General features: G+C 46.0%; 3 protein-coding genes across 5 annotated transcripts; all 3 read left to right on the plus strand.

Moving 5' to 3' along the window:
• The first annotated feature begins 5,894 nt into the window (after window positions 1–5,894).
• Fubp3 (far upstream element binding protein 3) lies at window positions 5,895–51,412 on the plus strand. Of its 3 annotated transcripts, none has more exons than XM_051185133.1 (19): window positions 5,895–6,075; window positions 19,311–19,416; window positions 28,216–28,249; window positions 30,632–30,681; window positions 30,995–31,066; window positions 32,278–32,335; window positions 34,198–34,360; window positions 35,704–35,802; window positions 37,390–37,494; window positions 39,045–39,147; window positions 39,645–39,745; window positions 42,173–42,314; window positions 45,267–45,427; window positions 46,174–46,247; window positions 46,530–46,586; window positions 46,717–46,790; window positions 48,425–48,496; window positions 49,422–49,613; window positions 50,097–51,412. In XM_051185133.1, the coding sequence occupies exons 1-18, from the start codon at window positions 5,992–5,994 to the stop codon at window positions 49,574–49,576; spliced, it is 1,710 nt and encodes a 569-aa protein (XP_051041090.1). In that variant the 5' UTR covers window positions 5,895–5,991; the 3' UTR covers window positions 49,577–49,613; window positions 50,097–51,412. The 3 variants fall into 3 exon arrangements, with proteins under 3 accessions (XP_051041090.1, XP_051041089.1, XP_051041091.1); XM_051185132.1 differs by having other exon boundaries at window positions 5,896–6,075; window positions 46,515–46,586; XM_051185134.1 differs by having other exon boundaries at window positions 5,897–6,075; window positions 46,515–46,586; window positions 49,422–49,549.
• Window positions 51,413–70,400: 18,988 nt separating this feature from the next.
• Window positions 70,401–84,985, plus strand: Prdm12 (PR/SET domain 12). The gene is made up of 5 exons (XM_051185135.1): window positions 70,401–70,745; window positions 72,527–72,717; window positions 73,977–74,132; window positions 82,276–82,387; window positions 84,200–84,985. Exons 1-5 carry the CDS (start codon window positions 70,523–70,525, stop codon window positions 84,619–84,621), a joined length of 1,104 nt encoding a protein of 367 aa, XP_051041092.1. The 5' UTR covers window positions 70,401–70,522; the 3' UTR covers window positions 84,622–84,985.
• A 14,552-nt stretch (window positions 84,986–99,537) lies between these two features.
• Exosc2 (exosome component 2) lies at window positions 99,538–110,601 on the plus strand. The gene is made up of 9 exons (XM_051185136.1): window positions 99,538–99,686; window positions 100,963–101,064; window positions 103,153–103,198; window positions 103,315–103,404; window positions 104,392–104,457; window positions 105,366–105,434; window positions 107,030–107,206; window positions 108,700–108,828; window positions 109,532–110,601. The coding sequence occupies exons 1-9, from the start codon at window positions 99,565–99,567 to the stop codon at window positions 109,610–109,612; spliced, it is 882 nt and encodes a 293-aa protein (XP_051041093.1). The 5' UTR covers window positions 99,538–99,564; the 3' UTR covers window positions 109,613–110,601.
• The last annotated feature ends 31,923 nt before the right edge of the window (window positions 110,602–142,524 follow it).

Below are 142,524 nucleotides of genomic sequence, written 5' to 3' on the forward strand. Positions count from 1 at the left end.
CCACACACATACACACATTTTAAAAAGGAAATAAATTTGTTGGTGATAGTTGCATATACCTGTAATTCCAGCACTCAGTGGGGGCATGATGATAGTGAGTTCAAGGCCAGTCTGAGCTACATACATAGTCACACTAGGTCTTGAGAAACCAAGGACTAGCTTGTTGGCAACCATCCTTCACCTTAAAAAATCTTTAAGAAAAGACTTATTTTTTTATATATATAAATAATTTTGCCTGCATGTATGTGTGTGCACCATATGTACATTTGATAGCTTTGGAGGCCAGAAGAGGGCATGAGATCCACTGGACTACAGTTTTAGATGTTTGTAAACCATCAAGTAAGTTCTGGGAATCCAGCCTCTTAATCACTCAGCCTCAGGAGTCACCTTTAATCCTAGCACTTGAGAGGCAGAAGCAGGAAGAGCTCTAAGTCTTAGGCCAGGTGAGGCTACATAGTGAGACTCTGTCTCAAAAACAAATAAGAAGAAAAACAAAAAATAAAACAAGGACTAGGGGTATAGCTCAGTGGTTGGTAGAGTTGTTGCCTGGTACGTGCAAGGTCCTGGTTTCAATCCATAACAACACGCGCACACACGCGCGCGCACACACACACACACACAAATAATAAATAAAAAGGAAGGGAATTCCAACATACTGTTGTTATATGGTAAAGTCTTGAAAGCAATATGCTATGTGAAGTAAGCCAGGTACTAGCAGCTATACCCTGACTTTGTCTGATGGCCCAAAGTGTTGAAATTCATAAGGTGAGCAGTAGAGTAGTGATTGGAATGCTCTGGATGGAGAATAGACAACTAGTAATTGCTAGATACAGTGCCCATTTTCTGAGATGCAGGATTCTAGGGGGAAGGGGTGGAGGTGATCGCTGACAACACCTTTTTTGTTTGTTTTTCAAGACAGGATTTTTCATGTAGCCCTGGCTGTCCTGGAACTCCATCTATAGACCAGGCTGGCCTCAAACACACAGAGATCCACCTGCCTCTGCCTCCCAAGTGCTGGGATTGAAGGTGCACACTACTACCTCCAGCACCATGAATGTTCTTAATATCCTTGAACTGTGACTGAAAAAAATGATTAAAACAGCAAATTATATGTTATGCATATCTATCCACAACATAAACATTCAATTTTAAGCATAATTTCATTAAATTCAAAAATATGAGTACTGGGGCTGAGGACATAGCTCAGTTGGTTAAGTTTATGTCTAGTTTGCACAATGTTCAGGTTAGATGTCCAGAACTGTATAAACTACCTGTGATCTTAATACTGGGGAGGTAGACGCAGAAGGGTCAGACGTTCAAGGTCACCCATAACTACATAGAGAGTTTAAGACCTGTCTAGGCTACAGAAGACTCTGTTTTCCTTTTTGCAGGATTGATATAAAAGTTATTAGTGAACCATGATTGGTGGAGTGTGGGACTCAGCACAGTGCAACCCTCAGGGCTGCAGGGCTTGCTATTCATGGAGGAGCCCTCAGCTAGGAATAGATTTATTCCCACAGCACAGCCATCGGGAATGATCTGCTTCCCAAGCACTGTGTCTTCAAGTCCATCCGCATTAAACTAGGTGAGTGCCCCCTGCTCTGAGATATGGATCTTCTGGTGACCATGAAGTTTGAACCTGACAATACACAGGGTGTCAATCACATGTTCTACTTTCTGCATCTTGGTCAGATGATCCGGCTAATGTGAATCCTGGACATTGTATCCTGGGGCTTCCCCAAAACACCTCACATACCTGCCTGGTGCCTTGGCTAGGGACACAATTGAGATCAGAGACATGAGTATCCACTAGAAACTGTCTCCAAGATGGCAGACTCTGTCTCTAAAAGACAGTGGGGGAGGGGCTGGAGAGATGGCTCATCCATTAAGAGTACTTACTACTTTTGCAGAGGATCTGGGTTTGGTTCTTAGCACCCACATGGTGGTTCATGATCATCCTTAACTTCAGTTCCAGAGAATCCAGTACTTGCCTCTAACCTCCCCAGTCATGCACATGGTGCACATACATACATACATACATACATACATACATACATACAGTAAAACATTCATACATGCAGAATAAAGTCAATATTTAAAAAAAACATTGAAAAGAAGTTTAAAAAGGAGTATAATACCAAGTGTCACAAAGATGAAGAGTGGGAAGTCCTATTTTTAAACTGTGTATGTGTGAGCAGGGATGTGCACTTGCCACTGTGTGGATACAGAGGTCTCAGGAAAACTTCTGGGCCTCAGCTCTCTCCTTCCACCATGGCTTTCAGGGACTGGACTCAGATCATCAAGCTTGCTCAGCACCCATGTTTACCACCCCACACCCTACCCAGCCATCTCTTTGGGCCTGCAGTAAGAACTCTTGCCCATAACTAGTAGGACGCATGTCACACTTCGGAGAATCTACCCAATATGAAGAGCAATTTGACTCTGTCAAGCAAAACCAAGGCAGCACACTAATTTAACAAGTTTAACTATCCAGATAATTTTTGTCTGTTTCCCATGAGTGGGCATTGGTGTTTCAAACTCTGGCCCTAATGTTTGCCCAAGTGTTTTTGTTCTCTGAGCCATCTCCCCGTCTCTCTCTCTCTTTTCCCCAAAGCCCACCCCTAGTAACACATTTTTTCCAATAAGACCATACCCCTAACCTTTTCTAAACAATCCACCAACTGGGAATCAAACATTCAAAGATATGAACCTATTGGGGGCATTCTCATTCATTCAAACCATCACATTCTAACCATCCCTCCTGGCACTGGGATTACAGGCATGCACTGCCAGGCCCAACTTTTTTTTTTAAGGATTTGTGTGTGTGTGTGTGTGTGTGTGTGTGTGTCCGTGTGCGCGCGTGGACACACACACACACACACACACACACACACACACACGCCTCGTTTGTGTAGTGCTCATGTAGGACAGAAGAGTGTCTTATCCTCTAGAGCCGAACCTTCAGGAAGTTATAAACCAATTTAGGTGCTAAGAACCAAACTTGGGTCCTCTGCAAGAGCAGCAGGAACTCTTAATTGATGAGCCATCTCTCCAGCTCTCTGCCCAGAACCATGAAGTTTCTGGATATTAGCTTGGGACCTCATATTTCTGCAGCAAGCATTTACTTTCCTGGTTGAGCCATCTCTCCAGCCAAAGATAGAGTTTACATGACAGGTTAGAGACAAAGCCACCTACAACCACAGTGTGTACAGGTTTTGTTTGTTGTTTTGAGACAGGGTCTAGCACGTGCTAGACCTCATCATCTAGCTGAGAGTGACTTGAGCTCCTTGTCCTCCTGCCTCAGCCTTTTAAGGGCTAGGATTCTACTGTAACAGCCACAGGGCTTCTGCATTTAACATCTAAGACTCTTTGTCCTCTTTTGACAAAATTCTTTGCAAATACCAAGAGCCATGAAAGTGCAACAGGGGATTTGAAGTAAGTGTTGGATAATGAAGTCCAGGATAGTAGAACATCCCCCAGTGGCCTGACCAGGTTAGAGTCATCTTCCCCTTCTGATCCTCCAGAGATAATTGACCAGACTAGAGTTACTTAACCAGAAAAAGAGGGTGAACCAGAACCTGGTCATCCTAGTTAAGTGTTCTGTGACCTTTGCAATCCAATTCTTCTGGCAGTTAATCTCTTTGCCCCATTTCTACTTACAGGGAGAGCCAACAGGAATGTGGAAGAGTGGACATTTTTTTTCCTCAAAGGTATAAACAATAAAAACAGGGGCATCTGTTGCATTCAGGCATCTGTACTGGCCTGCCCTTAGGATTCTGACAGGATGTGCCCTCAGCTGCAGCCACTAAGAGCACCATCTGTGCACGTTCACTGCTCTCCTTTTCTTGTTTCTTTCCTTTTTTTTTTTTTTTTTTTTTTTTTTTTTTGTAGTTTTTTTTAGACAGGGTTTCTCTGGCTATCCTGAATCTAGTTCTGTAGACCAGGCTGGCCTCAAACTCACAGAGATCTACCTGCCTCTGCCTCCCAAGTGCTGGTATTATAGGCATGCGCCACTACCACATGGCTACTATGTTACCTTTTAAAAGGGCCCTGTCCACCGCCCATCTTCCTCTCTTTTTCTTTATGATTCTCTGCCTGTCTCTCTGTCTCTCCTTCTGTCTCCCTCTCTCTGCCTCTCTCCTCTACCACTCCTGTCTCCAGAGGCTGGTCTCCCTCTCCCTTCCCCACTTTCCCCATTCACTTTCCTTCAATTAAAAAAAAAAAAAAAAAAAAAAAAAAAAAAAAAAAACCACCACCATCTACCCAAGCTCTGTTGCATGGCATCTTTCTTTTGTACACAACTTTTTAAAATTACAACAGCATCACAGATATGATGTCAAGCAGGACCATGCCTGTCTTTAAGGTTGAAACTCTGTGGTTGATTTTACAAGCATAGACAATGAAGAGAAAACACTCATCCTTCCAGAGTGCTGGCTCCTGCTTCCAGATGGCTAGTGCTCAGTAATGACCACACTGCCCACGCATGCTTCCCTATAGGTTTTGAAATGGATCTGTCTAAAAGTCATCAATTTCAATGTTGCAATTGTTTTGCCATAATCTAGGGAACTATTCAGCTTCAACATTATTCAATTCAAAATTAGTTTCCTAAGCACCTAATATGTGCTTAGGAATACATGTCAAAGCAAGGGCCTCTAGGATGGTAAGGTGGTGAGGTGGGCATAAGGGCTTGTAGCCAAGCCTAATGACTTGAGTTCAATTCCTGGAACCTGCATAGTGGAAGCAGAGAAGCAATTGTCCTACGACCTCCACATGCATGCGGCAACACATTCATACATGCATACACAGGAAGGAAGGAAGGACAGACGGACGGAAAAAAGGAAGGAGGAAGGGAGGGAGGAAGGAAGGAAAGAAGAAAAAAAAAAAAAAGGCTCTTAGGTAGCTAACCCAGAGTGGCCTAGACTTTACTAACTCAAGATGATCTTGAACTCCTGATCCTCTTGTGCTAATTGATTCTCCCAAATGTGTTGGCAAAGTGGGGTGTGACTTTTTGTCATATTCCAAAGTAGGACTCCCCGCTTTGAGAAATCACTGTTGCCGAGCGTCAGTGGCACACACCTTTAATACTAGCACTTGGGAGGCAGAGGCAGGTGGATCTCTTGTGACTTTGAGGCCAGCCTGGTCTTCAGAGTTCCAGGAAAGCCTCCAAAACAATACAGAGAAACCCTGTCTCGAAAAACCAAAACAACGAAACAAAGAGAAATCACTGTTGTTTTTTTTCCCCCAAGCATTCAAGCATTCCAGGAAGGCCTCTTGTCTCAGCAGGCCCGGAGGCAATGATGGTCCTATGTTATTTCCTGTTTCCCCAGTGAATGAATGTGAAAGAGCACACCAGGCTGGCTTTCCAGCCCAGAAGGCCTTCTTGAGCGCTGTCATGAAACCCATCCTTGGCAAACTGATGGCCAGTCCTGGGGCCTGGGACTCCCTGCAAAAGCAGAACACAGCCATTCTGGAGTACTGAGCCTTCTAGTACACCACAATGTAAAGGTGCTCAGTCTCAGTCAATGCAGCACACCACGTCTATTACGGGGGACGGGGGCTGCCTGTGCACCTCGACGGCTGGGTCTCTCTTGCCTCAGGTTCCAAAATGTGACAGCGGGCACTTCGCGGCCGCACTGGCATCTCAGCGGCCGTCACACAAGTCGCCCATCGCTGGGGGCCTAAGACCCCCTTTGTAGGGCGGGGTCGCGACCCGGACTTCTGGACGGACGGCCCCCTCGTGCGTGCGCTGGGCAGGCCCTCCCGCCGCGGCCACGCCCCCACTTCCGGCCGGACAGCAATCACGTGCCTTAAGACCCCGCCTCACAGACACGGCTTTTTCCCAACCTATCTCTCGCTGAACGGGCAGTGCCTTCCCTTCGCTTCCCTTCCGCCGGAAGTGGGGCGACTTTCCCTTTCCGGCTACGGGTCCCGGAGCGGAGTGGGAGGCCGGACCGGGGGAGTGGAGCGACGGCAGCGGCGGTGGGGTTGGCCATGGCGGAGCTGGTGCAGGGGCAGAGCGCTCCGATGGGCATGAAGGCTGAGGGCTTCGTGGATGCCTTGCACCGGGTCCGGCAGGTACGAGGGCGGGAGGCCGGGGGCGGGAGGCCGCTTCGGGTGGGCGCGTAGGACGCATGAGGCCCGGGCGGTTCCCTCAAGCGCCCCGGGCCCGGAGGAAGCCTTAGCCAAGCGCTCCTGGCGCCTGCGCGCGCGGCTGCAACAACAGGCCTGCCAGCCGAGGTTAAGATCCCGGCAACTCCTGGTAGGCACTGGGGTGTAGACCCCGAGCATCCATCTCTCGTCCCAGACGTGGCTTCTGCAGCCACGGGAAACCTCACCTTCCGTTTGCTGCATTTCAAGCAGATTGGAAGACATTCGAGAACATTTTATATTTAATAGGAATTTTGCAGAAAGAAGGGGAGGTGTTAAGTGGGTGGTCCCAAGAGTCCCTTCTGGCTATTAGTCCTACTTTGCTGGGAAGAGTGTGGGATGGATTGGCTCCGATGGTGAAACTTTACCATCTGGCAGTATCGTGCCTTTTGTCTGTGAAACTGGCTTTTTAGAGGACCTGAGCTCCCCTGGAGAATGGATATGGGACCTCTTTGGCTCCTGGCATAGTGCCTAGAACAGAATTGTCCTTGTATCTTGCCTGAAACTTAGTGACAAGTTACCCCGACGCTCAAACTTCTCTCTGTTCAGTGGTATTTATCTTCTCTGACTTTGTAAGCTCGCTGGTTCTTTGAAAGCTGGGCAGTGACTAATGATGGTTTGATTCCTAGCAGAATGCCACAGGACTCATTCTTAGGAAACTCTCACCTATGCACTTTCCAGTAGTCCTTCCTTCGAGGGAACTCTTCCTGTCTCCCATATACTTTGTATTTAATATTGATGGCTCTGTAGACATCTTGAAGCCTAACACTTCCCAAATGTTGGGCTCACCCAAAATTTTCCTTGGTGAATTGTTTTGTTGCTGCCTAGGCCAGCCAGTACAACTCTGAGCGTCCATTGGTGTTCCACTTGAGAGGGCGCTCACCAGTTGTCCTGGGTGACCACGCCAACCAGCTCCCCTTCCACCACTCTATTCACTGGCACTTTCTGGCGTGTTCTTCTGCCAGTCAGGATCCTGAGCCTTGTTTTGCATTGGTTGGAAATATCTACTGGATTTCCATCTAGGGCTAGAGTGTCAAAGTCATCGTGTTGACTTTCTCTGACCACTAACAATTATAGTCATTGGTTTAGAGAGCTCAGGTCCTTTGTCTGTAGCCCTATAGTTGAATGTAAAATTATTTATTTATTTATTTATTTAGTTAGTTATTTTGGAGGCTGTTTCTCTGTGTAGCCCTGGCTGTCCTGAAACTCCCTCTGTAGAACAGGCTGTTCTTGAAGATCTCAGAGATCTGCCCACCTCTGCCTACAGAGTGGTAAAATGAATTTTTAAGCATTGCTAAAAATCTCTTAACTTGCACAAGGGTGATACCTTCTGTTAAATGCTGCCTTAATGTGGAGCGCTGACGAAGGAAAACCTTTCAGCATTGTTCTTATTTCTGAAGTGCACCAGTACATGAGCAGTAGTGAGCCCATTGAAGATGGGTGTGTTGCTTCAGAGTGGCAACAGCTGGAAGTCCATACAACCTTTGAAGATTTGAAGAGGATTTACAAAAAGAGCCTGGTATAGTAGTGCACTCCTTTAATACCAGCACTCAGAGGCTGGTGGATCTCTGTGAGTTTGAGGCCAGCCTATTCTACAAAACAAGTCTCTACAGGACTGCCAGGGACCCTGTCTCCAAAAAAAAAAAAAAAATTTTAATTTGGGGGTTATTTTAGTCGGTTTCAATGGGTAAGACTAGACCCTTACAAATCTGCATTGTAGAACTCTGCTCTTAGAGAGAACCTGTATTGTATTCCCAGCACCTATACGGTGGCTACCAAACTGGTAGCTCCAGTTCCAGGGTTCTGACCCTCTCTTCTGGCACTGCATACAAATTGTGCATGGACATGCATGCAGGCAGGCAAAACACCTATACAAATAAAGTAAATTTATCTTTTAAGAAATGTGCATTATATCCTGTGATTAAGCTTAGTAAAGGAGATTGTATTTGAGTATTTGGATGATCAGGGTTCTGTGTCTCCATTAAATACACTCTCTAGTACTACCAAGATCAAATGCCTCCCTCACCCCAGTAAATGGAAAGATTTATGTTTTGTCTTGTTTGTACTGGGGATTGAACTCAGGACCTTGTACATGATAAGCAAGCCTTTCAGCACAGTGAAAAAAATTTGAGGTCTCATTAAGATGCCTATTGGCTGGCCCTGAACTTCTGCCTCAGCTACTTATATAGCTGGGATCACAGGCCTGACATCTCCTAGGCTTGATTTCTTTATATTTCTTCATTTTTTTCCTTATTTTTAAAAACTTAATTATTTTTATGTTACATGCATTGGTGTTTTGCCATGGGTGTTGGGTCCCCTGGAACTGGAGTTACAGATAGTGTGAGCTGCCATGTAGATGCTGGGAATTGAACCCAGGTTATCTGGGAGAGCAGTCAGTGCTCTTAACCACTGAGCCATCTCTCCAGCCCCATATTTCTCCATTTTGATAAGCATAGAGCTCTCCCCTTTCTTGGCTAGTCTCATAACAACAGTACGGCCTGTAGTTTTTTCAGAGTAATGAGTTGTTTTGAGTCCAGTTAATCTAGCAAGTTCTAGTAGTATGAGTTGAACCTATTGGAATTCAGTCTGTTAAATCTATTGTATAGCTCTGCCATTTAAGTTACTGAGCTTCCTTCCCAGTATCTTGATGCATCTTTATAGAGTGGCTCTAGGCTCATAACAGCTACCAATGATTGCTGTTAGTGTACTTGAATATGGGATTCTTAAATTCAAAGGGAATCTCTGAAGATACATAGAAAACTTAAAGTTGTTTCCAGAGTGGGAATTTAGTGGATTATTGTGTAGCAGGTAAAAGAAATTCACATCTGTTCTGAAAGGCAGTAGAAATAGGATCTGATTTGGGACTACTGATAAAATCTAAAACAGCTAGATATTCACTGAGCATCATGCCTAGTTCTTCAAGTCATTGGCTGCTTAGTGAATTAAAATATTTCTTCAGCTAGTAGAGAGGACCAAATGCTATGAGTGTGGGCTCAGAGTCACATTCTATCCTTGTGCCCTGACTTTGGGTTACAAGAGGGACCGGTAGACCCTAGTTTGTTTTGCTTTTAAAATTTTTTTGAGGATGATTAAAAATGTTCTTGGGCTGGAGATACAGCTTAGTTGGTAGAATACTTGCCTAGTGTACAGGTATATAGTACTAGGTTTAGTCCCCAATGCCATATAAACTAAGCATGGTGGCATACATCTATATATGACACCAGCACTTGGGAGTTAGAGGCAGGATGATTAGGAGGTTCAAGGCTGTCCTTAGCTACATAAGAAGTATATCAAGTTTGAGTCCAGCCTGAGCTACATGAGAACCTGTCCAAAGAGAAAAAAAGTTTCCAGAAAATCTATTAGCATTCATCATCTGGTGAAGACATGAACTTGTTAGCATGGTCATGTACCTTCACAGTGTTACAAACTACTAAACAACCTCCCCCACTAGCTTTCCTGATGATAGGTAGGCTATTGTGCCAAATTCTTTAGGACTTTAAATTCCTGTTTGCTGTAGAGGTGGTTTTGTTGAGGCAGGGTTTTGCTGTGTACTTCAGAATGGCCTCAAACTCATGTTCCTCGTGCCTTAGTGTCCTAAGAGCTGGAATTATGGGCATGCAACATCATACCTAAATAAGGGGTTTTGTCTTAGACCCCCATTGAGGCCCTATGCATTACCCAGCTCCATGATATCTACTCATACAGAGTGCAATGTAAATGGTTTCTTAAGGAGTTGGCCACCATGCTTTGCACCCAAATAAAAGTGACCAGTCCATTATAAAATCGAGAAGGCTAGCAAAATAGCTTAATGGATTAAGGGACTTGCCACCAAGCCTGAGGACTTGAGTTCAATTTCAGGACCCACGTCGCAGAAGGAGGAAAGTAACTTCCATAAATCATATGACCTCCACATGGGCACAGTGGTACATGTGCAACCACATAAATAATGGTAATTTTCAACCAATAGAAGATAACCTTTTAGGAAGTTTGTGGGCCTGGAAATCTAATCGTTACTGGCACCTTTGTTGGGGAAATATTGATTAGTGTGGGGACTCAGAATTTCGGCCTCCTTGTGGTGCTGCCATTTCCTACTTTTGAGACTGAAAGTAGATTGCTTGGGGTAAATGTCCTATTCCCTGGGCTAATATGGGCCTTAGGTAATAATGATATTGGCATAAGCAGCAGATTTTCTTTAGAAGAACAGAGTGTGCCTGCTATTAGCAAAAGCTCCATTCACTGGCTATTGGATACACCTTGACAGCTCATGCCTTTGCTCATTTAGTATGTGGGTCTGACTCATGGCTCAGTTGAACTGCTGAATGCTGAACAGAATGAAATTGTTTTCTACTGGAATCCCTGCCTTGTGCCTGTATGCTCTTTTCAACTTTCTTAGACACTTGGGGGAAGCCAGTGTCTATGGGGGAATTCCTGACCTGGTCCTGAGGCTTTGCTCTGATGGGGCAGTGCTGAACCCTTGGTAGTGAGTCCACTTGTGAGCGTTCTGATTGGCTGCCATGTATTCAGCGGTTCTCAACCTGTGAGTCTTGGCCCCTTTGGTGGGGGGGGGTCACATATCAGATATCCTGCTTATCAGATGTTTACATTATGGCTCATAATAGTAGCAAAGTTACAGTTATGAAATAGCAACAAATAATTTTATGGTTGAGGGGTAGAGGGTTGTGTGGCAAACTCATTGGGAAGGTTCATAACCCCTGTACTTATAGAAGTTGGAAAATTATTTGGTGTTGAAAAGTAGACAGTGTGCCTCAAAGGCTCACTTCCAGTAGAATTTGAACAAAAACAAGATTTGGCCACCAGAGTGTTTGAAATGTATTTGATAGCCCATTTATGTTAACAGATTTGCTGTCTTTTGAAGTCCCAGCTATGTAGTAAATACCTTGACCACAGCTCTCCAGCTAGTGCCTCATGGGCTAGAGCATACTCCAGGAAACCTGCAGCGGTGACACTTAGAAGGTAGTATGGTGTCACATACTCATCTAGGCCTCTAGCTTTTCCTGGAAAGCTGACTGCCTTTCTATGTCTGGCCCAGCAGTCATCAACAGTAGTTGCTGCCCATAACACTCTGGGCTGCCTTCATTCCTGCCACCTTGCTACTATGTTATACTGCCCATTGAGGTTCCTGACTGACAGTTTTTCTCCCATCCTTTTCCAAATTGGGAGCCCATCAAGAGCTTCAAATCTCCTACAAGTAGCTGCTGGATCTTGACTGTCATATTTGACCTGCACATTGTTACTAGGTCTTTGAAAAAGAATTTGTGGGCAAGTATGTTTAGGACATCTGGTTTAAATAAAGATAGAGCCACCTCCTTGCTGCGGGACTTCTCCTGTATCAATAGCTCCTACCAGGGTAAAGAGTGTTATGTTACTTTATAGAAACAAGTCATTGATTCTATGGCTCAAATTCTAGAAAATATTGCTCTAGGTAATCTTTGCAGCCCTTTTACATTCATGAACATGCAGAACTCCATCTAGCTGCAGCTAGAAAAAAAATTGACTGTATTTATTATGGTCTCTTTGCTTTCTAGCATATTATAATAGGTGTTTGTTCATGTTCCTCTGCCTTTTTTTTTTTTTTTTTTTTTGAGACAAGCTCTGGCTATCTTGAAATCTATGTACACCAGACTGGTCTTGAACCCAGAAATCTGTTTGCCTCCACCTCTGTCTCCACCTCCTAACTGCTGGAATTAAAGGTTTGCATCACCATGCCCAACTCACTGCCTTGCTTATTCTGTTTCACCTGTGAATCATCCCAATTGAAAAAAATAATTTTGGTCTTTTAGGATAGAGTCTCACGTAGCCTATGCTAGTTTAAAGTCATGAAATGTCCCTCAAACTCCTGATCCTTTGTCCACCTCACAGATGATGGAACTGAGGTGTGCACTACCACAGTCAGCTATATTTGGAGTTTTACAAGAGACTTGAGAACAACTAATCTGCTTCTGCAGGCACAAACTACTGTTATACTGTAAGAATAAATAGTGGCAAGTCACTTACCATTATTTGAAGAGTTGAGAATTGCCATGTCCAAGGCCTCTTTCCAGGGGCTGGGCCAGTGGGAAGATAAATCAGATACACTTGTGGCTACTTTTATTTTCTTGTGGAGTTAGATGTGGGGCAGGGGCTAGAATTCTCATATTTGAAAATAAGCCAAAAGAGATAGAGCAGTTTTTCTTGAAAAGGCACACAGAGGGCTTGGGAGATAGCCCAAATGGTAAAATTCTTACCACACAATCCTGAGTATCTGAGTTCAGATCTCTAGATGCAGTGGTTCTTGTCTAAACCCAGTACTGGGGAGCTAGAGACAGGAGGGGCTCACTGGTCATAAGGCTAGCTTAATTGATGATTACCAGGTTCAGTGAGAGACCCTGTCTTTAAAAATGGGGTGGATGACTGAGGACAACTTCCAGTGCCAGCCTCTGACCTCACACATGTGTATACACACACACACAAGTAATACTCTGGCTCTTGGGGCAGACTCTTGATTTTAAGTAGGACTTGATTCTCCTGTCTAGTTCGTTGGATCATTCCCCCCCCCCCCCACTGTGAGGTGACTGCAGCTCTCTGACCCAGTAGTGAAGGGATGTTTGTGGAGCAGGATGGAAAGGAAGAACACCAAGGGGCATGCCATCCTCAACCCAACCTGTCAGCCCAGTGTCTCAGCGTGATCCTCTCAAGTGGGCTTCTCCATATCTGCTTTGTCTTCTGCAGGTATTTATTGAACACATGCCACATGCAAGCCTGATACCCAACGTCAGGAAAGGTCTGCTTTAACTCTGGCAGAATATGTACCCGTTTTGAGACTTCTAATAGCTGAACTTATTTCTCCCCAGAAATATTTCAGTTTTATGAAGTTTAGGGTTCCTCTGGAGGTGAATGAGAGCACTCAGTTAACAGGTGCTTCAGGACTGGAGCAGGCATGTTCCTCCAGAACACCCATAGTTACAAGGAAGCAGTTTAACCACCTCACTGTGAGCTTGTACTCCTGTGAGTTTGTGAAGTGCTGCAGATGTAGGAGTTTCAGTCTGCCTTTGTAGATGCAGTGAGTGGTTAGAAAAAGCTGGGAACTGACTTAGGATCAGCCAAGGGCAACATCTCTAGTGGCAATACATTCTATTGACTATGTCCATATTGTGCTGGGGCCAGGCAAGAGTTCTTAGATAAGTCAACTCATTTGATGGTCATAAAGTACCCCAGTGGCTGGTAATGACATTATATGACTGACCCATGCTGTAGAAGCAGATTGTCCCACTAAACAGCAAGAAAACTTTGACAAGGTCTTTTTTTCTATAACTCTTGGGTGATGTGTTCCCAGCCAGCCAAGTCTGTCCAACTTTTTCAGTGCTTGGGTTATGGGCATGCACAATGTGCCTGGCTTATTGAACTCTTAATTTAAGCCTCAGTGTTTCATCTGTGAAGTGGAAACTTGTTTGTTTATTTGTTTTGTTTGGTGGCACAGGGTTTCTGTATAGCTTTGGCTGTCCTGGAACTCACTCTGTAGACCAAGCTGGCATTGAACTCACAGAGCTCCACCTGCCTCTGCCTCCTGAATGCTGAGATTACATTCATATGCTACCACTGCCTAGAAAGTGGGAATTCTTGATGGTAGTGATTGTCTTAGAAGTAGCTGATATGGAAGTGGTCCTGATTAGGGGCTCCTGGGCATAGAAACATTGTTTCTTTGGGGTTTGGATTGAACTCCATCTAGGCTTGGTAAAAGCTGAATGCAGGTTTAGCTTCCAAGCCACACCCCTAGCCCAATGTTGTTTTAGGGTCCAGGTGCTATAGGCTCTGGCTTTTCTTTGTTACTGTTACACTTCCACCAAAGGTTCAAGTGGCCATTTCTGGTTCCTAATACTGTGTGTCAGATGTTCTGGGACTTTGCATTTGTTACATTGTTATCTTTAGGTAACCCCTTCCTCACGGTAAGTTCTTTATGAGTTCCCTGAAGATCTTATAAAGGACTGAAGCACTACAGGCATCTGTGGGTGTGTAGGGATCTGAATTTGGTGTGTCGCTTCTCAGTGATGTACTTGGGCATGGAATGTAGGACCCGGACATGGCTCTGTGGTTTGTGGCTCCCTATGCTGGCATTGGGTCTATGGTCCTGACCACAGTTTCCTGCTGGTACAGGAAGCAGATGATGTGCCAATCCAGCCTCATATTCCCTCAGGCAGGGTTACTAGGGCTACTGAAAACCACAGGTCATGGGAAGCCCACATATTGTGTGGATGGATGGCTGCCTAACATTTAGCTGTTCTCTGCATGTTTGTAAGGGTGAATTGGTGGACTCCAGCTGCCAAATTTGGGTTTGCAAGATGAGCTGTCATGGTGTTGAGCCTGTCATTTTAATCTTGAGTGTTCTGTGAATAACAAGTGCCATGTCTTAATGACAGTGATTTATTGTGACTCCTTAAATAGGTCACACCTGAAAAACAATTACCCAGCAGCAGTGAACTCCCCCCCCTCCTTAGATGGGGTCCCTGACCACTTATATATTCTGGCCCTTCCCCAAGGCTTCTGGCAGTTAAGGCAGAGTTCCATTCAACAGGAAGGTGGTGGAAAAGTGGTTGGCTAGTAAGGTGAGAGTCTCATAGCTCTCCAGCCCTCCATGATAGGGTATAAACAGTCTAGGAACCCAGTTGGGATAATTCTTTTGCAAGAAGGTGCATTTGAAGTCCTCCTGCCTCAGTATCCCAGGCACTGAGATTACAGGTTCATGTCAACCACATCCCATTTAAAATACTTGTTTTGAGCTTGAAATGCAAGCTGGCCTGGAACTTGTGGCAATTTTCTTACTTCAGCTTCCTGAGTGCTAGCATTTTTGTCATGAGCTACCAAGTAGTTCCAATTTAAAATATTTTTCCTTTTGCTTTTCTTTTTAACTTGTATGTTGTATGCATGCATACATACATGCATATTATTGTTTTGTCTTTTCAAGACTGGGTTTCTCTGTGTAGCCCTGGCTGTCCTGTCCTGGAACTCACTCTGTAGACCAGACTGAACTCAAACTCAGAAATCCATCTGCCTTAACTTCCCGAGTGCTAGGATAAGGTGTGACCCACCACTGCCTGGCAACATGCATATTCTTTGTTTGTATGTGTGGGTACACTCTGCAAGTATGTTTTGAGGCCAGAGGTTGACATCTATGTCTTCCTCTTCTTCATTTGCTTCCCATCTAATTTACTCAATGAGCCCAAGCTCATTGATTGAGCTAGTGTAGCCAGCTCTCCAGGGACTCTCTTCCCTCTGCCACCTAAGTGTCAAGATTGAAGGTGAGCCACCATGATTATCTGACTTGTTTTATGTGGGTTGTGGGGGATCCAGGCTCAGATCCTCAGGCTTCCATGGCAAATGATTTTCCCATTAAACCTGGCCTCACAACAATAAGGGGAATAGCATCACTGTCCAAATGGGAGACAATGTGCATATGAGGGAACTAAGGACAGTGAGGAGTTTGTGATCTTGAAAACATGGATCAATTTTGCACCTCCTAAAACAGCTTTGTGTGCCTGTTGGAGGAAGCATCAAGGAAATAAACCTTGCCACCTTATTCACAGTCATGCATACTGGACTCTGAGACTGTGGTGTGTTCCAATGTGTGTGTATGCAGAAACTAGATGAGAGAGGGCTATTCGGGTGTTCTGCTCTGTCACTGCACATTCTTTCACTCACTGAACCCTCCCATAGGAAACCTCAGCAATCCTTTTGTCTCCTCTCCCTACATCATTAGAGTTACAGGCATTTGGGGCTATACCCAGCTTTTTACATAGGTGCTGGGAATTTTGAAGCCTGGTCCTCATGGTTGCAAAGCTGACCACTCTACAGAACCATCTTCAAGCACAAAGCCAGTATTCTTTACTGATGCCCAGTGCTATGCTCCTTTTCTCCATGTTGCTGCTAATTTGGCAGTGGAGGCTAAATGTCTTAAGATGTTGCTTTATTCCTTGTCCATCACTACTTAAAATATAGCCCATGTCCCTCCAAAAAAGACAAATTACTTAATGTAGTAGAAAATCACCAACAGAGTTCCCTTTAGGTCAGGGCCAGAGGGCTGGGTTTTATGGTGTATCCTTTCTCCTGGGATTTCTGCCTGCACAATCTGAATAGAGGGCTGCCTGAAACTTACTTCTTTAGAGCAGCTTTCTGAGCAGCTGCAAGGATGGGAAGTATGCCCTGAGTACTGGACTGGAGGTTGCCTAGTAGCTAGGAGCCTTGCTGGAGTCAGGGTGGTTTAAATAATGTGTTCTGCTATTGAGCTAGCAGGTCCCTCAGCTTTTCTGTGCCTTCACAAAAATAATGCCAATCCCCTAGAGCAGTGGTTCTCAACCTGTAGCTCATGACCCCTTTGGGTCAAATGACCCCTTCACAGGAGTTGCCTGTGGACCATGGGAAAGCACAAATGTTTACTTTCTGGTTTACAACAATAGCAAATGTAGAGCTATGAAGTAACAACAAATTAATTTTATGGTTGGGGGTCACCACAATATGAGGAACTGTATTAAAGGGCCGTAGCATTAGGAAGGTTGAGAACCACTGCCCTAGAGATTGTTTGGAAGGGATAAATAAGAAAATGTTCATTGTTGTCTTGGTTTTGGTTTTGAGACAGTTTCTCTGTATAGCCCAGGCTCTCCTGGAACTTACCCTTTGAACTCTTAGGGAATCCTCCTGCTTCTGCCTCCCAAGTACTGGGATTAAGGGTTTGTGCCACCACTGCCCACAAGGTTGCATTTGTATGATATAGAAAAATATTATTTTTTTATGCTTAACACAAAATGTGCACTGTACTAGAAATGATATATTGTAACTAACATTTGTGTAACCAGGATTCAAGTTCAGACTGCTTTAGAGCTATATTGGGACTTGTTTCCAAAATTTGTTTGGGGTTTTTGAGGCAAGGTTTCTTTAGAACTGGGAGTGTGGCTCAGTGGTAGAGCACTTGCTAGCATGTGCAAAAGCCCTGGGTTTGACTGAGTCAGGGTCTTCCTTATATAATCCAGGTTGGCCTTGAATTTGCAATCTTCCTGAATTGGCCTATGGAGGGTTTTTGTTGTCCTTGTTTGTTTGTCTTGCATTTTTGTTATTGTAAAGATTTATTTTTAATTATGTATATGCATGTATAGTTATGTGGGTTTGTGCACATGCATACAGTGTCCTTGGGGGCCGGAAGTGTCAGATCCCAGTAAGCCACCCACCACCATAGATGCTGAGAACCAAACTCAGGTCCTCTGTAAGGGCTCTTAACTGATGTGCCATTTTTCCAACCTGGTTTGTTTGTTTGCTTACTTTGAGACAATGTCTCACAGTATAACTCCTGCTGACCCGAAATTCAAGGCAGTAAGTACTACTTCAGCCTACCTAGTGCTGGAATTATAGACATGAACTACCATACTCAGCTCTAGTCTATTTACCTGTTATTCTATACTACATATACTGTATACGTAATATTGTCTTGGTCACTGTTTTATTGCTGTGAAGAAACATTGTGACCAAGGCAGCTCATAAAAGAAAGCATTTAATTGCAGGAGGGCTTACAATTACAGAGGTTTAGTCCATTATCATCATGATGGGGAACATGATAGCATGATGCTAGAGAAATGGTTGAGAGCTACATCTTGATCAGTAGGTAGAGAAAGAGAGAGATTGGGCCTTGCATATACTTTTGAAAACTCAAAGCCAGCCAGGCAGTGGTGGCCTTTAATCCCAGCATTTGGGAGGCAGAGGCAGACAGAACTCTGTGAGTTCAAGAACAGCCAGAGCTACACAGAGAAACCCTGTCTCTGCCTCCCAAGTGTTGGAATTAAATGTGTGCACCATTGCCATCATTTTTAAATCAATGCTTTAAAAGATTTGTTTTTATTTATGTATTTATGTATGTCCACCAAAACCAGAAAGAGGGGGGTCAGATTTCCTGGAATTAGAGTTACAGGGCATTGTATGCCATCTAACATGAGTACTGACAATCAAACTTTCTGCTAGCCCAAGAAGCTCATGATTGAGTTCTCTCTCTGGCCCCTGGAATCATTTTAAAAAGTTGTGGAGCTAGAGAAATGGCTTGTCTGCTAAGAGCATTGCCTGCTCTTTCAGATAATCCAGGTTCATTCCCAGCACCTACATTGTTCCTTACAACCATCTGTAACTTCAGTTCCAGGGGATCTGACACCCTCTTGTGGCCTCTGAGAGTACTAGACACTCCTGCTACACAGATGTCTGTGAGGCAAAACATCCATAAGCATGAAATAAAAATAATTATGTACATGTATGTGCTATGTATGCACATGTGGAAGTCAGAGGACAGCTGATTCATGTGGGTCCTGGGGATCAAACTTAAGATTGTCAGGCTTGAGTGGCAAGCACTTCACCTTCTGAGCTCTCTTGCCAACCCATTTTTGGGGTCATTTTTACTACTATGTGCTAAAAATGTTTGAGGCTACTCTTAAAATTCAGGTGGCATCCCGGTGGTAGTGGCTCACCCCTTTAATCCCAGCACTCGGGAGGCAGAGTCTGGTGGATCTCTGTGAGTTCGAGACCAGCCTGATGTACAAGAGCTAGTTCCAGGACAGGCTCCAAAGCTACACAGAGAAATCCTGCCCCGAAAAAAACAAAAATAAATAGATAGATAGATAGATAGATAGATAGATAGATAGATAATTCATACTTACCATAGTATCAGTCAAGAGACTAAAGCAGAGAGCTGCCATTGGTTTGAGGGTATATAGTAGAATCTTGTCTAAAACAAGACCCTATGAGTTAGAGGACTGTGAAGGATGTTATGCGCATAAATATATACATACATATATTAAATAAAAATACTGACTTTCTTGGGTGATGATAGATGGCTTAGCAGGTAAAGGCAGTGTGAGTTTGAACTTTGGACCTCAACTAGTAGAAAAAGAAAACCAGCTATCATAGGTTTTCCCCCACATACATCTCTCTTCCTGAATTACATTTTTAAAAGACAACATTTGGGGAGTTAATTTCTAAAGCACAAGACAAAAGAAAACTCAACAGGTAAGTTTGCCTTACTAGAGAAAGCGTCTAGGTGGGAGAAATGGTGTAACCACCCCTTGAAAAAGACTCTGTCTTCCTTCCCGGGATACAACTATGACTTGGTACCAAGTATTTAAATTTGATTCTCTCTGTAGATTGCTGCTAAAATTGATTCAATTCCTCACTTGAATAATTCCACACCCCTGGTGGACCCCTCCGTGTATGGATATGGAGTGCAGAAGCGGCCCCTGGATGATGGAGGTAAGTTGCTGTAAACCGCTCACCTTTTTGATGGCACTGAACCTACCAGTTATTTTGAATCTGTGTCAGCCATTTCTGAGCAGTTCTCCAACATCACATTCTTAGAGGAATGATGAAGAGGAAGTAGTTAGGATGATTTTTCTTAGCAATTGGCTGGCATTTGAGTTCCTATTTGCCTTGATAATACAGGAATCTTTTCAGCTGGGCTCCACAGTAAAGACTTGGCCTCGGCGTCCACTTGGAAGTAATTTGACCCATTTGAGAATTGTTTGATTTAGTTCTCAGTCTCTCTGGCACTTGCATGGGAATTAAAGTTACTACTGTTGTGAAATACTTAGATTTGGTGCAAGTCCTGAGGAAGCTGTTGTGGAGTTGACCTCTAAGAAGGGGCAGATTGGTGAACTTTCCAGTCTCTGCCAACTTTCACCATTCCCATTTGTGTCTGGCGTTGGTTTGTTGTTGAATTTTTTTTTTTTTTTTTAATCATTGTGTACTACTTATATGCACTACTGGATTCCATGATGACATTTTTAGATATGCATACTTTGACCATATTCCCTTCCATCTCCCGGTCCTATCCTTGATCCATCATCTTCCCTAATAATCCCCATATACTTTCATGTGTGACAGGCTCTTTTTAAAAGCATCCATTTTCATTCATTCATTTATTAGTTTGTTGGTTTATATTTCCAACTGCATCTCTAAAGGAACTTGGAAACACTCAGAGTACCTGTCACCAGTGCTCCAGCCTTGTATTGATCAGGTATTTGAGCAGAGTTCACACTTGCTTTGTCCTTTCTGCTGTGGAGCACACTGTGATGGTGTGAAGTGCACAGAGTTACACATGGCTTTACATAGAGCTGGTGAGACTGTCTTTTCTGCTTGCCTTTCTGTTGATCTGCTTATGTAGCCAGTTGTGTGTAGATACTTCTGTGACATGTTATTAAGAGGAAAAAAAGAAAACACCAAGGTTTAGAATATTGTGTAATGTAAGTTGTGCGTAATCTCCTTTCCAAAAGAGTGTGTGTTTTTTTGTTTGTTTTGAGACAGGGTCTTTCTACATAGCTCTGGATGGCCTGGAAATCAGAGATGTACTTGTCTCTGCTTATTAAATGTTGAGATTAAAGGCATAAGCCACTATGCCTGATTGAGTGTTTGTTTTGGTTTTCTAAGACAGGGTTTCTCTGTGTAACAGGCCTAGCTGTCCTGGAACTCACTTTGTTGACCAGGCTGGCCTCAAACAGAGATCTGCCTGTCCCAAGCATAGAGATTAAAGTGTGCACCACCATTGCATGGCAAGATTTTTTCTTTTTAAGTAATAATTGGATTTTGAGCTGTTCGTGGGCTATGGAGATAGTTCAGCACCTGCTGACCTGAGTTTAATCCATAAAGAAGAGAACTGATTACCACAATTAGTCTTCTGAACTCCATAATGCAGCTGTCTGTGCATGTACACATACAAAATACATTTTTTAAAAAAAAACAAGTAAGATCGCAATGGTGTTGCACACCTTTAATTCCAGCACTTGGGAGGCAGGAACTGGCAGATCTTTGTGAATTTGAGGCCAGTCTGCTCTACAAAATGAGTTCCAGGACAGCCAAGGCTACACAGAGAAAACAAAAAACAAACCAAACCGTGATCTCACACAGAAGTTCACCTCAGGGTTGCCAAACTACAGGTAACCATTTAAATTGCTGCTGCTAAGTGTACCCTATGGTCTCTCTGTTTCTATAGAGTGATTTCCTAGATCTAGTATGGTTGAATGTATTAAGGGCAGTTTTGCCTAGGTGAGGAGCGGTGACTCAGAGAAACCTCTTTTCCTTTCCAGTGCTTTGCACTTTCTTTGTTTGCTCCTCTGGGACATCAATATAAGAATAAAATGGAGTTGTCTGGCTCTGAGCACAGATCTTCTTAATGGATGATATCTCTCTAGTCCAATGTTCCCAGAAATCATGATCAATCATTTTACAGTTTACCCATTCCTGTCTAGCAATTTAGCCTGTGGAATCAAGTGTAAAAAGTTGGGCAATGCTGTCTTTTGTATAGGGGATACCTCAATATTTGCTAGTGAAACCCTATGGCGCTTTTAAGATATTTTTCTTCTGTTTCAAAGAAATCAGTGGCACATGAAAGATGAGCCATTCCACAGGGTTCAGGCAGAGGTGTTTTTTGTTTTTGTTTTTGTTTTTTTTTAGGGAAGGGGTCATAAAAGGGGAGGGGGAAGACTGGCCTCCAGGAACAGGAGCAGTGGGAGAGAAGAAAGGGTTGGGGGGGGGGGGGCACGGGATGGGACCACAGAGAGAGGATGGGAGGTAAGCAGGGCCCTTTTAAAAGGGAACATAGTGAATGTGCGCAGGTGGTGCTCTTAGTGGCTGCAGCTGAGGGCATATCTGTCAGAACCCCAAGGACAGGCCAGTACAGATGCCTGAATACTAACAGGAAACATTGTAAATTTATCAATTAAAAGCACAGTATAACAAGCAGATATGGTTACTGGAGACAGAATCTGAAGGGAAGACCAGAATCTCAGCTAAAATCCCAAGTCCTTATTATAATACATGTATTTTCACTTAGTTTGGTTTTTGAGATAGGATCTCACTATGTATCCCTGGCTGTCCTGGAGCTCACTTAGTAGAACAAACTGGCCTGCAACTTGGAGAGATCCACCTGCCTTTACCTCTTGGGTGCTGAGATCAAAGGCAAGTGCTACCATGCCCATTTTACTTTCTTCGAGTGGGAAGGAGTAGCATAAGTTGGCCTCCAAATTGCTATATTACCCAGGATGAAGTCCTTCCTAACCTTGCTGTCTCTACTTCCCAAGGACTGGAACTTCAGGCATGTCTTACCGTGTCTGCCTTGTTACCTCTTTGTGAGACACACTTTGTGTGTTTGCCTGCTGCTGAGGTCAGACAACTCACTAGTTTAGCTCCTCTTCCCTTCTTTTTTCCGGGTGCTTTCTTAGTGAGAAAGTACCATGAAGAGCACAGCTGAATCCCACTAGGTCTCCCTTACCTCTGCACACTTGTCTCATAACAGCGGACTGTATTTGAGGAACAATACATTACCTTCAGGTGGTCAGCACTGTGCATCACAGTCTGATCAAGTAAACCTCTTGTTAAATAACTTAGAGAAAATTGTTTATTTTTCTCCAAGTTTGGAATTTGAATTTTCTGTTGAGCTGAGCAAGAACCTTAGAAATTGGGCCTAGCTTTGGCTTTATCCTCATTTTCTCACTCCCTGGCCGCTGGGAATAAGGCCAGGTCTAGGGAGCTGTGTCCTATGTAGAAGGAGAGAGAGAGAGCGCTAAGCATATATAGGGCAGTGCAGCCAGGAGAAGTATCCTGTGTGAATAGGATCAAGTCAGTACAGTCTAGGGAATAGCACTTGTGAGCACTACCTCAGATGGCTTCTTCTTTTTTTAATGCTTTTGTAAACAAAATTTACATACATTGGTGTTTTGCCTACATGTATGTGTGTGAGGGTGTCAGATTCCCTGGAACTGGAGTTACAGGCAGTTGTAAACTATGTGGGTACTGGGATTGAACCTGGGTCCTCTGGAAGAACAGCCAATGCTCTTAACCCCTAAGCCATATCTCCAGTCCCTGAGATGGTTTCTTAAGCCTGCTTGGTACTGCAAGAGGACAGCAGCTCAACTCACCAGGCCCACCTCAGTGCTCTTCCCTTGACTCTTAGTCTTTTAGAGGCAGAGGTGGGCAGAGGAGCTTGTCATGTAGCTCAAGCAGTCACACACTCATCACTCTTTCTATTGTGTGTATGGAATTCTTGCGATTGTACACAGAGGTCAAAGGACTCTCCTTATATTTATTTGTGAGTTCCATGGATCAAATTTCAGGTCATCAGGCTTCATGGCAAGTGCTTTTATACACTGAGCCATCTCGATGAACCATGGTCCCAAACTCTCAAACCCTTCACCTCAGAATGCTGTTACCCAAATGTTTTCCATCTTTGGGGACATTCCATTAATTTGGAAATCCCTGCTCTCATTTATAGTCCTTTCCTGTCAGACTTTGTACATGCTGAGATGTAAAGCTCCTTGGAGCTGTTTGACCTGTCAGGGTTCTCTCCTAAGCCCCAGATCCTCCTGGCCTGTCTGTCACCCTCTGCTTCTGCAGCAGCCTGCTCATCTGCTGCTTTCTCTGCTCTGCCTAAATCTAATCCCCTAACCTCGGCTGGTGCTTTTCTATTTGGTGTTAGGTTGCAGGGTTGATGTGACTTCCTTCTAGAAAGTCTTCATCTAGCCTGGGAGCTGGATGGGTTGTAGACAATGACAGCTCTGTCATGAGGGATATAGCAAGACTTTTTTAAGGACTGAGACTGTCTCAGTAGTAGAGCTAGTCTGAGGCCCTACGTTTAATCCCAGCACCACCACAAAAAAAGACAGGAAGTGCTTTTACTTTTTAAACTATCACAAGTGAGTTAAATCCTGTTTCCTTAGGAACTAGTCACACACATAACTGAAATAAAGACTTAGGAAATGTAAACCTTCGTTATGTGGTAAATTTGTTCCCCATGTTTATCATGGGAGGAAGGCTTCAGTGCTATGCTGATGGCTTTAGGCCTCTACTGTTCACTCACTGTCACTCTGTTGCTTCTTGGGCCAGGTCTTAGCTTTAAGGGTGTACTGGTTCTTATTCATCCTTGACCCTCCATTTGAGTTAGTCTATACTGGACTCTTAAGCACCTGAATGGTCCAGTGGATATGGTAGAGGAGGAATAACAGAAATAATATTACAGGATGGGGGTGTGGCTCGGTGGTCATATACTGGCCTAGTATGCAGGAGAGTCTGGGTTTCATCCTCAGCACCTGCTAAACAGTGATCTGAAAGTGCCAGAGTAAATGGCAGAGCCCCCTGTAGAACCCATGTAGATCCAGGCAGCTGGAGTGAGTTTATAGGTGTTCTGTGCTCTGTCCTAGAAGGCTGCTAATGACAGCATCTCCCTGGTAGTGGGGAAAGCAGGAGCAGCACCTCATGGAGCTGCTGCTGCTGGTATTTTTCTGCTCATGGGCAAGCAGAAGTGATGTTGAAACAAACTTGAAGTTGCAGTTTTTGATGATAGCTTCAAACTCCTGATTCTTCACCTCCAAAGTGATGGGCTAGCAGGCATGTGCCTAACTCATTCTCACTTTGTGTTTGAAGATTGCAGACCAATTTATTCCAGTCTGAGGGAAACTGCAGAGCATACAGGCTATATATAACTCTCAAAGCTGCTAGGAAGGAGGAAATGTGGAAGAGGAAGAAAGCACCATGCCTTTTTAGTTAGGATCCAGAAAAAAAAAAAAGACATGTTCATGGAAGTTGGTGAGCAATTGCATGGGGGTGTGAGGGTGTCTTTAGAAAAAGAACAAGAAAGCTGAGGGTCAGGACAAGCATGCTTAGGATTTGTTCAGTATCCAAAGAAAGGATTGGGGGCTCAGCAGAACCTACACTTGTGTTTAGTAGTGCGGAACTATTAAGCAGTTGCCTATTCTTTCTTTGTTATGAGTGTCACCAAGTACACCAGGCTAGCTTAGAACCCTCAGTTCTCCTGTCTCTACCTCTCTTCTCACACTTCTCAAAAATAAGTAATAGGAGGTGCATTGTGGCGCATACCTTTGATCTCAGCACTAGGGAGGCAGAGGTGGGTAGATCTCTGTGAGTTCAAGATCTGTCTGCTCTACATAGTGAATTCCAGGGAAACCAGGACTACATTAGAGAAACAAGCAAACAAAAAGTAATTGGCAAAATCAGTAATAATTACTTGCCCAAGGCCTTTCTTTCAGTTGGGTTCAGCAAGAGTGGTCTGTGGCCTGGAACAGGAGCTACTGTAAAGGACACAGGAAGCCTTTGTGTCCCCCCTCAGCCACCTGGATACCACTGACCTTAACTGAGACTGGGAAAGGGCTGGTTATAATCAGAAGAGACAGGTGGGGTGGTGTGTGATATGGGGAGAAATGTTGAGAATCTGGAGGAGGTCTGGGGAGATAGCTCAGTGGGTAAAGCACTTGTGTGAGAGCATGATAGCCTGAGGTCTTGTCCCCAGAATCCATATAAAGCTGGGCTCAGTGTGCAGTGTCTGCAATCCCAGCACTCCCGGGAGCTTGAAGGCCTGTTAGCCTAGAGTGTGCAGCAGTGACCTGAACCTCCGTGAAGCCTGCACAGCACATGAATGTGCTCTTGAACACAAATACAGACTTAAAACAAAAATCTGAAGGAGAGATTGGTTTTGTTTTTGCTGAGCCTAAAAGTCCTGCTATTTTTCTTCCTGCTGGAGCTGAACTCTAATATCTATTCAAGCACATGGTATATGAGGGACAGGAAGAGATGATTAGTAAAGTTGCTGCTTGTTACAAAGTTAGATTAATTGGCTAATGACACTTTACCAACGTCTTTATAAGGTACTTTTTTTTCCTCATAAGAAAGAGTATGTTTGACACCATATTTTTTTTTTAAAGATTATTGCTGAAATTAGCTGAGTGCTATTTCTCAGAAATAATTTCTTATATTGTCAGCTGCCTCATGTTGAGAAGTTCATTCTCCCTCAGCATCCCATGCAGTTTCCATTGCTTGGTGTGAAGGGTCAGTGAGAACTACCGTATGTGTGCAGGTATGCTGGAATTTAGCTTAAGGGGACTTAGGAAGTGTGATGCCTCCTTAGTGTGATCTTCCCGCCAGGACAGAGGAGGTCCAAGAGAAGCATGTTAGTTGCATGGTCAGTACTCAGTGTCCTTTCTTACTGTTGGTTCCATTTTTAGACACCCAGTAAATTAGATGCATGGAGCCACACATGTGTAGTAGCCATGTGTTATGCTTGCATGGAGATGAGAGAAGATTTGGGCTTCTCAGCCTGCCTGAGGCTGAATACTAACTTGGTGGGATCTGGTTTAGTCCTTTGGTATCATGGCCCTTGAAGGTGTGTATTTAGGAGGATGATATGTGCAGGTTTGGTTCTGGTGTTTGGGAGAACCTCCAAGTGTCAGGGAGATAGTTAGAATGATGCCATGTACATGGCCAGTGATGTGTACCTTGCCAACAAAAAGGAATTTCTGTTGCCATGAGCACAGGCTGTCATTGATTGGTGTTTGAACAGAAGCCCTGGAGTGTTCCGGCGAGTATCACAGGGTTCTTTGTGGCCAAGTTGTCCTTCTGTGTTCCTGTGGCTTCTCTGCCAGAGACAGTCATAGCTGAAGATCATCAGCCTGTGGTTTCTGAGCCAGGGGCTTGCAGTCTGCTATGTAGCTCTCATTGAGGACTGCATTCACTAGCTGGTGTTTAGTTCTTCTGTATTCAGTGGACTCTTCATCCTTTAGTAGAAGAATTCTAATGGAAATTGAGGAAGCTAAACTTTCTTTTGAGACAGGGTTCACTATAGCCCAGGCTGCCCTTGAAATCTGTGTGTGTAACTAAGGCTGGCTCAGCCTCTTAAGTGCCGGAATTACAGGGGTAGAACAGCTGTGCAGCCCACAAAGCCTCTGCCCTTACCCTTGTCTTTGTCATTTTCTTTTGTCCCCTCCTTTGCTGGTGGACAGTTTTTGGGCAAAGCCTGTGATGGGGATTCCTCTCCTAAGCTGGAGAGTGTCCGGTTTTCATGCAAATGGGAATCGAGCACTGGGTAAGGGCAAAAAAGTTCTAAAAGTCAATTAAAGACAACTCTCTTCCCCTGAGATAAGCGATTAACGGCATACAGTGTCTGTGCTTTGGTTGCAGACTGTCATCTTGTTATTGATCCAGATGGAAAATGGTTTTTTGTTTTGTTTTGTTTTGTTTTTTTCCTGGATCAATAGCTTCAATGAACTCAGTAGTTTAGTTTTAGCTATATTGTTTCTCTGCTTCTCTCCTTTTAGGATGTCATGGTCTGATTTGCTTTTGTTTATCTCTTTATGGGCCTTTACTGTCCAGGGAATGGCAGGGGAACTGGACAGGAAACAGCAGTTGGCTTTCTTAAACCTTTAAACCTTCTCACTTTTCCAGACATTGGTGTGATAGATATCTCCCGCTTTCCCCAGAGACATAGTTTTGAATGCTCTTTTAGCATCTGGAAAGGTTCATTCAGTTCTTGGGTTTATAGTCTCCTTTTGTCTACTGACTGTTTCTTGAACTGCAATTTCCAGAAGAGAAACAGCACAGAACCATTTCTGCTGATGGCTGGTGAAGGAGGGGCATGTCAATAGCCGAGAGACAGAAACTAGAACAGGGAGCCTGGCAGAGACACACTGGGAATGTGGTTTGTAGAGCCTGTTATGATAGTGAGAGCCTTTGGCACTCAGCTATGTGAAACGAACTAGAGATGATGATGATGCAGAAGGGAGGAACCTAGTCCTTTGTGGTGCTCTTCTGGGTGGCATGGGGAATAACAGAACAGGGACATATGTGCATGTTCTTCGAGACTACAGCTGCCATGGAGCAGTCCTCAACAGTGCTTCCAAGGAGATAAATCTTCTCATTTGGTTTTAAAAGAGCAGGACGGACCTGGTGTATCTACATTGGGTTTGGATGCCAAGCAGGAGGGGGTGGGCAGGATTTAGACAGGCTTCCTTCCTAGGCCTCTCAGCATGAGGACACACAGATCAATTTCTTATCCTTCGTTCAGCTGGACACTGGTTTAGAGATTGTTGAACAAGACGTCCCCTCCTGTTTCATATCACATAACGCATTCATTTCAGCCACTGAGCCTAAATTACTGTTTGCTTTCTTTCTGTCTCCCTCCTACCCCCTGAACAGTAAGAATGTGGGTAAGGATGAAGTTAGTTTATCCGTGCTAATGCTTTGATTTTTCTTTTCTCTTTCTCTTTGCCACAGTAGGTAACCAGTTAGGGGCCTTGGTACATCAAAGGTAAGCAGTGGGTTATGTTTTATTATTTATTGATCATTTCTAATTGTTTATTGATCCACCATCTGCACTGGGGTGTTAGTAAGTCAGAGGTTGGGAGTGTGAGAAGCCAGGGGCTAGATTTCCTTAAGACCCATGGTTTCTGCCAGTCCTCTCCAAAACAACGTCTGCTGGAGGGAACAGGCTGACAGAGGCACTAAGCCAGCCCCTGTTGAGTCTCAAGAGACTTTCACAATGCTGGAGTTGCTCTCTTCCACTGTAGATTACATTTGAAAGGAGGGATGCATTGTCCTGCTGGTTCTGTGACTCTCCCAGTATCTAAGGATCTGCAGCCTCTTCACAGAAGAAGAATGCAGTTCTTGGGTGAACACAGTGTGTGTGGGCTTCAGAAGCAGGATGCGCCTGGGATCGGGGGTTTGTGGGGAGAATCTTGGCTTGGTGCCTAGTTTCCTCTCTGCCTCTCTTTTTCCTCATTGCCTTCCATTAAGCTGAGGATTTAGATATAAAGACCCTAGGCTTTAACAGGGCCCATCTGTAAGACAAGAGTATCTGGTCAGTACAGGAAGGGGGAAAGTGCCCAGGAAACTGTGGTGCTTCTCTTCTACATACAGTCTGTTAGCTGTCAATTGTATCCTTAATCTGCACTGCCAGTGACATAGTTCTACCCTCTGTGTTCTACATGAATGCTGGGGGTTTCCAAACATCACTAAGAGTCAGTTAAATGGAAGGTTTAGCCTGACTTTCTTGTTTGTATTGTTTTGTTTGTTAATGAATTAAAATAACTTATGTGAGATTGTTGGTATGAAATGTTGATGAGCATTTCCTGTTACACTGTAATTAGCATGTTGCTTTTCTAGAATACCTATTTGTAGTTCTTTAGACCAGTTTCAGCCTTGCCTTCAACCTTTGAGCTGGATGTGGTGTCATATGCACTTGTGAGGCATAGATGGGAAGTCTGTAAGTCCAAGGCTAGCCTGGTCTACCTAGGAAGTTCCAAGCTAGCTAGAGGTACAGAGAGGGAGATTGGAGGGGAGTTAGAGATTGAGACTGATTGCCAGTGTTATTTATAAGGGCTGAGGAATTGCCCAGCTCTGTGGTGGTGTTTTCAGGATCTTGTTGGGATTGGTTTTGCTTTCAGTGCTAAGGGTGTGTTTAGAACTCCCAGCATGCATGCTAGGCAAGCACTCCCTCCATACAGGGCTGACCCAGGCCTGACATCACCCACTCTGCTAGTGCAGAAGGCACTTTAGTCAGTTCCTGTGAACAGCTTGTGCACATAAGCAGGCACAGCACTCAGTCCTATGTATGTACAGGATGTCATGGCCCTGACAGCTGCGTTAAAACACACCCTGGCAGGCCTGGCCTTTGGGGGGGGGCGTGAAGGGGGTGTTGGTTGCTGCTAGGTTTTAAAGGGCTGTTAGATGCCAGGAGTTGGCCCCATTAGGATTGGATGAATGCTTGTGTTGCTCGACATGGGGAAAGAAATAAGGAAAGATCCCATTGTACATGGGCTAAGGGTGGCTCCTGTCAGTGTTGTGGTGGTAGTGCTGTTTATGCTGTTGGATTTCTTCTGAGTGCTGCACTCCCCTGAAAACATGCACTGTATTCGATCCTTTCTATGATGGGTAAAAACCCAGCTGTGTGGGAGATGCTTAAAAATGCTTTTTTTTTTTTTTAAAACTACTTGTATTTAGCATCCCCTAAGGTAAATGTTTAGATTTAATTGCTTTCCAGGGTGTTGGGCAATTGGATATTGTCCACAATTACACTGCATGTTACATTTCAAAGTTTGTTTGAAAGAGCCAGTGGAGTCTTTTCTTGTTGTTATTTTGTTTTATTTTTTGAAGCCACCTGATGGACAGGATCCTATTTAACAAGAGTCTCACAGCACAAGTGAGGAGATTGTACTGGCTTGGCCAGCACTGATTAGGCTCTGCAGGGTGCTGATTTTCTTGGGCACATACTACCTTAAAAGACATAGGTATATTGGAGGGAGGCCAGAAAACAAAAAGAACAAGAAATCCAAAAAGTTGGCCCTGTTTGTATCTAGAGAGCACTCCCTAGTAGAAGACTGAACCTCTTTCCAACCAACCCTAGCAGATCTTAACTGTCCTGGGGTTGACTGCATCTGTTAGGCACAGCTGTGTGTAGACCAGGCAGCTAGGGAAGGAGTTAGTTTAAGGATCTGAATGTTTCTCCTCTGACCAGAGCGGGGGAGGGGTGGGTGGGTGTTGGAGGCTTGGGTGTTCAGAAATGACACTCTCCCCGTGCTGGGAGGGAGGCAGGAGCATGATTTGTTGTAAGCTTTTGTCTTGGGGATCTAAGGTGGTTGTAGAATTTTGAATTTTGATTTTTTTTTTCTTTAAAAACATTGTTTGTTTTTAGGGCAGTAATAACAGAAGAATTCAAAGTGCCTGATAAAATGGTTGGATTTAGTAAGTATCTGCATTGTCTTTTCCCTTAATTCTTGTATGTTCTAATCTTTTACAAGCTTGTCACCTGTGGTAGAATGCTAGCGGGTGTGTGGCAGGCATGGATTCTACCCCTACTGTGCTCACCTCAGCTAAAGTACTATTAGCTGCTGGTGTCACATGCAGCTTCTGTTGTGATGCCCGGAACTTGAGATGGGCTCCCCAGATGTCCACTTGTAGTGAGCTGTGAGCACAGTTTAAATGTTTGCTGGGTTAATTCGTGCATGACTAAGTGTGGAAGTGGAGATATATTCTGACCCTGCTCATTTTGTTACAGTTATTGGCAGGGGAGGTGAGCAGATTTCACGAATTCAAGCAGAATCTGGTTGCAAAATTCAGATTGCCTCAGGTAAGGGCTACTTTTCTCATAGATTTGTTTTAGTAGAAATCAGAGTTACACAACATTTTCCAGATCCAGTGTCTTTGCTCTTTGGTAGAAGCTAGGGTAAGTATGTGCGGTTGCTGTCTGTTTTCACTTGTGGAGTTGGACCCCACCTGAGCACGAGGGCAGAAGCCAGCCTGGAGATGAGGTTCATATCGGCCTTCTAAGGCAACACTCAACTCTGGCCAATGTGGCCTCTTCCTGAAACCTGCCGGCTGGGCTAATACCTATGTTTTCTGCACCAGAATGTGATGCCAGGCATAGTGGAGCCTGCACCCAGCTTCCCTGTACAACCACCCTTCCACTTTGTGGAGAGAGAACAGTAGGGTCCTGGCTGATTGTGTGTCAGACACCTTTCAGGACCCCTCACAACATGGTCAGTGTTGATCATTCAATGTTAAAAGATAGATTGAAGAACAGTTTTTATTTGTAGTTCTGTTATGACATCTGAGTGTGTCTTCTTCCCATTTGAGAGGAAGGGTCTGGGGACATTCCGGTAGAAGATATTTGTCATTTATAAGATACTGCAGTGTCTTGAAGGCAGTAATTGCTGTTAGCTATTTGTCTTGAGAATTTTGTTTGCTTGTTTTTACAGCACTGGGGATTGAAAACAGAATCTCACATAGGCTAGGCAATGCTACATCCCCAGTTCCCTCTTTGAACTTTTTGAGGAAGGATTTTAAGATGGCATTTTTTTAGGGTCAATCTAAAACATCATGTGGATGTTGGAAACAAAGGTTTTCCTTTGGTGTTAACTGGTCCAGGACCCGTGCTGCATCCCTGCTGCCAATTTCTTGGGATATGGATACAATAACTGCTGTGATGTGCTAGTCCTTACTAGTACCCTCAGAGCAGTCTGCAGACAGAGAGCGAGGGCAGCATGATGAAATGCTCAGTTGATACTGAGCCTCTGGGCATGTCAGAGTGAATGGAGGTTGGAAATTAGAACCAACTCACAGAGCTCTGCTGTGTCCTCCTGGCTCCCCTGTGGGACTCAGTCTCTACGTTGAGAACTAAAGTTCCTCCCTCAGCAAGACAAACTGGTCTTTTTGGGAGACTGCACTTCTGTGGGGGTGGTGTAGGAACCAGCCCCAGAGAGACAGTCTACACACAGAGGCAAAGGCACATGGTTGCCTGATGCCCACCAACACACCTCATCTTCTTGATTCTTCTTATAGAGAGTTCTGGGATTCCAGAGAGGCCCTGTGTACTTACCGGAACCCCAGAAAGTATTGAGTAAGTTTGTTTTATTTACTTTTTCCTTTTACTCTCTTCCTCCTTCCCCAAGTGAGGAGAAATGGAAGGGCAGACTGTTGCTGCAGACTGTCAGTCTGTGTTGAATCTGCCCACAGCACACCTCCAGTAGGAGAAAGGCTTGGGAAGTCACCAAGCCAGGAGAGCTCTTCTGTTACCTCGAACACACGAGCCTAGAATGCCTCCCAACTGTTGTGGCCTCTCCATAAACAGGGACTCAGCAGTGGACGCTCACCCTGGCCAGCCACCTCCTTGTTAACACCTCCCACACTGGAACAGGCCTGGGTCAGAGGACTGAATCACTGTGAATGACTGAGAACTGGGCACCAGGCCTTTTTCCTGGACTGATTGATCTGCTTACCCTTCTGATATCTGTGAACCAAGTGACTCCACTCTTTATGGCCTTTGCCCACTCACAGAGCCTTGTGAACCAGCCAGCAGGTCCCTTGGCTTTGGAAGTACTTGCTGAGAGCCCTGATAACTTGCCTTGATTTCCTGTCCTGGTACATGCTTGCTCAGAGCCCTGTACCAAACAAACTCATAAACCCAAGTGCCTCCTAGGGAAGGCTGGAGTGGTTCGCTTTCCTCTTCCAATCCACACAGTGGTGTTTCACTAAGGGATGGGGGAGCTGAGATTATGTCTAGCTCAATAGGTAGGGTTGTTTTATTGTTTCCATTTTTCAGGGAACCTAGATGGGTTTAAATTCTCTTGTTCTGCTGTAACATTGCAAGCAGTGAACCAGAATAAATATCACTGGCAGGTGTGCATTATAGGGCAAGCTGGATGGTTTTGCTGGAGTCGCGGTATTTTTTTCCAGCACAGGTTAATCTAGTACACCAGGAAAATACTAAAAAGCTGCTGCAGCTGAGAGCCCACAAGATGATTCTTCACACAAAGGCTCAAGACTGCAAAAGACTGCACATCCTTCCAAACGTTCCTACTTTGTATCTACTCAAGGAGTTGAGGATTGAGAATTAAGCTTTAAGAGGACTTTCTCCAACACAGCCAGCCTGTTTGGTTGATGAATCTGTTTCTATCAGAGGAAACAAAAAATAGATGGTGTGTGATGATTTAAAGACAAATTCTGCAAATAACATCCAGGGAAGATTCTGGTGCAGAAAAGAATTAGTAGGCTGGGTTGTACTGTTATCACATTGCAGAAATGAAGACAGATAGTGGGGTGTGAAGCACAAAGTCTCTACTGGACTGCACCAGTCAGGTGCTCCCTGGGAATACAGCTGCAGCAGGACACTGCCCCTTGTGCCCTGTAACCACACTGGAGATGTTGTGGGCTTAACTGGAAATCCTAAAGCGTTGTTGCTGGCCACAGGGAGACACTGGAAGTTCAGGAGCTCAAGCGTGGTTACTAACCCTTGCTTTCTTCCGTCTTTCTCCTCGCTTCTTCTCTTCCCCCACCTTTGTTAACAAGTGCTGAGTGTTTCCCTGTGAGGGTTGTGCTGGATTGGGGAACAGAGATGGACAGAGTAATAAGAGGAGGCTTCTGCCACCAGAGCTGCTGACATTCAAAGTAGAAGGCAGGGTGTTGTGAAGACACAAGCAGGTGCAGAGGGCAGACATACTAGGAATGGGGTCTGACAGTGGTCTGCTCCTTGAGACTCCACCTGGAAGCTGTAGTGTTGTGGTGTGGTGTGTGTTGTTTTTGAATTGCAGTTCTGTAGCATGGCGAATGATTCAGACCTCCCAGGTTGTAAGGCAGGAGCTGGAGCTGGATGGAGGGCTGCTTTGACTCCTTCGTGTTTTCCACCGGCACCATCTCCCTTCCCAGAAGACCTTAAACATCCATTTAATGCTGGGTCTCTTGTGATTTTTCTCCCTCCCAAAGACAAGCCAAACGGCTCCTGGGGCAGATTGTGGACCGCTGTCGGAATGGACCTGGCTTTCACAATGACATAGATGGCAACAGCACAGTCCAAGAGCTTCTCATCCCTGCATCTAAAGTGGGTCTGGTCATCGGCAAAGGAGGGGAAACAATCAAGCAGTTGCAGGTGTGTAAGGACCACATGGTACTGAGCTGGGCTGGCCTTGCACGTGGTAGAGCCATTGTTCCTTCCAAACCTCTCCTTTTACAGGACAGGATTTCTCCTTTTGACAGGCACATGCTAATGCCAAGTGTCTGGCCAGGAGAGACACTATGGGACAGCCTGGAGTCGGGGCTCCTGAAATCTGCTCTTAAATATGCTCATTAGATAAACTCAGGGCGCATACCTGGAATTTCAGCACATGGGTGGCTGAGGGCAGGAGGATCAGGAGTTCAAGACCAGCTTAGGTTACATAATGAGTTTGAAGGCATCGTTGGCTACATGAGACCCTGGCTTGGGGGTTATCGTTTATAGCTAGGTATGATGACACAGGTCTGGAATTTCAGAGCTTAGGAGGCTAGAGTTGGAAGATTGTATATTGGAAGCTAGCCTGAGCGATATATAGTAAGACCCTATCCAAAATTGAGCCAACAACTACAAAGATTGAGCCATGGCACATGCCTTCCCCCAACATCCCACCAGCACTAGGAAGGCAAAAGCAGCTGGATCTCTGTGTGTTCCAGGCTATCCAGGGCTACATTGAAAGACCTCAGAACAAAAAAGCCCCAAAGTGCTCATTTACTTTTCAAGTGCTTAGGGTTCTGCCTTACTATAGTCACAGCTGGAGAGGTACCCATTCCCCGGTTTCTGCGAGTCACAGTGAGGCGGTAGCTCTCAGCTGCCAAACCCTTTTATTATAGAGATACCTCCAGTCAAGAATGTTTGACATTGAACATCTCCAGGTAAGGCAGCCACACTGACCCAAGAATGGTTAGATAGTCACTTGAGTACGTGTTCTGCTGAGGTCTAAGCAGACTTCAGAACTCTGAGACTTGACAGCTGCAAGTGATGGCCTGTGTGTCATATCCCACCCAAATCTCAGATTTGTGGAAAGCCTCCAACAGCTTAGGGTCAATTGTAAAAGCTTAGGATTTGGTGTCACAGAACCTACTTTTTAATCAATTAGCCCTGGGCCCCTGGGTAGTTTGAGAACCCAACTCACCAATACCTGGGAGGCAGCAGCACTCAATTGCATGGTGGGCACAGGCTGTCATCAACTAATGGATAAGCAGAACATACAGCTTAATGTGTAGTACTCAGTAGGAGCAGCATCCTAGAGTTGAGATACTCCAGACGTGGGTAAAGAAGATTGGCACATTGGAATTATGTCTTGTGTGAAGTCTGTCAACAGTCCCAGAAGCCAGCCCAGGTCCAGGTGGGAGGTTAGACAAACTTATGATGAACTGGCCTAGTCCTGCTTCTTGAGGCATCATGCACTGAGGACTGTGCGATTGTATATTCTCCAACAGGAGCGGACAGGTGTGAAAATGGTCATGATCCAGGATGGCCCACTACCCACAGGAGCAGACAAGCCTCTCCGCATCACTGGAGATCCATTTAAAGTACAGGTAGGAGGGAACTTGTGGGTTAGATTTGTCTAGCCCAGTTGTTCTCAACCTTCCTAATGCTGCAGTCCTTCAATACAGTTCCGCATGTTATGGTGACCCCCAACCATAATATTACTTTCATTGTTACTTCATAACTTATTTTGTTGCTGTTATGAATTGTAATGTAAATATCTCTGTTTTTAGTGGTCTTTGACAACCCTTGTGAAAGGATCATTAAACATCACCAGTACTTGTGGGGGGAGGGGGCTATCAACCCATAGGTTGAGAACTGCTGGTCTAACAAATGTGGCTGGATGTGGCCACATAAGAACAGGCCACTGCCTGGGACAGTGTATACACTAGTTTTTCACATTGCAGATGATACCGGCTGACCCAGATTAAGTATCATGTTAGCCATGTTGTCCTGTGGTCAGCTTAAATCTGGGCCGGCTGGAGGTGCAAATGAAAACAAGTGTTGCCCTCAACACAGCTTCCTGTGCTGAGAAAGCAGAGTTCAGGCTGTGGCTGCACACTCCCTCTTGCTGATGCGTCTGTGGATGTGTGTTGTCAATGAAATTCTATTGTGTCATCTGCAGCCTGTCTTCTTACTGCACCTATTGTGCTGCTTCAAGTGCATTGGAGCTGGGCTTTGTGGTGCTTGCCATTAACCACAGCACTCAGGAGGCAGAGGCAGACGGATCTCTGAGCCTCCCAGACAGCCAGGGCTACACAAAGAAACCCTGTTTCAAAAAACAAACAAACAAGGCATTGGACTTTGACCCAGTGAAGTTAGCCAGTCCCTCAGTTTCACTGTCCTCTCCTTCAGCTGTTCTCACTGCACTAGGGTGCTCCTAGTGAGAGATAGGTTTAGGGCTATCAGTACTGTAGATCCTCCCTCCCTTCAGGCCACATGCTCCCAGTGGCCCCTTCCTCTGAAGAGCTTTCAGCCTTCTTCAAAATAAGATTATTGGGTTGGAGAAATGATCTAATAATGAATAAAGTGACGATTGCTTTGCAAACAGGCATGAAGACCTGAATTCAGTTCCCAAAGAAAAGAAGCATCTAGGTATGGATGGCACTTGTTAATCTCAGCCCAGGGAAGTAAAGAGAGGTGGATCCTGAGAACTCTATGCCAGCTGGCCCAATCTCCTAGGAGACCTTGAGGCCAGTAAGAAATCCTATCTTTAAAAAACAAGGTGGATATCTCCAAAGAAGCAATGCCTGAGATGCTCTCTGGCCTCCTCATGTCATCACAAACATAAGTACACAGTCAGTTGTATCTTGTCTTTACACCAGTAGTTTCCAGGTGTGAGCCGCCTTATCCAGCCACTGTGTCCATTTACACAGTGCTAGGGGCTAAACCTAGATCTTCGTGTGTGGTAGAAGAACTCCACATACACATCCCCGGCCTCCTGGAACATGTCTTCTTCAGGAAAACTCTTACTAGATGGAGAATGTGCTCCAAGACTCACCCTTGTCAGCAGCTGAGCACCTTCAGTCTTGGGTCGCGTTGACCCTGGTCCTGGCTTTTCATCTGTTGCTGTATTTTTCCATGATCCCCCCCCATTGGTGTTTTTTTTTTTTTTTTTTTTGTTTTTGTTTTTGCAGCAAGCAAGAGAAATGGTCCTAGAGATCATCCGAGAAAAAGACCAGGCTGACTTCCGGGGTGTGCGTGGTGATTTTGCCTCCCGAGCAGGAGGAGGTAGTATAGAGGTGAGCAAGACCCACAAGTCAGTGGGCAAACAAGGCTGAGTTCAAAGCCAGCGTGGTTTATATAACAAGCCCAGGCTACCAGGGCTACATAGCGATATGATCCTGTCTCAAAAAGAAAAGAAAAAAGTGCCACTAATTACAGTCACACTTTTATCAGCTTCTTAGCCTCAAAGCTGGTTATGAAATTTTCTCACCTTCAAAACTCTTAGAGTACGTACACTGCTCAAAGGTATGAAGAAGAAACAAGCATGGAAGACCAGCTAGCTGCCTTCAGGGCAGATAACTCCTGGTTTTCACAGTTCTGCTTAGAAGTTAACTTGATGCTCAGATCGGGCCAAAGTCCCAAGTTTTCACAGTGATGTGTGTTATGATTTTATCAGACCTGGAATCTTATTCTATTAATAAGATGAAATGGTATCAAAATCTGTCCTGCAATTTTTATTTATGCCACAATGTACAAACATCATGCCTAGTACAGTGAACCAGATTCACAGTGGCCACTCTGGACAAGGTGGAACCAGGCAGAAAGCACAGTAGAAGCAGTAGTACAGCGTTTGTGTAGTGACCGTAGGTGCTGGGTCCACATGGCGCTGCAGGTCACTTCCACATCATCACGGGCTGGCCACTTCTGAGTGGCTGAGCGGCAAGTGCTGTGGCCTGTGCATTTTACCACAGTTTTATAGATGAAGAACAAAAGACTGTGAAAGGCCACAGGTATAGTCAATGTATCTGTATGTAGTTTCACAGAATTGGAGAGATAAATTGTTTTAAATCTTTTCTCTGTGAGTAGTTTTATTTTTATAACTTTCTTGGTCATATTTTATACTTTTTCATATAGTTTGAGTAATATAACCATCAGTTATAGAAACTGTTTCAAAGCCTTGTGGTGGTGAATGCCTTTAGTTCCAGCGCTTGGGAGGCAGAGGCAGGTGGATCTCTGTGAGTTGGAAACCAGTCTGGTCTACAAGAGCTAGTTCCAGGACAGCCTCCAAAGGGAAACCCTGTCTCAAAAAAACAAAGAAAAAAAAATTTCTCAAAGGGAAAAATGCTTTATTATTTTCATTCCAGAATTGCACTAATTTGTTTATTTTAAAGTCTTTGCTTTGAAAAGAAAAGATCAGGGACTGGAGAAGTGGCTGCTCTTGCCGGAGGACCTAGATATTTTCTCTCTCTCTCCCTCTCTCTCTCTCTCTCTCTCTCTCTCTCTCTCTCTCTCTCTCTCTCTCTCTCTCTCACACACACACACACACACACACACACACACACACACACACACACACAATTAAAAGTTTGTAAGTTGGGGCTGGAGAGATGGCTTACCAGTTAAAAGAACATTGACTGCTGCTCTTGCAGAGGACCTGGGTTCAATGTGCAGCAACCACATGGTGGCTCGCATCAACTGTCTCTGACTCGAAGATCTGACACCCTCACACAGAATACAGGCAGGCAAAACATCAATTCACAAAATAAGAATAAATGAATTTTGAAAAATTAAATATTTACTAAGCCACATATGCAGAAGCTCTGATGAATTTTGTGTATCTGTCTAGGTGTCTGTGCCTAGGTTTGCTGTTGGGATTGTCATAGGAAGAAATGGAGAAATGATCAAAAAGATCCAGAATGACGCAGGCGTGAGGATCCAATTCAAACCAGGTTGGTTTGGTGTTAGATCTAGACAGTGGGCTGTGTTAGCTGTATATATTTTCTTTCTCTTTGGCAATCTCTGTTTCCTTCCTTTTTCATGTCTTTTCTTGGTTGTGTACTGGCTTGATCTTCTTTCTTACCTGTGTTTTCTAGCCACCCCACTCCACACACATTAAATAGGAAGACTTCAGTAGGACATTTCCAGTTTGTAATTTTTCTAAGTGAAGACTTCTTTACAAAATACACCATTTTGATTTTTATACAGAGACAACTCAGTATCACAAAGGATAAACACCTTTCATGGAAGGAGTGAAGATCTTACTGTGTTGTTTAGGCTGGGCTTGAGCTCTTTATTGTGCTACCTCAACCTCCCCAGTGCTGGGTCATCTGTGCTTGTACAGTGATTGGATCCTCATCACACTGCCCCAAGAGTGTGGACTGGGGCAAGACTTTATTTGCTGTTTGATCTCAGGCTTTTCCTTACTCTCTCTCATCTGGTTCCACAGACGACGGGATTAGTCCAGAAAGAGCAGCACAGGTCATGGGCCCTCCAGATCGGTGTCAGCATGCAGCACACATCATCAATGAGCTCATTCTCACAGCGCAGGTGGGTCCAGCACTCTGGGTCTCAGAACCCACCCAGAAGAACACAGTGCACCGTGGTGCTCTGACCCAGACTTTTCCACATCTGCCTCTTCCTGGCAGTGCTTTTTCTTGCTAGTTTGTTACTCCCTGCCTTTATTGCCCAGAATCTAGGTTTTCACTACACAGAGTGTGTGTGTGTGGTGCATTCATGGTATGGCATGCATGTGGCAGTCAATTCTCTGGAGATTCCATCATAAGTGTCCTGAGGATCAAATTCAATTGTTAGGTTTGGTTGTTAGGGAAAGCCATGTCATATACCCTAGGTTTTCTTTATATAAACAGCTGTTTCCAATCCCTGGTCCATAGGTCATATGCACCTAGCTATAATTATGGTCCAGTACAAAATCACAGACTCTCATAAGATGTTTGAGATTTTTAAATTTCTATTTAATTTTTTGTTTTGCTTGATAATTATATTTATTTCGTGTGTATTAGTGTTTGCTTTAATATGTGTGTACCACATGTGTGCAGAACCCAGAGAGGCTGGAAGAGAATGTAGAATCCCCTGGAACTGGAGTTACAGGTTGTTGTAAGCCATCTGACATGGGTGCTGAGAATGGAACCTGAGTCCTCTGCAAGTGTTCTTAACCACTGAGCATCTCTCCATCCATCCCCAGTTATGTGGTTCTGAAACATGAGCTTTGTAAATGACAGTGTCAGCAGCAGAATGCTTGTCTCCAACAGTCAGATATATTTGTTATAAAACCAACTTGGAATGAATCCAGGAAGCACAGCAGAACCTATTCTATCCCTGAAGGCACCTGGGATTTGTTGTTGATTTTTTGCAGGGCATTTTGATGGCCTCAAACTTATAATGATCCTCCTGCCTCCGCCTGTCAAGTACTGGGATTGGAGGTGTGTTCCACTAGTCCTGCTCTTACATTTGGTTCCAAGCTTGCTTTTAGAATGTAGGTGAATTTGTGTGCCATCATTAGTATCTGTTATCCTAAGGGCTTGTGGTAAGGAACACAAGTAAATTGCGGTAGATTAACACATACTCTAGGCTTGCAAGAGTGAAGACATATCAGTAATTAGAGTCAGAGGACTAAGGAGGGTATTGGAAATCATCTTGACTATCTTGGCAGCACCAGACCAAGGGCTTTCACCAGATGTGCCAGGTATGGCTCCTATCAGCACTCTCAGGAGTGAAGGGCTCTTTCTCAGTTGTAAATGTGTACCTCCTGTTTAGTCCCTGATCACCCGGGTGAGGCTTGAGTTTTAACCAGAGCCCAGGTGGTTTCTTAGGGTTGAACATGGTTAATAACCTTTCTGTCTAAGTTTGAAAGCCAAAGAGCCACTTTGTCTCTCATATCCACCTTGGGAAAGCTGGCTGCTTATGCCAGAGTCTGACCAGAAACCCTGAGGGAAATGTGTTTACTTGTCAGGCTTCCCATCCAGTTAGCTTCGCTGTTCCAGCCTGCTTCCTGAGACCGTGGGCTCACCCAGCACTGAGGCCGATAGGCCTGCTGCCTTTGAGTGCAGTAAAAGGACTCCTCCCATTGGTGTCACTCTCGTGGTCCCTGGACCCACCCAACCTTGGGCCAGCCTTTCTAGGTCCCTCTGCCCCTCCGTCTTAAAGACAGGTTGGCTTTCCAACTCGTAGTCCTCCTGCCTCAGCTCTCCCCCCCTAAATCCCTGGGGTTATCGACATCTACTACCAGAAATCACTCTTATGGATCTTTCTATGCAGCCTTCTTGGTATTCTTCGTTCTCTGCCTATTATTATTATTACTACTACTACTACTACTACTACTATTACTACTATTACTATTACTATTATTATTATTATTACATTTGCACTTATTGTATGTGCACGTTTGCATGGCATGGCCTGTGTGTGGAAGTCCAAGGACAGCTTGCAGGATTTGGATTTCCCTTTCCTCCAGGTGTGTCTCAGGAATCAATCTCAGGACAGCAATCTTTACACACTGATCCATCTCACTAGACGAAGAACTTTTTCCTTAAGTCCTTTTATGCTTTCTACTGGCCATTGTCCTCTATGGCAGCATTGTGGAGAAATTCAGTCACACACTCTCAAATGCTACTAGTAGCTCTTTTGTGTCCATTGTCTTCTCTAATAGACCTTACATGAGTTAACTTCAACTTCGAGTAAAGCCTAATCCTAAGGACCTTGTATTGGAAAGTAGATGGTCTCAGATTTCAGCCTAGTTTCTGGCTCCCAGTTTTAGGTGGGTGTGTGGGTGCTGTGTGTGCCAACAGGTGTCTTTTTATCATAGTGTTGGTTAATTCTGTTCTGAGCTTGAAATGTTAAGGGTCCAGTGTGTGGTGTTGGTGTATCCTGTCATTTAACTTTCTCACCAAAGAGGATGAGATGCGCTGATGGCAGTGGCAGACAGACATCCTCACTGTCACTTTTTTTCCTTACCAGGAAAGAGATGGCCTTGGAGGCCTGGCGGTAGCTAGAGGAAGAGGCCGTGGCCGTGGGGACTGGAGTGTGGGCACTCCTGGTGGTGTGCAGGAGATTACGTACACAGTGCCAGCTGATAAGTGTGGCCTTGTAATAGGCAAAGGTAAGAGGCAACTGTCGGTGTTTCTGTCCCCTGCAGGTGCTCAAGGGAGGTGAGCCAACTCTCATGCCTTTATTCATGGCATCATCCTCTGGGGTCTCTAACTTGGCTTATCATGATGGAGACAAAGCACCTGTTTGAGTGTGGGCAGACAGGAAGTTAAACCCACTACCTAGATCTGTTCACCTGTTGGAGAGAGACTAGGGAAGGTGTGGGCCTCAGGCTCTTGTCTGTAGACTAAAATGAACTTGGCCCTGAGAGGTCACCAACACTCATACTTTCTACAGAGTGCTTGCTGACATGAGTGTTACCTTTACCTCACTGGATTTGGACATCAGTTTTTGTGGACATCATAGGAGCCTTTCAGCAATGCAGACACCCTCTGAGGGGAGTAGATCTCAGCGCCACCTGTGTGACCTTGGGAGCTAAAGTGGGTTTTACCACCACAGAACCCCAGGATCTATCTACACTCCTTGGGGAAGTGTTTGTCTTCTTTCAAGATATTACTCTCCTGTATCGGTGTCTTTCAGATTATTGGATGGTAGGAATAGTGAAGAAGGGCTTTAGTTTGAGATCAGGTTACCTCTACCTTGTGACCCTCCTGTCTCAGCTTCTACGTCAGTGGTTCTCAACCTTTCTAACACAATGACCTTGTGTTAAGGTAACCCCAAACATAAAATTATTTCATTGGTACTTCATAGCTACTGTTATATAGGATATTTGACATGTGAACCCTCTGGGGATTTTGACCAACAAGTTGAGAACCTCTGCTCCAGGTGCTGGAATTGCAGCATGGTGACAAATAGAGCAGTTTGTTTTTGTTTTCTGGTACCTTTACTTAGAATGGTAGACATTCCCACACCCTTCCCAACCCATTGAAAGCTAAGATAAATTCACCTGATACCTAAAGGCGGGGAGATCAGATATGGGTATCTTAGCCTTTCGAAAACCATCTTGCCAGTGATATTTCCATTTGAGTGTCCAAGCAAACCCTGGCAGAGAGAGAGCAGAGAGAGAGCGAGAGAGAGAGAGCACAGAGAGAGACAGAGAGATCATTGTCCATCCTTCACAGAGTCATCCAGATAGGTCCTAGAGGACAGTAATAACAGTGGTGTGGTGGCTGGCACCCTGTCCCTGTGTTCACTAAAGCCATCTGGGACCCACCACAAGCTAAGGTGACCATGGAGAGGATTTTTCATGTGAGCGGTTTCCTTTTCTTGGGAAAAGCGTGTGGCTGAAGGAGAGAGCCCAGGCAACCAGGCAGAACTCTCCCGGCTTCTGTCCTTGGACAGCCTCCCGGGCCCCTGCTGGATTTCCATGATAAACACAGCAACATTGACAGATAGTCTGGCCGGCCCTGCTCTTGTCAGCCAGGCCTTTTAGCAGCTTTGATTAATTGCTTTACGATTTCACATCCAGCCGGGCCGCTGGTGGGTCACTTCTGCCCCCCATCAGGTGGAAGAATGGAGCAGGCTGCTGAATGAGTCTAAGACAGTCACCATGTGCCAAACTACTGACCTCATTTTGAAGGAAGATGAACTTCAATTAACTCCTTCTGGCCGTATTCAGTTTTGCAGTGCCTCCATCCCCAATTAGCATGCTCCTGAGGTCCCAGCAGAGCATCTTGAGCTGCTGGCCCGGCTGAGGTGGGCTGCTGGGGGCTCTGCTGTCTGGGCGTACCAATCCTCTGTCTCAGGCACACTAGTTCTTGCCTGCTGGCCAGGGGCCATCTGAGATTAGACTGGTGCAGGTACCTGTGGACAGGGTCTCTGTTTCTTCTTTGTTCCTTGTCAAATCTCCAAAACTTGACTGGGAACAAAGCTGCTCACTCTTCATGGGGCAGAGATACTGGGTATGCAGCAAACACTCAGCTGTCACCTCTAGTCTATCCTTAGTGAGCCTGACTGCCCTCACTAGGGAAGCCTCACCAGGACTCACCTCCACTTTTGTTTCATGACCCTTTGAGGGTGAAATAGAGACAAAGCATTTCCTCAACTGCCTCTCTTGCTTGGATGAACTTTCATCTGCTGCGGCAGTAGGGAAGGTTGGAGAATGTAAAGCAGGGCTTTGGGATAGTTCCAGTGTGTTACATACGTCATTTCAACTGGGTTTGATAGGAAATGGGCAGGTCAACCCAACACAAGCACAGGGTCTTTGCTTATGGGCACATGAACTCCCTGCTCTTCCATGCCAGACCTTAAACATTCTTCTTCTTCAGTTGTGTAAAGCTTGTACTCCAGGTTTTCCTTGAATTCTAACTATACTCCACTCCCAGAGTGGATGCAGCGGATCTATAAATTCTGTGGAATTTCACAAGAATTGAATCATTGTTCACTGGCTGATACAGTTTTTGTTACACGCATTTCATTAAGAGACTGAGATTTGCCTGTTTTCAGAGAGGACAGCTACCTTTCCATTACCCTGCTCCACACCCTGTGCCCCTCCCCCTCTGTACTGCTTCTGTCTGGACCCATCCCCCCACCAAGGACCTGAGAGGGAACAGGGTGTGATGTTGAAATCCAGAGTGGGCTCCAGGCATTGTTGGGGCCTGTTGCTGCCCATTTGACCTGTGAAGGGAGGGCAGCCCCTTCCTAGGCTCAAGGCCCCTTTGTGTGTGGTAGGGACATCAGGTCTCCATTCTCACAGTGAGAAGGATCAGCCTTGTCTGATCAAGGCAGGAATGAGTTCGGTGACCAGCAGATCCAAGGGCCTTGGGCCCAGACCCTTCTATAGGGCCCCATGGCTTCAGTTCAGCTCCAAACGGTCATCTTCACTCCAGATAGCTAGTGTTGCCAACAAGAAGCCCTGTTTTTTGTCAGGGCCCTGGTTCAGTAAGCACAAGAAAGTGACTATCTATGGGCAAGAGTTAACACGTACTTTCCAGCCTCCCCTAAACATAGGTCACACAGACTCAGAGCCACCTCTGGTCCAATCAACTATATCTCCCACCTGCAGGGGGTGAGAACATCAAAAGCATCAACCAGCAATCAGGTGCACACGTGGAGCTTCAGCGGAACCCCCCTCCTAACACCGACCCCAACCTGCGGATATTTACCATCAGGGGTGCTCCTCAGCAGATCGAGGTGGCCAGGCATCTCATAGATGAGAAAGTTGGCGTACGTACACGGGCCTTTCCCCACCTGGCTTATACTAGCTGGATTTGCTTTTGGATGTCCAAGGTACCTGCTTTCCCCCAGAACCTTGTGCTTCCTGTGCCTTTCCATCCTTGCATCACATGGGGGCAGCCTCTCCTCTGCCAAAGGGAAAGTCCAAGGCTCAGGGAATGCCAGGCTCAGATGCAATGAAAGAAGCCACTGGCGTGACTGGCCAAGGCTCCATCAGTCAGACCTCTGAGCATGTCCCTACAGGAATAGATGAGCAGCCTGACAGCGGCCTTCCCCCAGCACTGCCCCCAGGCTCCCTCAGGCCTCACCCTGGCCACCAGCCCTGCAGGCAGCTTTCATTGACTCTGGCTTTAGTTTCAGGCACCTCAAAGCAGATAAAGAAAGGGAGTGTTGATGGAGGACAGATGGGCCACTGCTCACCTCAATGGGGACGTAGAATGGCAGAAAGAGCCCTGGGCCAGCCTAAATTGACGGGAGAGTCAAGCAGGTTGGTCCTCCCCCAGGGTGACATGCCAGGGCAATCGTGGTGGTGCCAGGACTGGCTGTGTGGTGGTCTTGGTCACTTGAGGGCAGACCCACCACTGCAGACACTGTCTGCTGGGGGAAGGAAGCTAGTATGAGCGCAGAACTGTCTCCTTCACTTGACTTGCCTCCCATAGTGGGCTTCCCTGGGCGGGCCTGGGCGGAGGGCACGGTGACGAGGTGACACGGGTGAGAGCTCCTCTGTGCCCACACAGGGTGCCAGCCTTGGAGCCCCTGCAGCCTTTGGACAGAGCCCCTTCAGCCAGCCACCAGCTGCGCCACATCAAAAGTGAGTCCTCTGTCTCGGTGGAAGGTTCATTTCCTGTCCAGCCTCCTCTGTCCTGCTCCTCAGAAGTGCTTGCCTAAGTCCGGGGCAGGGACAGCACTGTGTGTTCTTTCCTCTCTCCTTTCTGTAGATCACTGACCTGTCAGGGTAAAGCCTCAGATCTCAGGGGTTTTCGGTCATGCCCAAGGGAACACACGGCCTGGGTAGAGGGGAGGGAGTCGAAAGGGCAGCCCTTCCTGCAAATCAACAGTGCGCCTCCCTTCCTTACAGCGCCTTTCCTCCCAGGGGCTTCCCCAACATCGCTGCTAAAGTTAATGGGAACCCCCACAGCACCCCTGTGAGGTAAGTGATTACCTGTCCTTTTGCCAGTTGGAGGGTAAGACAGTCAACCAGTAAAGAGAAAGATGACTGGAAAGCAGGGGGGAGGGTGAGTGACCTGTACTGTCATGAAAGACTCTTCTGTCATCCACAGTGGCCCTCCAGCTTTTCTGACCCAGGGCTGGGGCAGCACTTACCAGGCTTGGCAGCAGCCCACACAAGTCCCAAGTAAGTGACTCACGAGAGGGTGAGGGTATGTGCCAAGGTGGCCTGCCTAAGGTTCACAGATCAGGGGTATGGGGGTGTGAGGTCTCTGGTCCACTCTTAGCTCCTCCCCAGAGATGGGGGCCCAGCATGTGGAGATGCACAGGAAGGCGAGGCTGCCTTTCCCATGGCTCATGTGACCTTCTCAGGGCTTGGGCCAGTGGCTAGAAGTGACAGTGGGTGTGGTTTGATGGGAGTCTCCCCTGTCTCTATTTTTTCCTGAGAGGGCTGAGCCTAGAGCTTCTCTAGGCCCTGCTCTCCTAAGCAGCCTCCTTATTGTCAAGGTGACCTTCCTTCTCACGAATGAAGTAGAAAAGGGCTTTTTCTGTCACCTGGACTTGTGAGGGAACCAACAGAATTCTCTCTGCTAAGGGCTGCCTGACCAGGAAGCAACTGTAAAGGGGCTTCTGCCCTCTTCACTCCCCCTCCCTCTCCCTCCCCCTCCCTCCCTCTCCTTCTCCCTCTCCACATCCAGCTCTGCTCTGATATTTTCAAACCTGATGACACGTGTCAAACTATGACTAGTGCTTCCCTGTCAGCCAGTGCCCTAATGGTGTCCACCCTCTGTCTCACTGACCAGGCTTCCTCTGTTGAGCTGGCATCTAGTTCTCAACTTCTCCAGTGCTCTGCTGTGTCCCTGCCTCAAAGAACTGGTTCTTGTCACAGTGCTGGGCTGTTAAGTGCTGTTCTGACTTGTCCGTTCCCCCAGGAAGACAATGACAGAGTCGTGATCCCATTTGCTCCCTTGTCCCCAGAATAAGCCCTGAAGAAAGCTGCTTCTCCTGTCAGCCCCAAAGGAGCACTTGGGGTCAGGGCTCAGCAGAACCTGAAGCCCAGTTAGTGTGAGTGGTGGGCAGGGGGACCAAGAAACGCCAGTCCTTCACCTGTGGCCAAGCTCAGCCTATGTACAAACAGGTCAGGAAGCAGGCCTGTGCACACCTCTACATTGCAGGAAAGAACACAGCTATTCTCCCCCGCAGTTCAGTGACTCCTGCCACTGGTTTTCAGTTAATGGGCATGGCAGAAATAAAAGGCACTCTGCTGAGCTGCTGTGTTGAGTGGCACATTCCTCACATTCCTCTGTCTGCCTTAGACTGATTCTGAAAAGAGAGGAAGGGCTTTGGTGAGTTCTCCATCACCAAAGGTGCTGTCCCTGGCCTCACTGCCTTGTCCTCTGTTTACCTGCCCCAGGTGTCTCCCCACATCTGCCACCCCCTGCTAACAGTGGAGAAGGAAGGACCTAAGGCTCTGTGCTGCTCCCATGCAGAAAGGCTGGGCTGGGTTCATGTTGCTTCTGCCAGTGTCGTGTGCACGTGTCTCCAGCTTCAGACCCCAGACCCCAGGGAATTCCCACCCTCTCACTTTTCTTGTCCAGAGGGATAGTAGAGGAACATCGGGGGCCTGATGAGGTGTCAGCACTGTTTGCACTCTGTCCATTGGGAACTAGGTCCGGAAAGTCTAAGACGATTATGGCTTCAGCCCTGCCTCCTAATGACCTTGGTTGCAGCCTTGCTCAGTGATTACTGTGCCTTCCCCTGCTGGAGCCCAGGTGATGCAGTCTATGAGCAAGGCCTGACTGCTGTCTGTTCTCTGCACAGGCCAGCAGAGCCAGCCACAGAGCAACCAGCCCGACTACAGCAAGGTCTGGGAGGACTATTACAAAAAACAGAGTGAGTGCAGCCACCACACACTGCCCAGCTGTGGGCTTTGCTGTCCAATGTCGCCTGGTTTATACCCCTTCTGGGACTGCATCTGGGTGCCCACCTTATCTCTCTCCCATGCCCTGTCGGAGGAAGCTAGATATGGCCAGTGATTGCTGGGTTTGTGAATTGTCCTCACAGTCTCCCAAGGCCATATCAGGGCGGGCAAGAGGTCACAGTGCAGGGAAGGGCACCGCTTCCCTGGGTACTGGTGGCTTGTCTTTCCTGTGGAAATTCATTCTGTTTGCAATACCGGAACCAAGTCAAGCTTAAAGGGTGCCAACACCAAACTGTCCCCTGAGTGGTTATCAATTACAAAGGACCTGGGATTATTCCAGTTGAAGCCAGTTCTGGGTCTTATGCAAGCCTCCCCTGGCAGCATCTTGCACCTAGAACAGTCACTTGCCAGTGGAAGGCCCAGGTTAAGTCTGTCAGAAGCTGCTCAGCTTTGGAGGCAGTACTCTCTGGGCCACTAGCTTCTCTGGTAACTTGACAGGCAGGTATCAGGTGGTCTCCTTGGGGGCCTGGGGGAGTTCAGATGGCTGTCCCCCAACTAATTAACCTGCATTCCAGGTAACCAGGGCCTGCCCCCATCTGAGTGCCACACCACACTGTCTCTTCCCACTGTGGCTGTGTTTATTCCCTGGTGCCTGGCGCCTGGAGTTGCTGAGTGGGTAACTGTTGTATGGGAATGTGTAGAAGTGCCAGAGACTAACAACAGAAGACCCTCAGCACTTCATATAGCCAGCACCTCTGTAGCACCAAATGGCACCAGCAGTCCATGGGGATGCGGGGGCGGGGGGGGGCAGGAGACAGGTGCCTAAAGGCCTGAGAAAAAGGTCCTCCCATTTCCTCCCCCCCCCCTTTTTTTAACTCTTTGTTCTTTGTCATCCAGGTCATACTACCAGTGCTGCCCCACAGGCCAGCTCCCCGCCCGACTACACAATGGCCTGGGCCGAGTATTACAGGCAGCAAGCAGCCTTCTACGGACAGACTTTAGGGCAGGCTCAGGCCCACAGCCAGGTCTGTAGCCAGTCCCCAGCACCATGATGCCACCCAGCCCTTTTTGTGCTTGCCTAGTCTCAGGGTGAGCATAATGGCCTATGGGGATCTCCTCTGTCTCCCTCTATCCCAGCCTTGAGCTTGCTCAGGTGCTGCTCTCTCTAGCTCTGGGCTTTAGTAGCCCAGCTGTAAATAAGTGCTGGGCTTTCCCTGGGTCTGCAGTGAACTTCAGGGCCACTCCAGTAGTTGTTCTAAAGGACTGTGGCCTTTGTTTGCACAGCAGTGAGTGTAGGTCCATACCCTCGGGGGCCCAGTGGGTATAGGACCAACTTGATTTCTTTATGTGTACAAACTTGGAGGGCTCTTTCCAGTCCTCCACCAAGAATGATCTTTCCTTTAAGGGGGAAGGGCCTAGTGCTCCCACAGGGCACCTTGTCATGCCTTGTAGGAAGCTGGTGTTGGGGCTGGTGACCCAGGAGAAGTCCTCCGCAGTGTCCTGACCATAGAACCTGGGGTCCTGAGACTCCAGCAGCAGATGATGGGGCTGACCCTCTCCCTCCCCCCACAGGAGCAGTAGATGGGCCTCTGCAGCGACTCTTCCCCGAAATCAGTGTGAGAGAAACCTGTTTGTTACAGAGATTTTTAGATTTGCAAACCTTTCAATGAAGAACCTTTGTTTTGTTCTGTGAAACACTATATTTAGATTAACAGAATTTTTCTAAAAATCGGGAAAATTAGTTACTAAACATTGCTGATAATTTCTGTGTCATGATTTCTTTGTTACTTCAAATGTGTAATCTCTGGGGTCCTTTTGGAGCAAAGCCTGCAAGCTCAGGTGCCTGAATTCGCCTCAGAGTCTCAACATTTCATCAAATAATGACTTTTCTTTGTTTTGTTTTTGTCTTTTTATTTACAGTTTTTTTTTTGTTGTTGTTGGTTTTTTGTTTTGTTTTGTTTTTTTTTCTGTTGCAACAGAAAAATGGCTTGGAAGTCTTGGGTGGTAATGTAACAAATTCTTTTTTTAAAAAATTTTAAGCAGTATTTAAATATTCATAAATGTAAATTCATTAAGTGTTTCACCTCTAATTTCTTGTATCTTGGCTGTCCAGTTTTATTGCGTTTTTTTTTTTTAAAGCTGAACTATTATATATTGTAATTAATGATGTGAATTCTGAACTGAGACGGGTCCTTGTGTTGCAGGAGGGGTGTTTGTGGGTTGTGTCTTTCCTAGTGTTCTGAGGGTAATGCAAAGACACTGCAGTCTCCATTACCTGGTGCGGTTGTGTATCTAAGACCTCCAAGCTGATTTTAAAAACGAAAAGCCTTTCTCTATTCTCAGAAATATAAATACTGTTATTTTTAATATTAAAAAGAAATTCAATATAACTTTTAACAAACACTGTGGACATTAAACCATATAAAAATGTAGTAACTATTTTTTAATTCCAAGGTGTTTTTGCTTTTTTCTTTTAAATATTTTCTTAATATTTGTCAAATTAACTAGATAAATAAATAAATCTAGTATTAACCACAGTATGAGTTAAATAATTTTGATTTAATAAAAGGGATAATATGATTTCCAATGTTTACTGTAGTGTATCTTGTACAGATAACATGTATTTTTAAAGAAAAAACGGAATTGGAGCTATTTTTTCTTGCATTTTGAATTGATCCCGAGGAACATTCCGTTTGAAATGTACTCAAGTTACAATTTCTGGTTCTCTCGTTTTCCTTATAATGCTTGAAATGTCTAACTATTAAAAAAGGCAGTTGGAAATGTTATGCATGTTTGTTCGTTTTTTAAGGTGTTCTTTTTATTTGACTGACAATTCATTTTACACTCTATATAATAAAATTTCCACAAGATACCTTGTGGGCAAAGTGTTCTTGGTCTGTTTTGTTTGTTGGCTTCTGACTCTTGCACCTCCTAGATGAGGTCACTTTGCCTTGCATCAGCCCGACCTGTTGGTGTACAGCCTCTGGTAACTTCTGAAGCAAGACTGGTTTTAGGTGTAGCTTTACATGAGACTTTGTAATTTTAGGGCCAAAGTAAGGATGAGTCTTCTCTGTCTAGCATCTGAGTGAGAACATTCCTACTTGGGCCTGGGAGGGTGTGGTGTCAAGGGAGCCAGTGGTCTGCACTCCATCCTGAGCCTGAGACCCTCCTCAGCCCTACTTCCTGGCTACTCCTGCATCCTGGACCTACTCACCTGTGCTTGTTGGATGGTGGTTATTCTCTCAGGCTCAGGTGGGGCTCTGGCTTGTTGGGAGCTGAGGCAGCAGCAGATGTGGGCCTTTTGTTCAAGAAAACAAAAGGGAACTGCCCCCACCCACCGTTGTCCTACCGCAAGCCTGACCATAGGACTTACTGATAGGCTAAAGGTTACCTTGCTGGCTATTTTCTGTCACCTTTTGGAGTCAACTGGCTTGAAATTCAGTTTCTTTCTAGGGCATCTGCTTGGCTCAAACTTCACCTTATAACTCTATGCTGTGGGATTGTCTTCAATGTAGACAACAAGCCCATTAGTCCTTGCTCCGAACCCGTGTGTGTGTGTGTGTGTGTGTGTGTGTGTGTGTGTGTGTGTGTGTGTGTGTACTCGCACGCAGGAGTGAAAGACACATCTGTGGATCCTTTAGCCCAAAAGGAGTTAGGGAGAGTGTCCCATCTGGGCCACACAGGCCTGTTGAGAGCCGGAAGACAAAAAGGAGATGTGGCATCTTTAACTACACCTCTAGAGAATCGAGTTTGACGTTGAGAAATTGAATAGTGAAAGCCACTTGGGGAGGGGGAGGGCCGGCCAAGAGGGCATCAGTGCTGATGACGGTAATGGGAGTTGGAGAGGGCATTACAGGGAAGACTTCCTTCTAATTCATCTTCCAAGCTCAGTGCCAAAACAGCATTTGGCATGGTTCACAGGGAGCAATTGTGTGATAATGAACCCTAAGGTGTCCCTTAATTGAAGACTGAGCATTGCGGTTTGTGCCAAGAGTCGTAAATGGCGCAGGCTTGCGGGAGGATGCATTTTCTTAAATGTATCGGTAAGTACAGATTAGCGTTTGTCCCCAGTGAAATGCTGTACTATAAATTATGGAAATCTCTCTTTCCCTCTGATGTAGTCTTCTGTTGGGGGGGGGCGGTGTGCAGAGCAGCAGGCCGCAGGGGGGAAAGTTTGCAAGCATATGAAATTTGGCCTCTCATTAACATGGCGCCCGCCCTCTGAAGATGGGTTCCATCAGCAGTCTGCTGTCCTGGAAGGCTAAAGTGCTTGAAATGTACCAAGTTCAGCGGTTGTGTTCCATTAAGAAAGCTGCATGGTCATCATGGAGAGCAGTGCCTGGTCTGTCTTCAGAGGGCTCACCCCCCACACCCACTTTGCTACACCCACACTGGCTCTCTGCCCACAAACTGGATTCAGCAGGACCCCAAATTCGAACTGGAATGAGGAGTTCCCCATTCTCCATCCCTGTCACTGGCCTCCACAGTAGGAGGCAGACTTACCCATTAGTGGGCCCTCTCACATGGTGACCATCCATGTATCTGTACTACAGCCCCACAGGAGCACAGATGGTATGGTACAGTGCCCAGACCAAGGGGCACTGGACACCCTGGAGCCCCAGCTCCAGCTGGCTCCAGCACTGCTGTTTCCCAGACCCACTTCCAGCCCTCCAGGGCCCAGCTGGGGTTTAGGATGGGCTAATGCAACTGATCCTGAAGGACTCTGATTAATGGCCAGAAAGTGGCCTGACAATTCCACAGGGGGCTGCTGGGCCAGGGTGCCTGTGAGAGGAAGTGAAGACATCCTGGATGGCTTCATGCAATGGTTATCTTGGGCTTTTTGTCTTGAACCTTTCTCCAACTTCTCTAAGGGAGTGCTCACCCTTCCCACACTGGACACAGGCCTGGAAGGTAAAAGAGCAGGTGCTGTAGCTGCTGCTCATAAAAGACAGTTGCCCAGTGAAGCAGCTGAGGAGGAGCTGTGGGCAGGCCCAAAGGCACATACATCAGTCATTTGCCAGTCACCTAACTAAGGTATTTGAAACCCCAAACCAATACCTTTGCAGTCATTCATGGACCAAAGTCAGTGTTAGAGTTCTGCCATCCCAGCTGACTTCATTGTTGTGTGGCCTTCTTAAAATCTTTTTTTTTTTTTTTTTTCATTTATGTAACTCTGGCACACGCCTTTAATCCCAGCAGTCAGGAGGTAGAGGCAGATGGATATCTGTGAATTTGAGACCAGCCTGGTCTACAAGAGCTAGCTAGGACAGGCTTCAAAGCCACCAAGAAACCCTGTCTCAAAAATAAATAAATAAAAGTGAATAAATAAATCTCTGGCTGTCCTGGAACTCTATAGAACATGCTGGCCTCCACTTGCTTCTGTCTCCCAAGTGCTGGGACTAAAGGTATGTGCCACCACCTGGCTTGTGTGGTCTTTAGACAAGTGTCTGAGCCCCGTTTGGACACATTTTTCATGTGTGTGTTCTTTTTGTTGGTGATTTTTGCAGTTAAGCCCCAAGCAGGATAAGCCAGCAAATGTTTGGTACCTGAGCACAGGAAACTGGGGTGGATCTTTAGGCAGTAGGTGCAAGCCCTGGGATGCATGCAGGTCTGAGTTAGTGCTGTGGCCATGAGGTGGATCAGAATTGACACACACACCTATAAATGACACATCTGTAAGCACAAATAGAGAAACAACCTTAGATGCACACATAACTATATGAACAAGTGTGCATACATTAAGTGTAGAAACATGCTTGAAGCATGATGTGCCCTAACTGCTCTACACTGGTTCCTTGGAAGCCAAGCCATATTTCTCTGCTGCAGCTTTGCATGTGTTTTAACCCCTCTGAAAGAAACACAAATGGTAGTGTGACCACCATCAGCAGCCAAAGAGGAACAAATACTTTTCTGCATGGAAAGGGCATGCTCTCTCCACAGTGGGTCATGGGACCCTCCTCTTCCCTCTTTCATTGAGCCTGTTAAACAAACTCTTGTGCTTTCCAGGTTTCTATAGTCTAGACGTAAGGAGGGTCTAGGTGCAAAAACAGTAATTCTCCCTCACCCACCCTCAAGCATTCTGTTGTAGCAACAGAAAACATGACACCACCCTCGGCGTTCCATATTTACCAATAGGAGAATCTGGTGTGTGGTTCCCTTTGAGAGAAGTGCTACACTCACACCCTTGAGAGAAGGTCTTGTCATGTTATGCAGAGCATTGCCCTGCCCTGTCGACCTGATGCAGACAGAAAAGAGACCAAGACACGGGTGTGTGTGTGTGTGTGTGTGTGTGTGTGTGTGTGTGTGTGTGTGTGATGCCCCATGTGGTTCTAGAGGGGCCTAGCAGGTCAGTCCACTCAAGGCAATTTAATACTCACATAGTTCAGCATGTATGTACATGGGTGTAGGACCATATACTGGAGCAAAGGCAGCCTCTGAGGGTTTGAGCATTACAGCCATGGCTCCTAGGATAGGTTGGGACTCCATGAGCTCCTTCCCCATCCATGCTGGAATCTCAGTTGTCTTGATTTGTGCAAGTCTTGTTGTCTTGTTTATTCTGTTCCAGCTACTAAGTAAGTGTGTGTGTGTAAATGCACTATCATGTCCAGGAAATACTGTTTCTTTACAGATGTTCACTTGCTCTGGCTTCTACAACCATTATGCTGCATCTTCCACCATGATCCCCGAGTCTTGAGGGGAGATGGTAGGATGTAGATGTCCCATTTAGAACTAAGCATTCCACTGTCCCTTATCCCTGCTGACTCCCCCATATCCAGTTTTTAATTTAAGAAAGTCTGGCACTACTAACAGACATAATGAATGTAAAAGCCATAGCAAGTGGATGTCTGCAAACATGAAGACCTGGGTTTTGAATCCTAGTACCCAGGGAGAAGCTGGCCACACCTAGGGGAGACCTTGCTACTATTGTTTTGTTGAATGGATATGGTAACAAGCTGTCCCCTAAGCTTTTGTCTTTATACCCATAAATGAGTGCATCTCTCAGTCCTCATCAGAGATGCTTCTTTTTGCAGTTGATAATGATCAAAACAGAAGCCAAACACTTTTCTATATTCAGTTATATTGTTCCTCCATCTTTCTGACATCTCTCTCTTCACACTTGATTGCACTAGCCAAGCCCTCCAGTACGTGGTCGATTAAAAGTGGTAAGAGGTGGCAGCCCGGGTTTGTCCGTGATCTCAGAGGACTGCTCTCAATAATTCACCATTAATTATGCCTGCTGCATGTTGCTTGTACATACCTTTTATCAGATAAGAAGTTCCCTGATATTTCTAGTTTGCCAAGAGTCTTATCATAAATCTTTGTCAAATTTTTCAAATGCTTTTTCTCCACCCAGAGAGATCATCAAATGATGTGTCTCCCTTTTCACATGTGGAATATGTAAATATTAATGATATTGCCTTTCAAGGGTTAAACCAGCCTTGCATTCCTAGAACAAACCTCCCAAGGCTCATAGTGTATCGTTTCATCTATCCCTTTTCTACTATAAAACATTTGGATTTGCTAACATTTTATGGAGGATCCATCCACCCATGTTAGCAAAACTGCACACAAAGGTTCACCACTGAATTCCAGGGCCAGTGAAATGCCAGGCAAGGTCTTGGGAAGATCAGTGTCTCACTGCAGCCATTGGTCATTGTATGGTGAAAGCCACAGCCAGCATTGCTGAGCAGAAACTGTCTCCAGGCACTGTCCTCAGCCCTGAAGGACAGAAAGGACAAAGCCATCCTCCCATTGTACCTCTGAATGAGGAACCTATTTAGACCCTGCATTGCTTAGTTAGTTCAGCTCTAATGCAAGTTCCTCCCACACAGGTGAGTGTTTGGGATCAGTTTCATTATGGTTGCCAAGGCAACAAGGTAAGCATCCCACACAATGTTGTGAGGGAGTGCACTGTATGCCTTTCTGCTCAGAATCATAACCACACTGAGCTATACTCTGGAGTAACAAGCGTGCTGAAGCTCATGCCACGCCCCTATCCCAGATCACCTGCTTAGCTTCTTTCTCTTTTCCTCCCCTTTGGTTTTTTTTGAGATAGGTTCTCTCTATAAAGCCCTGGCTGGCCTGGAACTTGCAATGCAGAATAGGTTTACATAGATATCTACCTGCTCTGCCTCCGCAGTGCCAGGATAAAAGGTATTCAGCCATTCTTTGGATTTTGTTGCTTCTCTGAGCTTCCAAAGTTTGTGCCTTGCTGTCTGTCATTAGATTTATGAATTTTCAACCATTGTACTGGGCCTCTGGCCTCTGACCCCCCTCTTTCTTCTTTTCCACTTCCCTTTGGGCTCACATAGCATGGGCTATTCTCAAACTTACCATGTAGCTATCAATAATCTTGAACTTCTGATCCTCCTGCCTCTAATACTCTACTTCCCTAGTGCTGGGATTACAAGTGTGTACCAGCAGATGATCTGTGTGTAGCACTGGAATCAGGGTTTCTTTCTTTCATTATGTATGTATCTGCATGTATCCCTGAAGGGCTGAAGAGGGCAGCAGATCTCATTACAGATGGTTGTGAGCCACCATGTCGTTGCTGGGAATTGAACTCAGGACCTCTGGAAGAGCAGTCAGTGCTTTTAACCTCTGAGCCATCTCTCCAGCCCTGGGACCAGGGTTTCTAACCAGCTAGATATGCACTCTACCAACTGAGCTAATCTCCAGTCCTCCCTACCTCAGACCCATTTTCTTTCTTTTTTAATTAATTAGTTAGTTAATTGTTGATTTTTCAAGACAGGGTTTCTTTGTGTAACAGCCCTGGCTGTCCTGGGACTCAATTTGTAGACCAGGCTGTTCTCGAACTCACAGAGATCTGCCTTCCTCTGCCTCAGGAGTGTTGGGGTTAAAGACGTGCACCAGCACTGCCTGGCCCATTTTCTTTTTTTTATCTCATGCAGCCCAGGCTGGCTTCAACCATCCTGTGTAAGCTAGGTTGGTTCTGAATTCCTGATCTTTATGCCTCTGTCTCCCAAGTGTTGGCATTACAGGCATGAACCACTGTGCCCGGCACTGACCTCTACTTCAGCTCCATCCATCTTCTGCCTCCTGATGTTCCCACACTGCTCTGCTGTGTCTTCAGATCTTACCCCTTGTTCCTGGAGCCCCTGTTGTCTCTGACTCTCATTTCCCCTTTGCCCCTCCTGTGATTATTTCTTGATATCCAGCTCCCCACCCCCACCCCATAGGGTCTGTTGCACGGACAGGCTCACCAAAGTCACTCTGTGCCCATGATAAGGTGGAAAGCCCCATACCCTTCCTTCAGATCTGGGATTGGACCTTCCTGCTTCCACCACTTATCCACTCCACACCCTTTAGTAGGTCCCATCCCGTATCCACCAGAGCTACTTTAAATGCCCTGTCTGGTGCCTCTCCAGCATCCATCATACCTGAGTCAGAGTCTCATCATGACTTTGTCACCTCAGACTGTGTTGTTTTGGATTTGGGTTTTTCCCCTTCCCTTTTGGCATAACTTGCAGTTCTGCTGAGGATCAGATACTCAGAGTTGAAGTAATTAAGCCTTTCCTGGGTGATGGCCTTGTGTTTATCTGGTTGAGAGCCGGGCTGGTCCCCTGTCAGCTCCTACCCGTGCACTTGTCTTCCTTGCATTCCTAGATACTCAGCATTCCTGCTCAGAGTCCGTTCAAAGCATTTGCAGCTGATCTCTAGGATGCCCTATAGTCTGGTTAGTGTGCTCGGACATAAAGAAATGGGAGCCTTCTGCCATCTTCAGGTGAAATAAGCCTTTTGGGAAGACCTGGGCAGTGTGTGAGGGGGTAATGAATTCCATCTGCCTTCTGCTCCTTTCTCTGGATATATTTCACAAGGACTACCTCTCTTTCAGAGGTGATCTTCCTCAGATTGAACCTAGTAGGTTTCACCCTCAGCCTTCAGCTGTCCATCAAAATCACCCTTGAAGTCTGACCTGGTGGCACAAGCCTGGATTCCCAAGCTACTCCGGAGACTGAGAAGGATTGAAAATTAATGTTTATCTGGGCTATGTACATCAGTTCAAGGCCAGTCTGGGAATATAGCAAGACCCTGTTTCAAAAATAAAATAAATACATAATAATAAAAAAAAAAGGTGGGGTGGGCAGTGGTGGCACATGCCTTTAATCCCAGCACTCAGAGCCAGAGTCAGGCAGATCTCTGTGAGTTCGAGGCCAACCTGGTCTACAGAGCTAGTTCCAGTACAGGGCTTCAAAGCTACAGAGAAGCCCTGTTTTGGAAAAAAAGAAAAAGAAAAGAAAAGAGGAAAAGAAGGCTAGAGAGGCAGCTTGGTGGTAGAGAACTTGCCAAACAAATGCAAGGCCCTGGGCCCCATTGCCAAAGCCACCACCAAATGACTCCTGTAGTTATAGTTTACCTGTTCCCAACAAGTAGCTCCAGAAGGGATGGAGAGATGGCTCAGTGGTTAGGAGCACTTGTTGCTGTTGCAGAGGACCTGGGTTTGATTCCTAGCACATATATGGTAGCTCAAAATAATCCATAACCAGTTCCAGCAATCCAATACCTTCTGGCCTTAGCAGGTATCAGACATGCATGTGGTATACCTACATGCATGTAAGCAAAGCACTCATACAAATATAATAATAAAACGATTTGTTTTTAAACGAAAGTGGCTCTAGCCAGGTGTAGTGGCACACACCTTTAATCCCAGCACTTGGGAGGCAGAGACAGGTGGATCCCTGTGAGTTTGAAGCCAGCCTGGTCTACAGAGTGAGTCCAGGACAGCTAGTGCTATATAGAAAAGGAAAGAAAAAGGGAAAAAAGAAAAGAAAGTGGCTCTGGATAACAGCTGGGGTTGTCTGGATTTCCTGTCCCTGGATGTCCCAGGCTGGTCAGTCTGAAAAGAAAAGAAAAGAAAAGAAAAGAAAAGTTGCTTTTTCATTCTTCTTGCTTGCTCTGAGGATGTGAGCCATGAGCACCCAGCTCTTTCTGTGTCTGAGCAGACTAAACCCCCAGTGTCTTTTGCATTCACTCTGTGGCAGGGGTGTAGTGAGGTAGTTCTGTGGCACTGACCACGCCCATTGGGGTGGAGCCATGGGCGGAGTGACCTGTGGAAGGAGGTTGGAGGGGGCCAGGAAAGGCGCTCTCTTTCTGGCGTGACTCGGACAGGAGAGGATCGGGTTGAATTTCCTGGTGTTCATCTGTCTAGGTTGTAAGTTATTTCTCCCTGAATAAACATCTATTCGGCCTATTTGTTTATCCTGATCCTTATTTACCGCGATACAGGGGTCAGTTCTTGTTTTTGTTTTTTAAATTAGGACAAAACCTTTGACACAAACAAAACAGTAGAAGGAATGTTTGATTTGGGGGCACACTTTCAGCAACCTATGGTTGCTGGTGCAGTTGCTTTCAGGTCCTAGGTATGGCAAGAAGCATAGCTGTGGAAAAGCATGTTGTGAGAGACTGTTTAAGTCATAGGAGCCAGGGAGCACAACCACATAGACGGAGGGAGGACCTGGGTACATGTGCCCTTGAGAGCAGGGTGTGGTGACATATACCTCCAACCCAGCACTCGGGAGGCAAAAGCATGTGGATCTCTGTAAGTGTGAGAACAGCGTGGTCCACAGAGTGATACCCTGTCTCAAACAATAAAACATAATCTCTTCATCTGGGTGTAGTAGCACAGGCCCTTAATTGAAGCGTTCAGAAGACAGAGGACGGAGTACCGGGTCACCTAGACTCTTTGTCTCAACAGCACACACAGCTCAAAGATGCACCCCCAGCAGCATTTTCTCTAATCAACCCCAACAACCAGTCCCAACAACCTTCTAATAGTCCATTTGGTGCAGTGGGCATTGTGGCACATGCCTGGAATCCTACCACTCGGAAGGCTGAGACAGGAGGATCTCTTCAAATTCAAAGCCAGCTTGGTCTGCATAGTGAGTTACAGGTTGGTCAGAGCTGTATAGTAATAATGTTTCAAAAAACAAATAAGGGTTGGAAGGGTGGCTCTGCAGTTATAGGAGCATTTGCTGCTCTCACAGTGGTTCAGTTCACAGCATCCACTTGGCAGCTCACAACAGTTTGTGACTCAGTTCCAGGGGATCTGAGTCATTCTTCTGGCCTCTGCGGGTACCAGGCATGCTTATGGAGCACAGATATGCATGCATGCAGGCAAACACCCAGACACATTAAACAAACAAACTTTAAAAAACAAAGCAAATACAGCTGGGTGGTAGTGGTGCACTCCTTTAATCCCAGCACTTGGACGGCAGAGGCAGGTGGATCTCTGTGAGTTCAAGGCCATCCTGGTCTACAGAGTGAGGTCTAGGACAGCCAGACCTGTGACACAGAGAAATCCTGTTTCAAAAACAAACAAATAAAAAACCAAAAGAACAAGAAACAAAACAAAACAAAAAAACAAAAACCACAAGTATATGCAAACACACACTCAAAAAGAAAAAAAAAAAAGATGTCCCACATGGATTCTCAGACCCAGGCAAGCTCCCTGAGCCCTACCTTTGCACTGCACATGCTTTTACGACCTCAGGACCTCCAGAACTAGTCCAAGGGGTCTCCTTTACCCTTTGGAGCTTGGAAAGACAAATTCAGTAGAAGTTATCAGTAGAAGTTGAAGACTTCATCCACATTTCCTGATGTTCTCTAGAGCAAGCTGGCTAGTGAAATTGGCTGTATTGGTGAGCGCTAGACTTGACCACCCACAGACCCTGCATCTTTGAATAAGACAGAAGAGTGACCAAGATTCAGAAGCTGCCAAGCTGATGGGAATGCCTCTTCTGGGCTACATGTTCCCCAAGCAGCCTCATACACTGTAGCTAGGAAACTATCATTTGCATAATTAAAACAAATTAATGATCCATGGAGAGTCTGGAATAGCCAGAAGGTTCTGGATTAACTTGTGCTTTCATGAACACTGGGAGTCCAATTGCAACTCGGGATGAGAATCAGTAGGAAACCTTGTGTGAGCACATACAATGTCCGGAATTTTATTCCTGGTGCTGAAGGTCAATCAATCAATCAATCAATCAATATCTCTATCTAGGCTAGTTTGACTCTTGTTTTCTGATGACTCAATAGTTGGGAGCATTAGACTTGGGAAGGTGTAGGATGATATTCTCTAGACTGTAGAGAGTTGGGGGTCAAACAGGCAACACAAGGAAGGAACTTAGGTTGGAAGGGCATTTTCTTGGCCAAACTGCAATTTCTTCTTCTGTAAGTGGAGTGACTTCCCTCAGAGACAGGTCTGCCTTTCAGAGAGCACCATGTTGGCTAGGTTAGCCTGGCTTATGCATAAAGTCCTGGAAGCAGGATAGAAGTGGCCAGAAAGCTGCTTCTCTCACAGCATGGACCAGGCAGAGGTTAGAAGCAGCAACTCAGGAATGTCTGAGGCCCTAGTAGAGATGGAGGGAAAGGAAGGTGGCTAGAAAATGCCACAGTCCAGGCAAAGGAGGCAGTTGTGAAGTGAAGTGGGTGTGGCATTCTGGTTGTCATCCCAGCCTGGGAAAGCAGAGACAGATGAGGGATCCCAGTGCAAGCTGTGAGGGAGACTGGTCTGGCCATTTTACATTGTCAAGCTCAGGTTTGACAGACAGATCTTGCCTCATTGAAGGTGGAAGTGATCTACTCGATTCCAAACATCCACCTCTTGCTTCCACCTGCACATGTATACATGTGCATATGTGCCCACACACATGCAAACATGCATACGCACGTGAAAATGAGAAAACAAAAGTGGTTGGAATGGAAAGGAACCACAGCAATGCTAACACAATTAATATTTAGTAGGCACTCCCTTTCAGGAGTATAAGAACTTATACTTGACATAACTTGTCTCAAATATCCTCATCCTAACACACAGAAGTAGCCACTATAATGACTGTTTCTACCTCAAAGAATGGGAAACTGAGTCACAGATCTCTTAAAGGTCTCACCTAGGTACTGTTTTGGCACTCAAGCAACTTAACCTCAGTGGCTACTGCAAACAAGGGATTAATTTCCTCAGATCATGGAGCATGAAAGTAGATAGGTCTCTGTGGTCCTTGGTATGTATATATGTGTGTGTATTATATGAGATTGTATGTGTATGATGTATGTGTAGATGTGTATCTGGGCTTTGGTGAGTATGATGTATGTACATTGTATGTATATGATGTATGTATAATGTGTGTGTATGATGTATGTGTAAATGGGTAGCTGTGGGCCTTGGTATATGTATGTGAGCATAATGCGTGTGTATGATGTATATGTATTGTGCATGTATGATGTGTATATGTGTGTGTGAGTGTGAACAGACCACAAGATAGGTGTGTGTGTATGTGCGTGTGCAAGTTAGAGCACAAATTTTTGAAGTCTGTTGTCTCATTCCACTTGGGATTTGAGGATCAAGTTCAGGGCACTGGTTTAGCACTTTTACTGCAGTTTTGAAAGACTCATATTCAGTTCCACTTACAACCATCTGAAACCCCAGCTCTGAAAAAGTCTACAATTTTGGGCCTCCATTGGCATTTGCACTCATGTGCCTATATCTACACATGTATGCATAATTAAAACTAATAAAAAGATAAATCTTTTTTTGTATGTTTGTTTTTTGAGATAGGGCTTCCCTGTATTGCTTTGGAGCCTGTCCTGGAACTCACTCTGAAGACCAGGCTGGCTTCAAACTCACAGAGATCTGCCTGCCTCTGCCTCCCAAGTGCTGAGATTAAAGGCGTGCGCCACCAATGTCCCACAATAAATCTTTTTGTTTGTTTGAGATAGGGTCTTTGGCCCTCGTAATCCCATAAATTTATAGGGGGTGGCACAATTAGGAGATACGGTCTTGTTGGAAGAAGTGTGGTCTTGCTGAAGGAAGCTGGATGACACACACCTTTGATCCAGACCTTGAGGCTAGAGGGCACAGTTTTAATCTGGGCCACACCTTCTGGAGGAAGTGTGTCTCTGTAGGGGCGGGCTTTGAGGTCTTTTTCTCAATCTTCCCTCAGTGTGAGTCAGTTGACTTCCTGTTGCCTCTGACTCAAGATGTGACAAAGCATTCTCAGCTCCAGCACAAATGTCTGCCTGAACTCCACCATGCTCCCTGCCATGATAGACTGAAATTGAGCCACCACAATTAAATGTTTCCTTTATAAGAGTTGCCATGCTCATGGTGTCTCTTCACATCAATAAAAACTCAAAGTAAGACAGGGTCTCTATATAGAGCTTTTTTGTTGTTATTCTGGAACTCACTATGTAGACCAGACTTGTCTCAAATTCACAGAGATCTATTTGCTTGCCTCTGTCTCCTGAGTGCTGTGAGCAAAGGCATATGCCATCACACCAGGCATTTCATCACTGCCTGTATGTACTTCCAGCTCCAAGGAATCTGATGCCTCTGATCTCAGCAGGCACACAAACCTTAAAATAATAAAAATAAAAATAAGATATTTATTCCATGTGTTTGAGTGTGTGTCAGGGACAACCTGAAGAAGTCAGTTTTCTCCTTACACCATGTGGGTTCCAGGTTGTCAGGCTTGACTGCAAGCCTCTTACTGGTTGAGCCATCTTGCCAGCATTTGTTATTGCTGTTGTTTTGGTGTATCACAGTTGCTGATATTTCCCATATATGGAGTATTTTGGAAATATATTGTCTCCTGTGCCTTGCCACGGCCATTGGTTACTTTGGTGTGTTGGGATGAGGATGAATTGAGATAAGTCAAGAAGTGCTTAAAGCCAGGCATTGGTGGCACAGGCCTTTAATCCCAGCACTCGGGACACAGAGGCAGGCGGATCTCTACAAGTTTGAGGCCAGCCTGGTCTACAAGAGCTAGAACAGCTTCCAAAAGCCACAGAGAAACCCTGTCTTGAAAAACAAACCAAAACAAAAGTGCTAAAACCAGGCACTTACCAAGTAACACATTATTGCTGTGGTTGTTTTTTATTCCAACCACTCTTTTATTTGTCATTTTCTATTTTCAGATGGAGATTCTTTCATTATCCCCATTTTACAGATGGAAAGCTAAGGCCCAGAGAGGGAAAGTAGATGCCTCGGTTCTTTAAAGTAAAATCTGCAAATGCCCTGGGCATTTCCTGATAGGTCCCAAAGGAAGTCTGGACAGGAGAGCAATATTAGGAGAAACAGCCTGGGCATCTCTTCAATGTCCATTGTGTAGCTGGAGCCTAAGCTTGGTCCCCAGCACTGAAGGCTTCATGACAGGGAAGTTAATTGTTTCCACTCTGTGGATGAAGCCAAGAAGCCAGAAGACCCTCAGAACGGAGCCATCTGTCATCCATGGACACAGCACCCAGTATGTGTCAGACCCTATAGATTCTGAAGGACCACCAGAGCGGTCTAGGGTCAACTGCCATCACTTCCGGTTCATGGGGTGTGTACTTTGCTGTAAGATATTCTGAGGTCAGGAAGTGGTTCTAGTCTGGAAGCTCCAGGTTGCCCAGGACTTGATACAACAAAGAACTGACCTGAGTGAGACCCCAGGGCTCCCAGGGAGCAGGTGAGGCAGATGGTTTGCAGGCAGGAGCAGTCCCTCCTCCCCAGCCTTCTGCTGGGGGGGGGGTAACTGCAAGGAGGCTGGCCTAGAAACCAACCGGAAGCCCTTCAGAGAAGGTACTAGAGAAAACCAGGAAGGTAGTGTGTGTGTGTGTGTGTGTGTGTGTGTGTGTGTGTGTGTGTGGTGGGGGGGATGCATGGAAAAGGGACTCAAGGGGAAAGGGGTGTGAGTAGGTTGGGAAGGGGTCCTTGCTTCTCAGAAGGGTAGTTGTCACCGCGATCCCAGGGCATCCAGTCTCCTCTCTTTGTCCTTTCCTCCCCGCAGGATCCTTTTGCCCACATCCCCATTTCTGTGTCTAAAGTCCCTATTCCTTCTCAGCAATACCTCCCACTCCTAAGGTCTTCATCCTGCTCTTTTGGCAATCCTACCTTTGCTTCCTTCATATAGTCTGGTGTCCTCATCTCTCACCTGTTCACTTTGTATCCTTCCATCTCTGCCCCTCTCTGCCTCAGTCTCCCTTTCTCTCCATCTCTGCATCCTCTGTCTCCAAAAACCTGTATCAATCTATCATTGCTTCTCAATGGCTACCCAATCAGGATGGTGGTCTAAGAGGGCTGGAGCATGGATGATTGAATATGGGTATGGGAATCCAGAAGCTCTGAGAAAAGAGCCATCTAGCTCTGGCCTCGGGGGCGGGGGGGCGGGCGGGGGAAACTTATGATAGTCACCTGCCTGCCCAGGCGCCAGCTCCGACATGATTGCCCCGGGGCTCGCCTTTGTCTCTCACTAGCCTCAGAGTTAGGATAGAGATGGGCCTGGAAGGAGGTCCACCATCTTTGTTCTACCCGGCCACAGCCGACCCTCGGAGGGCCAGGCCCAGCTCGCTCCAGTTGAAGACACCCCTGCTACAAGGACTCCCACCGGCTTGGGCAGCCCATCGCGCCTTTGTCCACGCCCTCGGGGGCGCCCTAGAGCTATGGGGTGGGGGTATACCTGGACTCCTATAAAGAGAGATTTCCTAGGCTATGGCTAGTATGGAAAGGAGACAAATTGAGACTAGGAGAGCAAGAGAGAAACCCGGGGGTGGGGGTTTGAGAAAGGCGGGAGCGCTCTGCGAGACAGACCCGGAGGCTGGGATGAAGCGGGGACGCAAGGCGGAGTCGGGGAGTGCCTCAAGCCACAAGCTAAAGCTGAGAGCTGGCAGGAACTGCCGAGGCAGAGGTGGCCAGGATGGTCTGGACGGCCGGAGGCAACCCAGGAGCAGCGGGAGGCTCCTCAGCGTTGAGCCAGGGGCCAGTCTCCAGCCGCAGGGCTGGAGAGCACAAGGCTGGGCCCAGGTGGGGGTTCCGGACACAGATCCGCCACATTCTTCGCTTTCTTGTCCCCCACCCACCCACCCACCCTCCGGCTCAGTGAGGTCGATCGATACCTGCGCGGGACCTGCCCCCGCTGCTAATATCTTTTTAATGAGTTCTCAGGGCTTAAAGCCAGCGCGATCTGCTCTCCAGGGTGGATTTTCCCCGGCAGATGTTTTGGGAGGAGGCGGTGCTTCGAGGCCCGGGGTGGGGGACGGTAGGCGAGGACAAATCTCTCCCTGCGAGGGGCAAGAGCAGACTTTCTTCTAAAGTTCAAAATAGGAGCTTTCTCTGGGGGTGGGGGCAAAATGTATTTTTCTGCGGACAATGAACTTCTTTTCTCCTAGGGCCTCCGGGACGGGAGGGGCAGGGACCCATCGTGTTGGCCTTGCCTAACCGACTCGAGCTCTGGGCACCAGGGTCTTAGACACCCGGGTTTCCCGCAGGAGTTGGAACTTGGCCTACGCTGCCGTGGTCCGGATGCAAAGAGCTGGCCCCATCTGGGCGTCCAGGAGCAAAGCCTAGTCACACCGAGAGGAACCGACGTGCCTTTCGGGCTGGACCAGAGCGGTGGGCTGCTTCCGGTGCTCCTGGTCTCCCGGTTGCGGATGCTGAACCTGAAGGGATGCGAGCTGGCTACTGGAGGGGCTGCGGGACTCATCTCCCGGCTCGCACCACTGCCCTGGTCCCCTGGGCTCTCTGCCAGAGGCAACAAGTTGGAATTAGCCGGGCCCTACCGGCTGCTGGGTCCTGAGACCCTCTTGGTGAACCTTGGGCCAACCATCTCTTCTGATCGTTCCCACCCGACCCTGCTCTGTCCTTCCACACCCCACCTGGGGTCCCTTAGCTCTTGGGTCTCTTGGCCGGTTTCTGCCTCCCTTGTCCCCACTCCCGTGGACTTGGGGGTGGGGCACGGGCACCGGGGATGACCTCCGAAGAGCCGCAGCCGATTGATTCGTTCCGCCCGAAGCCTGGGCCGAGTGAATGGGGCTCGGGCGGCGGCGGCGGCGGCGGCAGCGGGGATAAAGATGTTGTCCCTGAAAAGGGGGTGGGGGTGGGTGAGGAGCGGGAAGCAGGGCCATTCACTCCTGGCCCGGCCCCTCGGGAAGCCTCTGTGAAGAAAGAGGGCTAGGGTCTATTCAAGCCCTACGAGCCGCCCACAATGGGCCGATATACTGGGGGCCTCTCTATTAACGCCCATGAATATTAAAGAGATCGCCGAGCGGCAGCTCGCGGGTACGATCGAGGGGGCGGGGGCGGCGCCTTGGAGCTCCGACCTTGCGGAGTCCAGGGGAGGGGTCTTCGCGCAGGCACACTCGGATCCTGAGTCCCAGAGATGCGGTTCATCCACTGTGAACTTCCAGAGTTTCCCCCTCGAAGGCTCCACGAAGAAAAATGCGAGTTCAGGGGTTTTGCTGTCCGAACCCGGCGGGCTGTCTTCCCTACAGGGTTTGATTTTGGGGGAGTATGGGGCCAGGGGGGGACTATCACTAAGCCAGAAGCTCAGAGTGCAGCGACTACATCCCAGGTCCGCAGACATCCCAGCTAGGAGGTTGCTTTGGCTCTCGTCCTCCTCCAGCATACTCTCCGCAGGTTCCGGGGATCCTAAGGAAGTAATGGGACACCCTGGTCGCAGCCTGAGCCTTCGGTCCTTGTTCCTTTTGTCTTCGATCTTGGGACCTGGGCGCTTTTCACAGTAAAGTATGGCGAGGGAATTGTTAAAATCCTCTGCAGCTCAGGAGAAAGCCACCGGAACAGAAGGGTGACAAGTTGGGACAAAACCTCAGCGCATAGTTCAACTCAAAGCACTGTCGACAAGAACTAAGAGACCCAGAGAAGGGCTGTGTCCCCAGGATGGTCTGCCGTCCTCACTCCCCTTTAGTCTCCCGCAAGCGCAGAGGTAGGCTCCGGGGTTGGAAGCTGAGCACCCAGTCCTGGCATTCTTCTGTCCAGCTCAGTCTCCTCTCCACTTAGGCTTCAGAGAAGCCAAGATCCAGGCGCCGGTCAGGTTCCCCTGCCTCTGAGACATTGGATTCCATCCTCCCGTCTGACTGGAACTCTCCATGAGCCGATTTAACTCACCGGCGGCATCTGTAAGAAACCCCAACCCACCAGCAGAACTTGCTCCTCTGCAGCGCTGCCCTCTGCTGGCGCCCTGCCCGCTGGTCCCTCTCCCTGCCCGGTACACCCACTTTTCCTCTGGGCTCCAGGGGTTCAGCATCTGAAGACATTGTATCGCTGCCGCTTTGGTGTTATAGTCTCCCGACTGCCAGGCTGAGGACGCCTGGCTCTAACTAGGGGTTACAGAGATCCCCTGGTTTCCAGGAGCCAGGCAGATTTAGAGCTGGCCAGCTGCTAGTGGAAAGAGTTCTTTTCCTAGGGTCACTAGGATCCTGCCCAAGGTTCAAGTCCCAGTCCTACTCTGGCAGCACTACCCACGCCCAAGTCATAGGGCTTCAAAGGCCTGAAAAGTCTTCGTTATCCAGTGGAGACTTAACACAAGAACTCTAGCCGGCAGGCTGCGGAACTTTCCATAGCACCATCTGAAATTGCAGCGGCGGTGGCGAGGGGGGGGGAGAGGCAGGGGGCGGGGGTGCCCCCAGTGCCCTCCAATGTGGTTGTTTCTGGAGCTGGAGGAGGAAATCTTGAGGCTGTCCAGGATGCTTCAATGCACGCAAGAAGCCGTTGTCTTCCCGACTTAGCAACCGGAAGAGGTGTGGAGGCTCCCAGGTCCCTTGGAAAGACTACACAGAATCTACTTACTGTTGGGGCGAGGTGGGGTAGTGAGAAGGAGGAGGAAGGAAGAGAAGGGAGTCAGGAAAGAATGATCATTAGGAGACCAAAAGCAAAGAGGAATGCCTGGAGATTCCCTAGGATGCAGATCCTATAGCTGGACTCGAAAGCAAGAGTGCAGCAGATGACTTTGCGCCAGGCTGCCTGCGTTGGGTTTGGGTCCCTGCAATTTCCACCTTACACTGGCCCAAGGTATCCCACAAATGCGAGTATCTGATGGCAAGCGTGGAAGTGGTTCAGCCCTTCACTATCCCCCACCCCAACTTAGTACTCCTAGGGCTGGGAGCCATGAAGCCGGTGGCTCTGCCTCAGCAGCCCTCTGGTCTGGCTGCGCTCTGCTCACAAAGCGGTTGGGGAGCCCCGTTTGAATCGAATAGATCGAAGCTGGCCGGCGTGGGTAGCTCTGCCAGCGCAAGAGCTCTGTATCATCACCCGAGCCAGTGGCTCCTGGATGCTGTGGCAGCCAAGGGCATGAAGCCTCTAAAAGAGCAGGGCCCGGAGTTGGGGGCAAGGGGAAGATGGGGACCTGGCAGTACTGGGCTTGGTCAAGGAGAGCAGCACACTGCCTGCAGTTCAGTGCTGGGAAGAAGCCCTGGCGGGACCCGTAGTGACAGCGGATCTTGCCTGGGACAGGTGGATGCGGGGGGCGGGGGGCTCACAGTCATGTGTCCCCTCTTGCTCAGTCTAGCCCCTGGAGTGTGGGCGAACCTAGCTGCGTTGCAGCCCCTACTCCAACCCCTCCTCTCCCGGCTGCGGGCTGTGACTCCCTCCCTGCCTGGAGCTTCCCACGGGGAGAGGAGGAGGAGGGGGAGGAGGAAGGATCGGAGGGGAGGGAGGAGCAGAGGGGGACTATTCTGAGCGGTCCGCGCTGCTCCCGCCCCTCGCGCTGTCGGTGAAGGCTCCTACGAGCCTGGCCGGGTAGAAGTCTGTCCTTCGACGTCAGGGGGTCATTAATAACCAATTAGGAGGGTCACTGCGGCTCCTATAAAGGAGCTGAGATTTTGCCAAGGGGAGGACGGTCCTGGCTGGATGTACAGGAGGCGAGTGTGCCACCGAGAGCCCTTGGTCGGTGTTTCTCTCTGCAGCCACCTGCCTTCTACCCATCCCTCACCCCTCCTGGTATCCGCCCCTGTCTCCACCCGCGATTTCCAGCTCTCCGTGTCGCCTCTAGCATCTCTGCAGATTTTGCGTATCTCCTGCTTGGTTCACTTTCCTCCCTGCCATCCCCTTACCACCCACTCCCTAGTGCATCCTTCTCTTCCTTCTCCTCCCCGGTGTTGTGTCGCACTCCTGTCGTCTCATCCCTGTGCTCCCTATTTGCTGCCCACCTCTCCGAAGTCCACCCAGCCATCGTTCTGCAGCGTCGGTGAGCACCTGGCCGCCCATGATGGGCTCCGTGCTCCCAGCCGAGGCCCTGGTGCTCAAAACAGGGCTGAAGGCTCCGGGGCTGGCGCTGGCGGAGGTCATCACCTCCGACATTCTGCACAGTTTCTTATATGGCCGATGGCGCAATGTGCTGGGCGAACAGCTGCTGGAGGACAAGAGCCACCACGCCAGCCCAAAGACTGCCTTCACCGCCGAAGTCCTAGCTCAGTCCTTCTCAGGAGGTGAGTCGCGCCGTCGGGGCTCTCCTCCTTCGCTCTTCCTGGCTACCCCTAATTCCCAGACTAGCGGCGCGGTGGCCAGATAAGGAACGCTGGGCCTGAGGCTTCAGCCCTCAACCTGGATGTCCCCCTCCCTCTCCCATTAGCGCATCTCAGTTTTTCTGTGGGTCAAATCCGGGCAGCAACAGCCACACCGAAGCAGAGCGGAGGCAGCTAGGAATGCGGGGCGCCCTGGAACCAAATCCCAGCGACCCAGACGACCTACAGCTAGGCACTTCTGTGCCTCCTCTCCCCACCCCACCCTCCAGCCAGGGGCTCGAGGTCTCCTGGCATTGAAAGCCTTCCTTACTGGGCGTGTAATAGCAGTTGACTCAAAAAGAACGTGTTTTAAATTCATTTGGTTAACTTGGGCTTGACCCGCGAAAGTTCCCACTTAAACCAAAAACTTTAAAAGACAGCCGAGGCCGGGGAAGGGGCGGAGGGCGGGCAGGCCGGAGAGAAAAAGCCGGAGAGAGCGAGGGAGAGAAAGAGAGCGAGGAAAAGTTCCTTTTCTTTAAGATGTCTCAAGTTCTTATTCCTCATTCGTCACCCCGCAAACAATATCTTTCCCCAGCACTGGCGTCTCTGAGCGTCGCCCTCTCTTCCCCTTTAAGATTGCTGTTCCTCTCTTAATTTACCGTGAAGACTAATTCCACTTCCATTCACGCTATGTCAACCATCTAATCCTCCCTTTTTGTAAGGAGAATTCCTCGGCCCCTTTTAAACAAGTCCCCTCCGCATTGAGATACAATTTACTGCTACAGCTTTCTTCCAGGGCTAATGAATTTAGAATTAGCAATTTCTTTCGAATGGAGCCGAATGAATGCGATCACTTTAACAGCGTGACAAATTGCCGGCCGCTCCGCAATGGACACCGTTTAACCCCCCCTTTCAGCCGGCCGGCTCGCCGGGTATTTTCCCAGGTAGCTTAGAGGGGAACCTTGTAAGACATGGAGGCCGCCCCTGTGAGCCTCGCCGCTCCCACCCCTGCCGCAGAGGCCCCTCCGGGGAACCTCTGGGAGCTAGGGACCATTGGCTCTTTCTCGTTCGTTAAGGCGATTTCAGAGCTCGCCTGATCTTGGTGCCGCCTTCCCTCGCACTCTAGAGCCTGGAAGCAGAGAGGGACACTGGCTTGCAAGGGAGAGATGACACCGAGAGCTCAGTTTGAAGAAGAAAGTGTTTCTTTTGCGCTTCCAAGCTGGGGATCTATCCCCAGTGCTGACCGCATTCGGGAGACACGCAGTGAGCCCAGAGTCACCAACTGAAGAGCCAGGAACAAGGCTGACTGAAGAGTCCCGGGTTAGACGTTACCTCTTCGCCCGGCCTCAGTTTCCCTGTCTGTAAACACAATGCGGTTTCACTTGTTCTTAAGCTTTTCCGCGAAGGAAGGTGGTGAAGGTTTGTAGATGTTTGGAGAATTTGTGGAGAGCCCCAGGGGCTGATGATACAGCTCGGGGCAGAGCGCTTCATGTCCTAGGCTTTGGGTTCAATCCCCCAGTAACTCTCCGCCCAAAAGAAAAACAAACGAACCATAATGCACCGCTTGCTTTTAGAAGGCACAGAGGGTCTTGGGTTGCAAAATAAGGCTGAACCTCTGCGCACAGACCCATAGCACATCACTGGAAAGAGCCCTGATGGGGCTGCTTGTGCGCTGAGCAGGGAGAGTGCGTCCTGGATGAGAAAGGTAGGGCCTTCTCTGTGCGGCCTTGACTGGGTTCTTCTAACCACCCCCACCCCCCGCGCAGAGGTGCAGAAGCTGTCCAGCCTGGTGCTGCCGGTGGAAGTGATCATTGCTCAAAGTTCCATCCCGGGCGAGGGCCTTGGCATCTTCTCCAAGACATGGATCAAGGCAGGAACGGAGATGGGTCCCTTCACTGGCCGTGTCATTGCCCCAGAGCATGTGGACATCTGCAAGAACAACAACCTGATGTGGGAGGTAGGCTCCAGCTTTGGAGAAGGATTCGGGTGGGCAGGTGTCTGGCTCCCTCAGGCTTGAATCCACTGGTGACGGAGCTCCAGTTCTGGAACTGTGGATGCTGTCTCTTTGAACATTCTGGGATACCACTGTCCTGTCCTGCAGCTTTCTCTGCTGCCATGGTTCTTTCTTGCCTTGGGGAAAATCTAATCTTTCTTGATTCCAGGTTTCCCAAGCAAGGTTATTAGCCACCCTTCATGTGTGCAGGCAGTGCTGAAATTCAGGTGCAGAGACTGGGCTTCTCCAAGCTACCCACATTCTTTCCCTGGCCTTAGAGGCAGCAAGGGTGGGTCTCTGAAGCTGGCCTGTGGTGAAGTGGGGCTGAAGTGGAGGATATTGGAAGCTGGGTGTTTCTTGAGAATAGCTTTCCAAGTTCCAGGTCTGGTGGCATCCAAAATAACAATGGCTGACTGGGTGTCGAGTCAGCAGTCTCATTCCCCAGCCTGCAAACTGTGAGCTCATCTTCTCAGCCCTGTGGGTTGTTCTCCTCATTTTGCAGAAGGAAATGAATATCTGAAAGTCTTCCATTTCTGGCCTTCTGCCTCTACCCACCTCCAACAATGTCAGCCGACAGGGAGGGCCCCCCTTAGGACAAAGCCCGCCCAGTAGTAGCCTTCCTCCATTGCTCTTCCCCCACAGACCTGCACGCCCACAGAAGCCAGATGGTGCACCTACTTCTCAATCTCATTGCACCCCCTGCTGCCACCCTAGCAGCCCCACCTGGCAGAAGCTCAGTGTGATACTGTACAGCTGTTCTGAGGAACTGGAGGAAGGAACAGAGAGATGACCCCAGACCTTGCTTTCTCGCTACTCTGGATACCTGGGCCTGGTGTGTCTTCCAGCTGTTGCCTCATCAGGAAGTTAGGGTGTGGTTTGAGCTCTGAGGATCTTTAGCAGCTAGCTTCACATATGGGCGTAGGCCAGGCCAAGAGACCCCAGTGAGCTAGATTTGTGTCCCAAACTCTTGTGTCCCTCTGCAGCAAACCTCTGCATCCCAAAGTCAAGTAGCAGAAGAGCATACTACCTGCTTAGGGATCTCTTGGAGATGACTGACTCCTTTGCCCCTCGCCTCAGACAGTCACAGTGCCCCCTAACCTCCCTTTCCTGGATTGGAAGGTATAGCTGGCAAGAGCTTTAGCCACTTCCTGGAGCTGTTGGGAGAAAGGAGAATGTCTACAGATGGGCGTGGCCTGGGTCACACATGTAACACCTGTGCCTAGGTATTCAATGAGGATGGCACTGTACGCTACTTCATCGATGCTAGCCAGGAAGACCACCGAAGCTGGATGACCTATATCAAGTGTGCCCGGAATGAGCAGGAGCAGAACCTGGAGGTGGTACAGATCGGCACCAGCATCTTCTACAAGGCCATAGAGGTATGCACATGTACTGTTACATAGGGACAGATGGAGATATGTCATGGTGAGAAGTATGCAAAAGCAGCTGTGTCTTGTGACCAAAGAAGACAGAAGGACATTGGTGCTGGCCCAGATGGCTCTGCCTGGGTATAGGGATGAGGCTTATGAGCCCATGATTGTCAGGAATATGTCCTGTATGGAAAGCTTGCTGATATAGCTGGGAGAAGATGGAGCTTGCAACTTGATGCTGTGGTGAATGAATCGAACATAGAGGAGAGTGTGCAGGGGTTCAAAAGGTTCAAAAGACACCAGTGGAAGCAGGCTGGGGCTGCACTTAGGTATGAATATAAAGGTCGTCTGTCCATGGAGGTTTAGCTGTGTGTTGTCCCTCATTCTGCATACATGGGAGCCAGTTGCCACAACTGGCTCAGTGCTTTGTCTCAGCAATAGCCTCCCACATGCTGACCCTCACACAAAGAGGATCTTTTGTTTGTCCACAGTTTATGGACACAGAAACTTGTCATTGCTTGGTGGCCTAGAGCTTTGAACCCCTCCTCCCCTAGGGGGGCATGATGTATGGGAGTCTTCTAAAGTGGACCAGGTTCAGGGAAGAGAAAGGGGGCACTCCTGGAGTAGGAGATGCCTGGCAGAAACAGAAAAGCTGGAGGCATCAAGGGCAGGTGTGAGGGAAGGAGCAATGGTAGCCGAGGCCGTGCACATCAGCAGGGTTCTTTGAACAGGGTCTCTTGGCTTGCAGCTTCACTGTGACTTTTGCCCTGGATGCCCTGGAAGTTGTGAGGGATAGCAGGGCTGTCCCACTGTATTTTTCTAGATCTTGCACTTTTGCTAACTCGTTTTTGAAGTCCTTTAGTGGGGTGAGGGTCAGGGGCTAGGTTAGAGAACAACTTCCTTTCTAGCCACATTCCATTTACTGGCAAAGACTATGAGCCCGAACTCAAGGCTCTTCTGCGTGTTCAGGCCTACTCGCTTCTTGGACTTGAGTCTTGGACTTGTTCCAGAATGACCAGACCCTTGGGACTTTGACAGGGGTGGTGACAGAATAGCCTTTGCCTAGGCTTTGTGTGGCCAGAGCCTGAGTCACAGCAGAATGTTAGCCCAAGGAAGACCAGGGAGTGGAGAGTAAGGAAAGACAGGCAGGTCTGCCACTGGAGTTCAGGAATGCTAGCAGGGCTGAGGAGTGTCAGTGTAGTAATAGAGATAGCTCAGGCAGGATCAGCATGACTCCTGTGACCATGCCACTGGATTGCCACCTCCTAGAACAGGCTTTTGTAGCAGCTGAACTCTCTCATAGTTAGGTACATCACCCCTCTGTCTTTCTTACACACACACAGATACACACCTTTACTCCCACATACACATACATATACGTGTACTCTCCCAGAAACACACCTGTACAGACATACATACACAAACACACATACATGCGCATGCACACACACACACTCATACATACACGGATTCATACACACACACACACACACACACACACACACACACACAGGAGACTGGCCAAGAACGCCTATGTCATGTTGGTACTCAGGCTCCTGGCTGGGGCAGACAGGTGGCCTGAGTCCCATCATACTAGACACATCAGACTGGTAAAGTCAGATCAGGACATGTGAATGACATATATGCAGAAGTATGAATTCAGGGAACAAAGAGGGTAAGGAATATTTCTAGGGAGGGTTTGGAATTTGTATGATTAGGAGAAAAAGTTCATCTATGTTTATCAGAAATTTAAGTTTATGAAAGAATAGGCCATACACACACATCTATATAGCACACACATTATCACACATATAAAGAATCTATCATATATATGCTTCTCACATGTAATCACAGTGTTTAGAGCGAAACATCCTGCTAAGAAGGGGCTGTTTAAGTGAGGCACAGGTAACATGAAACATTTCCAAATTACTTTTCTTTCTTTTGTTTAAATTTTTTTTGTTATTTTGCAGTGCGGCAGTGGCGCATGCCTTTAATCCCAGCACTTGGGAGGCAGAGGCAGGCAAATCTGAGGTCTAGGCTAGTCTGGTCTACACAGCAAGTTCAAGACAGACAGGGCTACACAAAGAAACCCTGTCTTGAAAAAACAAAAAATTTTTTTTTAAAAATTTGATACAGGGTCTTACTATGTAGCCCTGGCTGTGCTGCAACTCACTCTATAGACCAGGCTGGTCTCCAATTCACAGAGATTTGCCTGATTCTGCCTTCCAAGTGCTAGGACCAAAGACATTCATTCACCACCATACCTAGCCCCAAATTACTTTTCATAAGTAAAGTTGAACAAATTTTCTTCATAGTAGCAATTCTCTCAAATATTTTTATAACAATGTCTGAATTCCACTTATATGTCCTGGTGTGACCAGACATTTTTCTGCTCATCCAGGCGGCTCCTGGGAAGTCTTGAATAATCAGCTGTTTGTTCTGTGCGCTTGTGTGTGTGTGTGTGTGTGTGCAGATAGAGCTGTTAGCCAGAGAGAGGGACCTCTGCCATGATCTGTTTACTTGGTCCTTCTGCCACTCACAAGCACTATTTATAGCTCATTACAGTAACTCATTACTTGCCAAAAGGCAGGGCAAAATGTCTCTCTTCAATAGGAAGAATACACTATTGCTGCTCTAAAACATTCCACAAATATAAAGTCATGGATTGCTAAGTGGAAACAAAGGTGACTGGGTTTGAGAACTCAGATTAGCACTAGAGTACTGCCACAAATTCTGCATTCCAGGTTGGGATGATGGGGTTGTGAGCTTGCAGCCTTCTGGCTTTGCTTTTGCCTGGACACTCTCTCAGTCCTGCATCAGGTGCCTTAAATGGCATTTCTAAAAGGCACCCAGCAGAAAGCAAGAGTATACTAAATATTAAACAAATAAATCTTTCTCTGGGTGATGTGGTATACACGGGACCCACCTCTTCCAGGAAAACAGAACTGGCTCACCGAGGAATCAAGAGATTTGCTCAAGAGACCATCACAAGTGAAGGCTTGAAGAATCTGTTATCACACTAACTAAATACTATTATCTGGGTGTTTTACAATGGGAAGAAAATCTCCAGTCTTTCCTGCTTCTGCTTCATTGTATTGTATTGGCAAATGATTGCCCTGATATGTGGGCTTTCTCGTTTCTTCTTGTCTCGGGGCAGCTGAGCCTTTTATTTTTCCTAGCTCCTCATCTCTTTTCTCAACTAGGAGAATAAGCACAATTTTCCTTTTGACCTTGCTCAGTAGTGACTCTAACGATTACCATCATTAGTGATCATTGTCTTTAATGATGCTACCTGAAGCATTTCTCATGTTCCAACACTACACTGAAATTATTTTCAAAGGGCCTTAGCAACTTTTTGCTTTTGTAGTAGGGACTGAACCTATGGCTTACTTACTTTTTTTTTTCAAGGTTCCATAGATGGAACCCAGGTTCCTACTGAATAGGTCCTCTATTGCTGAACCTCATCGCAGTCTCTGTCCTCATTTTAATGATGAAGAAATGAAGGTTCAAGTTTGGGGAGACTCGGGAGCTGTGACTTGGCCCCTAGCCCCATCTGCTGCAATGCTAGGGTATGAATGTCTGTGCTGTGTGGCTCCCTGGCCAGCATCTTCTTGTTGGGTCTCTATTAATTGGTGTGTCGGGACATCTGTGCACGATGGAAACTGATGATCATCCAGATGACACGGAGATGCTTCTGTGTCACCCGGGAAAGGGCAGGTGTCAGAGTCTCCCAGGAGCGTGTTCAATGGGGTGTCATGAATTTGTATTAGGAAAGCAAACCTGAAAGCCTGTCATTGCCCTTCTGTCATTGAAATGGGGCAGGACTGGAGTTAAGGAAGAAGAAGGAACGAACGTTAAGAACTAGCTAAGAGATCACGTGGCTTGTCAGCAGGAATCAGGTAATGCTGTTTCCCTGGGCTTGACAGAGTGGATTTTATGAAATGGGGACCAGTTCCTTTGGAGATTATTTGCATATCCCAAACCAGAAACACGAATGACCAGCTGATTCGGGCTCCCAGCCTGGACCAAGTGAACTCAGTAGGAAGATGCCTGTGAGGGACCTGCATGGGACTGTGGCTGTCCAGTGCACTGAGGTGGCTGTACATAGTACTTCCAGGGTCTCAGAGAAGAGGGTGCAAGTTCTGGGGTACCCTGGGCTCCAACACAGGCTACTGCTGGATGCTAGACACACCTAGAGGGCGGCAGCAGCAGCTGGGCATTCAGAGCAGGAGAAAGAGTGGCTCCCCGTTATTTACCCCATGGCACAATTATTCTTTTATGCCCGAGAGATTTACTTTTCAAGATGAATAAAATTCATTTTAGTATTTAGTAAGTGGAGACCACAGGTAGTGGGTTCCAGGCTCTGAAGAGCAAAGCAACTCTCAGCCTGTTTCTCTGTGAAGAGGACAAGGGCTTCTCCTACTGCTTGTAGCCTCTAGCTGTCAGGATGTTTCATTACCAACTCCAGTACATTCTATTCAGTAGGTTTCCTTACCTGAAAAATCTTATGATTGTTGTTTCTGTTGTGTATGTATAGGAGTGATACATGCTCATTAGGGTGCAGGGCAGTGATGACTACAGGGTTTTTCTCTGTAGCCCTGGCTGTCCTCCTGGAACTCACTCTGTAGACCAGGCTGGCCTCAAACTCACAGGAGTGCTGGGATTAAAGGCATGCATCACCATGCCTGGCTAATATATGCTCATTTTTAAAAACAATTTATTTTTATTCTATGTGAACTGGTGTTTTGCTTGCAGTGTATGTCTGTGTGAGGGTGCCAGGTCTCCTGGAACTGGAGGTACAGGCAGCTGTGAGCTGCCATATGGGTGTTAGGAATTGAACCCCAGTCCTCTGGAAGAGCAGTCAGTGCTCTTAATTGCTGAGCCATCTCTCCAGTCCCCATATGCTCATTTTTAAAGTAGATCTTGTAAAACCAGAAATCACATTGTCTCTTTGTGTTGCTGTTTTAAAGCCTAAACAGCATTTTTTTTCAGTCTCAAAATGACTCTTTTTTTGGGAAAACCCAAAGAGGCATAGGTAATAGCTGGGCATCAGGGCAGGAGAGAGAGACTTCCCGTTATTTACCATGTGGCACAGTTATACCTTTATTCTCATAAAGTTTGATTTGTTTAAGCTGAATAAAAATATTAGCATGTTTATTAAATTTAAAAATGTTTATTTTATTATATGTGTATGCATATTATGCATATATATGTGTGTGTGTGTATATACCACATGTGTGCCTGCAGTCCTCAGAAGCCAGGAGGGGTGTCAGGTCCTCTGGAGTAGATGGCTGGGTGCCACTACTATGTAAGTGCTGGGATCTGAACCTAGATCCTCTGGAAGAGCAGCCAGTACTTTTAATGGCCGAGTCACCATTCCAAGCCCTACTTACTTATTTTTAAGGCACACAATCTCACATAGCCCAGGCTGGTCATAAGATCAGCCATTCACTATTTAGGTGAAGATGACCTTGACCTTCTGATCCTCCTCTCTCTACCTCCTCAGTGCTAGGATCACAGGCATGAGTGTAGTCAAGGCCCAAACCCAGAGCTTCATACAGCCCGTGTAAGCACTCCAGCCACTGAGGCATGCTTAGTCACAGATGGACCTTCACCCAGTGGCCCTGGGCTTGACTGTAGATACTCAGAGTGCCCAAATCACTGCCAGTTCCTCCGGGGAATTGGCAAGCGAGGAAAAGTCAGCAGCAATTCCACAGCTGCATGGTCCAGAGAGCTTTGTGTTTGTGGTCCTGTTTCCCAACAACTATCAGTGAGGCCTGTAAAATAGGGACTGTTTCTACTGAGAAAGAACTGAGGCTGAGTGACATGGTTACTTGCTTGGCAGGTACGGAGTCTGAATGGTCCCAACATTCCAGACTCTAGGGCTCAGCAGGGCCCTCAGTAGCCCATCTCTTACAGGGTGTGTACAGGTGGCCTAGAGGCTGCCTTCAAGGGACATGCTTAGAGATTGTGTGGTCACACAGGGACCTGGTGACATGAAATCCATCTTGTACAGTAGCCTCTTTCCCAATCTATATCTTAAAATCAAATACCCCTCAATCAATATCTGAAATACTTGAATTCCATCATCTACATCTTTGAGAGCTTTCTTCTCTCCTCTTCTTCAAGGAGAGACCTCCAGCTCTGGCCTCTTGGATGGTGACCATGATTGGGAAGGGGAGGCTGAAGGACTTCAGGTCTAGTGCCAGATTCTAAATTGCCTGCTATCTTTGAGACACTGTCATTTGCTTATGTTTAGGAGGGATCATCCTTGTTTTTCATATTTAACCTCCCCAGTGGAAATGGCTACGCAGATGTTCCTGTGCTGTTGTGATGACAATGGCTATGGGTTGGTGTGAAGGGACATGGTGATGCTAGGCTGAATCTCAGTAAGGAAACAGCAGCCAAGACACATCAGCTTCCTACCCTGCCCTCCTCTCTCCTTTTGGAGACTAGAGGATGGCCTGAGGGGTCTTCTGGGCTCTCTCCACGGAAGGTGGACCTGAGGCTCTCAGGCTCATGTGGAAGGGGGGAAACTCTCCTTGACCGCTACTCTAGGGTGGCTACAGACACTCATGGGTGGAATCCTATGTGATTTCTTTGTGTGTGTATGTGTGTATGTATATACTTGTGTTGTGTTTGTGTATATGATTGTGGTTTTTTGTGTGTATGTTTGTGTTATGTATGTATATATACTTGTGTTGTATATGTGTGTATATGGTTGTGTTGTATGTGTGTATGAGTGTATGGAGACCAGACATCAATCAGGAGCTGTTGCTCAGAAACCTTGTTTTTTGAGACAAGATCTTCTGCTGGCTTAGGAATTGGCAGTTAGGCTAGCCTGGCCAGTGAACTCCAGAAATCTGTTTACCTCTACCTCCCTGGCACTGGGATTACAAATGTACACCACTAGCTTTTTCAGGTGGGCCCTGGCACTCAACCTCATGAGCTTACAAGGAAATATTTCCTCACTGAGCTATCTCCCCAGTCCCCATGTCATCTCCTGAGATGGGCTGTCTTGTTTGTCCTTCTTGGCTGGGGTCCAGAGAGCAGGCTTTCCAGGTCCCTTGGATTGTCACCACCACACTCTTGGTCAGTAGCCATCATCATTCTCTTACAAGCAGCCAAGCCTGGCTGGTCATCAGCTCTGGGTTTCTTTCTTTTTTCTTTTATTATTTGTTGTTTTGTTTTTTGTTTTTGAAACAGGCTGGCCTCAAACACAGAGATCTGCCTGCCTCTGCCTCCTGAGTGTTGGGATTAAAGGTGTGCACCCCCCACCCCCCCACCCCCGGCTGCTCTGGGTTTCATGATAATGGGCCTAGGACACTGAAAAACATTTTGTTTAAGGCTGTCTTGGTATTTCCGGAAGTGTAGGTGTTTGTCAATTCCAAGATTTCTTTTTTAGCACCCATGAGCATGGAATCTTGCAGAGAGCCCTGTGCTGGGAAAAGAAGCATGTGTGACTCCATGCCGCCTGTGGACATTTGGGATAAGAGCTGTTTCTGGAACATTTTCAGGCAGGGTGTAGCCATAGGACACCCCATAGCCCACACTCCTTAGAAACATATGGCTCAGCACTATGGCCCTGAGGGATGGCTGGCTCTAATTCCCCTGGATAAAAACATGAAAAATAAAATTCTAGGCTTTCATGTTACTTCTGCTTGTGGGGCTTTCCCCTCTTCTTTTGGAGACAGAGCTTCATGAGTTACAGGTTGGTCTCAAACTGTCTGCATGACCAAGGATGACCTTGAGTTTCTGATGACCCTACCTCTACCTTGAGTGCTGGGATGGCAGTGACTTTCAGGACTGGCTTATGCAGAGCTGGGGATCTAGTCCAGCCCTTAGTGTATGTTACAGCAAGCATTCCAGCAACTGAACTACTTCCTCAGCTCCTGAGTTCTTTTCGTTTCTTTTCTTGTGGCTATCAATTTGGATACTTTTGTATGGTGAAGGTAGGACAGAACTGATGAGATGACCTGGGCAAAGAGAGGGGAGCAGAGGGGACAATGCCCTGGGGCCTTTAATGTCTACATAGCTTGTCTGGGATAGCACAGTGGGATAGCCCCAGTTTGGGCTTTCTCAGAGCTGGGTGTGCAGAGAGCCCTGCTGACAGCTGCCACATCCCTGACCTCTTCTTGCCTTCTCCTTACAGATGATCCCTCCGGACCAGGAGCTGCTGGTGTGGTATGGAAATTCCCACAATACCTTCCTGGGCATCCCTGGCGTGCCAGGACTAGAGGAGGAGCAGAAGAAAAACAAGCATGGTAGGTATTCTCCATGGGGTCATGGTGACAATGATCCAAGGAGGGTGAACTAGGGGACCAGAAGCCTCCTGGCCACTGAGGACCCTGCTCCAACCTCCAGTAGCATTCTACACATGGAACCTACTGGTAAAAGAAGGCCACTTCCTCCAGAGCATCTAGCACAGGCTGAGCACAGGAAAGGCAGTTTTGCTTCCTGGACCAGATCAGGTCAGAAGGCAGATGGGGAAACCCCAGAAAGGTGATGGGGTGTGGTGTGGCTGGAGAGCTGGACAGGACAGCAGGAACACATACTGATTTCTAGCTTGCTGTATGGTGTTGAGACTGGCTTTGTGCCTCAGCTTCCTCATCTGTAAAGAGAAGGTGAAGGCGTGGGATAAAGGCATCTCTATGTCCCCTCTAAGTGTTGACTAGGTCCTGGTGTAAGTCCTGGCATCAAGAGAAGATGCCACCTCTTAGTTCTGTCCAGATCCTGGAATAGGGCCTGGCATGGTTTGTAATCTGAAAAAAAAAAATAGAGGCAGATTGAGCTTGTGTATTGAGATATGACTCGTCACAGTAGAAGCCACTGGCTCAACACCCATGTCCTTTTTGGTACTGAGAACCTGGATCCTCCACTTTGAAATGAAACCTTTGATAAGCATCACCTTCCCCGGGTGTACAACACTCTCCTGATATGTCTTTTAAAGGCAGTGTGGATGACCTTGAACTTGTGATTCTCGTGCCTCCACCTCCAATGTTGGGATTGAAGGAGTGTATTATCTTGCCCTACTGTTTGTTTGTAAGAGAAGCAAGCTGGGCATGGTGGTGCACACCTTTTATCCTAGCACTCTGGAGCACATCTCTGAGGTTGAAGCCAGCCTGGTCTAAGGAGCTAGTTCCAGGACAGCCAGGGCTACACAGCGAAACTCTGTCTTGAAATATGAGAAAGAAAGGAGAGGGGGGGGGGGGAGAAAGAAAGAGAGAGAGAGAGAAGAAGAAGCAGCCCAAGGCTCATGGGCTAGTGTCTACAGAGCCCTGCTTTTCCCTAAATGTTCCTGTTGCCTCCATTTGGGATGAGAAAATGGGCAAACAGTAGTTCCCAGGTACACTGAGTAGTCAGTGAATATTTGTGAAGTGAATGGATGAGAGGGCTTTTTAAGGTCGCCATAGTTGCTATCCTTTATTTGTAGCCTATTAGGACCTAGTCATTTCTCACATTCAAACTAAGCATAGAGAAATTTTTTCCAGTGACTCCAGGTTTTCTGATGAGCTTGCAAAATCCCGCCAGCCCCTAGTGGTCCTACAAGACCCTTAAAAAACTTATTTTAACATTTTACATATTTTGTGTGTATCTAGGCACGCTTGCCACTGCATACATGTGGAGGATCAGTTCTTTTCTTCACCATGTGGGTCCAGGGAATCCAATTCTGGCTTGCGGCAAAAGAATGCATTTAGCCCAGGCTCCCAACCACCCCACCTGACGTGGTCCTGACTTTTGCTTTGTGAGACAGGGTCTTTTTATGTAGTCCTAGCTAGTCTGGAACTCAGAGATCCTCCTGCCTCTGCCTCCCTGGACCGCCTCCCATTTTTCAGATGAGAAAGCTAAGGTTTTCTGGGGCCTTGTCGCCAAGTCCTCACAGGTTGAGTCCTGCTGCAATCTAGCTACTAGAAGATCAAAATCATGGCCCTTGGCGCCCTCGGGGCTGTGTTGCCCAGGATTTTCAAGGGAGTGAGTACACGGGGGACCGGGCGCAGCTGGCATGGGTGCTAACCGGGCTGCTTTCTTTCCCTTCCGCCCACGCTGTGGGTCCCGCGTTCCACCCGCACGGCCAGAGGACTTCCACCCTGCGGACTCAGCGACCGGCACCGCGGGCCGCATGCGCTGCGTCATCTGCCACCGTGGCTTCAACTCGCGCAGTAACCTGCGCTCGCACATGCGCATCCACACGCTGGACAAGCCTTTCGTGTGCCGCTTCTGCAACCGCCGCTTCAGCCAGTCGTCCACGTTGCGCAACCACGTGCGTCTGCACACGGGCGAGCGCCCCTACAAGTGCCAGGTGTGCCAGAGCGCCTACTCGCAGCTGGCCGGCCTGCGCGCGCACCAGAAGAGCGCGCGCCACCGGCCGCCCAGCGCCGCGCTGCAGGCACACTCGCCCGCGCTGCCCGCGCCCCACGCGCACGCGCCTGCGCTCGCCGCCGCCGCTGCTGCCGCGGCGGCAGCTGCAGCGCATCACCTGCCGGCTATGGTGCTGTGAGAGTCCCGCGCGCGCCCCACGCGCACGCGCCTCCCCGTCCCCGCTGCGTCGCACCTGACCCCAGCGTCGCGCGTCTCCGAGGCGCCAACTACCCGGAACCCACTTCTGATCCTTCTCGCAGAGGAAGATGCCAAGGAGCGACGTCCTCTTTGCCTAGGCCACCCGGCTGGTGTGGCTGCCGTGTGTGGCCTCTACTTGGGAGCAGGTTCCCATGCCCAGCTCCTTCCCGGAGTCTTCCTCCTGCAGGGCCGCTCCCCAACGCGAACATCTCTCTGGATGACAGGAGAGGGACAGAACATCTCTAAAGAGAGCTTAGTACTTGGGAGTGGTAAGGAGAGCCAACTCCTTGGTCCAGGGTGGGCCCGGGGCGGGCAGTACCCATCTCTGCCTCCTTGGAATGGTGTCTTGAAGTGTTGCTAGTGGAGAGACAGTGACAGTTGACAAAGATTGGGGCCCCCGAAAAGGTTAGGTTAGCAAAGACCCGGAGAAACCTGGTCCCTGCTGTCCTTGAGGCTTTTTCCCCAGCACCGGGCTCCCAGAGAAGGACAAGACGCCAATACTCTTTGAAGTGTTCTGAATAAGTTGAGTGGAGACACAAGGAACATTCACCATACCCCTGGGCAAGACCCTGTCCCTTTTGGAGCTCAGTTTCCCCATTTGTAGAACGCGGGAGTTAGACCAGTGCCCACCTCCTACAGCTCTGCTGTCTTCGAGTTTAGGAATGGAGAGGCACCCTCACCTCCACCTTACTAAGCACCCAAACAAGACAATGATGGACCATACAGGGCAGTATGAAGCCGGGGTTGGCGTCTCTGAGCAGAAAGCCCTGAGGCGTTAGGGGGCGGGGGCCGAGGTTCGTGCCCACGTGCCCACACTGCCACCAAGCCCCTGCCCAAGCCTTCCCCTGCTCCAACCATGGGCGCCCTCTGGTGTCATCTCAAATCTTGTCTTTTGCCAGAATCCCCACAACACACAACACTCCCTCCACACACCAGGGCGTTTGTAAAATTAAAACACAAAACTATAATAATATTAACGAAAGTATAAAATGTATAGAGTTTTCAAGAAAGTGTGTTCTACTCCCAGAAAACGGTCACTTTAACTTTGTAAATGTTTATCTAAGATGATATTTACGAAACTGTGATATATATTATTTGATTGTATATGTACAACTGTAAATACATTTGTACTTCTCTTGTATTCTAAAATAAAATTACTTGGAACATGTATCATTTGGCCCCTGAATGGATGCCCGCCTCTGTCTGAGACATTTGGAAACACAGTGGGAAAAGAATGGAAATGGCTGGAGGGGCTGTTCCACAGACTGCTGCTAAAATTCACAGCCGTACCCTCTGTAACTAAAAGCTCTGGTCCTTAAGAGAAGCCACAGTGCAGTGGAACCCTGAAGGAGCAGGACAGAATTCTCAGCAGCACAGCTCCCCTAAGGTATAATTTACCTACCTATACTTGGAAGTTTTTGTTCTCATGACCGACTTGGAGGTGTTCAAGGAGGCAGTGAGAGTGGGCCACAAGGACCACCAAGAAATCTACCACACCCATTTTCAGGTTCAACGTCTTAGATTCTCTTCCTGTACTGTGACAGCATTAGCAAATGCAACTTAGGAAGAAAGTTTATTTTGGTTCATGGTAGAAGGCATAGAACATAAGGCAGGAAGTCAAAGCAGCAGGAGTCTCAAGCTGCTTGTCATATCACATCCACAGTCAGAAGACAACAATGAATGAAGGCATGCTGTTTGTTCCCTTTTCTCCATCTAGGATCTGGTCAGGTACAGGGCCATCTACAGTAGGCATGTTCCTTCCCCCACAGGCATGCTCAGATGCCTTCCTCTCAGGTGACTGTGGATCATGTCAAGTTGACAGCTCTAACACACTTTAATGAAGTCCAAGGAGCAGAAAGGTGCTTGAGCCAAACTTCCAAGAAATCAGTAGATTCTTCCAACAAAAAGCTGTTTTGTTCCCTGTAGGTAATTAATTCTGTTGGGCGCCAGAACCCACCTGGTGGCAGTGTACTGCAATTGTAACTACAGGTGCCTCAGGCATGTGCACACGTTAGACTGAGGTGTGAAAACTGCCTATACCACTGGGATGCAAAGATAAACAGATGTGGATTGTGATCCTGAGGAGTATGCACACCAGGTGGAGGCCTGCACGGAAATGCTTTACCCCTTACACCTGCAGCATAAACCTTTAGCCCCTTTCCCCAAGAGCACAGCACCCCCACACAAAGGCATGCAGAATTTGAGGCAATTTCTGTGAACTAGTCCCATGGTTAGGCACTTGAACTTGTGCATTGTGAGAGTGTTCCCTGCACATTGATGAGCCGAATTCCCTCCCCGTTTCCCAAATGCCCTTTTATTTTATGTGGTTGTGAAATATGGACATAGTGAACATGTGCCTGTATCATCCAGCCATGGAGCAGCAAAGCAGGATTTCAGCTCGGGTTTCTGGCCTCAAGGGTCACAATCCTGATGGTCAGGCTACAGAATCCTGGTCAACTTGCAGATTCAGTCCAAAGAACTTTATTCACATCCCACGAGAACACAGTGTACTTTGACTTTGTATTGATTTTGACCTCTTGTTTTTGTGGTATAGTCCTGTCCCTCCCATGACCTTCCCATTCCCCTCCATGATCCAGAGAGCATCACCGACCCTTCTCCCTCTGAACCTTTCCTGTACTCCTTAACATCAGATATCCTGGATGGGGAGCAAGATACTGGGGTCTTCCTTGCAACTGGCCTATTGGGATGCATCTGTTGGAGGGCAGAGAAGGCTACACATGTAGCTGACATCATTGGAATCTAGGACCTGCATATGATAGACCAAGCACTCAATCACTAAATGACACCTAGCCCTACCACGGATCTTCAATAATATCTTTTTAAAAAGATTTTATTTATTTATTATGTATACAGTGTTCCACCTGCATGTATGTCTTCAGGCCAGAAGAGGGCACCAGATTATCGTCACAGATGGTTGTGAGCCACCAACTCAGGACCTCTGGAAGAGCAGCCAGTGCTTCTAACCAATGAGCCATTTCTCCAGCCCCCCTACCATGTATCGTAAAACCTAGAAAAACCCACATAATCGTTCTAGTGCCTTGTGTATTCCTTAGGATAATTTCTGGGTACAATCATGTTGTCTGTGGATGAAAATATTTTTCATTTCTTCTTCCCTTATAGTTGGTTTTATTTATTTATTAATTTGTTATTATTACTTTACTTCTTTATTTTGGGTTTTTGAGACAGAGTTTTTGTAGCTGGAGTTCCTTTCCAGCCTGGTTCCACAGCCAATTAGCCCCAAATAAACACAAAGACTTATATTAATGTATAACTGTTGGCCAATGGATAGGGCTACTTACTAGCCAATGAACAAACAACTCTGTACCTCAGGGTCCTCACATGGAACAGGGGTGTTATTAGCTCTAAGGGGGTTACTAGATAACAGTTATAAACAAATACAGTACATGGGTGTGTGCCTGGAACACAGTAGGTGCTCAGTAGATATAAGGATGTCTTTGGTGAGTGACTGGGGTTGTAGCTTTTGCCACCACCACCACTAATGCCATCCCTGCCCATTCTCCAGAACACATAACCCCATTGTCTCTTTAAACTCTTGCATAGACTTTACCCTCTGAGCTCCTGAACTAGAGGGACAGATTCCATGAGTATGCCTCAGAATTGGCCTGCTGGGACATGAGTCTGTGCATGGGGAGAGAAAGTTCCCGACAATAGTTGGCAAGTTGCCATGCTTGACTGCTTCCTTACATCATGGCCATCTCAAGGGAGTCTGGCTTCTTCCATGTTCCTTCAAAGCTTCAGAAGCAAGTATTCCAGGAGGGCAGGGAAAGCTGCATGGGCTGTCCTGGCTGGGCCTTTGCCACACAGAGGTATTTCTGACATATACTTCTAGAGAGGCAGGCACAGGTCCAGCACACACAAGGGGAAGGGTTGAAGAACTCTGAACTGTGAAATGTTCATGGTCCTGCTTAAAAAACTGAGAAAAACTAATGGGTGAGGGGGATAAGATGACTCAGCAGGCAAAGGGGTGTGTGCACAAGCTGACAACTTGAGTTCATCCCACAAGATGCACAAGATGGCTAGAGAAAACAGATTCCCTGGTGTCCTCTTCTGACCTCTAAACACATGTGCCCTAGTACAGACACACTCGTACACACACACACACACACACACACACACACACAGAGGGAGGGGTTTCTCAAATGATTTTAGAGAAACAGTATTTTGATATGTATCCTTCAATAGGAATCTCTGCATACCTCTGCTGAGAAAATCCAGCCTCTTTTGCCAATTTAGTGAACCACAAAGCAAGGCCGGTGTGTAGGTCCAAGAGCTCCCAGGCTCCAACTCCTGATGCCTCTTTTCACACTTCTCCAGATGTTCTTCATGGCCAGTTTCACTTGGAACCCACAGGTCCACTCATCTCAACATCCCATGTCTGTGGGTCCCTCACCTCAAGGCTCAACTCAAATGCCACCTTATCTAGGGGTCTTCTCTGGGCCTCCCTCACTGCTCCTTCTTGTGCCTCTGAACATCTCAGCACACTGTTGCTGTGATATCAAGGGACCCAGATCTGTGGTCCCCATAGCACTTGGTGGCTGTCTATTGAATATATTTATTTATTCATTCAGCAAATAGCTATTGCTTTTCCCCTGCAGCCACCCAAGCCACACAGAAGAGGAGGCTCAGGTGCTTTCTGGATTTGGCCTCTTACAGTTTTGGTTGTGAGTCTAGCCTTTAACAACTGAGCTATTTCTCCAGTCTGGGGGGGCATGCCTTTAATCCCATCCCAGTACTCAGGAGGCAAAGGCAGGCTGATCTCTGTGAGTTCAAGGCCAGCCTGGTCTACAGAGCAAGTTCCAGGATAGACTCCAAAGCTACAGAGAAACCCTGTCTCAAAACAAAACAAAACAAAACAAAAAGATTTGGCTTCTGTGTAGTTGCCCAGGGTCTGATTGGCCATCTGGGATCATGTTGGTGACCAGGGGCTATAAGAAGTATGGTTTTTCCACCTGCTGCCTGGTCTAGTCCTGCCGCTGCGCCAGCCCCAAATAATACACAGAGACTGTGTATTTTATACAATGCTATTGGCCCAGTTACTTGTTTCTTATCGGCTAGCTCTGTCTTAATTATTAACCCATTTCTATGTATTTCCATGTGGTCTCCTTACCAGGGAGTGAGGCAGGCGTCTGGCCACCCCGGTCTCTCCATGCTGACTCCTCTCCTATCTTCCTTTCCTATTGGCCAACAGTGCTTTATTATTAACCAGTATGAGAAACATATACAGAATGACATCTCCCATCATCTCCTCTTTTCTGTCTAAATAAAAAGAAGGTTTTTAACCTTAACATAGCAAAATATATAACACAACAGTTACCAAGTAAGAATCACAGTTAACAATATTTAGTCCATTAACATTTAGCAAGATTTAAGAGAATATTCCATCATCTATTCCATCTTTGTGAGTTAAAGTCCTATATGTAATTTATCTTTAAGCTTAACTACGGAAAACTACAACCATAACTATCTGTCTTCAACTCCTTCAAAGACCGCAGAAGGGTAGTATATAAACTCTAGAAATGACAGAGACAACTCACTGCCTGGTCACCTGAAGTTCTTTTGTAATCTTCCATCTTCAGCCCATAGGCCATAGTGTGTCTGGCAGTCTCTTCAGCAAAGCAGGAAACTTTAAATTGTCTTCTTTTATTGGCAGTTTGTCAGTCACTTTTCTCTGTGTCCTGCAGACTGTCTGGCAGACTCTTCCATGAAGCAGGGACTCTATAGCAATGTCCATCTTGAATCAGCAATCACTTTTCTGTGGGTCCTGCATGTCCAGTTTATATAGCACAAAGTCAAACAGTCCAGACAAGAGCAGTATCTTGCCCAAATGGCTAGTCTTGCCATATTGGAAGTAAACTCCATAACGAGTTGCCCCAAATAATGCACAGAGACTCTGTATTTGATTATATGCTATTGGCCAGGTACAAGTTTCTTATCTGCTAGCTCTGTCTTACTTATTAACCCATTTGTGTTAATCTATGTATGTCCATGTGTTCTTCTTACTGGGAGCCGGCTGCCGCATACTGCTCTCTCCAGACTCTCCATCTTGACTTCTCCTTACTACTTCCTATTTCCTCCTTGTCTCCTAGTCTCTCCTATCTTCCTTTCCTATTGGCCAACAGTGCTTTATTATTAACCAATATGAGAAACATATACAGAATGACATCTCCCATCAAGTGGCCATGCTGCATTTGGGGCCATACAGCTATAAATAGCACATACTGCTATCTAGTACCATGGTGACATCTGGACCAGGGCTACAATTAGAGGCTATGTCTGGGTTCATGGCCCTACTGCAGCCAGGGTCTGTGTTGATGTCTGAGGTTCCTGTTACCATTGAAAACCATGTGGATGTCTAAGGTTGGTGTCCAAGGGCCACACTGTCACTAGGATTGTGCTGATCTGAGTAGCCTGCATTGCTACCTGGGGCAATGGTGACCCAATCCAGACCCAGCTGAGGACTATGTCTGGATCCGAGGTCCCATCACAGCTGGGGTCTATGTTGCCACCAAAATTCATATGGAAGCCTGGGGTCAGGACTGCAACCTGTGACCTTGTTGGTATCCAAGGCCATGTTGCCACTAGAGCCATCCTATCTGAGTAGCCTAGCTTCCACCTGAAGCTAGGATGTGGTCCAGGTCCAAGCTCCTGCCAAGGACCATGTCTGGCCTATGATCCTGCTGCAGCTGGGGTCTGGGTCAATGTCTGTGGCTCTTGTTGCCTCAAGGGGCCATGATGGAATCAGAGGGCTATGCTGAGCTGGCTCTGGCCTTTGCTGGCCCTGGGATAACTGGTCTTGCCCCTCAGTGGATGCTGCACAAGAGAGATGGCCCTGATCCTCATGGGAGAGCTATCCCTCCCCTATAATCCCTCCTTCTGAAGAGTGGCCCCATCCTTTACCACAGGCATAGGAGATCTGACCCTGATGGTATGGGTGTAGGGGAGCTGGCTCCTCTCCTAGTCTGAGGGGCACAGCCCGGGTGGTCTAGATTGACCAGTTCAACTAGCACTCAGGTCCACAGTTTGGCCTGGGGTTGACCCACCCTAACATCTATCCTATCTAGAACCTGCTTGAGCTAGTGAAGGGACTGGTCCTGTGGAACCTATCAGGATCTCCATGGCTCCAGGAGGCCTCGGTATTTGCTAGAGGAGATTCAGCGAGGATCCAGTGATGATGGTGTACTAGAAACCAGAGGTCTTGCACCAGACCAGAAACTCATTGCAATGAACATTTGCAAGTAAAGCTGATTGGAGAAAAGCGTATGCTGTGTGACACACTGAGGCACCCAATGCCACCAGGATAAATGCAGAGGTGTTGGAGACTCAGGAAAGATGGAGGATTATAGGGGTCTTTTTTGTTGTTGTTATTGTTGTTTTGTTTTGGTTCTTTTGCTTTTCTTTTCTTTCTTTCTTTCTTTCTTTTTTTTTCTTTCTTTCTTTCTTTTTTTTTTTTTGCTTGCTTTGTTTTTGTTTGTTTGATTTTTAAAACTTTCCAGTGGGAGGCACTGCAGGGGAAAGGGGAGGATATGGAGGGACAGAGATATAAGCAGAGTTGGGTTGCGTGGTGTGAAATTCCCAAAGATTCAATAAATAAATTACATGAAAAAAAAAAAAAAAGATTTGGCCTCAGCCAGGCATGGTGGCACACTATTTTAATCCCAGCACTCAGGAGGCAGAGTTGGATCTCTGAGTTTGAGGTCATCCTGGTCTACAGAGTGAGTTCCAGGACACCAAAAAAGATTCAGCCTCACCTGTAATCCAGCCACCACTGTGGCCAAGGAAGGCATTGGTGCTGGAGGTGTAATGAACATTAATATTCCATTACAAGAGGTGCTGAAGAGCACCATGATAGCATAGTACATGGCATCCTTGAAGCTGTCAAAGCCTTAGACAAGTGCCAAGCCCATCTTTGTGTGCTTGCATCCAATTGTGATGAGCCTATCTACGTATGTCAAATTGATGGGGGATCTCTGTGCTGAGCACCAAACCAACCTAATTAAGGTTGATGACAAAAAGAAACTAGGGGAATGTGTAGGCCTCTGTAAAACTGATTGAGAGGGGAAGCCATGTAAAGTGATTGGTTGCAGTTGTATAGTGGTTAAGGGCTATGGCAAAGACTCTCCGGCCAAAGATGCCATTGAATCTTTGTACTTCAAATGTAAGAAATGATTAAATATGATTTTTGTATCAAAAACAAAACAAAGCAAATATGTAATAAAGACTGTTCCAAGGGTCCCCAGCATTTGTTTTAATCAAGTGTTGTAAGACAGGCAGACGTGAAAATAAATGACTATAAGGCAGGGCATTGGTGCATGCTGTTAATTTCAGCACTTGGGAGGCAGAGGTCAGCAGATCTCTGTGAGTTTGAGGCCAACCTGGCCTAGGGAGTGAGTTTTAGGACAACCAGGACTGTTTCACAGAGAGAACTTGTCTCAGAAAAAAAGAAGGGAGAAAGAAAGAAAGAAAGAAAGAAAAGAGGAAGGAAGATGACTATAAGAAGAAAGAAATAGATGTTGCTCACTGGTCTTTAGAAATAGTGGATGGGACCACCTGGAGAAGCATTAGGGTCAACCAGCAGGCAAGGGGAGTTAGTGTAGCCAAGGGACTTCCTGTATTTTGTTTGGTTTTTTTGAGACAGGATCTCACTGTGTAGCTCTGGTTGTCCTGGAACTCACAGAGATCCACCTGAAAGATGTGTCCTACTATGCCAGGCTTTCTTTCCTTTAGCTGCTTGTGTGTATGTATTCATGCATGTGCGCATGCCTGTGTCTGTGTTTGGAAACCAGAGGTTGAAGTCAGATACCCTTTTCTCTTCTCCATGTTAGTTTTCGAGATGCTACCTTTCACTGAGCTCAGAACTCACAGATTAGTTGGGCTGGCTGGCCAATGAGCTCTGAGGTTTCTGATGGGCACCCTGTGTCTACTTTTAGATGAACCAAACTCACATCTTATGCTTGTGCAGCAAACACTTTACCCACTGAGATTGCAGCAGGCTCTGTGGCATGCAGGCTGTCTCTTGTATCTTGTATTCATCCTTGAGATGAGTAGGGCAAGTGGATGGTAACTCTGAGTGAGAGATCCCCCATAAGACAGGGTGTGGACTGGGGAAAAGCATGTTCTTGCCTGAGTTGTTTTTTGTCCTTAGGAATTGGTTAAACCTGGAAGGGCAAAGTGCCTTTAGATTAAGCAAGATCTCAAGAAGTCAAAGCACCAGAATACAGAAAATGAAAGGGTGGAGGCTGGAGAGATGGCTCAGAGGCTAGGATCACTTCTAGAGGATCTGGGTTCAATTTCCAGCACCCACATGGCAGCTCACAACTGTCTGTAATTCCAGTTCCAGGGGATCTGACACCCTCACCCAGACATGCAGGCAAAATACCAATGCACATAAAATAAAAGCAGTAAATTATTAAAACAACAACAACAACAACAAAAACCAGGCAGCGGTGGTACACGCCTTTAATCCATCACTTGGGAGGCAGAGGCAGGCAGATCTCTATGAGTTTGAGGATAGCCTGGTCTACAGAGTGAGTTCCAGGACAGGCTCCAATGCTACAGAGGAACCCTGTCTTGAACTGCCCCTCCCCACAAAAAAGAAAAGACAATAAAAGGTGTTAGGGTGTGTCATGCCTGGGCCTGGTGAACCAAAAAGACAGAAACAGGGCATTTATCTCACATGCTGTGGGGAGACAGACAATGAGCACACAGTGAAGCAAATATTTGTAAAAAATTCTTATTTTTTCAATGAATGCTTTAGGGCTGCTATAAATGCTCTCTCCAGGCCAGGTTTGCTGCTCATGGCCGACACATGCTGAACAAAACAAAGTAAAAGTCCTGCAGCTGGGACACATGTGTGCCAGTGGAGAGGGGGCCTGTCCTGCAGCTGGGACACATGTGTGCCAGTGGAGAGGGGGCCTGTCCTGAAGCTGAGATGAATATATGCCAGTGGAGAGAGCACTTGTCTAACATCTCCAGCACTGAGCAAAGTGGGTGTGCACCTATAATCTCAGCAGTTGGGAAGGTGAGGTTGGAGAATCAGAAGTCCAAGGCCAGCTTTGGATACATGAGACCCTGTCTTCAAGCAGATAAACAACTACCAAACTGAGCCAATAAAAAATGTCCTGGGTCTTGGACCATTCTTAGATATCTGTTTCTGATTAGGGAAGATTGCAATAAGCAAACAAGAAAATTCAGTGTCAAGAATTGAAACAGGATCAGTGTTGAAAGAGGGACTGGAGGATTTGTCCAAGCAAGGACAGGAGCACCTTCTCCAGGAGGATATGGACAGGGGTGAGAAGAAGGCACACTTGTGAGAGGAGGAGCCACACAGAAAGAGTCCACAACAAACTGATCTTGAGCTAGCAAGGGGTGGTGGCATTCATGGACCAAGGGAGGTCAGAGTGTGTGAGGATACAGAGGGAGTGGAGATGCATTTGGATTTTATTCTTGGTGTCAAGGGAGATTTCCCAAAGTGTTAAGCAGGAGGATGTTGTAAGCTGATCTGGGGTTTGTTTGTTTGTAGAGACAGAGTTTCTCTGTGTAGTCCTGGCTGTCCTGAAACTCAATCTGAAGACCAGGCTTAATGGGAGATGTCATTCTGTAAACATGTTTCTCTTATTGGTTAATGAATAAAGATCTGTTGGCCAATAGGAAAGCAAGATAGACGGGACTAGGAAACTAGGAGGGGAGAAGAAGAAGTAGGGAGGAGATTCAACATGGAGGACGGAGAGAGTAGAACTCCCGGTCCTCTCTCCAGTGAGATAAGACCACATGGAAATACTTAGGTTAATAGAAATGTGTTACTATTTAAGGCAGAGCTAGTCAGTATGAAACATTGGAAACAGGCCAACAGCTTTATATATAATACAGCATCTCTGTGTGTTATTTGGGGCTGGCGCAGCTGTGGGACCAGACAGGCAGGGAAAAACTGATTTTAACACAGGCTGGCCTCAAACTCACAGAGATCCACCTGCTTCTGCTTCCCAAGTGCTGGGATTAAAGGTGTGTGCCATCACCAATCAGCTGATTTGGTTTTTAAAAGCTTCCTTTTGCTGCTGTTTGTGTGAACTGTTCAAAAGAGAGAAAAAAGAGGAGAGTTTTCCTAGCAACCTTTTGATGTGTAACATAAAAGCCATCAAAATGGTATCCATGGCTAATGCTAAACAAAGGAATCTTGATTCTGCCCTACGAGGTCCATGCTCACACCTGGGTGTGTATTACTTCCTGATAGAATCTTTCTCCTAACATAACCCTCGTGCTTAAAGCCTTTATTAAAATGGCTTGATAAAAACTTCAATTATCGGGGCTGGAGAGATGGCTCAGAGGTTAAGAGTACTGGCTGCTCTTCCAGAGGTCCTGAGTTCAATGCCTAGCAACCACAGGATGGCTCACAACCATCTGGTGCCCCCTTCTGGCCTGCAGGGATACATGCAGACAGAACACATAATAAATAAATCTTTAAAAGAAAATCTTCAATTCTGGCTCATACTGGCTAGTCCTAAATCATTTCTTGTGTCAAAGTCACAAGCTCTCCTGGCCTATGTCAAGCTTCTGAAAAGATCAGGGCAGTCCTCAGGCTGCTGAAATGACAGTGTGGAGCTGAGTCTGTCTCCTTACTGCTAGATGGGGAACAATAGAGGACAACACCTAATGTGACCTCTGTACAGATTTACTTGCACAAAACATCTACACACAACACACACTAACTAGGTTTCTGGACTTTACTTTTGGGGATGAGTTGGTAGGGGTGGGGCTGTGAGGCCTGATAGCTTGATCCCAGGAGCCTAAGAGGTGGAGGGAGAGGACTGCTCTTGCAGATTGTCCTGGGTGTATGTAAACGCATGCAGACATAAGTTGTCAAATGAATGCAAAATAAAATAGAAACAAAAAAAGCTTAGTCTATGTATTTGATAAGATCGAAAACCCAGATATGCACCTGTTTCCAGGTGCCTTCTGCACCATTTGCTGTTGAATGGATAAGTGTGGAGAAGAGAGAATAGCTGGATGGAGTTCTTGTCCTAGCTCTAGATTTGTTTGGGGACTCAGTGTCCTCGGGCAATCATTGGAATTAGCATGACCTCTTCCTGAATGAGCTAACTGAAGAGTAAGCAACATGTTTGTGGAGCACTCAGCCTAGGAGCAGTGAGCACTCAGGATAAGGTCAGTGAGCACTCAGTATAGGGCCATGAGGACTCAGTAAAGGATCAATGAGCACTTACCATAGGGCCACAAGAGCCCAGCACCTGAAAGATGTTTGGTTAATGGCAAGGGCTCCAGGGAAAATGAGTAGCAGATGGAATTCAACGAGGCTAGCTGCTTTTGCTATGTGAATTCCAGTCCTTCCTGGACCTCAATTTCCTCCTCTATAATTAGATATCCACAATGTCATCTCATTGCCACAGGCTCTACACCTGTGAGGGTTGAGGTGAGCAAGGTCTTTACCTGAAGGATGGAACCCATCAGCGTTTTGGTCTAGGAATTCTCCTTGAAGCTTGCAGCATGGGTTGGGATATCTTAAAAGATACCATCGCCCTCTTATGGCCATAGCTGATTCAACAGTTGTACTCTAGCTGGCTTCTTCCAAGAATGGAGAAAGGTGACTCTGGCTGCTCAGTGACCATGTCATGGACTTCCTGGCAGGGTTAGCTTTCTTGATAAATGTAGCTGTGTTCAGTGGTTAGGGTAAGAACTGCTAACCCTTTGGAAATTTATAAGCAATTGGTCAGGCGAGTCTTCAGGAGAGAGATGACCAGATTTGGTTTAATTTTCTTTAGGGTCCCATTTGAGTGGAGAACTATATTGCTGATTCCGTGAGGTTGAAATTCAATGTGCTGAGGCAGGGCATGGTGGTGCAGAAGTAAGGGCAGGGACAGAGGCAGGGGCAGAGGGGCAGAGGGGCAGAGGGGCAGAGGGGCAGAGGGGCAGAGGGGCAGAGGGGCAGAGGGGCAGAGGGGCAGAGGGGCAGAGGGGCAGAGGCAGGCAGCTCTCTGTGAGTTCAAGGCCAGCTTGGTCTACCTAGCAAGTTTGGGTTAGATAGGGCTACATAGATGGACTTTGTCTCAAAACAAACTAACAAAAGACAAACAAATTCAAGGAGATTCAAACCTTGAAGCGCTAGGGGAAATGGGGGTTAGTGAATGGTGGGGAGAAGGACCCAGGGAAATGCCTCTGTTAAAAAGAAGGCTCAAATAAAGTCACAGGAGACATCTTTCCTGTCTTCTATCCACTACTGAATAGCATCTGATCAGAGAGCATTTGGCTGTGTAAGTGAGTATAAGCAAAGATTTTTATGTTGTGTGTACACCATAGCCTCCCTACCTCATGTGGCTGGGTTTTACAACAGTCATCTTCCAAAAGAAATACTCTCTACACTCAGAAGAGATCCTTACTAAAGTACAGTGAGAGTCATGGGGGCAATAAGCAAGGACCTAAAGCAGCACCTAAGGGGCAGCTCTAACATAGCATATAAGGCCCACTAAAAACAGTATTCAAAGGGCTCTACCTTCTGCTCAGGTGGTGGTTTCTGCCACTAAAAACTGCCTCCCAGTCCTCATCTTTAGCCTATAAAACACTAGATTGTAGTGGGTTAGAGTTGGTTGGAAAAACTCAGGGTTCATTTCTCAATCTTCAGACTTGATCAACAATAAATAGAATTAATGAATATGGGAGTCTGGGTGAAAACTCACACTACAGCTTGTCCTGGTGGTTCACACTTGCAATCCCAGCACTTGGGAGGTGGTGGAGGAGGAGGATAAGGAGATAAAAACATCCTGGGTTATACAGCCAGTTTGAGATCATCCTGGACTACATGAGACCCTGTCTCAAAAAACCCTAAACCTGGGGCTGGAAAGATGGTCCAGTGGTTAAGAGTACTGGGCGTGTTGTTCTTTTGATACAACTATTGCCTATGAAACACAAACACCACGAGATTCAGCGCCCACGTGGAGTTTATTGACAGAGGGGAGAGAAAGGGGAGTAGCTGGTGGCCAACCAAAAGAAGGAGTAAGAGAGCAAGGGAGAGAGAGAGAGTAAGAGCAAGAGAGAACAAGAGAGAGATGTGCTTGGCGAGCTTGCTTTAAAAGGGAAACTTGTGCATGCATAACTGAGTCCCCTGGCAGCCAGGTAAGTCATGAGGTAGAGAAGACATGGCCATGAGCATCCTGCCCATCATCATGGGGCAGAGTCAGCAGACTGCTGGGTTCCAACAGGGTGCACTTCTAGAGGACCTAGTTTTGATTCCCAGCATCCACAATTTGGCTCACAAGCATCTGTAACTACAGTTTCAGGAGATCTGACACCATTTTTTTGGCCTCTATGGGCATCAGACACTCTAGTAGTACAGAGGCATACATACAGGTGAAACTCTTATATACATAAAACAACAAACCAATTAAAGTCGAAAACAACCACCACTACCACCAATAACAAAAACACAACCTATTCAACTTGTGTAATCCCAGCTCTTGGAAGGTGAAAGCAGGAAAATCAGGAGTGCAGCGGGGTGTCCTCGACTGCACAAAGTTAGAGGCCAGTCATATACGGGACCCTTTCTCAAAACAAAACGAAACAAAAAACAAACAAAACACCAAAACTAGCATCCCGACACCAAACCAAATCAACATCATACACCATTACAACGTGAGAATTCATTATTCCACAGGTGCTTCTTTGCCAGTAGTAAATATGGCAGCTTGGCGCCCTCCTCCCTAACTCAGGTTAACTTAATAGTTGCCAATAATCAACATGGCCTCTACACCATGCACTCCTATTGGTCGCTGCTTTGAAGGTGGGCGGGAGTTGTTGCACCGGGAGTAGAGCTGCGCCTGCGCAAGTCATTGGCGCCAAGATGGCGATGGAGATGAGGCTTCCCAAGGCTCGCAAACCTCTCAGTGAGAGCCTGGGCCGTGACTCTAAGAAACATTTGGTGGTACCGGGGGACACGATCACCACGGACACAGGATTCATGCGGTACGTGAAGATTTGGGGGACCCAAGGCCTTAGGGAGCGGCTGCAGAGCTCTCTGCACGTGGTCTGCTGCCCGGGAACTCGGGCCTCCTTGTATCCCCCTTGTATCTAAGTTACCTAGGTACGCGGGACACATCCAGGATCTACAATAACTCTCTCCTTTCCGAGCCTCGTGCTTCTGAGTCCCTTTTTGAATTAACCTGTCTCAGCCCCTGATTCTCTTCTTTGGTCTATGGCGTCCGAAACTTTTGAGTCCTAGCCTGAAACAATATTTTTGAGCTTTCCTGGGGAGGGAGAACTGTGGAGGGCTGGTTTGGTCACCTCCCTCAGTGTCACCTCAGCAAGAAGCCTGGTTTTGAAGCAGTGATTTTGGGGGTTTTGAGCACAGCATTGTAAGGCAGACATCTTGTGGTAGTTAGGGCAGGCTGTGGAGCTGGACAACTGCCATCATTATTATCATTAGCAGTAGCACCTTGCTAAATTTGGTATCCTCACCCTGAAGACAGTGGTGACAACTGTAATTGGTAGGTTAGTGGGGATTATATGAACTGAAGTGTAGGGCAGAAAAGCAAAGTCCACCATTGTATTACCACCAAAGATAAATCTGTTAGGTATCGTCTCTCCCTCTTGCATTGTTCTATCTCTCTCACTCTGAGAAGGGTCTCGCTATGTAACACTGGCTGTCTTGGAACTTACTGTGTAGACCACTCTGGCCTGAAACTCAGAGATCCCCCTGCTTTTGTCTCACAAGTTCTGGGCTCAAGGATATGGCTACCATACCTGGTTCTTCTTTTCCCCTTCCCTTCCCTTCCCTGTGTTTATAGCATTGCTCTAAGCTTTAAGGTTAAGGTTGTTGGATGGTAGAGATCCAAGGATTCATTCTGTCATTCTTTCAAGATGTGTGGTTGGGGTACAAAAGTGAAAACCTGTGCCCTGGTGGAGTTTGCAATCTAGCAAGGAGACAGAAACAAGAAATGCCATCAGAAAGTTGTAACTGCAGTGGGTGGGGGAGTGCAGGGTCAGGGGAGCAGCTGGGAAAGGGTGGGTGAGTCAGCAATGGGGAGGACTTCTTTGTTGCCTGGGATACTGGAGGGAGGTTGTTGGAAAATGACTTCTGAGCTGACCTCTTCAGGATAAAGGAGATGTCCGTGTAGCTCTCTGAGGAGTGCATCAGGCTCAGGGCAGGAGGAGACTGTTAGGTTCCAGAAAGTTCTTCCAGATGGGAGAGTTCACCTCCAGTGTAACATGGCATCCTTTCTTTGGTCTTGTCCTTCAACAGAGGCCACGGAACATACATGGGGGAGGAGAAGCTCATTGCGTCTGTGGCTGGCTCTGTGGAGAGAGTAAACAAGCTGATCTGTGTGAAAGCCTTGAAAACCAGGTGAGCACAGAAGGTATGGGGCTCTTTCTTGGAGCTTCTGGGTTGTACACAGGTCTCTTCGTCTCCCCACACCCCACAGTCTGTCCTGTTACAGGCCTGCTCTGTTGAATTCAGTTGTTTGTCATAGCTAGCTTCAGCTGCCAACTTGACACAAATCTAGAGGTAACCTGGTAAGCAGGAACCTAAACTGAAGAATTGACTCCATCAGATTGGCCTGTGGGCATGTCTGTTGGGAAAACCCAGTCCATCCCTGGGCAGGTAGGCCTGGGGAGTGTAAGAATACTGGTTGAGGTCTGGGCATCGTGGTGCACATCATTAGTCCCAGGACTTGGGGGCGGCAGAGGCAAGGGGATCTCTGAATTCCAGGGCAGCCAGGGCTATGTAGAGAGACCCTGTCTAAGGGGGCCGGGGAAAGAAGACTGGTTATGCTGGTTGAGCCTGAGGCTGAGCATGGGAAATAAGCCAGCAATTGGTGGTATCCCCCCAGGTCCCTGCTTCAGTTCTGCCCTCCAGGTTCCTGCTTCGGTATTCCTTGACGATGGGCTACAACCTGGAAGCCAAATAAACCCTTTCCTTCCCAGGTTGCTTTTGGTTGTAGTGTTTATCACAGCAACAGAGAGCAGACTAGGACACTGAAAGTAGTAGTATGAATTTCAAAGATTTCCTCTTGTCACTTGATCCCTCTAAGCCTCAGGTACTTTCCTTTTCTGCAGGTACTTTACTTAGGATTTTTGTTAGGATTCAGTTACATGCTACATATAAAGTACTTAACACAGGGCCAGGTTCCTAGGAGCAGCCCCATAAAGGTTAGTCCAGAAGGGAAGCCAGTGGGGTTGGAACTGAGTGGTCAAAGAGGAGATTAGGGGCTGAGCTGAGCAGGTGGTATCCTGCCTGGCAGTGATGGTGAGCATTTGGGCATTTGTTGTATGAACAGAAGAAAGCTGTGATGTGACTTATGTCTTAATTTGCTGTAGCTGCTATGGGGACAGGGTGCTAGACTAGGAACTGTATTTATCTTACAAAATAAGTGATGGCTGCTTTCACGAGGGTAGCAGCACATAACAGCATTGCGGAGTAGTGGCTATTTCCTGTGTGTACTCTTTTTTTCTGAGTTTCTTACATGAAAGGGAGCTGGACTTTCTTTGGGATTTTCTCTCTGTAGTAACATTGCTCACTTGCAGTAACTGATGTGTTTAAGAATGGTTAACAGAGTAGAGATGTTTTTAGTTCCTGTTTTCCAGTCTGGATGTCTGTGTTTCCTTCATACAATTTAAGGTGCCATCAGCAGGCTTTGTGGTGATCTTATAATCCCAGAGTATGACCGGAATCAAGGTTGATATTCCAAGGTTTTGGCCTAAGCATGGGAGGTTGATTTGGGGTGTATGGCGAGCACTTATTGACCTGGGAGTGAATGGGAGAGCAGTTTGCTGTGGAGAAGGGGAAGCAGCTGCTGGCAGTCTTCACTTTGGGTTAGTTACTTTTAGAAGTGCTCATGAGCCATTGTGTGGCTACTAATATTGGATAGCTTCATGACCCTGCCCTGCCGCCCAAGAGCTGGGATTATTAAAACTCAGTGAGCTCAGCTGGGTGGTAGTGGCACACGCCTTTAATCCCAGCACTCGGGAGGCAGGAGATCTCTGAGAGTTCGAGACCAGTCTGGTCTACCAGAGCTAGTTCCAGGATAGCCTCCAAGAGAACTAGTCTAATGCCTGGGCTTTTGCAAAGAGCACTTCGCTCTTGGAATCAGTATGAGGGACCAGCAAAGTGCCCGAGCCAGGCAGGCAGCGAGGAGTGGGCCGCTCGAGCCCCCATGGTGGTGGTGTGTTTCAGGGTCTGCTTTCCTCCATTACTTGGTGATGAACTTATCCCTTCCTTATTCAGAGGCAAGTACTCTGTTTTTGTCACATAATCAAGCAGAGTCAGGACTTCAGTCTAAAGGACAGAAATTGCAATGAGCAATTTCTGTAAGGACAACTAAAGAAGTATACACAGAGAGATTCTGAAGTTCCATCTGTTTACTCAGCCTCAAATAGTGCTTGGTCTGGTCAGCCTGCTGGCTACTGGGTAACCTTCTGCTTTCTCTTGCAGATACAATGGAGAAGTAGGAGACATTGTAGTGGGGAGAATCACAGAGGTAAAGTTGCTGTTTTACAAAGTGAAGGAGGCTGGTGGCTCGGGAATGGGACCTTCATTTTGTGAAATGCTGTATGAAGAAGGTGCCTTGAGATGCTGCCCTCTTTTTCCTTACAGGTTCAACAGAAGAGGTGGAAAGTGGAGACAAATTCCAGGCTGGATTCCGTCTTGCTCCTCTCCTCCATGAACCTGCCGGGTGGGGAGCTGGTGAGTGCTTGACTGCCCTAGAACTGCCCTAGAACAGTTGAGCTGTGGGGCTTTTGCTCCACCATAGAATTCTGTTTACACTGTTAATATTTTGTCATGGAGTCTGCTACCTAGGTGAACATAGGCAGCAAGTGTTGTTTGGTAAAATCAGAAACACCTGTGGAGTGGGCTCCCAAGATGGAGCTGGGGAGAAAGTCTCCTGAATCTTGGTGCTAATTTCCTTTCTTGGTGCATTGGTATTGCATAAGGAAGGTGTCTGTGAAGCATTGGCCTTTGCTTTCTCTTTTCTTGGGGGGGCAGGAGGTTGGGGTTCAGATGGGTTTTCTCTGTGTAGCCCCCTGGCTGTCCTGGAATTCACAGAGATCTGCCTGCCTCTCAAGTGCTGGGATTAAAGTCATGTGCCACTAACCCTCACTTTTCCTTAGTTTCTAGTGACTTGAATGGCACATGATTATTCCAGATAGTAACAAAATAGCCTTTTGTCCATACCATGGTTCAGGTCCAATATATTTCAGAGAGGCTCCCTGAGCTGGATCCTATGGAGAGTGTCAGAATAAAGAAGCACATCTGAGTCTCTTAAAGAGCTTATAGATTGGTGGAGAATAGGAGATAACAGCCTTATGGAGGCAGGAGAATGAAGAAACATGTAGAGCAGAGAGGGGTTGTGGAGGGCTCTTGGGGTCTGAGAGTTGGAGTGAGGTTGGGACTCTGAGATGAAGGGAGATACGTGAGCAGACACAGCCTGGTGGAGGTGTGGGTGAGTGGGGAAACAGGCTCAGAGAGCTGCAGAGGGGCCGGATGTTAGCCTAGGAGGGTCCTCCTGGAGAGCTAAGGTTACCTTAGCAGCTCAGGTTACCTCTTGTCATAGTTCTTCATGTTAAAATACCATGGTGGACTACACAGACCTCAAGCAAAAAACAGCAATGGGAAGAGCTCCTCCTGACAGTGGGGCTTGCATCATGTGGCCGTTTTTCCTGTATGTTTCAGAGGAGAAGATCTGCAGAAGATGAGCTGGCCATGAGAGGCTTCTTACAGGAAGGGGACCTCATCAGTGTATCCTGACCTACAGGGTTGCAAGCTTGCCTGTGCTCTCTGATCAGAGGGCTCTGACTTCTGGGTCAGATGTTCAGGGTGTGGCTGTAGCTTTGCTTTCTCCTTAGCTCAGAACAATGCTCTGGGTTTTGTTTGTAACTTGTGACCCGTGCTGCAAGCTAGACAAAATTGTCTTTCTTTTTAAGAAGGAAAGCCCAGGCCGGCTTGGAGCTCACTGTGTATCCCAGACTAACCTCAAACACAGCATTGCTGTCTCAGCTTCCTGAGTACTGAGATTTCAGGCATAGACTATCATTCCTAGCAAAGACCCACATTTCCTTTTTTATCTTTTCTTTTTGTTGGGTTTTGTTTCATTTTGTTTTGATATAGAGACAGGGTTTCTCTGTGTAACAGCCCTAGTTGTCCTGTAATTAGCTTAGTTACCAGGCAGGCCTGGAACTCACAGAGATATGCCTCCCAAGTGCTGGTATTTAAGGCATGCCACCTGGCACTTTCTTTATCTTAAAATTTTTTTATTACATATATTTTATTACATTTATTTATGTGTGTGATCACAGCTGTTGCATGTGGAGGTCAGAGGACAACTTGAAGGAGTTGGTTCTCCTACCGTGTGGACCTGGGGGTAGAACTCAGATTGTCAGACTTAATGGCTAGGATCTTTACCCACTGAGCCATCTCACCAGTCTTCAAGCTTTCTAAATTATATGAACATTTACCCCAGAGAGAAGAAAAGATTATATCAAGATACTCTTGCCAACCAAGGGAAGAGGTGAGGTGATAGTGATGTCCTCTGGGGTCATGGAAGATAGGCAAGGTGACTGTCAGTGATAGAAGGGCAAGCTGGATGCAGGCAGGTGACATACGAGTGGGTTGCCAAGGCTGCTATTGTTCCTTCATCACCTGGGCAGGCAGAGGTCCAGGCAGTGTTCTCAGATGGAGCTGTTTCTCTGCACACAAGGAGCCTGAAATATGGAAAGGTAAGTCAGGCTTAGGAGGCTTCAAGTCCAGTTCTGAATCTCCGTAGCTCCCTGCCATGCTAACCTAGAGACCTGGTAGTTAGCTGGGTGTGGTGTCAGGGCCTGTAATTCCAGCCCTCTGGAAGCTGAAGTAGAACTACAAATTGGAAACCAACCTAGACTGCATAGTGAGATAGCCTCTCTCCATAACCCCCATCTTAAAACAACAAAAAGCAACAACACAACCTAGTTGATTAGGACTGATGGCTTGAAGAGCCTGGTGGGAGAGGGGGTTACTGCTACCAGTGTCAGGGCAAAGGGTAATTGATGTTCTAAATCCTTTTCCTTCTGAAGACCCTGTTCTGGCAGAGTGCCTCTGCTTGGAGCTGTGAGGTTCTGTTCCCTTTGGGAGATGCTCAATCTACTATTGAGGTTGACTGCATGTCTGCAGAACTTTGTCTGCAGTCTAGTCAACATGGTAGATATTACTGCTAGCAAAGATGAATTTCCCGTCTGAGCCTCAAAATGAAATTTGCCTGCTTCTGTGAGGTTCTATTATTGAGGTCATTTATTTTAAGGACAACATACTTCCTAGGACACATTAGGGTGTAGTTCTTGATTGGCTTTTCATTTTCCAAGAGGAATAAAAAAGCTGTGTCCTTTAATGAAGTGGCAGCTGTCACCATGTTCTTGAACTTGTGTGTGCTGACCTCCACAGCCTGTCACTATAGACACTTCTTATTGGTATGTGGACCTAGTGCTGACCAGTCAAGACCAGGCATGGGTTTGCCAGTCCAGTGAACCATATCTCGTGTGGCATGGGAATTTGAGGTTAAGATCCAAACTAGGGTCATGGCATGGGATTAAGTGGCCAGTGAGAGGCTCCTTGTTGGCTCTAGTTTCTGTAATAGCCAGCACACCTGCTCTGGATTAGAAGGCAAAGGGAAGTAAGGGTATTGATGGCCACATTCTTTTAATTAAAATGTGTGTACCATGGCACGTGTGTGGAAGTCATCTTGTAGGCGTTAGTTATCTCCTACTGTGGTTTGAACTCAGCTTGTCAGGCTTGGTAGCAGGCACCTTTACTACCATCTCACCAACCTGACTGCCACCTTCTTTGGAGTGTGTAAATAGCCATGGGCCAGAAATGTTTTCTGCCAAGTGCATGCCCTGTATATTGGGTGACAGCAGTTTATCCCCAGGAAGGACAATGATGGGGTGTGTCAGGATGTGTATTCTGTAACCTACTTTGCATTCATCTCACTGGTTGTTTCTTGCTCTTTTTTTTTTTTTTTTTTTTTTTTTTTTTTGTGTGTGTGTGTGTGGGGGGGAATGGGATTTTACTAGATAGCTCAGCCAGCCTGGTATTAGTGATCCTCTTGCCTCAGACTTTCAGATGCTGTGCTCCCCTACCTGACTTCAGATCCGTTGTTGGGGGTTTTGTTGTTTGTTTTTTCCAAGATAGGGTTTTACTGTGTAACAGCCCTGGCTTTCCTGGAACTTGCTCTGTAGACCAGGCTGGTCTGAAATTCACAGAGATCCACCTGCCTCTGCCTCCCGAGTTCTGGGGTTAAAGTTGTGTGCCACCATGCCTACCTTATGGTCTGTCTCTCTAGCTAGGTCAGGGAGTTTTAGTCCAGGTTTCTCCTTCCCTGGTGAAACGACAGAAGACTCATTTCCATGATTTGCCATGTGGTGCTTCAGTGATTCTGGGCAACAATGGTTTCATCTGGATTTACCCTACACCTGAGCACAAGGATGAGGATGCTGGAGGCTTCGTTGCAAACCTGGAGGTGAGTGAACATCATGCAGCTATTGGTTGTATTTGTGGCAGGTGGAATCTGTGTGTGTGTGTGTGTGTGTGTGTGTGTGTGTGTGTGTGTGTGTGTGTTCGTGTGTGTTTGAGTGGGGTATTATGTATCACAACACATGAAATGGCCAGAGGACAAGCTTCTGTTGATCCTTGCCTTTTTCTACCTTGTTTGAAACTGTCTCTGCTAGCTGACCCATGAGCTTCTGAAGATTCCCTGATGGGTATATGGGGTTACATAGTTTTGTGCTTTGTCCAGCTTTTATGTGGGTTTTGGGGGTCAAATAAGCAAGTGCTTTTATCTGCCAAGCCCTGTTGTGCCACATAAAATCTAGGATGCGTCCTGAGGACTGCAGTGTTGGGTGATTCTATCTTTGTAGAGAGAGCATCACAAGAATACTCAGAAGATGCTGCAGCACTGCAGTGGTGGTGTCTTGAGGGGCCCCTGTATCTGTGAGCTGCCGCAGCCTAGGTGCTACTTGTGGTTCACTCAGTGCAGACTTAGGGACCTGCTGAGCTTTGAATGAGTGTATTCGTTAGCACCTGATTGTCTTCTCTTCCCTTAAGAGATGATTCAGTGGCCACCTTGAGCTTTGTTGGTGACAGTGACAAAGTTGCAGGGTAATAGCCAAAAAGCCATTGAAGAAACAACAGAAGATTGGGGGGTAGGGGTGTTGTTGGCTCAGGTGGCAAAGTACTTACCTTGTAAGCATGAATTCAAACCCCAGAAGCCATGTAAAAATGCCAGATATGTTGGTGCACTTGTAATCTTAGTGTTTGGGGGTAGAGACAAGAGGATCCCTGGAGCTTGCCTGCCAACCATCCTTGCCTTATTGGTCAGCTCTCTCTCTGTCTCAAAGGAGATGGATGGCATTCCTAGAATGTCATGGAAGGTTGTCTTCTGACCTTCCCATGTATGTGCACTCATGAGCATTTGCACACATGAACTTGTATGTTTATACACATTAAGAACATAAATTACAGCTTGTTTGTTGGGTGATATAAATGGTCTTTCTTTGGACTACCAGCGTCTGAATAACAACACTGAGACTTTATTAATTATGGAAGCTTGGCCTTAGCTTAGGCTTGTTCCCAACTGCTCTTATAACTTAACCTGTTTATATTAATCTACATTTTGCCATGTAGCACATGTCCAATTTCTTCCTAGTTTAGGTGGCAAATTTCTTGTCACTCACATTCTTTACCAAGTTTCTATCTCTCCCCAGAAGTCCCGCCACCTACCCTCTCCAGCTTAGCAATTGGCCATTCATAATCCAATCAGAACGTGCCTTAGGCACAAAAGGAAGGACAGAGACACATCTTCACTCAGTGTACATAAAGATTATTCCAACAGGGTGTCATGGAGTGCCATGGTGGAAATGAGTGTGATTTCTTTCTTTTGTGGCTATTGGGACTGTTTGCTTATTTGGATCCTGTTTGTATTTCTTTTCCCTTTCCCTTTGTGTCCCTGTGTAGCCGGTAGCCCTTAGTGATCGAGAGGTGATTTCCCGGCTTCGGAACTGCATAGTCTTGCTGGTAACTCAGAGAATGATGCTGTATGACACCAGCATCCTGTACTGCTACGAGGCCTCCCTTGCACATCAGGTACTCCCTTCCCTTGGGTCCTTGTGTAAGCTGTTCCTGTGATTCTTCAGCATTCTACTTTTCTTCCGATGAGTCCCTGCCATGTTCCCTGAGATATTTCCCCTATTGTGATGGATTTGGTGTAGGATGGCGGTGTAGGTAGGATTTTTCTATGACAATAGCTTTCCACACTACATCTTTCCTGTTCCAAAATTCATCCATCTTCTTGATCTTTTTCAATCAATAGATCTTTTTTTGACTTAAATTAAAAATATGTATATTTTATGTGTATGGGTGTCTTGCCTGCATGTGTATAAGTCTCCACCATATGCATGCTTGGTGCCTGCAGAGGTCAGAAGACAGCATCAGATTCCCCCAGAACTGGAGTTACTGTCAATTGCCATGTGGGTGCTGAGAACTGAACCAGAGTTTTCTGAAAGAACAGCAAGTGTTCTTAATCACTGACCTACCTCTCCAGCCCCTTAGCCATCTTCTGATGAGTGAACAGTGTGTCTGTCAGCTGTCCCAGGATACCTTGCTGGCTTGCTTTCTAAGCTGCATCTGGAGCTGGGACAGTGTCCTTGCTCAGTTTCTGATGGAGTACAGACTACAGACAGTATATATTGGCCAGACTTCCTTGCCTTGTTTTGTTGACTTGATGTTCTGCTTATGGTTATTTCTGAATGAACACATACCTTTTCTTTTTCTTTTTTTTTTTTTTCAGATCAAGGATATCTTAAAGCCAGAAATAATGGAGGAGATCATGCTAGAAACACGCCAGAGGCTTTTGGAACAGGAAGGGTGAGGCCAGGTGCAGAAGGATGGGACTGTGTGCCTCTCTGGAGCAGCCTCTGCAAGGGAAGAGTCTGCCATAGGGTGATTCTTCACCACATGTGAAGCTCTGACAAACACATCATTCACCTGCAGTGGCGCAGCAGAGCCCAGCCTATTCTCTCCTGTTCTGAGACAAAGCCAGGATGGAAGTGAATGGTGTTTGGATGCTCGAGTCCCTTTCAGAGCATGCTGTCTCAGTCTGATGATGTATCTTGGAGTAACTTGGAGAATCCATGTCTTCCAGTCATACCATACAGTACCCCCATGGAACTGTTCAGTAGAAAACCTGGTGGGCTGGGGATATAGCTCAGGGAGGGATAACTTTGCTCATGTGTGCAAGGCCCCAGGTTCAATTTTCAGCCCCTTTCCCACCCCAGAAAAAGAAAAACAAAACAGAAAAAGAGACATTCAGGGCCAATGGGAATGGTCTGTTTGGACTTCTACCCCATCTCCTTTAATGCACAAGTATGTGGCTGGAGAAGAGGTGGTAGAGTTAGGCCTACAGTGAGGGGGACAGAAGAATAAAATGAGCCAGCAGCCTTTGTTGGAATCTGATTCCCATTGGTGACTGGTTCAAAGGGATCTCTACCCTCTTCCTGGACTCCCCTTGCGCGTGAGCTGTTCCTGTTTCTCTAGCATCTTAGGTCTTTCAGCATGTCCACCAGCAGAAACTGGCTTTGAGGCCTTAAGAAGTGCCTGAGGTGTTCCCTGAGATTGACAGTGTTCTCTGGAGTGTCTGTCCTTCCAGAGGGCGGTTTGTAAGAAAGAAGCTGAGCCATTGTCAATAACTGAGAGAATAAGTGTTCTGGGCCCACAGTGCTTTTGACTGCTCAGACCAAAACAAACAAAAATAAAACAATAATAGTTGTAAAAAGCCAAGTCATTTCCTTGTGTAACTGATACGGTGATATATTAACTTTTGAAAAATTTAAAGTTAAAAGAAACAAGCTACAAGTCTCAGTATAGAGTGCCAGTTCCTATGCTTTGGTTTTCTGTTTAAACACGGGTATCCTGATCCAGCATGGTAGTACAGGCATGTGACTCCACATGGAGGCAGAGGCAGGACAACTTGGGCTACACACTGAGAATTATCTCCCTACACAATCAGAAATGGTGCCCTAATTTACATTTTTTCAATTAACATATTTTTTGCTATTTATTTTGTATATATTATTTTTGTGTATGGGTGTAAGTGTATGCATGTGTAAGTCAGGGTCCATTCTGTCCTACCATGTGGGTTCCAGAGATCAAACTGAGGTCATCAGGCTAGGCAGCAAGTACCCTCCTTACCCATTGAGCCATAAACTGGCCTAAATATTTATTTGTTTGTTTATTTAGTTAGTTTTGCCAGAGTGAGGGATAGAGCCTAGGGCCTAGTGTATACCACTAGGCAAGGACATCTTTGAGCAATGGCTGGTTTGAATGCAGGGTATGTATGGTATGGTGGCAGCATGCCTTTCATCCCAGCACTTTTGAGTTCAAGGCCAGCCTGGTCTACAAAACCAAGCGTATACAGAGACTGTCTCAAAAAACCAAAACAAATTCTTTGGGCATTTCAGAAATATATATAATGTATTTTGATCATTTCTAGCCTCCAACTCCTGGCTCCTCCAACCGGCCCCCCTTCCAACTTCATTTCTATTTTTGTAAGTAAATGTGAATGTGCCAGGCTTTTGGTACTAAAATGTAAGCAGGTGTGTTACAGCTCTGGAGCTAAAAGGTGTCCTGACTTATCAGGAAGTTGGGCTACTTAAGAGGACAGCTCTGGAGGGGTAGAGCCCCAGTAGGATGCCTTGAAGAGAAAGGTGCCCTGGCTTTTCCCTGGAGCCAGGCTACCTAGGACAACTCTGGAGGCTGGAGCTGCAATAGGATAGCTCAGCCCTGGAGAGAGAGAGGTGTCCTGACTTAACTGGAAGCCAGGCTACTTGAAGCTGGGGTACAGTGGGGGTTGGTCTCCCTTCAGGATATAGCAATCCTACCCCTCTCCTAGAGAGGGCCCTCCTCACAGCTGAGACCTGCTCTGATCCCCTAACAGAGCTAAACACTTAAGTGCTTCTTTGGCCCTTCTTTGACTACAGTCTGTTAAAGGGGAAGCCCCTGCGGAAATGTGGTAATCTAGCCAGGCCATGGTGGTGCATGCCTTTAATCCCAGTACTCTTTTGGAAGGCAGAAACAGGTGAATCTCTGAGTTTGAGGCCAGCCTGGTTTACAGAGTGTGTGCTAACAGTCTATCCCCCAACTCCCCCCCCCCCACACACACACAAAAAGCTACACAGAGAAACCCTGTCTAAGAGAAATGTAGCAATCTTCAGTGAAAAGTTTTTTTCTTGCTCAGCTCCCTAAAGGAACATCCCAGCAAGTTTCTGATGTTCTAGAAATTCTGCTTTGGCAAATGAAGATCTTCACCCAAGACCCTTGAGAAAGACTGATTTGGAAAGGAGGAGTCCAGGAAAGTGGCTGCCTCTGCCAGGGTGGGAAAGGACAGCCCTTAACTGAACAAGCAGAGGAACTTATATAGGGCTTCTTAGAGGTTTTTCTGCCCAGGGATTGGTTAATTTACTGGGTCAGGGGCAGATATGGCTCTGATTTCAGGACCAAACTGTTTCTTTCACTGGTTCTGGTTGCAGTTCACTGGTTCACTGGTACTGGTTTTCAAAGTCAGGGTGTTTTTCTTCAGTTCTGGGTTGAGGGATAAAGTGTTTGGCTGGCTCTGGGTTCAGAGTCAGAGTCCTCAGGGAGGGGCAGAGTTAGCTCTGGTGTCGGCCAAAATGGCCTTTTTACCCCACGTGTGTGTGTGTGTGTGTGTGTGTGTGTGTGTGTGTGTGTGTGTGTAGCCCTGGATATTTTGGAACTGTTGACAAGTTGGTCTCAAACTCAGATGCACTTGCCTATTCTGAGTGCTGGAATTAAAGATGTGCCAAGCACTTTTATTTTTTTTATTTTAAGTAACCAGTTGAGTCTAGTTAGTGCTGCTCATCTGTCCAGGGTACAGTCCATCCTGGTGGCAGAAGCTTGAGGTGGCTGGTCACATTGTGTCCATAGCCAGGAACAGATGAGTACTGCTGCTTGGCTCATGTTCTCCTTTGTATTCAGCCCAAACTCAAGGCAGGGAAATGCTGCACCCACAGTTAGTGTGGTTCTTCCATATCAACCCAGTCTAGAAACTTGCTGGTAGAACTTCCAGAGGTCTGTTTCCATGGTGATTATAAATCATATAAAGTTTACAATCAAGATTAGCTTTTTTTTTTTTTTTTTGAGGCAGGGTCATAGATGACAACTTTTAATTTTAGCCTGCCGCACCATAGGTAACTGATTTCCTGCCTGTCTCGGAGTTCCCAGGTTGTTTGCCTTTTTTTATCCCCATTCCCTATTTGTTTATTTGGGACAAGGTTTTTCTGTATTGCCCTGGCTGTCCTGCTCACTCTGTAGATCAGGCAGGCTTCAGATTCACAGAGATCTGCTCACCTCTGCCTTCCCAGTGATGGGATTAAAGGCGAGTGCCACCATTGCTTGGTGGTTGTTTACCTTTTAAGGGGATGGGAACTAATTACCACTCAAGCAAATTTTTCCTAGCCAGTTTCTCCCAAGCTGCTGGCCACGCTTTTTTAGTGTCTGCTTCAGGGCAGCTCAGTAGAGAGAGGTTCAAAAGCATCTTCAGCTGGGTATGTGCTTCCTGTGGTCCACCAGAGGGCACCCTTGGTAAATGTAACTACAGCAGGTATAAGACTAAGCTGAAATTTGTTTCAGACCTTTGCTTTATGAAAATAAGGATAAAATTAGATTTGGTTGAACCACTTTTAATGAAAGTTCTTTAAGCTGTACAGGATGCATCAAACATTGCTTTCATATTCTATCAGATATTTGCTGGGCTCTACATTCTGTAGTTTGAACCCTTAAAGGTTTTCTAAACAAAAGTAGTTCATCAGGCTGGGCAGTGGTGGCACTTGCCTTTAATCCCAGCACTCAGGAGGCAGAGGCAGGTGGATCTCTGTGAGTTCTAAGCCAGCCTGGTCTACAAGAGCTAGTTCCAGGACAGCTTCCAAAGATACAGAGAAACCCTGTCTCAATTCCCACCCCTCCAAAAAAAAAAAAAAAAAAAAAAAAATAGTGCATGAGCATCTCCTCCTCTCCAGCCATAGGCTATCAGAAACTCATCCACAAGGATGGTAAACACAAGCTTCATACTTGCTAGGAGAAGAAGCACCCTGCTACAGAAGTAGCTGCTGGTGCTCTGGTGAAGAGTGGAGGCTGATGTCAGAATCAGTGGTGGGAACAACAAACAAGGTTTTCCAGTGAAGCAAGGCATCTTGACCCAGAGCAGACTGCACCTCCTGTAGAGTAAGGAGCATTCCTGTTATACACCAAGGGGAACTGGGGAGCGGAAGAGCATGTCTGTTTGTGGATAGCAACCTGAGTGTTTTAGACTTGGTTAGTGTAAGAAAAAAAGGACTGACTGTCTTGGCTACTGGAACCCAAGAGCTAGCAGAATCTGAAAGCTTTTTAATTTCTCAAAAGATGATGTCCACTGTTGTCAGAAAGCTCTTGAAGAAGGAAAGCCCAGGACCAAAGAACCCCAGACTCAGCAACTTGTTCCTCCACTAGTCTGCAAGGCAAGTGGAGATGTTGATATATTGCTCCGAAGAAATAAATAGCACACTAAAGAAAACGAGGAAGCTGCAGAATGTGCTAAGCTTCTAGCCAAGAGAATGAAGAAAGCCAATGAAAAACACTAGGAACAGATTGTCAGGAGATGGAGGCTATCTTGCTGGGAGCTTCTGAGTCTAGTTAAAATAAACTAGGCAGTGGTGGCACACGCCTTTGATCCGAGCACTCAGTGGGCAAAGGCCAGCCTGGTCTACAAAGTGAATTTCAGGAGGGCCAAACAAACAAAAAAGGATTATTCTGTGAGTGAAAAAATTTCACTCACTAGAATTTATAAATTCCACTTCAGTATTTCAAGTGACATGCCATTCCCTCCCCCCACCCCCCTTTTAAATTCAGTGTCTCTATTCCTGGAGTTTTATGTAGATCAGGCAGGCCTTGGGCTCACAGAGATCTGCCTATTGAGTTCTGAGGTTAAAGGTGTGTGCCTCTTGAAATGCCATTTTCAAAAATTAAGTACCACTTCTCAACCTGGCAGATTTCTAAAATGCTTAGCTGGACATACATAACTGCAGCATTGCCTAGAGTCAGCAGTGACGTCTGAACACCGCTTGACATTAATTAGCTCAACAGTTGATACTGAATGCTTCGGTAGAAAAGGCATGCTTTTGAGTAACAACATTTTAATCACAGCTAAGAATGCTTTTCCATTTGTGTAGTGGGAACTGTATTTTATTCATACCTTGATGGGTGAAAAGATTAGGGTAATGCATTTTATATAAAAGCACAGACTGTAAGTGCTGTGAGGAGTAGGTCCCTTTAGAAATGGATCCAGGTGCCCAGGAGGTGGTGGCACATGCCTTTAATCCCAGCATTCTTTTGGAAGGCAGAGGCAGGTGAATCTCGGTGAGGTTGTGGTAGCCTGATCTACAGAGTGAGTTTCAGGATAGCTAGGGCAATACAGAAAAACCATGTCTCAAAAAATCAAAAAAAAAAAAAAAAAAAAGGAATAAATAGGTCCAGGAACAGTGAAGACTGGGGGTGAGTGGGGGCAGAGGATGGACTTTCACAAGTGTGGGGTGATTTCACAGGCTTTTGAGATCTGATAACCTGGACAATTTTCGCCTCACTTCGAATTTTACAAGAATGCATGTCTCATTGTGGAGTATCATGGTAAGGATTCATACTAGTGCAAGTATGCACGAATGCACGATCACGCCTGGCATACTCTGAACAAACACAGTTTCTTCAACTTCTTCCTATCCCAAAGGATCGTTGATGCTTCCTTTCTCAATACTTCTTCCTAGATTCCCATATTTATGCCTTTTCCAAATAATGAGGATGTAACGAACTGGTCATCTTTGTATCTAGGAGCGAGCCTAAGTTTCTCTAATGAGGCTCAAAGAAGTAATCCAATTCCGGTCCTGGAAAACTCCAATCCATAGTTTTCCCCTGGCTCTGAATCTCCTGCGGTCTTGCTACTCGAGCAGGGAAGACGTTGGCTGACCGGAGTCCACCGGCTCCCAGGAGGCGGGACCAGCTCTGTAGCTATAGGAGCTGGAGGCTGGGACCTCAGCGAGCAGCCCATAGGCGCTAGGACCACAAGTCCCAACATGCTCTGCGGCAGCACCAAGCACAATTAGTTGGCTTCGCTCGTCCTCACTGGCCAATTGGGTGGCGCTGAGGGGACAGACTCCAGTATTAGGAAGACCAGTGATAATGCTGAGGAGGCGGGCGCTTCCTCGTAGCTCACCTTGAGCTCAGAAAACCTACCTTTAAACGGTCGTGCGGAGCAGGCCTGTCGCGGGCAGTGAGGCGAGAGCCAGAAAGTTCTGTGGCTTGTAGGAGAGCCGCGACGGCGGCCCATCAGACCTTGCGCAGGGTGTTCTGGCGTCGCTGGGGGCGGGGTCGGGGGCGGGGCCTGGCCTCGTTGTGGAGCAGCTCGTAATCCATCATGGCGGCCTCGGGGGTCTGTGTCTATGCTTGAGAAGTGCTGGAGCTGGAGCCAGTTACAGGGTCCTGCTGCTAAGGAGCCCTTCAGCGGCACACAGCCCTTTGGCTGGAGAAGCCGGGTTCCTCGGCAGAGCCAGGGATGTGACTGCTTGGCGGCGGTGGCGGCAGAGTCCGGGGTCGGGGGAGGGGTGTCTCGGGTAGACCCCCTGGCTCGGGTCAGCTGAGGCGCCGGGCCTCCTCCCGTGGCCGTCTCCCGGTTCGGGACCGCGGGAGTCCTTCGTCCCTCACAGCTCTGCTCTGGCTCTGGGACACCCAGGGTGGTCTCAGTTTCAGCCTACCTGGGACACCCAGTTTCCTGAGGCGTGGAGGAGCGTCGCCCCCGAGTAAGCCGCCCGCTCCCCACCTGGGGAAGTCTCTCTTTCACACCGAGGCCGCCCTTCGCTCGATTCCCACCCCAAGTTTGACCTCGGAGCCCCTCATTCAAATCGTCTCCCTGCTGTCAAGAGAGCTCCACGGTCCTCCCAGATTGCTTCCGCCGGCCTCAGATGTCCTGACTTCTTCCAATGTCACCTACAGCCCCATTGGTCTCAGTGCAGCCCAAAACTTTAATGCAAAGGAAAAGTCTGGATTGGTTTCACAGGCCTTTTAAAAAGAGGACTTAAAAGTTGCTGGCCATGCATTCCTTCTCGGCAGTGTGGAGAGCAAGCTGTGGTTGAGATCTGTGTGACCCGTTTCATTTCCCGGAGAGCAGGATAGGGAAGAGAGAGCGGCAGGAAATTTGTTAGAGAGGAGTTTTGGTGACTTCCACAGGAAAAGTTGCAGAGAAACGTCAAAGACGTTCAACGTTTCCAGCACGCTGGGGAGTTGAAATGACTTTTAATACTGTTGACCCTTTTCAGACTTCCTCTGTAAATATTTCTATCTAAAATTCTCCTCTTGCAAAGAAACGTTCCTCAGCTTTTGGGTAGCGTTGTGATGACATGACTTCAAATTAATTAATTTGGAAAAGAATTCCAGACTCCTGTTTACATGTGTGAACCTCAAATCCAGTTTCCCTTTCTCATGGAAGTTGTCTTTCTGTGACTGACCCCAGTTACTGCTGTGGAGTCAGTGGTGTGAGGTTCTGGGTACATACTGTTTTCCTGCTATTCCCCACGGACCATTCTGGAAGATCTTGAACCCTCTTCTGGAAAGGGGTGCTTATCATTGCTTTATGGGGCAGCAGCCTGGAAAAGTTCTTGGGGACCAAAGAAGGCCTAGTTTGCCCGCCCTTCATTTTATCAAGGGGGCAGGGAAGAGGGACTCATCGCGGCATGGGGGTCCACACTGCAACGTGTTCGTGGAACATGGTGAGTACTTTCCAGGTTTCTGGTCATTGTTTTTCTTTAAGCATCAAAGAACTTTATGAAACAATACTTGTGTCAGTTCTTGCTAGATCTGCTTAGCGTTTTTGCTGCTGTAGTTATTAGTTTTTCTTTTTCTGGTGGAGCATAAGAAAATTATGACTATTCAGTCTGCTTGAGTTGCTGTTTCTAGCCAGAGTTCACTTCAGGTTCATTGTAGATGTGGATCAAGCCCTTTTACTGTTTGGGGGGGGGGTCTGCATTCCGTGGGGGAGGGGACGGAACTTAGGTGGTTTTGAAGCATCCATAGTTCTTCCCATCTGCTCTCACTAGAGGTTGGAACTGTACTGTTACGCATGCTTTCTTTTTCTTTTTTTTGGGGGGGAGGTGGTTTTTCTTGTTTTGTTGTTTTCGAGATGGCGTTTTCCAGTGTAACAGCTCAAGCCATCCTGGGAACTCACTTTATAGACCAGGCTGACCTCGATCTCAGGGAGATCTGCCTGCCTCTGCCTCTGAGTGTTTGGGCTAAAGGTATGAGCCACCACTGCCTGGTAAGCATGGATTTTTTTTTTTTTTTCTATCTTTCTATGGAGCACTTGTATCATATCCTCAAAGTGGTTTGTGTACTGAAAGGTTTGAATAGAACCTAATTGATACTATCTTTGACCTTCTCAATTATAAGCAGGACTTGAAAAGTCTCACTTTGGAGCAAGATAGGAAAGTTGAGTACTGTTGTGTTACTTTAAGAAATAGCCCTGTCCTCATTGATGGAGCTTTCTTCACCCTCATCTCTCCCTGTTTAGTTGGCTTTGACATGTTAAATGAACCTAAAACTGACAGTACATGTGTTGTTCGCTAACAGTTAAGGCCAGGTTAGACTAAAGAGTTGCAGAGGTCAGCCAGGAGCTAGTTAATTAGGTTGTACTGTGGCTGTGTTATTTTTCAAACTGTATACTTAATATTGAAATACCAATTGAACCATCATGTCATATAAGCAAATGTAGCCTATGCAAGGGTCTAGAAATTCAGTCATAAATACTTCTTAACAATAGGTGACTGCTATAAACAATGGCTGCTTTTGGATGAACTTACATTTGGTAATTGAAATTTTCTTTTTTTTTAAGGTTTAGTTTATGTCTATGAATATTTTGCATGGGTGTGTGCCACTACCTGGCATATTTAAAAAAATGTATTTGTATATGTGTTGTCTGCATGTATGATTGTGTACTGCATGTATGCAGGGCCTGTGGAGGCCAGAAGAAGGAATTGGAAACCCTGGAACTGGAGTTACAGGTGGTTGTGAGCCACCATGTGAGTTTCTGGGAATCAAACCATAGTCCTCTGGAAGAATAGCTAATGCTCTTAATCACTAAGCCATTCATTTCTCTAGCTCCTTTTTTTTTTTCCTTTTAATTATTTTTAATGATGTACATGTCTGTGGGTATGTGCACTTAAGTCTATGGCAAGAGATGACAGCTCTTCCTTGAAGCTGCAAGAGCAGTATACTCTCTTGACTGCTAAGTCATCTCTCTAACCTGATATTTTATTTTCTTATATGAAAATACTTCAACTCAAGTAAGTGTGGGTAACTTGGTTTTATTCTGCCTTGAGTCATTAGTTCTTTTTAGCATTGGCTTGAGGTTGACAAGTGTGACAATTTGTTAAGATACTTCAAATTCACAACTTTGGTGTTCTTTTTCTCTTTTCTTTTCTTTCTTTTCTTTTTCTTTTTCTTTTTTTTTTTTTAAACAGTCTTATTTTATGTTTTTTTGAGACAGGGTTTCTCTGTAGCTTTGAAGGTTGTCCTGAAACTAGTTCAGTAGACCAGGCTGGCCTCAAATTCACAGAGATCTGCCTCCTGAGAGCTAGGATATAGGTGTGTGCCACCACCTCCCAGTTCAAATTCACAACTTAAAGCATTATTACCTGGTGATGATGATGTAGTTTCAGATAGTAAAGTTGGTGGAAACTTTCAGAAAGTTCTGGCTAAACTGAAAACATGGCTGGCTACCAGTGACCTAGGAAACTCATGTCCAGGAATCCTAGCTTAGGTGTCTCTGATACATTTCAGGGGTTCAGAGGGGAGATGGGGTCTAATATAACTTAGATGGGCCTCTTAATGTGTAGAAGAGAATGACCTTGAACTGTTTGATCCTCTTGTCTAGTTCTCAAGTGTTGAGATTGTAGGTGCTTCCAACCTGCCTTAATCCTTTTGTGTGTTCATCTAAAAATAAACTTTATTTTTAGTTAGTGGTGCACTCCTTTAATCCCAGGACTCAGGAGGCAGAGTCAGGAGAATCTCTGTGAGTTTGAGGCCAGCCTGGTTTATACAAGTTCCAGGACAGCCAGGGCTGTTACAAAGAAATCCTGTCTCAAAAAATCAGCAAGCAAACAAACAAATAAATAAAGTTTATTTGTTTTAGGAATCAATTCAGGTTGTCAGGCTTGCATGACATCAATCCATCTTGTTGGCCTATGTACATATCCTTCTGATGCTCTGAGATCTAGTGGGAATATGTATAAACTTTTTTGCTGTATACTAAGTGAGACAATGTCCCCAGTAACAACACTGGGGCAACTGTTTGCATGGTCACCTGAACAGCCACTTCTTAATTTTTCTTTTTTGGTCTGTCATTTGCTATTTTTTTTTTGTACTTTTTTTTTTTTTCTTAAAATTTATTTACCTATACAGTGTTCTGCCACATGTATGCCTGCTAGCCAGAAGAGAGCACCAGATCTCATTACACATGGTTGTGAGTCACCATGTGGTTTCTGGGAATTGAACTCAGGACCTTTGCAAGAGCAGGCAGTGCTATTAACCACTAAGCCATTTCTCCAGCACTTGGTCTGTCATTTTTAGTTGAAATTGTAACTGGTAGACTATGGTTATTCAGATTAAAATTTGCCTTTTGTTTTCAAGCTGGTTTTAGAGAATTTTAGAGAATTGATGTTTGCAGTATAGTCAGGGAACCAGTGTTTCCTTCCTTCTTCTCTTCTTTCCACCTTTTCTTCCTTCCTTCCTTTCTTTCTTCCTTTCTTTATTGAGCTATACATTTTTTCCCTCACTCCCCTTCCTTCCTCCCTTCTCCCCTTCCACCCTCTCCCCTGCCTCCCAAGCTCCCAATTTACTCAGGAGATCTTGTCTTTTTCCCCTTCCTAGGTGGATCCATGTATGTCTCTCTTAGGGTCCTCTTTGTTACCTAGGTTCTCTGGGGTTATGGCCTGTATGCTGGTTGTCCTTTGCTTTATGTCTAATATCCACTTATGAATGAGTACATATTATATTTGTCTTTCTGCATCTGGGTTACTTCACTTAGGATGGCTTTTTCTAGTTCTGTCCAAGATGTCATTTTTTTTTTTTTTAAACTAACGAGTAGTACTCCATTGTGTAAATATACCACATTTTCCTTATCCATTCTTCAGTTGAGGGGCATCTAGTTTGTTTCCAGGTTCTGGCTATTACAAATAATGCTGCTATGAACATAACTGAGCAAATGTCTTTGTGGTGTAAATGTGCCTCCATTGGGTATATGACCAAAAGTGGTATTGCTGGGTCTTGAGGTAGACTGATTCCCAATTTTCGGAGAAACTGCCATACTAATTTCCAAAGCAACTGCACAAGTTTGCACTCTCACTAGCAATGGAGGCCTGGAACCAGTGTTTTCTAAGGGATCAGTAGATTAGTATGTGAGAGGTGCTTTCAGACTTCAAAATGAGCAAGTAGTTTTCAATGTCCCTTTAAAGAAGAGGGTTGAGACTTCAGATTCCACAAGGCAGGCAGCCTTTAAGAAGTGTCAGGGAAGAGCTATAAATATCAACCAAGTGTATTTGTTTGTGAGGAAACATTTAGTTTTTAAAATAAATAATAAAAATGCTTAATTTTGCATGAATAAATAGGTATATTTAAAATTTTCAACTTTCATTTCTAATATGGGCAGTATTTGAAATAAGCTATATAAACTAAAAGTCTTTAGGCCACCATTGATTTTTCTAAAAATGTAAAGAGGCTTGTGATTAAAAAGTACAGACCTTGGTCAGTGTGATGGTACACACTTTTAATCCTAGACTAGCAGATCTCTGTGGGTTTGAGGACAGCCTGGTCTACAGAATGAGTTCCAGATCAGCTAGAGTGATGTAGTGAGACCGAGTCTGAAAAAATAAATAAAATAAAATGCATGGGCCTGTCGTTGTGGGAAGTTCATTCCAGGCACACAAGGCTGTTTTCTTCAGACATACTTCTGTTTAATTGTCTGTGTGTATGTTACTGCTTGGGCTTGAATGTGTCTTGTGTATATGTTGGAGTTAGAAAATAACTTCACATACTTACTTCTCTTATTCCTTAAGTGGGTGTTGGAGATGAAACTCAAGTCATCAGGCTTGGTGGTAAGAGCCTTCTCCACATACTTCAAAGAGCCACAGTTACAGTAAATGGAAGAAAACCATTTAGACGGTTAATTTATATGGTTTGGCCCCATTTAAAAAACAACAACAACAAAAACCATGTATTATATATGTAGAAGTATAGAAAGATTTTTAAACCAAAATTGCTGTTTATTGGGAATTGAGATTTAGGGGAGATAGGGGAAAAAAACAAAAACAAAAACAAAAACAAAAATCTTTTAAGTTTTGTTTTGAGACAGGTCCTGTTCTGTAGATCAGCATGGCCTGGAATTCCAGCATTGCCATCTTCCTGCCTCTGCTTTCTATTCAGGATGACTGGCAGGAACCATTATCTCTTCAACTTTGTGATGTTCCAGATAACTTTTTACAGCAAATTTGTGTTCTTTTGTAATAAGAAAGAAAGAAAGCAAGGAAGGAAGAAAGACAGGTAGATCTGCACACCTTTTGTGTGAATTTGCTTGCCTTGTTTGAAAATCAGTTTCCTTAGACTCTGGGTTCTTTATCTTAAAGTCTGTGGATTTTAGTTCCAAACTGTCCTTCATCCACCACAGACTGAGTTTTCTAGAATTTATGTCTATGTAGATGAGACAGAAAAACCTGATGTCCAACACATGGTGTGGGGCTAGAAAAAAGAGTTGGAAGCCAAGAATAATGTGATGTGGTGGTTATAATGGTGGTAGTGGTTATGGTGATGGTGAATTGTGGTGATGAAAATGTTGGTGGTGATCATGGGAGTTGATGGTGTTAGTGATGAATTTTCATGGAGTAAGCAGAGGAGAAAAAATGGATGGTGTGGTATTTTATCTGTTTAACAGCTTTGGCTGTCCTGGAACTCACAAAGATTCTCTTGCCTCTGCCTCTCAAGTACTGGGATTAAAGGGGTGTACTACCACCGCCTAGCATGCTATGGTATTTTTTATGTACCATATATTCTTTTTAAATTTTAGTGACTTGCCTAAGAAAATCCACTTTTAGGAGTATTGCAAGTATTCAGCAGTAAACTTTTTCCTTTGTGTTTCTCTTTACTTTAAAATGTTTATTGATCATATATGTGCTAGGTAGTTTTTTGATCAATAGAGAGCAGAATGAAGCTCCTACCTTCCAAGAACCTTCCTTCTATAGACAGAGGTAGATTATCAGTAACTCCAGTATAGGAAGTACAGATAGGTTACATTGTGGCTGAGTGCTGAGAGAAAAGTAACAGTGTTCTTGGGAATGTAACTTCAGGTAGGATTTCTAGATCAGCAGCTGGGGTCACTTTTGAATAAAGCAAGGAGGGAGGTGGGAAGCAATCTCTGTGGTCTGTGGCCAAATTGGTGCAGGCAGAAAGTGTTAGATCAAGGGTACCAGCATGTGACTGTCCTGAGGCAGAGATTTTGTAGCATATTCCAGGTTGGAAGAGCTGGAGCAGAGAAAGCTAAGGAGAGCTGCACAGGAGACTGCCTGAGAAGAGTAGGGTCTTGCCATTTCATATGGTTTGGAAAGTTTTGGAGAATATTGAAGGGAGTAATGGGACCTGATATACAGTCTCCCCATCTCTTTTCTGCCCCTCCTTTTTTTAAAAAAAGATTTATTTATTTAATATATGATTGCTCTGGCTGCATGTACAATTTTATGCCAGAAGAGGGCATCAGATCTCATTATATATTATAGTGAGCCACCATGTGGGTGCTGGAAATTGAACTCATGACTCTGGAAGAGCAGTCAGTGCTCTTAGCCACTGAGCCATCTCTCTCCAGCCTCCTCCCTCATTCCTTTTTTTGACATAAATTCTCACTGTTGTAGCCCAGGGTGGTCAGGAATCATGACCCTCTCGGCCCCACTTAAGTACTGTATGATAGGTGTGACCCATCCACCTGGCCTGATTTGTATTCTGAGCCAGTCTCACTGGGCAGCATGATCTGGGGAAGACTGAGGGAGGAGGCAGGGCTTCCCTGGGTGTATTAGTCAGGGTTCTCTAGAGGAACAGACCTTACAGAATGAATCTCTTTCTACATATTGACAGTTATTAAAATGACTTATAGGCTGTGGTCCAGCTAATTCAGCAATGGCTGTCTATGAGTGGAAGGTCCAAGAATCCAGTAGTTGTTCAGTCCATGAGAAGTGTCTCAGCTGGTCTTCAGTGTACACCAGAATGTCAAAGTGTAGGCTCTAATGCCAGTGAAGGAACAGACTTGTTAGTGAGGGCCAGCAGGCAAAGAGAAAGAGAGAGAGCTTCTTTCTTCCAGGTCTTTTCTTTTTCTTAAATTTTGTTTTATTTTTATTTATTTATTTTTGCCTGGTTTCTGAGGAGATCAGAGATGGAGATATGATGGATAGTTATGAGCCACCTTGTGACACTGGGAAACAAACCTAGGTCCTCTGTGAGAGCAAGTGCTCTTAACCTCTGAGTTGTCTCTCCAGCTTTAAATCTTGTTTAATAAGAATCCTATTAAGTGGACTGAGCAAGAGAGCAAGCTAGTGTCTGCTCATGAGGAGTGAGGACAAGTTCTCGGGAAGATTGTTTCTTCTCTCCTCTGTGGTCCAGGATTTATACACCTAGCAATATTCTGGGCTGTCTTTCCCAGTGCACATTTCTTCCTTTTTTATATATTATGCCAAAACACTCATAAAAATAACCAATTTAACTGTACAGTTCAGTGGAATTAGCTTATCCACAACACTGTACCATTAACACTGTCCATTCCAGAGCTTTTAGTATCTCATTAGGAGCCACATACCCATTATAAACAATACCAGGGCCTGTAAAGAATGCTCAGAGCATCCAGGTTCAATTCCCAGCACCCACCCTGTAGCATATAGCCATCTTTACCTATAGTTCCAGGGGGTCTAATGCCTTCATATAAGTTTCCAGGAGCACCAGGCATGTGTGTAGCACACAGGCATACTTGCAGGCAAAACACCATACACATAAATTAAAACATGATTCCCATTTCCCCCTCTCTCACCTCTTTATAAGTCTGTTGTACTTTCTCTCTGAATTTCCCATTTCATTTCATATGAAGGTGATGATACAAAACATCCTTTTGTGTCTGGCACTTTTCTATTAATATCATTTTTTCAAGATTACCCCTGCTGTAGCAAGCAAGTATCAGGTTTTCTTTTAAATATTCAGTAACATTTCATTGCATGAATATACCACATTTTGTTATTCATGCAACTTGTGTACAACTTTTAAAATAACTTGCTAAAATTTGGTTATAATATGGATAGAGAGAAGTTGTGAATGTCGGCTTCATACCTAACCAGTGAAACTCTGTCCTGGTTGTGGAATAGAAATTATAAGCATACCATTTGTGGGCTCTGTTTTGCTAACACTTCCCTACTGCTCAGAGGAAACCCCAGACTGAATTTCAGTACTTAGATGCATTCCCCTTGCTTTTGTTTGTAATACTCCCTTGTTATCCTGTTTGTTGTGTTTGTTTGTTTGTTTGTTTTGAGGCAGGTCCCATGTACACCCAGATCTTGGATTTCTGATCCTCCTGCATACATATTCTTGGTGCTGGGATTGCAGATGTGAGTCATCATTCCCGGGTTATGCAGTGCTGGGGAAGGAATCCAGGCCTTCATGCATGCTAGGCAAGCACTGTGACAGCTGGGCTGCATCCCCATTCTTCTTTGCAGTCCTCTTAATGCCTGTAGTGTATTCCTGATATTAATAATTTGTGTTTTCATTCTGTTTCCCTTTTTCCTTCACCTTCTTCCCAGTCTCTCCTTCCTTCACCTTTAAAGTGAGTTTGGCTATTTTAACTGTTGTATTAATCTTAAAAACATACCACCCCTTCCCCCCATATAGTCAAGATTCATTTCAAGGTCTAAAAACATTAAAACTAATTAAAACTACTGTAATTTCTTTGAAAAAAATTTCCCCCTACAGTTGATGGTGGCACATGCCTTTAATCCTAGTACTCCGGAGGCAGAGGCAGATGGATCTCTGTGAGTTCCAGGCCAGCTTGGTCTACAGAGTGAGTTCTAGGACAGCCAGGGCTGCACAGAGAAACCCTGTCTCAAAAAATAAAAATCCATTTTTGTATATGAATGTTTTCCCTGCATGTATGTCTGTGTACCACATATGTGCAGTGTCTGTGGTAGCCAAAAGAGAGTGTCAGATCTTTTGAGACAGCCATATGGATGCTGGGAACCAAACTTAGGTCCTCTGGAAGAGCAGCCAGTGCTTTTAACAGCTGAGCCATCTTTGCAGCCCCTAGCTATCTTTTCTTTTTTTTTGAAATAATTCATTTATTGATTGTTTCAATTATCATACAAAAGAATGTCCATGTTGCAGCTGTGAAGGGAGTGGGATGTGGGGGATGTTTCCCCAGAGAAAGTGTTATAGCTTTGCATTGCTCAGGTGAAAATACCTCACACAGTGGATTTATTGGAAGGGAAAACCTAGGAGGGCAGCTGCCTCTGATTGGGCGAGAAGCAGCACCGAACTGAGCAGAATGCAGGGTTTAGATAGGGTTTCTTAGGGAGGGGTGGAGCTTTCCTGGGTAGAGATTTCTAGGGTGGGGATTCATGGGATTTCAAGTCCTAAGTTTGGGGCAAACTTGGGAATTGGTGGAAATTCAAGTCCTTGGCTTTGGTCTCAGGATCAAGGTGTTCTTTCCCTGGCTAGTTTACCCTACATTTATGATGGGTACCATCTTCTGTTTGTCATCATGGCATCCCTAATTTTAGCAGTCTCATTTAATAATTTTGGTGGGGGCTCTGAATGAAAAATAATGTCTATTCAAAGGTCATGAGAAGGTTTTGATATTGTACCTTACAGTTTGCTTAGAATGAGTTTTGCTTTTTATTGTTGTTTTGTTTTTCCTTCTTCCATTTTGACTTCTTTCTGTCATTGAAAAAAGTCTTGCTATGTTAGGGCTTGGGGTTGGCTCAGTGGGTACATCACTTTCTGTTCAATTATGAGGACAGGAATAGGAGTAAAAATCTACATGTAAGCCCGAAAGCAGAGATAGGGGATCCCTGGGCCAGCTGGCTACCTAAACTGAGTCCCAGAGCTTTGTGTACCACAGAGAGTGATAAGATACCTGGTACCAATCTCTGACCTCTACGTGCATGCACACTGTACACACATACATATGCAGAGAGCATCACTGCCGAGTGAATCTGGTTGTCATGTTTGTGGGTCTGTCAGGGAACTCTGTGTTTTGTTAATTCACTACAGAATTTGTTCTTCTGTGCCATCAACATCACCTGTGTCCTGTAGCTTTAAAATAAATCTTAGTATCTGGTAATTGAAAACATCTATCTCTGTTCTCAAACATTGGCTTGCTCTTTTGTATTTCCATGCACATTTTTAGAATCAGTTCTATCCATTTCTAAAACACCCATAAAAGAGTTTCTTCTAGGATTGCATTGGGTTTATTGATTACTTTGGTCCTAGGTATAGCTGGTGTAACATAATGACTTCATCTTTTTTTTTTTTTTTTTTTAAAGATTTATTTATTTATTTATTTATTTATTTATTGTGACGGTTCTTCCTGCATATATTCCCTGAGATGGTTGTGAGCCACCATGTGGTTGCTGGGAATTGAACTCAGGACCTCTGGAAGAACAGGCAGTGCTCTTAACCTCTGAACCATCTCACCAGCCCCATAATGACTTCATCTTAACAACAGCAGACTGCTTGCAGGGGCCCCTTTCACTTAGTGCCTTGCATATTGTGGTTTTCAGCTGCTTCTTCCAAGCCCATATTTGCTTGATCTTTGAGTTTTTAAAATGTTTTGTTTTTCTTTGAATTCAGTCCTTGGTCTTGGTGATGGAGATAGTTTTGTGTGTCAAGACCTCCCCTCTTTTTTTTTTTTTTTTTAAACTAGGTAGGTGCTCAGCACATATGGAACATATGGAATGAGAGTTTACTTTGTGTTGGGCACTGTGTGTGTGTGTGTGTGGGGATAACAACAGGGAATAAAAGTATCAGCTAGTGATGGCTCTTTGTGACCAGTTTACTAGCTTAGGAACCACCATTGTTCATTTGCTTGGGGAAATGGTTATTGCCTTAGATAGCGCCACTTACTATATTTGATTTTCATTGTTCAGCAGAGCAGAATTATTTCAGCAGTACAGTTATCTTGGGTCTCATCTCTGCTGATAGTGAGTGCTAGTAGCCTCTAACTTAACTTGGGTAACCTTTTGTGTGTGTGTGTGTGTGTGTGTGTGTGTGTGTGTGTGCGTGCGTGCGTGCATGCGTGCGTGCGCGCGCGCGCGCATGCGCGTGTGTCTGTTTTCTTCCCCCTGGAAATAACTAACCAGTTTGTTGTTTGTTTGTTTTGTTTTGAGACAGGGCCTTGAACTCAATAGGTAATTGAGAATGACCTTGAACTTCTGATTGATCCTTCTGCCTTGATCTGGGTGTTGAGGTCACAGGCATGTTTATCCTAGTGGAGGGCTTGGGCATTCAAGTTCTATCAGCTAAGCCACACCCTCAGCCCATAAGGGCTCCCAAGTCCTGTTTCTTTCCCCAAGTTTGTACACTGCAATTTGTTCTGTCTGGTGAGAGAAGTTTGCCCTGAGCATTTCCTTTCTTGTGGGCACCTGCATGTTTTGGAGCCTTTCCCCAGCCTTCACAGGCTTCAGATGTGTGTGTGTGGGCGGGGGTGGCAGGGGTGGAGGGGTGTTCCAGTCATCTCAAGATGGACAGAGAGCTGAAGTTACAGGCAGGGTCTTTTCCTCAGTATCATCTGTTCTTAAGGGAATGAAGGCTGGTGTGCTCTGTGAAGGCCTTCCTGAAGCCTTGCAGTCCTGCTAAGAGTGTGACTTTTTCCAAACTGTCTTCAGGGTAATTGGCATTCAAGTTTTATAGTAAGTTTAAATCTGGAATGTCCCATCCTGAGAAGGCTCAAGTGTTAAAAGGCTTTGCTGGCAGCAATGGGGTTTTGGATCATGATTGCTGGATTCATGTTGACTATCAGGAGACGGTAGAGGTTATGACTAAAGTGAATAGGTTCCTCATATATACTTTTGAAAGATGTGTCTTGTCCCTGACCTCTTCTCTCTGTGTACTCTGCCACATGCTGCTGCCAAGTACTCGACACTCCATTTCAGATGGCTGAGTAAGACTGAAACCCTGAAACTGTGAGATATCAGTATTTTCTCCATTGAGAACATGTTTGGTTTTTGTTTGTTTGTTTTTGTCTCAGTAATGAAAAGTGTAAATATACAGAGAGATTAAAGTGTGTGTATGTATGTGGTGTGCTTGTGCTTGTTTGTACTTGTGTGTGGAGACCTGGGGCTGACTCTGGAGCTGCTCATCACTCTCCACTTCATATATTAAAGCAAGGCCCAGAGCTTGCTGATTTGGCCAGCCAGCTTGCCCAGGAATCTTCTATTTCCAATTTCCACTTCCTGGTGTACTGGGGATTGATGGGAGATGCCCTTCTGTATATATGTTTCTCTTATTGGTTGATGATTGCCTGATTGTCCAGGCAGGAAGTATAGACAGGGCTGGGAGACAGGTCACCATGTGGAGCCCTGGAAGGTAGGACATGCCAGGCGTTCTCCGGTAACATAAGGCTATGTAGAAATACATAGATGAATAGAATGGGTTAATAATTAAGACAGATATAGCCAATGAGAAGCCCTAGCCATCAGCTAACAATTTTATAATTAGTATAGCATCTGTGTGTTTATTTGGGTCTGAGAAAGGCAGCAGGACCTAGGCAGGACAAAAATCTCTTGAAACAGGATCACAGCGGGGGCTGCCGCACCCACTCAGTTTTTATGCAGGTTCTAGGAATCCAAATTCCAGTCCTCATGCTTGTGCATGAGTCCCCACCCCCAGAATTTTGCTTGCTTGTTTGCTTGCTTGCTTCCTTCCTTCCTTCCTTTCTTCCTTTCTCTCCTTCTTCCTTTTTAAAGACTTATTTATTTATTATGTAAATGGTGTTCTGCCTGCATGCCTGCACACCAGAAGAGAGCACCAGATCTCATTACAGATGGTTGTGAGCCACTATGTGGGTGCTGGGAATTGAACTCAGGACCTCTGGAAGAGCAGCCAGTGCTCTTAACCTCTGAGCCATCTCTCCTGCCCCTTATTTTGCCTTTTGAGGGGAAGAAAATAGTCAGTGGATATGTTAAATAAAGTTGCTTTCTAGTGAGGTCAGTGTAAGAGTACAGTCATATTGGTTGCTCCTGGGTACAGTTAGTTTGCCTCCTGCACATACTGTGAGTATAAGTTTACAGAAGATACTATGCTCATGAGAATCTCTGTTAAAATAAAAGTCATTTGTGGCACATTGATTTTGATGAGAAAGGGAGGTGGCCATCCAGTGTCAGGAGTTAGCCAGGCGGTTCCCAGGTTTGTGCCGATGTGAAGAAGTGCCTCTACTCTCCTGTGGTGTGACCCTGAACTGTTTCCTGATCTCCCTGTCTCTCTTCCCAGGTGCTGGGCATGGAGGTGTGCTGCTACTCCCAGCATGCTTTTTGAGGATGGAGTGAGAACTTTTGGAAATGATTACAACATTGCAATGAGGGGGCATTGTCATTTAGTGAAAGAGTTGTATGTTGTAAAGTATTTGTTTTTGGTTGAACTCTGATTATTCTAATTCTTTGGTGGATAGTTATGTGGTGTGGAACAAATATATTCTATTTATGCTCTTATAATGTCTAATTTAATGTGCTTTACCAAATTTCATAACTGTAAGATCATGATTTGTAATTTAAAAGACTATTTTTTTTACAAGCTTTACAGCAGTTTGAAATTCTATTTTAAAACAAAGTTGAACTATTTTGAATAGTGTATTTTCTGACTTAAGGTACAAAATACAGTACAAATGTGTGTTCTGAGATACTTGTTCTTCTCCACTGCTAGACTTTCATCCCACTTCTCTGCAAAGCCAACTCTGTAGTTCTTTTTAAAAAACATTTATTCATTGTGTGAGTGAGAGTGTGCCTGTACTATAGCTCACAGGAGATCAGAGTTGCCTCTCCTTTCTGTCATGTGGGTTCCAAATCTGGGTAACAGTTACTGTTACTCTCTGAGTTCATCTTCCTTGTTTATTTTGAATTTTTTCATTCATTTTATTATATATATATATATATGTATGTATGTATGTATGTATGTATGTATATATATGTGTGTGTGTTTTGCTTGCATATAATCTTTGTGTACCACATGTGTGCAATGCCCATGGTGGACAGCAGAGGGCATAGGATCTCCTGGAACTGGACTTAAATTTTGTAGGTGCTGGGAACTGAATTCCTGGTTCTCTGCAAGAGCAGCCAGTGCTATTAATGGCTGAGCTGTCTTTCAGCTCCGACTTTCCTTTTCCTAATGGCTTCATTGTGTCCCATTACCTGGAAGTATCATTGTCTTTTCCATCAGCCCTTGATTTATGTTGTTTTCAGTCTTTAGCTATTACCCAGTGATGCAAGAATAACCTTACATATGTTACTTCGTGTCTGTGCAGCTGTATCTATGGGAATCATTGCAGAAAGCAGGAGTGTGCTAACTATAAGGAGCATATCCACTTGTCATTTCTACTAACAGATGAATGACTACTAATGCCATATTGCTAGATACTATCCTCAAATTTCTGTCCATGAAAGTTCTTGTTTATGCTCCTACCGTGTGTGTGTGTGTGTGTGTGTGTGTGTGTGTGTGTGTGTGTGTGTGTGTGGCAACAGGCTGCTACAGGCTGTGCACTCTAACCAGTTGTGCAGGACACAGTGTCTGCTTTTATCTAGCAGCTCCCCAATAAGGCTCTTATGCATATCTGTCTCCCTGTGTACCTTACCAGTTTCCCTGTGTGGTGGATATTTGAGCAGGAGCCTGTGCTGGCTTCCTGGTGGTCTCATCTGCTGTACTGCCTCATGTCCCTCACTCCAAGGAGTTCCCCCATGTCTAGGTCCAGGGGGCAATGGCTGCACTCTCAGCCCTGCTGTCTGTGAACATTCTCTCTGGAGCTGGGAAGACTTGTTTTTAGATCCTGTCACCAGGGGCTGGCTTATGTGGTTTGGAGAGAGACGGAACTACCTGGGTTTGTGTTTTGATTTGTTTTCCTCCCAATTTGTGTTTTAATAAGTAGAGACTCTAGTCATAAGGCTTCTTGCAGGGTGGGGGTAGGGTGGGAGGGGCTGTTGTAGTAGGATGGTGCTCTGACTAAAGGTCTCTCATTGTTTTATTTTTTGCCCAGCATAATATTTTTATTGATTATTTGGGAATTTCATACAATGCATTCCAATAATCACACTTGATTCCCATCCCTTCCAGGTCCACTCTCCCACCCTTGTGCCCCCTCCCCCATGCACCAAGTACAATTTGTGTTACCCATATACTTATTGGAGCATGTCAAACTTCCAGTGGCCAGCCCCTTAAAGATAACTGAGTCTTTTCCCATCATTCCTTCATAAGCCAACAACTGTGAAGAGCTACACTTCTATGTCTTTATCACAATTTTTAAGGGCCTTCCTCAGTGGCTTTCTGTCTAGACTGTTTCTTTCTGGCATGCAGCCATCCAGGAAATCACTCTGTAGACCAGGCTGCTGTTGAACTCACAAAGATGTGCCTGCATCTGCCTTTGGGATTAAAGACGTGAATCCCCACTGCCCAGTGTTCTTCCTGTTCTTTTGGGAAGAAAAATAAATAGCAGATTACATTAATTAAGTGATGTAGATATAATAGCAATATAAACTAATTGCTATTTATAAAAAATTCAAGTATTCTTTAAACATAAATATGTAAGCATAAATATTATTTGAATTTATACTTGTTTTACTTTTATTAGTTCTCATGCCGCTTTCATACTAGTTTATGGTTTGGAAAACTGACAAAATTCTGTTTTGTGTTCATATTCTTGGTTGTTCCCATGTCTGTCCTAATTGTATCCTCAATGTGTGTAGTTGTTACTTTGCTAGAGGTATTATGTTACTCATACTGTCTTTTGGATTAACTATTTTTTTCTTTATTTTTGAGAATTTCATACAAGTATACAATGAAACTTGATCATTACTACTCAGTTTCTCCCTGGAACTCCCACTACACTCCCTATTCTGCTCCCTCCCATCTTAATTCCTGACCACATCCCTCTGATCTTAGAGATCTTTATGGAATATGTTACTGGTGTAAAAAACTGTTAGTGTAGAAGTCACAAGAGTAATTCTGTTCATCATTTACCACATCTATTTTTTTTTTTTGAGACAGAGTCTCACCCTATGTCTTAATTTTCTTTCTATTGTAGTGATAAACACCATTACTAAAAGCAACTTGTAGAGAAAAGGGTTTATTTAATCTTACAGCTTGTAGTCCATCATTCAGGGAAGTCAGGGCAGAAATCTGGAGGCAGCAGCAGATGCAGAGACCATGGAGGAGTGCTGCTTACTGCCTTGTTCATCAAGGCTTGCTCAGCCTGCTTTCTTATAGTGCCCAGGATGACCAGCCCAAGGATGTGCTAACACAGCGAATTGGGCCCTTCTACATCAGTCATCAATCAAGAAAATTTGTCACAAGCTTGCCCATCAGCCAAATCAGCATTTTCTTAATTAGGTTCTCTCTTCCAAAATGACTTCACCTTGTATCAAATTGACAAAATCTAGCCAAGACACCATGTAGCTCAGGCTGTTCAGAAACTGTGTAGACCAGACTGGACTCAAACTAACAGAGCACTGCATGCCTCTGCTTCCTGAGTGCTGGGACTAACGGTGTGCAGTGCTTGAAGTGCACACTTTACCACTGAGTATTTCACCAGCCCTGATTTAAGTTATATATAAATTGTATATTTTTAAGAGAATTAAAAATAGCTGAGCAGTGGTGGCCCATGCCTTTAATCCCAGCACTACTCAGGAGGTAGAGGCAGGTAGATCTGTGTGAGTTTGAGGCCAGCCTAGTGTACGAAGTGAGTTCCAGAACAGCCAGGACACAGAAATCCTGTTTCGAAAAACCAATATGTATGTATGCATGCATACATACATATATATGTTTGTATGTATATGTAATATACATACAATATATAACAATTATTTATATAAATTATTTTTACAGAATTTAAAAATTGTTGTGGGTACTGGAAAGATGGCTTAATGGTTAAGAGCACTTGCTGTTCTTCCAGAGGGCCGGAGTTTGATTCCTAAGACCCTATAGGCTCAGGACCACCTATAACTCCAGGATCCAATGCCTTCTTTCCACTTTCTCAGGCACTTGCACATGTGTGACACACATAAACAGAGACACAAACACATAAATTTTAAAAATATTAAAAATTGCCAGTCGGTAATGGTGCATGCCTTTAATCCCAGCACTTGGGAGGCAGAGGCAGGCAGATCTCTGTGGTTTGAGGTCAGTCTGGTTGGTCTACATAGTGAGTTCCTGGACACCCAGAACTACACAGAGAAACCCTATCTTGAAAAACAAAACAAAACAACAACAAAAATGATTATTGTGAGGGTTTTGTTTTATTCATTTGTTGAGACAGTCATATTATGTGTCCCTGGCTGACATGGAATTCACTGTGTAGACCAGGATGGCCATGAATTCATAGATGTGGGCCTGCCCAGGTTCCTGAGTAAGTACCTAGATTAAAGGTGTGTACCACTAGGCCCAGTTTGGTCTTTTCAAATTCTAGCACCTGGACTTTTGTCCTAAAACTGGCACTTAATAGACCTGGACAAGCACCTTCCCAGCTATCCATGCAAAAACAGCTCTTTTTGTAATAGAGATAGTTTATTCTGGAGCTGAATATGAGTGACCATGACATAGTAAATTGAGGTCACCCCCAAATACCATGTTCCATTGTGGAAACTTTCATAAAAAATTTATAGTGATAGGATAAAGTCCCAAATCAAGGTATTACCAAATACATTGGTGGGCTTGTCAGGCAGGTGGTCTACAGCCAAGCCAGGAAACTGACATAGCTTTCAAGTGCTGCCTGTGGCACTCTAAGCTTTGGAGTTGGTGATCTCTGGGAGTCTGTCGGTACATCCCAAAAGGATTTACCCAGTACAGGGTCTGTGGATGACCCAAGAAAATAGGGCTGTGTGCCCACAGCATTCCAGTGCCCCACAGGGTAGAGGTCCCAATCACCCTGTCCATCATGTACAGTCTCTATAAGTATGCCTTCTTTCTGGAAACTTCAGTTCACATCAGCCACACATTTTGTTCTTGAAGACTCACAACATAATCCAAAGTACGGACTCCAGAGTCTGTCACTTGGCAGGTGCTACCATGTCTATCTTCCTGGGGCCAGAACAGTATGAGGTCAGACACCCTCTGAACTCACTCCTGCTGGTCACCTAGAGACAGCATCACTGCAGACACTAGGGACATGAGGAAGGGCACATCTTTGCTGCCTTTCTTTGTCAGGTGAAAGGGAATGAGGCATAGGTGGGGTCTGGGGCTCCATTTGCAAGATGGAGTAGGGAGGAAGAGAGAGAATGGGACATTGATGAGCCTGTGACCAAATTGTGTGCTCTTGGCAGCTCAGGGTTGTTTATAATCCTGCAGATTATGGATGGACCTACGGTGATGTGGCAATTGCTGTTCCTGGAAAATTGAGAAAGATAGCCTTGCTGTGTAGATCCTGCTGTGGAATGCTTCCTCAGGCCTGTGGAGGGCGTAAGCTGTAGAGCCCTTCCTCCATCTTGGCTGCATGAAGTCAGGGGTTCTGGAGATTCCCCCAAGACTTCCTCATGGGGTCTCTAGGGCTTCCCCTTGGCAGCGTTGCTTCTTCAGGATAGTTATCTAATCTCTAAATCTCTTGTTTACCACATTTCTTTTTCTTCTGGCTTTTTCTCAGTCTCCAAAGGTCTTATTTATGAGCCTGTGTGAAAGTTGAATTTGAGAAGCCCATGTTGGGCTCTGGTGCATTGTGGGTAACTTTTGCTCCAGGTGATTTCTGGGTTCTGTGAGCTTGTGTGGTTGTCAGTCCAACTTGGAATTGCACAGTGGAGCAAACATTTAATTTACTGGGTCAGAAGAAGTCATCAAGAACAGAAGCCTGACAAATTTAAGTGTGTGCTCCAGAATGGGTTTTTTCTCTGTGGTGAAGGGGTGGATAATTCACCTGGTATCTTTTGTGGATCCATGGATTTAAATTCATTTCAAAAGGCTAGAGATAGAGCTCGGATGGTGAATACTTGCTTATCCCGAAGCCCTGGGTTTGGTTTCCCAGCACCCTATAAACTGGGCATACCTGTAGCCAGAAGTTCAAGGGCAGCATGGCTGGTTTTGGTTTTTGTTTGTTTTAAGCTAGTTCAGAACTCTACCCGGTGCTAGTTTGGAGATACGTCTTCTTGCTGTCTGTCTATATCGAATCACAAAGCTTCAGCTCATTTGCTAGCCTCCTCACTGATAGATGATGAACAGGACAGGAGATTTCTCTGAGATTCGTATAGGAGCATTCTAGATGCCACAGTTCTCTAGTTTGTATTTGATGATAGGAAGGAAGCTGACCCAGATACTTCTGGAGAATTTTCTTGGCTCTGGAGCTAGCTCATTCTTTGTTACTTGCTCTGATACAGTGGGGTGATGGGGAATAAAGCACACCCAGGGTTCTGTTTATGCTCTGCCTCCCTCATGTCTATAGGGAGGACCAAGAGAAACTGAGGGGCTGGAGTGATGGAATGATGGCTCTATGGTTAAGAGCACAGGCTGATCTTGCAGAGGATCTGGCTATAGTTTCCAGTACCCATACAGCAGCTCACAAAGCACTTGTAACTTCAGTTCCAGGAGATCTGACACCCTCTTTTGGCTTCCAAGGGCACCAGACACACATGTGGTGCAAATAAATACATGCAGGCAAAATACTCAAACACAAATACATTTTTTTTAAAGAGAAAGAAACTGATGAATATGCTCAGGTCCTAGGTGATTGATGCTAAGTCATAAGTGGGTTGTGATTCTTGATTTTTGACTGAGATTTCCATTGAGGAGAGGGAAGCAGGGCTTGTTTGGATGAGTCATTCCCACTGCAGTGTTAAGCAAATTAATTTCATCATTATTCCTAGAAAATCTAAACTCTGTTTTTGGTGGGGGCCGGAGTTGGAAGAATGTACATTTTCCTATAATGTGCTTCTTGTTTCTAAAAAGCATATATTTATATATGTTTTTTCTTTTCTTTTCTTTTCTTTTTTTTTTTTTTTTTTTTTTTTGGTTTTCAAGTCTGGATTTCTCTGTATTGCTTTGGAGCCTGTCCTGGAACTCACTCTGTTGACCAGGCTGGCTTCGAACTCATAGAGATCCACCTGTCTCTGCCTCTTGAGTGCTGGGATTAAAGGCGTGTGCCACCAATGCCCAGCTTAAAAAGCATACTTTTAAAATCAATAATGAGGAAAAAATTATCTTTGAAGAATAAGCAGTGGTTTGAGCTTTAACACATTTGTAGCCTTGTGTAATAATCATTCTACAGTGCCCATTATGTTTTCATAGTTCTAGGCCTGGGAGACAACTCAGTGGGTAACATGCTTGGTCTGTAAGTATGAGGACTTGAGTTCCGATCCCAGCCTGTGCTGGCAACCTAGTGCTGCAGGGTTACGGTAGAGACAAGAGGATGGTTGGGGCTTGCTGGATGCCCAGCTCAGAGGAAGACCCTGTCTAAAGGGAATAAGACAGAAAGTGATAGGACAGGCACTTGATATCCCCTACATGTACACACCTGTATGCATGTACATACACCCATGCACCCACCCTCACATTCAAATTATGTAAACTTTTAACACTGGCTTTTGAGTTTATTGCATGTAACAATAGTTTTCTCCTTTTCAATGCTGAGTAATATTTCATTGCAGAAATGTTTATTCATTTATCTGCCATGGGCAGTGGATTGTTAATTGATGAGACCATGATGATTATGGATATAATCATTATAAACTTTCATCCCAAAGGAAGACACTTTGCGCATTTATTCCACTTTGTCTTTTCTGTTAAGTTTCGTTCATATTTTCTTCTTTCTTTTCCTTTTCCTTTTTTTTTCCTTTTTGAGGCAAGGTTTCTCTGTGTAGTCCTGGCTATCTTGGAACTCACTCTGTAGACCAGGCTGACCTCTAACTCAGAGATCTGCCTGCCTCTGCTTCCCAAGTACTAGGACTAAAGGTGTGTGCCACTACACTCAGATTTTAATGTTTACTTAAAAAGCTTGTTTAAGACTGGGTGTTGGTGGCACAAGCCTTTAGTCCCAGCACTGAAGAGGCAGAGGTAGGCAGATCTCTGTGAGTTCAAAGCCAGCCTGGTCTATAGAGTGAGTTTCTAGGACAGGCTCCAAGGCAATACAGAGAAACCTTGTTTCAAAAAAACCAAAAAAAAAAAAAAAAAAAAAAAGAGCTGTTCTAAGATGTGACTGACTGACATATAACCCTTTAATGAGTAACAGAAAAAAAAATCTGTATATTGTCCCAGGACTTACATGACAAGGGGAGGTGGAGTTAAAAGGATTTATCAGACCAGAATGTGGAGGAGAGGTGACACAGAGTATGTGAGCTCTTGAGATGCAGTCACTCTTCTCTCACAGCAGTTAAGGAAATGAGTGGGTTCAACCACCTCAATCCCAGCACTACAGAGCTGGAGCAGGAGAATCAAAAGTAAAAGGTTATACTGGTCTACACCAAGTTTCAGGCTAGCCTGGGCCATTTGAGACAGTGTCTCAAAATAACAACAACAAACCAAAAGTACTTAGTGGTCTTATTTGCCATTTGTGTGGGGTTTGTATCTGGGTAAATAAGTGGGCACTGTCAAGTAAAAAATTTCACAGTATCCATTCTAAAGATTGGTCCTTTGGGGTGAGGCCATGAGTAATTAAGAGTTAGTTCTGCACAGGCTTTAATCCCAGCACTGGAGGCAGAGGCAGGTGGATCTCTGAGTTGGAGGACAGTCTGGTGTACAGAATGAGTTCCAGGACAGCCAGAGCTACACAGAGAAACCAGTTAGCTCTGGCTATCTGTGTAAAGATGGGATCAGGTAGTCAGTGTCAGATTGTCAAGTGTGAGGATTGCAGCATGTGTTTGGCCTCATCTTTGCTCTCATCACATTTACTCTCTAGCAAACATTTATTCTTGTCCTCAGGGAAGAATCCCCTGTACACTGTTCTTCAGGCATGGGTATGCCATAGACTTACCTTTTGCTGCAGTCAGGCTGATGTGCACACTGGCTCATTAATAGTTCCTTTCCTTAAAACAAACAAACAACCTCTGGGGCTGAAGAGGTGATTCAGTGGTTAAGAGCACTGGCTGCTCTTGCAGAGGACTCAAGCTAGGTTCCTAGCACCCACAAGGGTGCAGTTAACAACCCTCTGAAACTCATTCAGGGATTCAACCGCTCTTCTGGCCCCTGTGGCCTCCCCACATACATGGTGCATAGACACCACTCAGGCACACAATGTACACTAGATAAATATCTTAAAAAGAGCAACTTGTAAGCCTAGTAGATGCTGACTGAGTTCTGAGCATGACAAAGTATTTCCAGGAAACAAGACTCCAGAAAAAGGACCACTTTTCTTACAAAGAAGAGCAGGCTATAAGTGAAAAGGTGGACAGACATCAGTGGATTCTGGTAGCTAGCTATGTTTGTGGTTTGTGCTTTTTGTTCCTCCCTTTTCTTCTTCCTTGACAGACCTGCTTAGCAGTGAAGCTATCCCATGGTCCTCCTGAGAGCCACTTCTTAGACTGTCTTCCTGCGGTTGGGCATTTTCAGTGAGCCTTTCATTAGGTGAGGCTAGCTCTTATTAGTTTTCCCACCCAGTGCTGCAGCTAGCTAGGCCTGTGACCAACTGTGAAGATATTTTAAGCCTCTGGGCACCACAAAGTCAATGGTGTAGATGGTAGTTTTGTATACCAGCGTCTGAACTATGTTTTGCTTTGTGATTCTCTCTTCACCTTTGGGACTGTCTGACTTGCTTTACACAGCCTGATAGTGTCTTACCAAAGTGGAGATTTAGGGCTGTTGGGAGTTGAGGGAAAAGGATGTTCTTCTGTCCCTTGTGGAATTAAGTTGGGATGTTGTGATGGCTATTCTTGGTTGTCAGCTTGACTATATCTGGAATGAACTATAATATGGAAATGTAGGGCACACTTGTGACCTGGTTCTTTAGGCAAGAAGACAACATGCCTTCAGTCTAGACCTTGAGGTAGGAAGACATACCTTTAATCTGGGCTACACCTGCTGGAAGCCTGTATAAGGACAATGAAAGAAGGAAGAGTTTGTTCTTTGCCTGCTTGCCCTCATCACAGTTGTCATCATATACAGAAGACCAGCTGGGCAACCAACCTTATGGGACTGAGTAGATACTAGATTCTTGAACTTTCTATTTACAGCTAGCCATTGTTGGATTGTAGGCTGTAAGTCATTTCTGACTGATACAGATGTCCACAGCAAACATTTGTGACCATGGTGCCAGCCTGCTGTTGGTCTCTGCCACATCAGTATTGACCAGGTTCTAGTGTGGTAGAACTGTGTCCACTTCAGCTTGCCTACACAAGGACTTGGGTGTATGAGCATAGTGTGGGGAGTGTCAGTGTCTTAAAAGAAAATGAAACATAGCTCCTTACTGCTTTGTGATTGTGGCTGTGGAATTTGGGCAGAGTGGGGGCTCTCCCTGTGGCTGTCTGTCACCAGGAAGCTGTTCGGCCTGTGGAGAGAGAGAGTTGCTCACACTCTGGTTTTACAGCACCCTCTACACTGTCTTTGAGGAGGTGATTTGATCCCTGTTAGAACTAGACATTCTCTAGGGAACACACAGGCTCTCCCAGTCCTCTGGTCAGCAGAGACAGGATGCCACACTGCTCATCTAGGGAAGCCAGATAGTTTGTCTCAGGGGCAGGGACAGAATTGGAATCCATGCTTTTGTCACAGACAGGAAGACTCATGTTCCTTCCCCAGAACATACTGTAGTTCTTTAGTTTTAAAGATTTCGTCTAGTTGAAGCGTGCCTGGTTACCTTATTCTCGGACACAGATTACTTGGAGTGAAGTTTGTCATTGTCTTTTCCCCAGATCAGATTGTTTTGGGGATATCATTTCCTTTATGGTATTTGCTCTCGTGGCCTTCCTTTCAGTTCATCCTGAAGCGTAGGCCCTTCCCCTACAAAGGACTGGACTGCTTCCTGTTCCCTGTGGGCCTGTGGCAGAAGCTGCTGTCTACCTTGAAGCTTACCCTCATCATAGGCTGGGCTGTTTCCGAAGGATTCCCTTGTCTCTTCACTCAGGCCCTTGGTTGAGGTGTGCTGGGGAATTAAACTAAACTTCCCTGATCTTTTCCTATGTCTGTGTCACTGGCCCAGACTGCAGAGCCCAGGCAGATGTGGATGTGCCTGCTTCACTTAGGCATTGGACTCAGCATCCCGAGCTTGTTGCTGCTCCTGCTGCTCTACAGGAGCGAAGACACTTTCTATGCACCTCTGGAAATTCTGTCCCCCCCCCCCCACCTTTTGTGCCTATTCACAACTTTTGGTACAGACAAGTCCAGATCATTGTTCTTGGATTGGAAATCTCCATTTGGCTTTTCTCTTTTGTAAAGGAGTCTTTCTCTATCCTGTCAGCCAGCTCTCAAATAATGACATGGAGATTTCATTAATTATGAAAGCTCAGCTTTAGCTTAGGCTTGTTTCTAACCAGTTCTTATATTTAAATTAATCTATTTCTATTAATCTACATGCTGCCACGTGGCTTGTGGTTTTCACCTCTCCTCCTGCGTGTCCTGTTTCCTCTGTATCGGCTGGTGACTCCCTTTTACAGTTCAGAAGTCCTCCCTGTACCTTCTACCTCACTGTGGCCGTTTAGCTTTTTATTAAACCAATCACAGTGACATATCTTTACACAGTATAATCAAATGTCTCACATTTCCCCCTTTTTGTCTAAATAAAAAGGAAAGGGTTTCAACTCTAACATAGTAAAACTATACCCAATAAGAACAATTGTCAGGTAAGCATTACATTTACAATGTCCAGTCCATTGTACTTGGCAAATCGGGAGAAAATACTCTATGAAGTTTTATACCTAAATCATCTTAAAACTATCTTTTTAGACCTCAAAACATTTTCTTAGATAAATAATTTAAGCTTTTATGTCTCTCAACCTTATACATTTTATCTTGTGTGTTTTTTGTTTTTGTTTTTGTTTTTTTTTTTTCTAATTTGGCAACTATATTTATCTCATCTTCTGCTCCATCAGAGACCTGAAAAGGATATACTATTACCTTAGTAAACAGGATGTACAGAACAAGTAACTTCCAAAACTAAGAAATGACAGAAACAGGGTTTTTCTGTAACATTGTCTTTGACCTACAGTCCTAAAATATCTGCCAGACTTTTTTGTGAAGCCAGAATTATGAAATAATGTCCTACCTTGTCTTGGCAAAGTTTGGCAGCTGTCTTCTTTTATGCCCTGCTTGTCCAATCTGGACAGCATTCTTTCAGCAGTTGAGGCAAGGGCAGTTTCTTTTCCCAGTAGTTAACTTTGCAAAAATGAAAGCAGACTTCATATGGAGTTTCTTTGATGCTCATTATGTTCTTTTGAAGTAGATTGGTGCTACCAGAAGCAGACATATCTCACTGTCATAAAAAACCTTTTCTTTCTTTCTTTCTTTCTTTCTTTTCTTTCTTTCTTTTTCTTCCTTCCTTCCTTTCTTTCTTTCTTTGTCCCTCTCTCCCTCCCTCCC

This window comes from Phodopus roborovskii, unplaced genomic scaffold (assembly GCF_943737965.1).
Source record: "Phodopus roborovskii unplaced genomic scaffold, PHOROB, whole genome shotgun sequence".
NCBI classification, from domain to species: Eukaryota; Metazoa; Chordata; class Mammalia; order Rodentia; family Cricetidae; genus Phodopus; species Phodopus roborovskii.

Bases quoted from the DNA above. Each gene is read 5' to 3' on its own strand.
- Fubp3 (XM_051185132.1), top strand. From the start codon at position 5,992: ATGGCGGAGCTGGTGCAGGGGCAGAGCGCTCCGATGGGCATGAAGGCT. The intron at 45,428-46,173 runs GTACGTACACGG...GTGCCCACACAG, and splicing joins TCATAGATGAGAAAGTTGGC to GGTGCCAGCCTTGGAGCCCC. The intron at 48,497-49,421 runs GTGAGTGCAGCC...TTTGTCATCCAG, and splicing joins GGACTATTACAAAAAACAGA to GTCATACTACCAGTGCTGCC.
- Prdm12 (XM_051185135.1), top strand. From the start codon at position 70,523: ATGATGGGCTCCGTGCTCCCAGCCGAGGCCCTGGTGCTCAAAACAGGG. The intron at 72,718-73,976 runs GTAGGCTCCAGC...ACCTGTGCCTAG, and splicing joins ACAACAACCTGATGTGGGAG to GTATTCAATGAGGATGGCAC. The intron at 74,133-82,275 runs GTATGCACATGT...TTCTCCTTACAG, and splicing joins TCTTCTACAAGGCCATAGAG to ATGATCCCTCCGGACCAGGA.
- Exosc2 (XM_051185136.1), top strand. From the start codon at position 99,565: ATGGCGATGGAGATGAGGCTTCCCAAGGCTCGCAAACCTCTCAGTGAG. The intron at 103,199-103,314 runs GTAAAGTTGCTG...TTTTCCTTACAG, and splicing joins TAGTGGGGAGAATCACAGAG to GTTCAACAGAAGAGGTGGAA. The intron at 107,207-108,699 runs GTGAGTGAACAT...GTCCCTGTGTAG, and splicing joins GCTTCGTTGCAAACCTGGAG to CCGGTAGCCCTTAGTGATCG.